Source organism: Equus quagga, chromosome 13 (genome assembly GCF_021613505.1).
Source record: "Equus quagga isolate Etosha38 chromosome 13, UCLA_HA_Equagga_1.0, whole genome shotgun sequence".
Classification (NCBI taxonomy): domain Eukaryota; kingdom Metazoa; phylum Chordata; class Mammalia; order Perissodactyla; family Equidae; genus Equus; species Equus quagga.
This window is the reverse complement of record NC_060279.1, coordinates 102,531,489-102,668,961: the sequence shown is the minus strand read 5'-3', so window position 1 is coordinate 102,668,961 and position 137,473 is coordinate 102,531,489. Positions and strand designations below refer to the sequence as shown.

The 137,473-nt window shown below is 45.3% G+C and overlaps 4 protein-coding genes across 11 annotated transcripts in view; 3 read left to right on the top strand and 1 right to left on the bottom strand.

Annotated features, from left to right (window-relative positions):
- LSM14A (LSM14A mRNA processing body assembly factor) overlaps window positions 1–12,176 on the top strand; it is a 49,859-nt gene extending 37,683 nt beyond the window's left edge. For 2 of the 4 annotated variants that reach the window (XM_046681472.1, XM_046681470.1), the window contains 5 exons: window positions 2,417–2,599; window positions 2,705–2,876; window positions 3,941–4,172; window positions 9,276–9,332; window positions 10,250–12,176. In XM_046681472.1, coding sequence (XP_046537428.1) covers window positions 2,417–2,599; window positions 2,705–2,876; window positions 3,941–4,172; window positions 9,276–9,299 — 611 coding nt within the window. In that variant the 3' untranslated portion in view covers window positions 9,300–9,332; window positions 10,250–12,176. The remainder of the gene's footprint in view (window positions 1–2,416; window positions 2,600–2,704; window positions 2,877–3,940; window positions 4,173–9,275; window positions 9,333–10,249) is intronic. The other 2 variants (XM_046681471.1, XM_046681469.1) reach the window with 1 other exon arrangement.
- Window positions 12,177–35,122: 22,946 nt separating this feature from the next.
- Window positions 35,123–35,902, bottom strand: LOC124250406 (proline-rich protein 2-like). Its single transcript, XM_046682202.1, has one exon. It carries the CDS (start codon window positions 35,900–35,902, stop codon window positions 35,123–35,125), a length of 780 nt encoding a protein of 259 aa, XP_046538158.1.
- Window positions 35,202–110,981, top strand: GARRE1 (granule associated Rac and RHOG effector 1). 5 transcript variants are annotated; one of them, XM_046680455.1, is made up of 14 exons: window positions 35,202–35,284; window positions 60,445–61,741; window positions 85,405–85,614; window positions 89,535–89,675; window positions 89,890–89,985; window positions 90,095–90,256; window positions 91,461–91,619; window positions 92,763–92,860; window positions 98,585–98,710; window positions 99,857–100,890; window positions 104,385–104,550; window positions 105,333–105,470; window positions 107,805–107,883; window positions 108,357–110,981. In XM_046680455.1, exons 2-14 carry the CDS (start codon window positions 61,247–61,249, stop codon window positions 108,663–108,665), a joined length of 3,213 nt encoding a protein of 1,070 aa, XP_046536411.1. In that variant the 5' UTR covers window positions 35,202–35,284; window positions 60,445–61,246; the 3' UTR covers window positions 108,666–110,981. The 5 variants fall into 5 exon arrangements, with proteins under 5 accessions (XP_046536411.1, XP_046536410.1, XP_046536412.1 ...); XM_046680454.1 differs by lacking the exon at window positions 35,202–35,284 and adding an exon at window positions 39,067–39,189; XM_046680456.1 differs by lacking the exon at window positions 35,202–35,284 and adding an exon at window positions 42,549–42,576.
- An 8,018-nt stretch (window positions 110,982–118,999) lies between these two features.
- Window positions 119,000–137,473, top strand: part of GPI (glucose-6-phosphate isomerase) — a 24,113-nt gene continuing 5,639 nt past the window's right edge. Inside the window, exons 1-9 of the mRNA XM_046680985.1 lie at window positions 119,000–119,206; window positions 120,209–120,299; window positions 120,658–120,726; window positions 122,157–122,276; window positions 127,526–127,609; window positions 127,744–127,890; window positions 128,661–128,732; window positions 129,231–129,275; window positions 130,561–130,614. Of these exons, the coding sequence (XP_046536941.1) occupies window positions 119,085–119,206; window positions 120,209–120,299; window positions 120,658–120,726; window positions 122,157–122,276; window positions 127,526–127,609; window positions 127,744–127,890; window positions 128,661–128,732; window positions 129,231–129,275; window positions 130,561–130,614 (804 nt within the window). The 5' untranslated portion in view covers window positions 119,000–119,084. The remainder of the gene's footprint in view (window positions 119,207–120,208; window positions 120,300–120,657; window positions 120,727–122,156; window positions 122,277–127,525; window positions 127,610–127,743; window positions 127,891–128,660; window positions 128,733–129,230; window positions 129,276–130,560; window positions 130,615–137,473) is intronic.

The window sequence follows — 137,473 nt, the reverse complement described above, 5'->3', positions numbered from 1 at the left end:
TGTGTGTCTATTTTAGAATAAAAGCTTTTTTAAAATCATCATTACATTTCTGGAATAAACCCTACTTGATGGTAAAGCAATTGTCTTTTAATATATTCTTGAATGTTATCTGCTAGTAGGGTTAGTACACTTAATATATACATCATTGTATGGCTTCCTCTTCTCTACTGTCTCTTGTATTTTTTATGTTTTTGTGTCAGTTTCATGTTAGCATTATAAAATTGCTTTCATTGTTCTCTATGCTTTTAGGAATGGAATTATCTCTACCTTAAAAGTTTGGAAAATTTTCTCATCAAAATTATTTAAACCCTGAGTCCTCTTTTTGAAGTAATTGTTCAAGAACTTTAACTTTCTTTCATGATTATTGATTAAGATTGTATACTTACTTTATATGTTTTGTAATCTGTAACATTTACCCCAAATTCATCCGTTTTATTAATATTTTAAAATTTATTAGAGAATAAATTATAATTTAAAACTCTTCCAAATTAAAAAATAGAGGCAATGTGTAATTACCATACATAGGTAATAATTGGAAAGTGATTTTAGCAAGCTATATATGATATTTTTAAATGTATAAACACTTTATTTTTCCTGTACATTTTTGTATGGTTTTGTGTATGCTATGTGCCATAAAGTACAGTTTTTGGTTTGGTTTACTGTATTTCACTTTTTTTTTTTTTTTTATTTGGACCCCTCTTTCAAAATAAAGTAATTGCCATACTTCCATCATGTAAAAATTACATAAAATAATAAATAACAGTATATATTTCACTGCCCTTCAAAATTCATCCCCCAGAGGTTCATTAACAGAACAGTGAATATTGTTTCAGATTTTCTTTTCTTAGGATTTTACAAACATGGACTATACTTAAATAGTTTTTAAGACAGAAAGATTGTGCTTCCTGGCTTGTGGCCAAGGCATTTTTAATAGTAGAGTTGAATGTTTTAAACATCCTGCTTGTCTAGATTTAGGTGTCTGGATACGCTGCTGTGGGTTTTTGTGGTTTGGTTTCTCAAACTAGGGCAGTTTTGCCAAACTTCCACCTGTCTGTTACTCTGTAGTCCCTTCTGATCTTTGTCAGTGTATATTAAACATTTCACATAATTATGATCACTGAATTTATACTGCTTTTGTCCTCTGTATTTTTCTGTTAAATCAAATACTATTTCATATTCTCTTTTATTTTTTTTTAATCTTAACTATTTAAGTTAAATAAATCTTGTGTTGGATATTTGGGTTCTCAAGTTTTCACTATAATGTATGCTGCTTTGGTATTGCTATATCATACCTCATAAATGCTGTTATTGTATTATATTGTAGAGAGAATAAATACACAAGGACTTGAATAATACGGAGCCATTTAAAGGGAGACAGTAAGGGTGAAGTAGGAAGTGGTTGAAGTGGTTCAGACCTGGTGCTTCTTTTGTGTTACCTGTGATGTGGAAATAACACCTCCTACCTTGCAGTTTGTGCTGATTAGTATTCATTTATTTTTCTTACTATAAATCTTGGTTCCTGTGATCTTTACCATAAAAGGCTTCCTAAATTTTGAGAATCCACTATGTGTGTGGTACTTGGAAGACATTAGGGATAAAAGCGGAACAAAGCTCCAGCCCTCAAGGAGTATACAGTAATTCAGTACAGGAGGCTCCCGGAGGCCGGTCCTGTGGCTGAGTGGTTAAGTTCACGGGGTCCGCTTAGGTGGTCCAGGGTTTTGCCACTTTGGATCCTGGGCACAGACATGGCACTCCTCATCAAGCCATGCTGAAGCAGCATCTCACATAGCACAGCCAGAAGGACCTACAAGTAGAATGTACAACTATGTACTGAGGGGCTTTGGGGAGAAAAAGAAGATTGGCAACAGATGTTAGCTCAGGTGCCAATCTTTTGAGAAAAAAAAAAAGGAGGAGGTTCCCAGGTTGACTGGTTGTGCACTCTGTCAGTAACATCTATGAGTGTGGGCCCCATGAATATGAATTTCATGTGTGCTATTCTCAGCCCATTGTATATTAAACGTTAGTGAAACTTTTTTTTTTCTTTTTTAAGATTTTTTATTTTTTTCCTTTTTCTCCCCAAAGCCCCCCAGTACATAGTTGTATATTCTTCACTGTGATCCTTCTAGTTGTGGCATGTGGGACGCTGTCTCAGCGTGGTTTGATGAGCAGTGCCATGTCCACGCCCGGGATTCGAAGCAACGAAACACTGGGCCGCCTACAGCGGAGCGCGCGAATTTAACCACTCGGCCACGGGGCCAGCCCCTTTTATTTCTTTTTTATATAAAGAAATACAAATATAGTAATATGAAACTTGTAAGTAGAAACTTACAAGCATTTCTGTTGTTGACCATTTAATATAAAGATCATAATAATAGCTTCTGTCCTAAACCAGCTTATTCTTTCTTTATTAACATAGTTCCAGGTGCTCCTTCAGCTCCAAGGAGAGGGCGTGGGGGTCATCGAGGTGGCAGGGGAAGATTTGGTATTCGACGAGATGGTCCAATGAAATTTGAGAAAGACTTTGACTTTGAAAGTGCAAATGCACAATTTAACAAGGAGGAAATCGACAGAGAGTTTCATAATAAACTTAAATTGAAAGGTGAGTTTTCATTTTTCTACTCAGAAAATACTCTTAGTTGACTTGTGAATTATGGATGTTTAGTACAAACCTTGACTTTTATGGTATGTGCTTGTTTTTCATTAGAAGATAAGCTTGAGAAACAGGAGAAGCCTGTAAATGGTGAAGATAAAGGAGACTCAGGAGTCGATACCCAAAACAGTGAAGGAAATGCAGATGAAGAAGACCCACTTGGACCTAATTGCTATTATGACAAAACTAAATCCTTCTTTGATAATATTTCTTGTGACGATAATAGGTACAGTCTTTTAAGCTGCTCGTAATGCTCTTAGGAGGCTGAAGTGTGAAATGATTTCTTATAAATTCACAAAGTTTAATGAATACTTAAAAATATCTAATGACTATAGTTTTTTAATGTTTTATTTTGCAAAAGAGAATAACCTATACTAAAATTTTAAATGATATTACCCCTTAAAAAAAAGAAATAACCATAAACTATTGTTTAGGGATGTGTTCACATTTGAAAATTAATAATTAAAGCAGAAGCATTTATCTCATATCTAAATAACATTTTTTACTTTATCCCTCTACAGTGTAGTTCAAATCAACCCAGGGCCAGAAGTGCTAATGTTACTTTGAAGTTTGCTGATACAGTAAAACTCTGCTGTGTTGCAGTATATGTGGGTCTAGAAAATTGTCAGGTTAATTAAAGGACCTGGCATAACAAGCTAAGAGTCTCAGTTTCTGCTACCCAATCCAAATTGTCCTTCTCCTGGCTGCAGTTTGGTGCCACCTGGTGGCAGTTGTCTACTTCAGTTTAAACGTGGATGGGGATGATTCTAAGTCTTGTGATTATCTAAGCTCTAGGGCAGCAACAGCAGCAGCAATTCAAACACTTACTTCAGGCATCAGGTTCAGAGGTTTGGCCAGGAGCATACTGGGAATTCGGGGACCTACCCTCCATCTCCTGGTTTCCTGAGACAATTTCCTTTCCTGGTTTTGCCCTCTCTTCCATTGGGGCTGAGTGGGGAGGGCAGCCAATTAATTGCCAATCCCATTATATGTGAATTCCCGTTATATTGGGGCTGTTGTCATGTTTCTTTGTTTTATCAACTGTGTTTGCAAGAAGTAATACCAGTCATATTTTCACATGAAGTTTAACAGAATATTATCAGAACATACTGCCATGAATTGCTTGTGATGACTTAGATAAGCTGCTTACTTTTATTTGATCTTTATGAGTTACTTGGCCTTTCTTTGGGAGTTAGTGCTACATAGTTTTGCTAAAAAATGTTCTTGAGTTTTGCTAAAAAATGTTCTTTTAAAACCTGACATACTAAAGATTATTTGTTCTAATGATAGAGAACGGAGACCAACCTGGGCTGAAGAAAGGAGATTAAATGCTGAAACATTTGGAATCCCACTTCGTCCAAACCGTGGCCGTGGAGGGTACAGAGGCAGAGGAGGTCTTGGTTTCCGTGGTGGCCGAGGGCGTGGTGGTGGCAGAGGTGGTACTTTCACCACCCCTCGAGGATTTCGTGGTGGATTCAGAGGAGGTCGTGGAGGCAGGGAGTTTGCAGATTTTGAATATAGGGTAAGTATTATTATATGCTTTGGGGTTTGGTGCTGTCTGATGAAACTAAAAATGTTTCTACTTTTGTCTGTTTTAGGGGAATATTTTTGGGGCATTTGTATAACTTCCATTTTGACTTTTCAGGGGAGGATATACCTGATTAGAATGTTTATATAATTTTAAGGAATAGTAACTTCTTGGCTAGTGAGTCCAAAGTTTTTTTTAACTATTTTCAGTTCAAGGAAATAAGAGATTAAAATATGATATTCTTTGTCTTTTTATTATAGAACCATGGTTTTAGATTTCATGGACTGGTAAAATTTCCAAAAAAAAACTATTAGAGACTGAGTTTAGGGCTGTTTCTTTCCTTCTCCTTTTAAAATTATTTTTTGTTGGGGCCGGACCTGTGGCTGAGTGGTTAAGTTTGCGCCCTCCACTTCGGCAGCCCAGGGTTTCGTTGGTTCGGATCCTGGGTGCAGACATGGCACCGCTCATCAGGTTGTGCTGAGGCAACGTCCCACGTGCCACAACTAGAAGGACCCACAACTGAAAATATGCAGCTATGTATCAGGGGTTTTGGGGAGAAAAATGAAAAATAAAAAATAAAAATTATTTTTTGTTGTTGGAGGCACAGGGGATCACTAAAGACATTATACAAAAAAGGACTATTTAGTATCACCTTTATTTCATATTACAAAGTATGCTTTAACACCAAAAGAGGCTAGGAAGGATGTATAATTGTCCCTCAGTATCTGGGGGGATTGGTTGCAGGGCCCCTCTCAGATACCAAAATCTGCGGATGATCAAGTCCCTTAGTGAGCCCTCCTTATCCACAGGTCCCACATCGTAAACATAGTGCACCATCCTCGCTTGGTTGAGTCCGTGGATGCGGAACCTGGGGATACGGAGGGCTGCAGTCGGCCTTCCGGTACAGTCACTCTGGAGTGAAAGGCAAACTATGCTTTTAATGGCTGTTAATATTTGTATAGTATTTTGTGTGTACCAGGCATAGTTCTGAATGTTTTTCACATATTAACTCACTTAAACCTCACATCAACTCTGTGAGGTAGGTTCTATTTTTATCTCCATTTTATAAGTGAGGAAATAGGTATAGAGATATTAAATAACTTGTCCAAGTTCAGCTAGTAAGTGATGATGCTGGGTCTTGAACGTAGTAAGTTTGTTCCTGAGTCAGTGCTCTTAATTTAGTTTTGTGGAAAACTCAACTATGTTTTCCTATTTTACCATGGTCTTGAAAGTATCATGATATATTGGCATTTGGAAACTGCTGCTAGAAAATGCTATAGCTCTGTATAGTATGTTTATATGCCTGATTTATTTAAAGGAGTCTGTAAATTGAGTCAATGTCACTATCCTAGTTTCTGACTATAGAGATAGTGGAGAGGAAGGTATATAATCACAGAAAGGATCAAAATTCCCTTGTCAAGAGGTCTCTTGGAATTGCAGAGGGCAGCTGCAAACAGAAAGGCCTGCTGGCAGGAATTTCATTGTCCAATGTTTAAAACTGACCATCGTTGATATTGCTCTTGAAGGATCAGTGTTAGTAGCTTTTGGGTCTGGTCTGTTAATTTTGATGCCTTTGATATTGTGTCATCACAGCCAAGACTGCTGAAAACTAGCCTCAAGTCATTAGCTCAGGCTATCCAGTCATAGTAGCTTGATGCCGCTGGAGGACTTCTCACTCTTGCCATTCCAGCTGGGAGACTTTGTCTTAGGGACTACAGAACGCCCTTGCTTTCACTATTACTGTTCTTGAGGTTGCTAGTGACCTTTTGCTTAGAAAATTCAGTAGACTTTTCACAAATATTTGCTTTTAATTTCACTGCGATATTTGACACTGATGACCACTCACCCAACTTAGAGTATTTCTTCCTAATTTTTGTATATTCTTGATAGTTTTTTCTTTATAAAAACAACATATGTTCCTCAGCACAGCCTATAATGTGCTTCATGATCTATGTACTTCTCCGGGTCAGAAGTCTAGTACTTTCTCTAATCCTTGTTGCCAGTGGGATTGTCCTTCTTTCATTCACTCGGCTGCAGATCAGCGGGCCTTCTTGCTCTTGTTTAGTACCAAGCTTATTCCTATCTCAGGATCTTTTTACCCATCCCTTCAGCCTAGAATGTTCAGTTTTCTCCTTGCAAGCACTCACACTTAATGTTACACTATCTCATATGCTTGAGCACTATTCCTCCCTCCCTCCTTCCCTCCCCATCTCTCTCTCTGCCTTCCCCCTTCCCTTTTCTGAACTTGTCGATTTATATAGCTTCTAATTAATTTTTCATCTTGGACTTGGTATGCTTTCACTTCCGTTTGTCTTGTCTTCACCTGCTTGTGTCTTTATAATTTACTTAAACTTAACCTTCCTCAAAATCATCTTCTTGCTTTCCCATCATCTAGCTTGGCCTCCTCCCAGTGTTTGCATTGGCTAATGGTATACCATTCTTTTACTCTCCTGGGCATGGAGGTGTCCATGATCATGGCCCATTTCCGTATCACCACATTCATTCCTTTGAGATGTCCCTGCCAACTGGTTGGTCTGAAGACCTTTAGTTTCTCTTTATCTCACTTCAGGCATATCAGCTGCCTGTTGAGAAACCTATGACAACTCCTTGTTGAAGACCACATTGAGTCAGCTTGGTTTGAGAAAAAGTACCTTTGAATTAGACTTGGATCCCAATGGGAATTTTAGTAATTATTTCTAGTATGACCTCAACACTTTTTTTTTTTTTTCTTCACATTGGCCCTGAGCTAACATCTGTTGCCAATCTTTTTTTTCTTCTTCTCCCCAAAGCCCCCCAGTATATAGTTGTATCTTCTAGTAGTAGATCCTTCTGGCTCTGCTATGGGGGATGCTGCCTTAGCATGGCTTGATGAGTGGTGCTGGGTCTGCGCCCAGGATCCAAACCCTGGGCTGCTGAAGCAGAGCATGCAGACTTAACCACTTAGCCATGGGGCCCGCCCCTCAAATGCACATTTTAAAGATCATTGAAGTCGCAGAATTGGAAAGCATCTCAGAGGTCTGACCTCCTGGCCAAACCATAAACCTCTTCTGTAGTATCCCTTATAGGGACTGTGCACTTACTTTTCGTAAGACTGTCTGTTCCACCCCAGGGCTGTACTTATTATTGGGATTTCACAGATATATGCACAATTTGAGTGAAAATCTTTTTCCCTCTATCTTCAACCAACTAGTTGAACTCTACCCTTGTAAACACCCAAAAAATAGATAGTCTTCTTCATGATAATTTTTCAGGTATTTGAAAAAACAGCTGTCATGTTGTCTGTGTAAGACTGGACTGTTTATCTGAACAATCAGCAGTAAACCTTTGAGTAACCCCTATGTGCATGGTACATGCACTTATTAATGCAAACATTTCTTTTGGAGCTGTCTCTCACTGTCCGGTCATTTTGAACCCTTAGTTAAAATTCCTCTCACATATATTGCACAATTAGAATGCATTGTAGAGGTTGTCGGTATGAGTCTTTATCCACGCTAGTGTATCCCTGACAGATCGTCCAACCTCTGCTTGGGTGTTTCAAGGAGTGATAGATTCACTAGATCCTTAGGTGTTGCCCTGATGGTTAGAAGGTTCTAAAGTGACATTGCACTGCCTGCTCTTCTTACTCTCTTGAGGGTCCCACTTGATATATCCAGCCCTATTTCTTATTACCCTTTATCCTGTCTGATTCAAGCAGGTTGACTCATGGTCATCTCTTATACACAGTGTGAACTCTAACCTAATTCATTGACCAGATATGTTGAAGTTTTCATATATACCAAGCTTTATACTGGACATTGGTGGTAAGCAAAACAGATACAGTCCCAGCCTTCTTGGTGTTAATAGTCTGGTGGAGAGACAGGCACAGCTAAAAGTCAGGTGCTCACTTTCACTTACCCTTCGTAGTCTTGCCCAAGGTTTGCTCTAACCTTAGAAACTTCTCTTCCTTCCTCCACTGATTTCTTCCTTTCCTGACCTCCTATGGTATCTGCTTTCATTGACACACATTTTAAATACACTCTTGTTCTATATTTCATGTATTTTGTTTTGTTCCGCATCACCAGCTACATGGGAGCCTGTTGGTGTTAGTAAATATATATTCTACTTTTCTTTCCACCAAAACACCTTGCTCAGCATGGAGCCATAGTGGGCTTGAAGTAAGTGCTTATCAGGTTGATTAACAATACTCTCCTTCAGCCTTCAGTGAGGCTGAAGGTCCATCGGTGTGGCTAGCCCTTGATTATCCATTTCAAAGTTGAATGACACTTCTGTCTGCCACTAGAGCCCTAATCTCAGCAGCCTACGCTTTCTGAATCCTATCCTCTGGCACTTCTAAAGGTAGAAATAGTGAGCGCACACTGTTACATAAAGGAGATTTACCTTCAAGGGTTTAACTCATTTGTACAGCGTCTAATACTTCTTCTCAAAAGTGGATGTCATTGCCATTTGCAGCAGCCTTCAAGTCATGGGTTGGCTTTGTTCTTTGTGCTCTGTTTGCATGAGTCATTACACTTTTGGGGTGAACATAAGCAGTCCTGGTTGTTTAATGAAAACGTAGGTAAAGATAGGATCATAGATTTTTAGAACTCCTTAAAAATACCAGCTAAACTGGAACCTCTCTTCCACCCTGCCCCCAGTGGATAGTTTGGAAACCAAGGACCTGTAGAGGTTAACTCCCTTGATCTAGGTATAGGCTAATAGAGCCAAAACTCAGTCTCTGACTTTGGGCCCAATTTTCCTTAAGGATAATGTTAGAAACATAAACTTGTGGTGAGTTTGGTCTTATGGTGCCTTTCTTTTTTCGGTGGGAGGAGATCAGGTTGGGGATCGTAAGCATGTAGCCAGCTCCTATTTTATATGCTGCTGCTAAGGAGGTTAAGCCACCATTGTGGGGGTGAGACAAATTGCTTTCCATTTGAGTGTTTGTTTCTTCAGAGAGGGTCCAGAGACCATGAGATATCCAAAATGACTCAGCATGGCTCTCTCTCTCTCTCCTTCCCCCTTTTGTTTTCACCTGTCTTTCCTTCTGCCTGTCTCCCCCTCCTCCCTTCTCTCTCTTTCCCTCTTTCTCTTTCTTGCTTGCTTTTTTTTACCTTTCAGAAAACCACAGCTTTTGAACCCTAAAATGTCTGGATTGATCATACATCTTTCTGAAAGGTAAAAAAAAAAAAAAAAAAGTCGGGGCATGTGAAGGTTGGCTTTGGTGGGGGACTGCGGGATCATCTTCACCTTATTTCTTTCTGCATCAGCTTATACCGTGCCAAATGTGTTCCAATTTAATAACATTGTACAAATGGTTTGGTGTTATATACACAGATAACGTTAAGTCTTTAACATAGGAAATGTATATTTCTAATAGTTGGGGCTAGTCCTGAGGAAAATAGAAGCCCCCGGCTCTGGGGCTGTGTGTACAGGCCCTCAGTTTAGGATTAATCTCACTGCAAAGCTAGAGGCTCCTTAAGATGTTTATTGCTTTCTCCCTGGTTATTTTTTTTTAATTTCCCAGTCAACTCTCTGATTTTCAGACCTTATTTCAAATTTAAAAGTTATCCTTTTAAAATGAATTTTTAAATCATTGCTTTCGCCTGGCTTGAAACTTTGGGGAGAAATGTTATTTTACCGTCTGAATATTTTATTGCTCTGTAAGAACATCAAAGACTTAGGGATTTTATTAATCTTCTTCCAAAGTGTGTTGTCAGTTGTATTTGATGAATTTGACTACTATGTTGAAGGTTTGATTAAGTTCTGTCATTGTTTTTAAAAATTTTTATGACAACAACCAGTGAGAGTGGGGTGTGCCTGTATCTTAGGGAGCCCTTCTTGCTGGGAACAGCCCACAACACCACTGCTTTAATGTCTCCTAACTGGAAAATGCAGTTAACAAATAGTGAGCTACTCCTGGGTGTGAAAGTTACAAAGAGTGTTTCCTAGAAATCAGTGAAATGGACTTGTACTTGAAAGTAAAAGGAGGGTATATTTAAAGGTAATGGAAAATATACTTAAGCAAATTAGAAAGAAATACTTATTAATAAACCAATAATTGAAACATGAGCTAATTTTTTTTTCCTTTTTAGAAAGACAACAAAGTTGCTGCATAGTCTACAAACAAGTCTTTGAAAATAGTTGAATTTCTAGCTCTTCATGGTCCTGAGAATTGGTTTCAGTCTTTGCGAAGAATGAAGAAGTGAATTTGCTGTATATTTGTCACCAGCACTGGGTTTTTGTTTGTTTGTTTGTTTTTCTGCTTACTTTCAAAGATACAATGCAGTTACTTTTCGGGGGGGGGGGGAGGCTCATCTTAAAAAATGAGCATTAAATATATTTGGAATAGCAGAAGGTTAGGTAATTTCTTATGTATAGTTAAGCAGTACTTCGATGGGACTTATAAGTATTTTTTCATCACTGAAAAGATTTTTCTTATCACTAAATTGTATTTGGCAATTAATGCAAGTTGCCTGCGGATAGGGCCGTGATACTGTGTTTTGAGCCACAGAAGGGTGTGTGTGTGTGTCTGTCTGTCTATCTATATCTATATATTTCTCTCTTTCTTTATTTCTTTTTGGAAATCCTGTAATATCCCTTTTTGAGGTAGTTTATTTCGTCAATAAATTAGGGTGCTGGATGGTAGAGAATTTTGTCAGTCAACTATGTACACACAGTAAATACTGTTTCTTAGGCAAAGGTAACTTTTTTATATAGTTGTAAAATTCCATTATATTCCATTGCCAAAGAAACATTAAGAACTTTGTATAGCTGTATAAAAAGCAACTAATTTTTTAAAGAATAAACATTTTAAAGTCAGCAAATATACTGTGTCCTTGCAGAAGTTGATGTGGAGCAGAGCTATGGGTGGGTCTTTCTTCATAGCTTTCCAGGCTTTAAGAGTTTTGATTTTTTTTTTTTTTTAGTGTTTGGAACATAAATGAAGATTTGATACTTTGTTCCATTATCTAAAAAGGATAAATTACTCATGCTCATTGTAAGAACTTCATTTTGTAGCAAATGGCATATCACAGGATTTGTCCAAATAATAGATATTTTCAGTATACGAATGTAAATAATCATAGATAAGAGTGTACTTAGCTGTATTTTCAAGTAAGTACCCCCCCCTTTTTTAAGACAATAAAACTAGGCATCAATTAACCTGTTTTTGCTGATATGCCTGGAATTTTGTCTTGATACCTTGACTCATTCATTCCGTATATTTCAAGAAGATTCAGAATGTTAGAAATTATTTTGGCAACCTTTAAGATTGAACACTGGTCCTTGGGCCTGTGACCCACAGATGACTCAGTATAGAGTTCATTGCTAGTTATAAATTACTAGTAAATCTTTTTGATATTTTAACCTATGGTGGGGAAAAAAAATCTGGCCACTTTTGTGTTTTTATGAAGGCCATGGAATAAAGGGATCCAAAGATTTAAATATTTTTATCTATTTTGATTTTTGTTAACTTTCTCCTTAAAATATTCAGTAGTGACAAAGATGTGGAAAACTGCACTGTAGGAGAATTGGAATATTTAAAGATGGTTGATATTTTTAATTTTAATTTTATATCTTTTGTATAGCTCTACAAGATGTTTTGTAATTTGGTTTCATTATTAAGGTCCAGTACCTGGCAGCCATAGTTTAGATGATATTGTTTTAATACTGTTTGCTTGCATGTTAACAACAAAACCTTTTGGAGGACCCGCAAATCATGATATTGAACACATTGCTGAGGCATTCTGAACATCAAAGCAAGTGCTATGGCAATACCTGTGTAGACTGCTTGAGATGTCCCAGGCCAATTTGAAGAAGAAAAACTGTAAATACGGGTTATATGCTCTGAAAGTATGAATTAACGCATTTTCCAAGCCCTCTGGGTCACTGACTAGGGCATTTGGTGCCCTAATAACAACTGGCAGCATGGCATACCTGCAGTGCACCTTACAATATTAAAGCAAGGTTTTTATGCTAAGACAGAATAAAACTGTACAATAAAAAATGTTCGTCAAAGTTCTTTCTCTTTAAACAGTAATATTCTCTTACAATAGAAAGAAACGTAACGAAAGGCATCTTTAAAATGTAAGAGCAGAATTATGGTCGTGTTTATATTCCCTAAAATAACTAAATTAATTTCTAGCTTTTTCCCTAAGATTTATCTTTGTAGATGTTTAGGTAAAACTAGAAGCCCTTTCTCCCCATCCAGAGTGCAGACTGCTCCTGAGTGACAGCCCATGACATGAGGAGACTAAGCCAACAAGGCACAGGCCAAGCTGGAAGCCTCAGGCTGGACTGCACCCTCTGTGGGCAGGCGGGTGCAGAATAGGAGAGAGGGAAGGGCTGACTCCTTAACTTGCCTACCGAATCGTTTCTCCCTCCAAAAGCAGGACTTAACGTGGGGGACAGGGAGAGAGGTCAGGAATGTTAATCCAGCTCAGTGGCTCTTAATGAGGGTTGAACTGACATCCTGGGATCGTTGAGGAATGTGAGGGGATGTGTTTTGGTTGTCACAATGACTAGGAACCACCACTGGCATTTAAGAGTAAGGGCCAGGGATGGTAAATGTCCACTGCACCATGCTGGACAGTGCCACATAATCAGTTACCCAGCCTGAAGTACCCTTGCACTTTGAGAATACTTGCTGAAGTCCCTCCACGTGGAAAGACAAGGGGGGAATTAGTTTTAATCCAAAATTTTTGAAAACATTTACTAAAGAATCTTTATATAGGATATGAAAGGACAAGGCTTAAAAGAACCTTACTTCCAGTAACACTGTCAATATTCTAGAAATCTGTTATCACATAGGAGTTACCACTCATCCTGTTCTCGGTCAGTGATTCACAAATCTCTAATTCAGAATCAGCTGAGGCGAGTCTTTAACCTACAAATTCCCATGCCCCACCTGGAGAATCCAATTCTGAAATTCTGTCCTGGAGCCTGGGGATCAGTCTAAGTCCCACAGGTAGTTCTCGTCAGCCGGGTTTAGAAAGACCGTCTTTAAACCCTCACAGCTGGCTCATCTAATTTAGCCCCCTCCTTTAAGGGCTTTAGTAGTGTTTCCAAAGTAGATTTAGTCTGTCATTTCCCCATCCTTCCAAATCCAGTATATCTAGGTTAGGACTGAGGCATGAAGAGAGGGAAAGGACTAAGTGGAAGAGGGGGGTGTTTCTGCAGGGTAGAATCTTGGGGGAAACAGGTAGATTGAGACTCAGGTTTCCTCCAAGGTTTGGCTGCGTTGAGTACTGAGACTCACTTTTGTATTCCTAGCATGTAGGGGATGAGTGTGTATTGTTTCCGTGTCTCAGTTTTACATGGCTGTTGTCCCTCTCTCTGGGTTATCTGCCTGAAAGAGAAGCTGCGCCTGCAAGGCCCTGTGTTCATAGCTCAGATCTAATCATGTCTGGGTTCAGCGTTAGAGGATCCTCCTGCTCTATGAGTTCAGGACTATAAGCTGGTTTAACATGTGACGGTGGGGAAAGTGTCATGCTATAAAGTAATCAAGAGGAATCATCTGTTATAGGAGCTGAGATGTCACCAATTGGCTTAGTTTACCTGTTTTTCAGTGTTTTGTGCTTCTTTGGATTTTTTTGCTGAGGAAGATTAGCCCTGAGCTAACATCTGTGCCAGTCGTCCTCCACTTTATATGTGGGTTGCCACCACAGCTTGGCTGACGAGTGGTGTAGGTCTGCTCCCGGGATCCCAACCTGCAAATCCGGGCCATTGAAGGCAGAATATGCCGAACTTAACTACTACACCACAAGCCCCTTCACTGTGTTTAAAAGATGACAAGTATTAGTACAATTGGGATCAAACTTAGAGAAATAGAGTAGTACCATTAATCTCTGAATCTGAAAATGCTAAGTGGGGATTTACTCAGAGCAGGCTGCCATAGTGTCCCCAAAAATAGAGAACAGGAACAACTTCCTGGAAGAGGCATCCCCTGAATACGAGTTGGCCAAATGAGGGAAATGATGTTTGAGCAATGGAGGCCTGGAGGCCAGTGGCAGCTACTCAGCCAGCTAGTGTGTGCACTGGGAAGCTAAAGATGCAGGTCCAGGCACTGCTCTTGTGGGGGTAGTTCCAGCCTTCTGAGGAGGAGGGATGCAAAGATTCTTATCCTGTGTTTCAGAGCCAGTGTTAGTAAACGCAGGCTTGTGGTTTTGAGACATTTATAAATCTGGCTCCGCGAGCATGTGGCTTCTGTTCTAAGTGATGGTGCAGATCTGTGAACCAGAGGTATGGGTGTCCTTTAAATTCCAGCTTGGTTCATACTTAACAAATTTGGCTGACTGATAAAAATGTTTTCAGGTTTAGCTCATGAACATATCAAAATCTAGCTGAATCTGATTCCACTTCATAACGAATGTTGATTTTAAGCAAATGCTTTAAAATGCACTGGTGTTTATGTTGTGGTTTATAAAGAAACAAAGCAGCTCTGTGAGGCCAAAGCATATTTCAGTTCAGTAATAAGGCTTTCTTAAAGGGACTCCTAGTTTAGGTGCACAGAAACAACTGAGAGCCCCAGCAAGTCTTGTCTTAGCCTGCAGACTTGAAGATCAGTCTGAAAGTGAAAGGAGAGAGCGCAAAGAATGCCAGTCTTGAGGGGGTGTGAGAAGCCTGGGCCCAGGGGAGATTGCAGTGAAGTCAAGTGAATGGTTTACAGTCACCCCAGTACAGAGGACAGGCACATGTTTACTAGATGTCTGGAGTGTGCCTCTGTAATCCTGGTACTCAACCTAATCCTGATAATCCTCTGGTGCTAGCCTCACACAGGATTGTTGATGAGAACGCAAATCCCAACATTGCAATTCAGGATTTTGCTTGTGCTGAAATTGTTTTGTAAATTTTTTTTATGGTTAGTTGGGTGATGGTTATCCCTTGCTCCATTACCCAGCGTTTAATAGCATTTCCTTGTCCCAGAGTGGGTTTCTGAAGCCTTGCAGCTTGCAGTTGATAAAATGGAACTAGGTATGGTTTGATTCTGTTTTTAAGACATTGTAAAAAGAATGTTAATGGTATGGAAGAAGGTTTTTAAAAATAGATTAAAAAAGGGAAAGGAGAACGAAAAAAATCATCTACAATCCCACCATCCAGAGCTAATCATTGTTAACACCATTTAGGTTTCATTCTGCCTGGCATTCTGTATAGGCGTGTGCTTTTCAGCAAAAATAGGTTTGTAGTGTATGTACTATTGTGAAACTTGCTTTTTTCTTAATACATTGAGCAGCACTGTTTTAGTACACATATCATAATTACCTATGTAACCAGCACCCAGACTGGGAATCAGAATATTAAAAGTACCCCAGAAGTCCCCCTGTAACTCCCTTCCATTACCCCCTTAAGGGTAGCAGCTGTCTTGACTTCTAAGTGCATAGATGGGCTTTTGCTTGTCTTTGTTCTTTATATAAATGGAATTGCATAGTATATACTCTTGTGCTGCTTTGCTCAGTGTTTGTGGAATTCATCCAGCATTTGGCTGTGGTCTCTTCCTTTTCATGGCAGTGTAATATTCCATTGTGCTAATAGACCACAGTTTATCCATTCTCCTGTTGAATGCCACATTTGGGCAATTTCTACTTTTGGCAGTTAAAATAATGCTGGCACTGTTTTATCCTTTGCAAGAGAAGCCAGAGCTAGAGTGGTTGGGAGGAATACTGACACCTCTTGAGGACTTAGAGTATGATGAAAGATAGTAGTACCCAGTTATGGTGTCATTCCACACCAGTGTGCTACTGCAAGTCATTTGTTACTAACCATAAAGTACCAGAAAACCCTGATGGATTATAGATGTGGACATAGATAGGTACATGTATTAGAGCACATGCGGAGTTAATCCTCTGTGTAGCTAGCCTTTGTCCCTTAAGGACACTGCCCCATCTGTCACCCTTCCCAGTGGCGGCACTGGAGTATTTCTTGCCCTGCAAACCTATGTTGAAGATAGGGGTTTGATGTCCTTGCTCCCTCCCCTCCTGGTAGAATGCTTTCTTCTGTTGAGGCTCATGTGATCCTCTCACTCTTCCTCATTATCATCATCTGATTACTACGTGCCATCTTGAAAAATCTATTAACCTACCTTCCTCTTCCTCTACACTTTGCATCTGAATGACTTCAGCTTCTGTATGGTTCACCCATCTGTTTTGGGAGTCCCCAAGATAATCATACTCATGGCTGTGATTTCTTACAGCAGAAGGGTACAAAGCAAAATTAGCAAAGGGAAAAGATGCATGGCCAAGTCTGGAGGAAACCAGCTCAGACTTTCAGAGGGGACTTTGAAAGTGAAGTCACACAGGATGTGCTGCATTCCCCCAGCAACGAGTTGTTAGAACGTGTGTGGAATGTTGTCTACCAGGGAAGCTCATTAGAGATGCAGTGCCCAGGTTTTGATCGAGGACTGGTTATGTAGGCACCTTCCGCTTGGTACATACCAAAATCCTAGACTCCCAGAAGTAAAGCCCAAGTAAACCACATTGTTTGTACAAATAGCTTAGGCACAGTGAGCCACTCTTAAATGGTGGGAACCCTCCTGAAATCCAGGTTTCCGGATGTCAGCCAAGGGCCACACTTGTCAGCAGGCTTATAGAGGATGCCAGTCAGGCCTGCTGTGTTAACTCTTCTGGACCCATCCCACACCCTGGTTCCTGTGTTGTTCTGTCGTCTTTTCCTCTCATCCCCTCCCATCCAAAGCTGTGGACATACATGGACCTTGTCCGTCGGCCTCAACTGCATCACCTCTGAATCATGGATTTAGACACCCCACACTTTGATCTTCCAACTGGCTTACTCAAGAAATAACTTAAAAAAGAGAGAGAGACCGACCTAACCATTCCCTTGCTCAGCAACTGTTTTTGACCTGGTGCGGATCTCCAGGTCGGAGATCTTTCTCCTTTGGATTCCTTACTGCCTCCTGATTCATCACCATCTCCAACCAGCCTAGACTCCAAGATCCATCATTGTCCTGCAAATACCCTAAACTCTCTTGCTCTTTCTTTGTTCTTCTTGTGCTCCTGCCTAGAGAAACTTCAACTCTGAAAGCATCCATCCCAGAGGGTTGAGTCCTGTGGAAGAGAATCACAATTGAGTGAATTAGTACCGCTGTAAATCTGATTACTGCTCTGCTGGGCCTTTAGCATTGCCAGCAAAACTTACTACTTTTCTGTAATCGCCCTTCTGCAGTCAGCAAATGGTCTTCCCATCTATTTCAAAGAGAACTAGAGGACGTTGGATAGCAACTGCCTCCAGCCTTACAACACTCTCTAAACCTCATCTGCATGCATCCTTTGTCTTGTGGCCCTGTAAAAACAGAGAAAAAAACACCCCTTAACCAACTGCCTATGTTCTGGCTCCCTAACTCCTGTCATTCCCAGACTTACCATATTGATTTACCTCTTTTCTCTGCTTACATCTTCAACTTCTTCCCTCGTAAGGGATCCTTTCCGTTCACATTTGATTACTATGCTGGCGTACTATATAGCATATTAATGTATTGATACTCATATATATTAGTATATAATTGTAATTATGTACATATTCAATTATGTTACAAACTTCTTTTTAAAGAAAATTATGCTTGAATCCTACACCCTAGGAGCTCCTGCTTAGCTCTTTAACTATCAAGATGCCTAATCTTCCTTTCAGTTCTTAACCTACTTGATCTACTCCACTGAAACAACTTTTGGTAAGGTCGCCGGTGATCTCCATTGAGACTTTCTAGTTTTCCCTTCCTGTTGACTTTACAGAAGCGTTCCGTACAGTTGACCTCTTCCTTCCTAAAAGACTCTTACCTTCCTGGCTGCCGTATTCATGTTTTTCCTCCTGCCCCCTCTTGCTGCTGCTCGTCAGTTTGCTTACGTGATTCTTCCACCGCCCCATTTTGGAGTAATGGTGTTCCGCAGAGTTCTACTTCAGCTTTTTTCTCTTTTTTAAGGTACATACTGTCTCTGGCATCAGCCCCGTGGCCTTAGCAATATGGAGTTATTCTCAAATTCACATGTTGCACAGATCTCTCTTCTGAGTCTAGATCTGACTTATTGATACGTGTACCTCTCAATTTTTTTTTTTTTTTTTGAGGAAGATTGGGCCTGAGCTAACTACTGCCAATCCTCCTCTTTTTGCTGAGGAAGACTGGCTAACATCCATGCCCATCTTCCTCTACTTTATATGTGGGATGCCTACCACAGCATGGCTTTTGCCAAGCGGTGCCATGGCCGCACCCGGGATCTGAACTGGTGAACCCGGGGCCGCCGAGAAGCGGAACGTGAGCACTTAACTGCTGTGCCACTGGGCGAGCCCCAAAATAAAATCTTTAAAAAAAGATTCCCCAGAAAGGCTTATAATGAAAGACAGCAGTCAATGCTAACAATTTTATCCCTTCCTGTAGTCTTCTGTTTTTAGTTTTGCTGATTTTCTATGGAAAAGGGAAAACAGTTTATTTATTCAACAAATACTGAGCTCTTACTGTGGAAGAGGTATAGTTCCAATTGCATGGTAAGCAGCAGTGAACAAAACAAACCCCAGCCCTTAGTGGAGCTTGTCTTCTACTAAGAGAAGACAAAATAAATGAGTAAAATATGTAATGTGTTAAGATGCTTAAGTGTTGTGGAAAAAAAGCCAGGAAGGGGGACAAGAAAAGATCTATGGGCTGGAGGGGGCATTGCTGTTGCCATTTTAGGTTAGGGAAGCTGACATTTGAGAAATGGCTCAAGAAGGTGACTGGATATTCAAGCAGAAGAAATTGTAGCTGCAGAGACTCTGAAGCTCACGGGTGTGAACCTAGTGTGGCTGGAGTGGAGTGAGGGAAGAGAGGGTAGTAGCATACGAGGTCAGAGTAAGTGGAGGCCGGTTTTGAACAGAAGAGCGGCAGTCTGACTTCTGTTTGAAAAGAATCTCTGGCTGCTGTGTTGAGAATCAACTAGTAGGACAAGAAGCAGGGATGCCAGTTCAGAGGCCAGTACAGTAATCCAGGTGGTTGTCCCTGCTCCCTGGCACTTGGGACATCAGGCCTGCCTTTCAGTACTGAGTCTGCTGCAGAGGCCTTTGTGGCACAGTCCTGTGGTGGGGGGGCCAGTGTGGCATCCTCAGCGGATTGCTCCTCTGGCCAAGGCTTGGAGGTACGCATTCGCACAGCTCAAAAAGAAAGAATTTAATACGCTTATGGTCAAGAGTCTCCCTCTTCTCTCTGTCCCTCAGGCTTACACCTACCCTCTCCACATGGAGCCGGGTTGTTTCCAACATTTGCTAGTACGAACAGTGCTGAAATGAAGAACTTTATGAATCATTTCACAAATAGGTGAATTTATCTGTAAGATAAATCTACTAACTGGACATTCTAGATAACTGGAGACATAGCTTTGTAATTCTAATAAATATTCCTGTGTCCCCCTCAATAGAATTTATAGCAATTCACACTTCAGCCAGTTTTTGAGTGTGCCTGTTACCCCATATGGTCACTAGTATGGTGTTACCAGACTTCTGAAAATCTTTGCCAGTCTGACAAATAAAAAATATCTCACTACCCCATGCATTTCACTTTGTGAGATTGAACATTTTTTCGTAAGTTGAAGTTATTAGTACTTCCTTTTCTGTGAACTGTGTATATTCTTTCATTATTTTTCTCCTCAGATGTTAGTCAGTCTTAGTTATTTACAGGAGCTCTTTTTACATTAGGGAAAAACCTGATTTTTTTTTTAATTGAATAATGCCTGTACATAGTTACTACAAATGAAACAAAATAGTATCCAGCAAGTCTGCTTCTCTTCCTTAAAAGGCAAATACTGTTAACCCTTTATCTGTATTCTTCTAGAAATTGTCCCTCTCCAAATTGTGTGTGTGTGTTTGTGTGTCCTTTTATTATCAGGAGGAGGAGCCTGTGTAAACTGGTCTTTACCTATTTATCAACTGCAGACCTCCTGATGTGAAGATTTACCCTCTTAACCCCCCCCCCACAGAGATTCACATATCCTTCCTCTGTATCCTCTTAGTATCCTTAGCATAATACTTGATTACGGCTGACATGTAATACTGACTACAACGAAGTGAATATCATTTATAGATGAGCCAAGTAGTATAAACCTCATTATATTTCCTTTCTTATAAAATGTCTTATTCTTCCTGCCATTAAAAATTGCCTATTTTCACATGTTGGTTGACTTTACAAGCTGAAAACTAATAAACAATATTCCGCTAATGATTGTTTAAGAATTCTTCAGCACAGAGCCAAGTGGCGTGCCTTCCTGTAGTGCTAGTATCAAATACTACACCTTTCCCCAAAAAATATTGGGATCAAGATTCAAGATTCAATTATCATTTCTTTCTTAAAAGCATCCACATTTTAATTTGCTTCATGATTGGACCTTGCCTTTCTTCTCCAATTGTTGAATTGTTTTACTTTAGCCTTCCTTTTGCACATTTAATATGTACAGAACAATATGTGACCCACAATATGAGCAACTGTGAACCTGTCCCTTAAGCCCAGAACTAGAGCATTACTGACAACCTGCTGTTAGGGCTCCGCTATTCCATTTCTCCTTCACCTGACAGGAAACCACTAGCCTGAATTTTGTATGTGTTATCCTCTTAGTTTTGCTTTTGTTTACATTGTTTTTCCCTAGAATTTTTGATTCGCTCTTTCATGTGTTTTTTCTCTCTCTCTCTCTGTCTCTCTTACTTGGAATCTGTTTCATTCTTCTTGAGCTCACTGATTTTCTAGTCTAATTTAGACAACTTTTTCTTTGGACCATTATTTTCTCTACAGCTTTTTGTTTTTCCTGGAGTTTCTGGATGCCCTTCTCTGTTGCTTGTATTTCCTGCCTTTATCATATAATGCAGTTTTTTCAAGCCCTCAACCATACTACCTATTCGATTTGGACTATGAAGTCTCCTTTATTCTCAGAGACTGTTGTTTCATAACCTTCCACCATTCTGCTAAAATCCAAACATGTTGCTTTTGAGATCTTCAGCAAAGTTATGATCCTGGAATTTCTCCTCATTGCTCTCCTCGGTTAGTCACGGTTTCTTGGATGCCATGCTTTCCGTTCCCTTCTTGGCTAGAATTCCTCCTTAGGGAGCTTTCTAAGAAAGTATATATAAAGGGCCGGATAGTAAGGTGTCCGTCACATCTTCCTCTTTTTTCTATTTAACAACCCTTTAAAAATATAAAAACCATCCTTATCTCAATTGCTGACCGTTGATCTAACATGCAGTGACGTCGAGTCCAGTGCCAATCTGATTCTTTTTCATTGTAGATGATGTTTTTTCTCTCTGGAACCTTAGCATTGTCCTTTATGTTAAGAAATTTTACGATCACTTCTCTGGGTATGAGTCTTTTTTTGTTTTATCCTAGTGTTAGGCTGGGCAGTTGATGGACCCTTTTGATTTAAAGATTCGTGCCTTTCCTTTAGCTCTTTCTCTTGTTACGTGGATGATTCTTGGATGCTGTCCAACCTGTTCTTTCACTCGATCTTTCTCTTAGTCGGATATAAGAGCTGGGAAATTGATCCTTTGTATGTGAGGGTTTTCCTCATTATGTTCTTTACTTATTCTGACTGTTAATCTTGGTCTCCTTCCTGTCGTAGACTTTACTCAAATATCTGAGGAGGCTTGGTTGTCTCCCATTAGAAGAAGGCAGAAGAGTTGCCTTGGGGCTCTGTGCGTGGCCAGGATTTGTCATCTGGCAGGGTTTGCTTTAAGATGGTGATCTTTATCCTTGAGCTCTGAATTCCAGGGAGCTTTGATCAGAGGCGCCAGTATTTCCAGATCCCACAGATCCCTGCGGAGAAGAATCTTCCTTTTACTTGTTTGTTTTGCCCAGGAGTATGTTGCCTAATTATAGGTATTCTAGTTGCAGCAGAAAACAGGATTGTTCACTGCTTGTTGTGCAGACAGTCCTTAGATTAGTTTTCCTGTTTTCAGGCCACTCTCTCCTGCCCTCTGTTGTACCTGCTGCCTCAGAGTCTGAAGCATTTCAGAGTTCCAGGCAGGTAGCTCCTCCTGCACAGAAGCATCCCCGAAGTATGGTCCAGGTGACAGCACCCTCTGCTCTGCCCTGGGTCACCATACTTCTTTCATCTGCTCTAATCAGTCTAGAAGTTTGTTGAAAAATACCTCACAGGGGTCAGCCCGGTGGTGTAATGGTTAAGTTTGCGCACTCTGCTTTGGTGGCCCGGGGTTCATGGGTTCGGACCTCGGGCAGACATACACACCACTCATCACGCCATGCTGTGGTGGTGACCCACGTACGAAATAGAGGAAGATTGGCACAGGTGTTAGCTCAGGGACAGTCTCCCTCACACACACCAAAAAAAGGTGAGAAAAATAACACCACAACTTCTCCCTGCCCAAATCTGTTTATCTATTTAAAATGTAAATATCATTTTACACATTTATTGACATTGTAATGTAGTCTTAAAACAAGGTAAACATTTGTGACTGGTTTACTGTCTGGAACTGGAAATCTGTTTACCTGTCCTCTGGTGTGAAGCACCTTCAACTCTTGGCTATTGTCCTGCACTTGGCTCTTCATCGGTCACCATCCATACTGCACATGCTGCACTCCTCCAGTTCATTTTCTATGCAGTAGCTGGAATGAAGTTTTCGGAACACACATCTGTCAAATTATATCACATCTTAGAGAAGGCATCTGAGCTGTAGCCCTTGAGAGATTGTGTTCTCCTGGAAACTGTCACTGCAACTATGGTCTGATATAGATATGATCACAGTGTCAGACAACCAGAGCCAGGCTGCTTGCAAGAGCCAGCCCCTGAGCAGGGCCTCTTCTCTCCGCAAGGCTTCAGGCCTGGTCTAGGCCTCTGAGTCACGGATCTAAAAATAAGTCACAGTGCTGTGAGCTAGCGGGGCCTCTGTGCACCTCTGGCTCTGGGGCTGGCCAGTGTTGAGCAGCAGTGAGTCCCCGTTCCAACACTGCGCCTGCTCCAGATGGCCCGGAGAGCCGACTCAGCTCCCAGAGGGACGAGGCTTCCGAGCTGCTCACAACCTGGCACTGGGCTTATCTCTAGGTTGTGAACGATCAGAACCCTCAGGCCTATTCTCTGCAAGTGTCTAAAGGACTTCTTGACAAAGCAAGAAATGCCAGGCCACCCCATACTTACCATGACCTCTCCCTGGATGTGTCCCTGGGTCGGATGCCTCTGTGTCTGGTTTCCAGACTCGGGATTTGCTCTACAGCTTTCATCAACCCAGGTCACGATTTATGCTCAAAACATACCTAGTGTCTGGGCCTGCTTAATTTTCTCTTCCAGTTGCTTCATGGTTTAAATCTGGGAATCCTGGAGTCTTCAGACTTCTATTGGACTGAGAGGGGCCACTCTCCTAGTGTGTGTCCCCGGCACAGTCAGAAGATAGCTGCTTTTTCTTTTCCCAGGAATGGAAAGAAGGTGTCAGCATGCTCATTTTTGCATTAGCCCAACTTGAACTTACCTTGTTCTCACTTAAGGAGGCAAAGAAGTATAGAACCAAATAGCACAAGTAATGTCTGTCACAGCCCACTACAAGAAAAGGACAGCCAGCTACAGATGACCTGGCAATGGTGAGCCCGCAGAGACTGTTGATGGAAAGGCTGGCGATACCCCAACAATTACTGGCATGAGCCCCAGGATGCCCTCTGGAGCAGGCTGACATCTTTTTACATTTGATCCCCTCCTCCCAGTGAACAAACTGGGTGTGTACACAGTCTTTAACCTTTCAAAAAGAAAGAGGAGATTAAAAAAACAGCAAATTAGGAATAGATGGGAATTTCCTTAATCTAATAAAAGATATTTACAAAAAATGCACAGCCAACATTACATGCAATGGTGAAGTAGTGAACTCTTTCCTCTTGGGACTGGTATGAACTGTCACCACTTACATTCAGCATTGTATGGGCCATCCTAGCTAGTGCAGTAAGGTATGAAAAAGAAATAAAAGTATAAAGATTGGGAAAAAGAGAAAAGTATCATTTTTAACATGACATGATGGGATATGTATAAAATCCAAACCTATCTACAAACTACTACAATTACTAAGTGAATTATCAACATATATAAAAATCACTTGTTTCTATATACAGGCAACAGTTAGAAAATGAAAAGTTGGGGGCTGGCCCTGTGGCCAAGTGGTTAAGTTAGCGCGCTCTGCTGCAGGCTGCCCAGTGTTTCGTTGGTTCGAATCCTGGGCGCGGACATGGCGCTGCTCATCAGACCACGCTGAGGCAGCGTCCCACATGCCGCAACTAGAAGGACCCACAGTGGAGAATATACAATTATGTACCGGGGTCTTTGGGGAGAAAAAGGAAAAAAATTAAAAAAGAAAAAAAAGGAAATGAAAAGTTAGGGGCCAGCCTGGTCGTGCAGCGGTTGAGTTCACGTGTTCTGCCTTGGCAGCCCAGGGTTCGCCGGTTCAGATCCCTACACACCTCTTGTCAAGCCATGCTGTGGCAGGTGTCCACATACATAGAGAAGATGGGCATGGATGTTAGCTCAGGGACAGTCTTCCTCAGCAAAAAGAGGAGGATTGGTGGCAGATATTAGCTCAGGGCTAATCTTCCTCAAAAAAAAAGAAAAGTTAAAACACTACCATTTATAATAGTACCCCACCAAAAAATTAAATACCTAGCAATCTTGTAAAAGATTTGCAAGACATCTACACTAAAAGCTACAGAATATTTCTGAGGAAAAAATAATCATATCTTGAAGACCTTGGACTAGGCAAAGAGAACACAAAAGGTGATAACCATAAAAGAGAAGGAAATATTGATAAACTGGCCTTCATTGAGATTAAAAGTTTGTTGGGGCCAGCCTGCTGGCATAGTAGTTAGGTTCGTGCGCTCTACTTCAGTGGCCCAGGGTGCACAGGTTTGGATCCCAGGTGCAGACCCACACACCACTCACCCAGCCACACTGTGGTGGTGTCCCACATACAAAATAGAGAAAAATTGGCACAGATGTTAGCTCAGGGCCCATCTTCCTTTAAAAAATTTTTAAAAATTCGTTTAACAAAAGACATCAGGGAATGAAAATTAGAGCCACAACCTGGGAGAAGATATTTGCATTATGTACGTCAAAGGGCTCATAATCCAGAGTATATAAAGAACTACAAATCAGTTTTAAAAAAAAAAATTTTAGATCTTGAACAGAGATAAGTGAGAGTATTCAAATATCTAGTAAACATATGAAAAACTTCTTGACACTTTGTCATCAAAAAAATGCAATTTAAAACCGCAAGGAGATACCATTCTGAGTGTGTTGACATGACAGTAAATCAACTCCTGTGACCTTATGAATGAGTGATGTCCACAGCTTCCTGCCCTCAACATCTCTACTCATCTCCTATAGACTCATGCTATGCTTTCCTTCATGGAGTCAATGCATCTCATGTTCGTTCTTCCTCTTTTCTTGCTGCCGTCTGCTTTTCCCAGCATTTTTGTCTTTTCCAAAGAATCCTGCCTTCTCATGATGTGCCCAAAGTAGGACAGCCTCAGTTTTACTATTTTTGCCTCCAGAAATAGTTCAGGCTTAATTTGCTCTAGGACCCACTTGTTCCTCTTTCTGGCAGTGCAGGGTATCCGCAGAGCTCTCCTCCAACACCATATTTCTAATGAATCACTTGTTTTCCTGTTAGCCTTCTTCACTGTCCAGCTTTTGCACCCGTACCTTGTAACTGAGAATACGAGGGTCTGGATAATCTTGGCCTTGGTCTCTAATGACACTTCCTTACACTTCATGATCTTTCCTAATTATTTCATTGCTGCCCTTCCAAGTCTTAGTCTTCTCTTGATTTCTCGACTGCAGTCTCCATTTAAATTTTGACTGAACCAAGGTAAACAAAATCTTTAACAATTTCAGCATCTTCATTATCTACATTAAAGTGTGATTTTTTTTTTTTTTGAGGAAGATTAGCCCTGAGCCAACTGCTGCCAATCCTTCTCTTTTTGCTGAGGAAGACTGGCCCAGAGCTAACATCCGTGACCATCTTCCTCTACTGTATATGTGGGACGCCTACCACAGCATGGCTTGCCAAGCGGTGCCATGTCCACACCCGGGATCCGAACCTGCAAACCCCGGGCCGCTGAAGCAGAACGTGAGCACTTAACTGCTGTGCCACAGGGCCGGCCCCAAAAGTGTGATTAATCTGTAGTCATGATTTTTGTCTGCTTGTTCAAATACAGCCCCACTTTGCACTTTCTTCTTTTGCTTTCATCAGAAGTTGTTTCAAGTCATTGGTGCTTTCTGCCAGTGAGATGGTGTCATCTACATATCTTAGGTTGTTGATATTTCTTCCACCAATTTTCACTCTTTCATCTGAGTCTTGCCCAGTTTTTCGTATGATATCTTCTACTTACAGATTAAACAGAGGGGGAGACAGAATGCACCCTTGTCTTACACCTTGGCCTGTAGGAAACCATTCTGTCCTGACAGGGGCTTCTTGTCCACAATACGGGTTACACATCAGGACAATAAAGTGCCAAGCCATGCCCATTTCTTTCAGAGCTGCCCATGGCTTTCCATGATCCACGCAGTCAGAGGCTTTACTGTCATCTAAAACATAGACTAATCTGAAATTTTTTGGAGCACTCCAGTAGCTGAAGAATAATTGCAGTTAGATCTCGTGTGCCTCTCCCTTTTTGAAATCCAGCTTGGCCATCAGGCATTTCTTGCTCCGTATAAAGTAAAAGCCTTTGTTGCAGCACCTTGAGTATCACTTTACTTGCATGGGAAATTAGATACCATTCCAGCCCCACAAAAGTTACCGGAGCTTTTTAAAAAAGATCATAACGTCAAGTGTCAGTGAGGAAAGGAAGAACTGGGACTTCTACGCTTGAATGGTGGAGGGTAACTTGGTGCAACCACTTTGGAAAACGAATGGGCCATATCTACGAAAGCTAAATATGTATATTTATGCCCCAGCAGTTTCACTGTCGGGTATATACCCAATAGAAGTGATTGGTTATGTCCGCCAAAAGATATGTGCAAGAACGTTCATACTAGTCATAATAGCCAAAACCTGGAAAGAACTCAAATGTCCAACAGTAGAATGAACAAATGGTGGTATATTTATCAATGAAATACAGTGAAAAAAATAAAAACTTACTCTCCACCACATGAATGAATCTCACAGACATCAGGATGAAGGGAAGAAGCCAGACACAAAACAGTTCATATTATATGATGCCATTTACATGAAACAAACTTAGGCAAAACTAATCGATGGTGATAGAGTGAAACAGCACAGTCATCCCTTGTCCCTTCGTGTGTGGAGGGGCTTGGTTCCAGGACTCCCTGCAGATACTCAAGTCCCTTAATTGGCCCTTCTTCTCCGCAGGTTCCACATTCGCAGATACAGAGAGCTGACTGTAGTTATCTTTGGGGGAGGCAGGGCCTGCTAAAGTATTTTATATCTTAATTGGAGTGGTGCATACGGTATGTATACATAAGTGAAAACTTGAAGTGTGCACTTAAGATTTGTGCACTTTATGTAAATTAAACGTCAATGTAAAAGATACATGGAAGGGGACCTTGAATTCTCTCCAGTGCTCTGCCTGTCTGATACCACACAGACCCCTGGAGGCCTTGCTAACTCACTCCGCTTCTGCTCTCCCCACCCCAGTGCTATGGAAACACATTTTTGTAGCAAACTCTCCAGTGACTTCCTCTTTCTCTTAAGGAGTTCCATCCGTCCCAGCCTGCCTCGTATGATCTAGTCCCTGGGGAAGTACCCTAGCCTTCCCTAAGTTCCTAAAATGAACCAAAGTCCCTCTTGCCTCAGGGCCTTTGCACAGGCAGTTCTTTTCACCTGGAAATCTCTTCCCCAACTAATTGCTTCTCACTCTTTAAATGTCAGTGTAAACATTACATTTTCAGGGATGCCTTCCATGACCTTCCAGAATGTGTTCAAGCCTCCTTGCCGTAGTCTTCTGGAACTCTACTCCACTCCACGGCGACATGTCCTCATTGTGCTTGCGTGTTTATGTTACCTTATCTTTGTCATTTTTGTTTATTCAAATCTGTCTTCCCCACCAAGCAAGTGTAAGGATCACTTTTGTCTTGTTTGCCACTCCATCCCCAGTACCTGGCACAGTGCCTGGCCCATAGTAGGTGCTCAGAAATTTGTTGACTAAATGAGGAAGTCACTTAGTGAACGCCTGCTGTTTGCTATATGCAGCACCAGTGCTGGAGATACAGTCAAGGATGAGATGAATATCATCCAAACTCACAGTCCAGAAGGAGCAAAACTTACAGTTTTGTGAGGGAAATACCATGACTGGGAAAGAACAGAGTTGCAGATTTCAGAGAAGGCTTCCTGGACGAGGAGGCCTATGAGATCATGCTTTCGAACAACTTAAAGAACCCCACAACCAGAGGTGCGTTCTTGGAGGGGGGCAAACTTCTGACAGCTTCTGGACTCATGGTTGTTTTGGATTTGCCTGTGACTGTGCCTGTGCAGATGTGGAATTTTGGGGGATCACAGGATTTTTGAGAAGTAATTTCATTTCTACTTACTGATCTGACAGAGTTTGTGTGAGGCGATGTTTTACTTTCAGGATTTCTCCATATATGTTTAAGGCTACCTGGCTCCCTTTCAATAAGCCCAATCCTCTTGGTGATTCTTGTAAGTGTTGGCTGGTAGGAAGCTCAAAGCTAAGGCAAGCCAAAGGTGGCTTTTAGTTTCATGAGCTCCCTCTTAGATTCTCATTGTTATGTCGGAACTGGATGGCGTAGCACAGACTCATTTGTTGCAGTGTAGAGTGATCATAGTTCATTATTTTGCACTTTAATAGCAATATTTCATGGTAGTGAAATCATTGTAGGTTAAGAGCCAAATTTTAGTTTATAAACTCAGCCTTTCTCCAAATAGTTCTAGTAACTAGGCTTAAAAATGTTATCTGATTCTGCCCAGCTTTGCCCCTAAATGGAAGGCATGAGTATTTGGCAGCCGTAAGGGTAAGGGTTAAGGTTAGGTATGACATTATTGGGGCAGTGAGAAGGCTAGGGGTCTGGGCCCTGAGTCCGTCTCTCACTCTGGAGCGAGTGGGGGAGAAACTACTCACACATACTGCCCTCTGACCCTGGTCGGAACACCTGCTTCCCCAAATTCCACATAGGAGGCAGCCAGCTGTCTGACGAAGGGGAGTCTGTTGCATATGGTCCTGCCATCCAACACCAACATCAAACATGCGTTGAGTATTCCAGATCTCTTTGGGAGGGAGTCCAGGCTCTGTGACCAGTCCCCAAGGTTACACAAGTCACCACTGACACCAGAAACTCAGCCAGTGGCAGGGTTACCGTTCCTGCTTACTAGCAATTAAAGACCCAATTGAGATGCCCCAACGGGACTGTAACTAGGGGCAACCACGTGTAAAATTCTCGGATTGGAGCCATATGGCAACTGCAGAGTTGCTGGGTTGGACTCTGACACTATGTGTTGAAGACATAAAGACTCAGCCCCTGTCGCCCTCCTTCCAGCTGTGCCCAGAGAGGGCGGACAGGCTGCGGGGTGGCAGTCTGTGAGTTACTCCCAGGCATCAGGACTGCTGCCAAGGACAGCCATTCCCATGGCCACAGTGCTCCTTTTGTTAGGGCTAATCAATCCTCTCTTGTTTCAGTGACAAGGAGTTGGGGTTATTACATTTTGATAACCGAAAGGAGAGTCTGCCCACACTTAGGAAAGGGGACAGAGTCCTGGTTTCTTCAACCAGACGGACCTGAGAAGGTCTCATGCCCCTCAATCTTGGCCCCCCGGTGGGTTTACAAATCTGAGGGGATGCTCATAAATTTAATTGTTCAGAACTCCAAGTGTTCAACTCCATACTCTTTACAAGTGTGTGATCGCAGACTCAGCTCTACAAACTGTCTTCTCACAATACTTGGAAGATGCATCTTGCCAGACCAAGACCACAGCATAAACCTTGTAAGTTAGGGTGGCACCTGTGGCCAGGTCCACATACCAGAACCTGAGGAGAGCAAGGTCTTGGCTCTCTGCCAGCTCTGGAAGGGACTGGAGCCGCCCCTGGCTTTCAGGACATCTTGACCTCAAGGCCGAAGCCCCTGTGGCTCCACCCACACCAGGACCTTGCTTCGTCCCCTCCCCAGCACCCACCCTTCCTTTCCCGGTCATAAGCCCTTGGACCCCTCACAGTCTGTGGGGCCTGGAAAATATCCCGTCCACAGTGCAGACCTTTGCAGCTAATAACTGATGGGCATAGACTCCAGGGTGGGCCCTAGCCCATCCAGCGGCTCCCTCTCCTCTCCTCCATCCCGCACATGCGTCCCGACACCTCTGCTTCACCAAGCCCTGCAGAGCCCTCAGGGAGTCTCCCGGCAGCTCCTTCTGCCTGGACCTTACTTGTACCCTAAGGTCGTACCAGGCATCTTGTCCTGGCTGCAGGGGAAAGGGCCTGGACTCCTGGGGTCCAGCCCACCCATCGGGGATCTCCCAGGCCCCTGGCCAGCCCCAGACCCTCAGAACAATCAAAGACAACCTGGGATCTTAGATGTGGAGGTGAGACAGAAGCAGATGGCTCTGCTTGGGAAAGCCCTCTTGGCCACAGCACAGCCATTTCCAGCAGGTGGAGGGTAGAGTGGAGAAAGGACAACGGGATGCTTAAATGGTTACACACAGGGGAAAAGGAGGGGTAATAAACAACTACCTCAGGGAAGCAATGTGGAGAGTGGGGGAGAAGTTTCCCCTTCAGCACATGACCCACGCCACCCTTACTCTCTCTTCTGCCTGGGCCACTCCACCCAAGCTAGACTGGACTGGCCTCGCCCCAGCCTCTCTCTCTACCCAGCAGACAGCCAGTTGCTCTGTGCCCAGAGCGTCTGGCCAGATCTTTCCAGACTGGCTCCCAAATCCTGTGGATTCTGGAATGCAGCTGCCCTTCCTGGGGCTCACAGCCCATCGTGCAGCTTTCACACCCTGCCCAAGGGAGACCAGTAAGGCAAAGTAGAAAAGTTACTCTCTCCAGACTCAACTCCCCTGCCCCTGCCCAGCCCCCCAAGCAAGAACATTTGGCTATGGAAACCACTTCCCTGAGGCTCTTCTTTCAGACAAACCCACCAAAGCTAACATGTAAAAGGCCAGCCTGGCTCTTACTGCCATGAAGAGTGCAGAGGCCAACAGTAATAACTTTGGCTGCTTAAGAAAATCAGTTCTTTAATCTCTTAGGAGCCCCTCTATGTGGGATGTTCATATTTTGTGGCCTTTCTGACGTTAGGAATGGGAAACCCTCATAAAAGCTGGCTGTAGCAAATCTTTTTTTTTCTCAGCCAGGGAAGACAGTTCATGCCAAGGTCAAGGTGCACCTCTGGCCCATCTCACCTATAGAGGGCTTTTCAGTCTCTGAGGAGCTCCCGAAACATCATTCTGCTCACTTCTCGTGGGCAACAACCTCCGAGGCTCTTATCCATCCCGCGGGATCTGGCTCCAACTCTACTTCCAGCCAGATACACGAGGGGCCCAGTGGATTCAGGCAGAGGCCCTGTGCCCTGGCCTGGGCCTTCTTGGCCTCCTAAGTGGCAAATTGAAGTACTGTCTGGAGGTCCCTGGGGCACCATCCCATCCCTGTGTGCTCCAATCATAGACCTCTCTGCAGAGCTGGAGGATCGCAGCTGAAGATGGGGGCTCCAGCAGGGCCCAGCCCCCAATCTCTATACCCTGTGGGCTCCATCCTCTTTTCTTGGTACTCTGATGTGAGGGAGCTTGGAATAAAGAGGTGAATGAAGTAACAAATGTCTCAGACCTGTGTGGTGGGTACATGGGTGTTTTTCCCCTCCTTCTCCATTCTGTGTGTTTGATGAATGAAAACAAATAGTTCAAACCTCCAGGAGGAGGTAAGTATGATAGCTGTGGATGTACTCACAGAGCAGGCTTGATATGTCCACCATACAAAATGTCCTCAGGTAAGCTTGAGAGGTCCAAGATAGCCTGGTGCTCAGAGCGCCACAGAGGCCACCAAAGGGGCCCCAACGTTGGCAGTATTCACACTGAGCTCAAATAAGAACTACGCATGTGGCTGAATGGGTCTCGGAAACCTCCTGGCCCTGGACTGAAGTTTATAGAAGGGGCCCGGATGGTGCCAGGCACGAGTGGTTTCCAGCACATTACTCCGGGGCCATGAGGTTTGGAGTGAAATGAGCAGCAGTGGTTGGGCACATGGTTCAGAGCCTGCCACATGGGGAGGGGACCTCTTTAAGTTCCCATTCTGTATTTACCAGGTGCGTCCAGGCATGGCCACTGGAGGCTTCTGGGGGCTGTAGTAGGAGCTAAAAGGACCTCCAAATTAGAGATGGGCTTGTCCTGAGACTGCAGGAGCCATAGTCGGCCCACTCAGAAGCCAGCTACTATGATCTCTGGTCCCTTTTCCAGCCTACATAGGTAAAATGACACCAGCACCCAGAGACACTTGCTCCAACCTAGCTGACCTCTTCCACCTCACATCCCTTCTCCCATAGCTTGGGTTCCACAGCCCATCCTGTTAGTAACACTCTTGCCCTTCTCTCTGTTATTCAACTCCCAAGCAAATCCTTGCTCTACCTTCTTCACTTACTGAAAGCTGCTGGGGCTAGTCACTCAAGGGGAAAGAGGGTTCTATCTGGATGAATGGTTATCAACCTGAAATAGGAACCTCAGTACAATTTGGAAATTCTACCACATTTCTCGTCAACTCACCTTTCTGCTTTCAGACCTTTTCCACTTTCCTCACGCCTCTGTCCCAAACCTCTCCTCACTCTTTGCTGCAGCCTGAAGTTAACCCATTGCCAAGCATTTTAGACCCCCTCCAGTCCTTTTCAGAACCTCTCAAGATGAACCACATTGTCTCTGTCCTGTATACCTACCCTCTTTTTGTCAACCGGATCCTCCTCTCGGACACTGAAACATGTTAAAGTCTCTTCCACCTTAAAAAACCAACCACCAAAAAAGCCCCCCTTCAATCTATACCCATCTTCAGCTCCTACCCACGGTTTCAATAACGACCTAAGCCCCAGTGACATCTCCAGCCCTCTCCTAAGCTCCAGACCCCCTTCCCCAACTGCCTACTTGGTGCTTCCTCTTTGATGTCAAGTTGACAATGGCACTCAGGCCTTCTTCCTATCTTCCACCCTTCCAAATGTGGTCTTCTTCAGAGGCTTCCCAACACTGTGTCACTACAACGGTGGCTCGTCCCCAAGGCCCAGGAGAGATTTAGGATTCCCTCCTCTTCTTGACCCTCCATATCTATTTCATCACTGACTTTATTCCCCATTGCCACTACTGTAGTCCGTGAGCGGCTTTCAAAGTGTGGGTCACATACCCACTGGTGTAGGAAGGTAACCTATTGGGGGAAAATATTAGAACTTCTATATATACTGTTTTTTAATCTTCTAAAATTCTTTTTGGGTATGTTTTATAATATAAATAGTATATTAGTAGTGTAGTGCATATATGTAATTTATAAATAAACTAGGTGATAGTCAAAACCTTTTTTTTTTTTTTCCGAGAAAGATTAGCCCTGAGCTAACTACTGCCAGTCCTCCTCTTTTTCCTGAGGAAGCCTGGCCCTGAGCTAACATCGTGCCCATCTTCCTCTACTTTATATGTGGGATGCCTACCACAGCATGGTGTGCCAAGCGGTGCCATGTCCACATCTGGGATCCGAACCGCCGAACCCTGGGCCGCCAAGAAGCGAACGTGTGAACTTAACCACTGCGCCACCGGGCCGGTCCCAAAAACTTTTTTTTTGATAGATGTTAAAGAACAGAAAATTTTAGAGGTCTATGTCAGAATCACCTTTTGCTTGGACAACCAAAATAGTCTTCTAACTGATTTCTACATCTATTCTCTTTTTAAACGCATTTGTTTATTTATTGTGGTAAAATATACATAAAATTTACCATTTCAACCATTTTTAAGTGTACAGTTTTGTGGCATTAAGTATATTCACGTTGTTGCACAACCATCACTTTTTCATCTTCCCAAACTGAAACTCTCTTCCTATTGAATACAAACCTCTCATGTTCCCCTCTCACCTGTCTCTGGCAACCACGATTCTACTTTCTGTCTCTGTGAATGTGAATACTCTAGGTCCTCATATAAGTAGAATTGTAGAATATTTGTCCTTTTGTGACTGGCTTAGTTCACTTAGCATAATGCCTTCACTGTTCACCCATTTGTAGCAGGTGTCAGAATTTCCTTCCTTTGTGAGGCTGAATAATATTCCATTGTATGGACATACCACATTTCGTTTATCCATTCATCCATGGATGGACACTTGGGTTGCTTTCTCCTTTTTAACTATTATGAATAATGTTATGAACATGCGCGTACCAACCTACATCCGCTCTTGCCTCCCCTCTGCAGTCTTTCTCCACAATGTAGCCCAAGTAATTCCTTTAAACACACAAGGATGGTAAAAATCACCCCTGCTTAAGTTTCATTAGTTTCCCAACGCTCTCACATTAAGATCTTCTCACCACCCTGGGTTCTTGAACAACACAGAGCCATTGAAGACACCTGCTGTTTCTTCTGCCTTAACGTCCTTTCCTCCCTGCTTCTCCAAATTTTTTTTTCTCCTCCTCCCCTTTAGGACCTCAACTCCCGCTCATTTCCTAGGCATGAATTCCCTGATCACCCTCCTCACCATGTCGGGGGACTTTCCCTCCCTCTTCCACTTTCTCCTCCTACCACTTGTCATAATTGGCACTATATCATCACGCATAGTTATGACATTTTATTGTGTTTCCACCACTAGAGAATAAACTCATGTGGGAGGGCATTACCGGCTCGCACAGTGCCTGTCAGGGCCTGGCATCCAGTAAGCACTCAATATTTCCATAATCAATTTTAATCATAAATCCACGAAGACGCAGCTGACCCCTCCCACCCGGGGGCCAAGCCGTAGTAGAGGAACGGGGTAGCCCTGCGGGCTCTGGCCGCCTGTCCTCAGCTCCCCGCGCAGCTGTCCCCTACGGAGGTCCTCGAGCCCTAACAAGGCAGCTTCAGGCCTCCCCCGCCTCACGCAGCTCGGCTCCCGCTCCGAGCCGGTCGCTCCGTGGCCACCCCGGCGTCCGCCTGGGGCGGGGGCGGGGCCGGCCAGGCGACGTCACTTCCGGTGTACACAGCCGGTCCCGGCGGTGCACTGGGGCCGGGGTGCGTCGCAGGTGAGGAGCGGGCGCGAGCGGGCGCTGCCTGGCCCGGGCGGGCGGGCTCGGCGGGTGGGCGGTGGGCGGTGGGCCGCGGCCGGGCCGAGCCGCTGGACGAGCTCGCCGGCGCCGCTGCGCTCGGGGCCGCAGGGCGGTGGGCTCCCGCCCCTTGCCCGTCCGCTGTGGAGGACGCCGGGCTCTGGGGGCGCTGGCCGGGCGGACGGAAGCCCGGAGGGGCCTCCTCCTCGTGCCCGGGACCCGGGGCGCGGAGGGGACCCTGCGGACGCGGACGGGAGGGGCGGGGGCCTCTCCCTCCGGCCGCCGGGGCCGTGGAGGTCGGGCTGGCGCCGGCACCCGCTCCCGGAAGCCCGCGGAGCCGTCCGTGGTGGCACGGCGGCCTGTGGGCGGCCGGGGTCCGCCTGGGGACGCGGCCCTCACGCCGCCCCGCGGCTGCCCGCCGGCCCCGCCGCGCCGGGCCGCCGGGGGACGCGGGTTTGCGGCCCTGCGGAGCTCGCTGGCGCAGAGGGGCCGGGGAGGCTCCGCGGGGACCCTCCGGATGGAGGATCCACGCCCGTGGGGCGAGCGCGGGGCCAGGGGTGTGTCTTCCTGCTCCCTGTGGTGCGAGGAAAGGAGCATGCCTGTTTGGCATGATAAGAATTTTGTTTATACTCCTTACAAAATTTCCCAGATAGACATTCAGCTTGGGGGGCCCGGATTTGAAAATAGCTTGTTCCCACCCCTCACCCCCATTGTAAAAGCAATTCATTCTCCTCTCCTCACATTCCAGACAGCACAAAAAGTATTGTGACGAGATACTTTTTAAAATGGCAATTATCTGCCAACCTACCACTCAGTGACAGCGGTTGCTGACATTTTGGTGATATCAATAAATACAGATTTGTATTATCACTTTTGTGGACTTCATAGTATGCCATTGTATACCATATTTAACCTAGCCCTGCAGATGAACTTGTAGATTGTTTCCAACTCGTCACAAGACAATTCTGCCAAAAGGATTTGTCAGATTGTTGTTTTAGGGTGAATTTACAAATGAGGTCAAAGGTAACATTTATTTTTAAAATACAGTAGTATTTTTTCCTTTGTTGACATGTTTGAAAATTTTTTCTCCATTCCAATGTTATAAAAAATTCCATCCATGTTGCTCATTTCATGGTTTTATTTTTTTACTTTTAGCTATTTAATCTACTTATAACTTAGTTTTGGTTTAAGATATGAAATATTTTCCAAATGGTTAGTTGTCCCAATTTTGTTGAATAAACTGTAACTGCCGTTTTATCGGATTTTAGACTTAAAGTTCTAAGTGTGTGTTTGTAAAGGACTACTTACAAATTTGATATTTAGATTTTTTGTATGCCGTTTGTAAATTCCATTCACAGTATCGTTTTTTTAAATCATTTTCCTTTACAAGTCCAGGAAATATTTCGTGTTTGAGATTTCTTTTTCTTCTTATCTTTTAAAGTAAAGAGTTTATTGCTGTTTCATTTGTTTCCTTGCTGACAAGATAACAAACTCCATATGAAGAGTTCAGGTTTGTTGTGGCAACTTTTCAGTCTGGCATTTGAGATTCTAATCTTCCTCTATTTTTGCACACGAATACGTAGGTTAGCATTGGAGACCAAGATAGAAAAGTTCTCAGATTCCCTTGGCAAGCTTGGATTTTTCAATCTAAAATTATCTCTGGATTTTTGGAAGACAACGTGTTTTCAGCATCCTTTAAAAAAAATTTTAAACAAGTTGCACATGATTCTGCTGAAAATTTTACTAGGTGTTTAATCTGTTGAAAACCTGCAGCCTAATACAATACACCAGAAGCTTTATGTCAAGTGGGCCTTGCAAGTCTATAGGAAAATAATTTGTACCTGAGAGTAGGCCGGGGCATCATATGGGTTGAATGTCCACTCTCTCTGTTTTCCTTCTGTGACCTTGTCCTTAGTGAAAAATGATGACCTTCCTAGATGAACAAAGGATGTTGGTTTGAATAAGGAATTGCTTTATTTTGGAGTCAAAGTGGGATGCCATTTTCTCTTAATGTAAGTGCACAGAGAGCCTGAATGTATCAGGGGTTGTGCTCCAAATGTGTTTGTCTCTACTGAAACTGTCCTCTCTAGGGTGCCCTGATTGATAGCTGCAGTGGCTGCTGCTTACTCATTGACCTTGACCGTAAATATTTGGCCTGGTGAGCCACACTTTCTTGCTGTTGTGAATCTCCTCTTGGTTCGCCTTCTTGGCTTGGAGTTATTGTGGTCATTTTCTTAGCTTTGTGACTGTACTTTTTCATTGTCTTTGCTGCTTCTCTTCTTCCCACGTCTGCCTGGGAGCATTTTCTAAGTCCTAGCTTCATGTCTCTACCCCTTTCCCCCAATACATGCTCCTTCTCACTCATCCAGTATGTGACTTCCAGGCAGAGGACCACTTCACCCCTTCATTCTGCCTCCACTCAGTGACCCCAATGCAGACTTTGCCGCAAGTCATTTTTTTATCTCCCTCTAACTGACCTCTGGACATGTTCCTAAGGCCATACTTTCTCCAGGTGATGGATCCCTTCATTGCTTCCCAAGGTGGCTTGTCATTCATGCCTCTACAGTTCTTACCAGCTGACATATCACATCTTATCTTCCTTCTTGGTTCAAGCTGTATTTGCCATTTGCTTTCCATCTGTACAGCTTGATTTAAACTCTGTACCTTTCTCTGAGGGACTTCAGACATAGTCAGGTCCCACCCCACATGAGAAAGATGGCACCCAATGAATTTAGTCAGCTTACATTTGTGGAGTACTCACAGTATGGGCCAGTTACTATACTGGAAAATTGGAATATAGAGCTGAAAGGCACAGCCTGGGGAAGAAAGCCAAATAAGCATTTGCCGTAAAGTAGCGTAAATGCTTAGAAGAGGGAGACACATAATAAACTCTGCCAGGTTTCAGAGGTTCACTGCTGTTTTCTCCAGGGCCTGGATCACAGTGTTCTGGGAGCAGTTAAGAATTTGATGAATGAATGAATCAGGGATCATCTGAGAGTGAAATCAGAGTAAATGTTGTGCAAGTCAGCTATCTATAGAAGAGATATAAGCCAAGAGACATTTTATAAATGTAATTTGGAGAATTTCAGGGAAAACTTTTAAGTTCAATTGAACTGACCCAGCTATAACCCCAGGAAGGCATGATTGGAATGTGTTTGTAGCCAGAATGTTTAAACTTAATTTCGTATCATCAGGAGAAAGATTGCATTTCTAGAAGGAAAGGGTTGGAATGGTGTCTGTGGAAATTGGAGTGGTGGGTCCAAGAGAGGAATTGGAAGCAGTGGCTGTAGCGCTGTCTGGGGGCCCTGAGTGGAGGAGCTGTGTGCAGTCCTCCACTGGCCTCTGCCCTACCACACAGATGGCTGCATCTCTGTTGATGCCTCTAGCCGAGAGAATCTTTCTCTTCCTTGGCTTTCGTGCTCCTGATACCTTCTAATTAGAGCATGGCTTCACATGGAGATTTCCTGTCCAGGAAGGAATGTGAGTGGTTGAGATCTCTGCATCCAGATTGCTTTGGTCAGATCCCGGTCTTCGGATGCTGGCTAATCTCTCCATTTCCCCATCTGTAGATTGGGGATAATGGTAGCACCTTCCTCTCTGCTGCCTGGCCCCTGGCTCAGTAAGTGTTTGCTTTCATCAGGAGAGCTATAAACTTAGTAACTGGCCTTCTGGTTAATACATCAATCATCTTTGAGCTTAGGTAGCTTGAATCAGTCCCCCTGAACCTGCTTGCTCCTGGGTGCACTGACAAAACTGCGAACCAGAAGGTGAGAAGTCATGACAGATGGGCTCTTCCCAAACTGCGTGTCCAGAGAATCCAGTTGCGGTTATCAGGGAAGACTTCCTGGAGAATGCCATGCCTGAGCTGCGTACTGTGTGAAAAAGTGAGTCCAGCACCACATAAGGGGGAGAGGACTTTTTTTTTTTTTTTTGAGGAAGATTAGCCCTGAGTTAACTGCTGCCAATCCTCCTCTTTTTGCTGAGGAAGACTGGCCCTGAGCTAACATCCGTGCCTGTCTTCCTCTACTTTATATGTGGGACGCCTACCACAGCATGGCTTGCCAAGCGGTGCCATGTCCCCACCCGGGATCCGAACCGGTGAACCCCGGGCTGCCAAAGCAGAATGTGTGCACTTAACCACTGCGCCACCCGGCCGGCCCCCCGCGGGGAGAGGACTTTTAAGCAGGGCAATGACAAGTACAGAGGTATAGAGATAAGCAAGCATGAGGTGTATGAGCTGCAGGGGATTTAGGGTAAAGGATGGACAGGTATGAATGAGGGAGTAGAGAGAAATGAGATGGGAGAGGAAAGTGGGGCCAGCTCTTCAAGAGATAATAATATCTGATGGGCACTAATAGTGTGTTAGGTGTTATGTCAATCCCTTAGACTCACTGGGCTAGCAGGGTTTGGTGCTAAGTGCTGTATGCATATTACCTGGTTTGGTCCTCACGACAACCCTATGATGTAGGTACTTAGTGTTACAGGAGAAGTGACATGTCAAATGTCACCTCGAAGGTCTCTCTGCCTCTTGGTTCAGCCTGCAGACTGCTGCAAGGCCACCCCTCCATGTCTTTTGTACATTTAAAAGCCTTTTGTGACTCCTATTTCCTGATGAAATCCAAGCCCACCAGGATCCTCTGACTTCATGATACCATCCAGGGTTAAAATGTGAAAATATATGTATCTTAGAATTGAATAAAAACAGCATGGTGCAGATATGCATCAGGCTCAGAGAAATATCATTCAGTGAAAAAGGCGAAATGCAGAACAACGTGTATATGTGCCCATTTGTGTAAGAAAGAAACAGAGAGAGAGACACGTGAAATAGGTTTCTAAGTGCAGAAAAAATTTCTGGAATGACAGAAAAGAAACAATGGTTGCCTTTGGGATGAGACCTCAGAAATCTAGGCTGTTAGAGTGACCTACCTTTTTCTTGCATGCTCTTTTGTACGGTATGAATTTTTTTCACTGTATGTGTATTTTCAACTAAAAATTAATAAAGCTAGGGTCCGGCTCCATGGCTGAGTGGTTGAGTTCATGCGCTGCACCTTGGCAGCTCAGCGTTTCCCTGGTTCAGATCCTGGGCATGGACCTAGCACTGCTCATCAAGCCGTGCTGAGGCTGCATCCCACAAAGCAGAGCCAGAAGGACGTACGACTAGAATATACAACTACGTACTGGGGGCTTTTGGGAGAAGAAGAAGGAAAAAAAAGGTTAGCAATAGATATTAGCTCAGGGCCAATCTTTAAAAATAAAAAAAATTTAAATGTCTGCTGTGTCCAAAGCAGTCATTTATAGAGAGGGAGTGTCCTATAGAGGTCAGTAGCAAGGGCTGTATCCACACTGCTTGGGTTCAAGTCCTGCCTCTGCCACTTACTAGTCACTAGCCTCTAAGTCACATAACCTCTCTTTCCCACAGTTTACCCTTTCTGAGGATGGGAGCCCTCCTGGGGTTATAGTGAGGCTTAAATGAGTTACTGTTTGTGAAGTGCTCAGAACAGTTCCTGACAGGTGTGGTTTCTTCATGGTGATGGTGGTGGTGTGGCCCTGTACTGTGCCCTGTGGTGAATGTGAAGATAGATCCAGCCTCTGCTTACTACTCACATGGAAAGGGAAAGCATACAAAGCTGGTGACGAGCAATGACAGCGGAGGCTGCAGGAGCTCAGGAAAGGCTCCTTGGGAACTGAAGGGGCACAAGATGTTTTCATCAAAACAGTGGGTCTTTCTTTTTTTTTTTTTGAGGAAGATTAGCCCTGAGCTAACATCTGCCGCCAGTCCTCCTCTTTTTGCTGAGGAAGACTGGCCCTGAGCTAACATCCATGCCCATCTTCCTCTACTTTATATGTGGGACGCCTACCACAGCATGGCTTGCCAAGTGGTGCCACATCTGCACCTGGGATCCGAACTGGCGAACCCCAGGCCACTGAAGCAGAACATGCAAACTTAACCACTCTGCCACTGGGCTAGCCCCAGAAACAGTGGATCTTAAATATGGGTAATTTCTAGAAAAAGTGAAAGGAGGGAAGGCACAAAGGGACTTGTTCCAAGGGTGTTTTGTGTCCCAGATGGATTGAGGCAGAGAAATGAGACAGGAAAGCCTTGAGGGAGCCTGAAATTGGGATATGTCATGTGATGGCAGGTCATCATTATATGGCAGAGTTTTTCTTAGCATATATAAAATAATAATGATATGATTTATAAATGATGACATCTTAGGTTTGATGAAATCTGGTAGCTCTGCCTTGATCTTGAAATGGCTGCAAGGTGTTCCTATATAATTGATTTAATGAACTCCTTAATGCAGGACATGTGGGTTACTTCCAGGTTGATGCTTGTAGACAGTGCTGCCAGTGAGTGTCCTTGTTACAGGCCTCTACATTTACTGAGTCTGTTTCCAGGATTCATTCCTAGATGGTATCGCTTTGTTTTTTTAAGCCATTTTGACTATGTTCCTCATGTCTGGGCCACTGTCAGATGTGTGCTTTTTCAAATTGGTAGTTGCAAAGAATCATAATGGGAAAGTTTTTGTGGAATTAGAGCTGGATATTACCTGAAAAAAAATCTAATTTTCTTATTAAAAATGATTTTTGGGGGAGGCGGCCAACCCTTTGGCCTAGTAGTTAAGTTCAGGGCACTCCACTTCAGTGGCCCAGGTTTGGTTCCTGGGCTCAGACCTACACCACTCCTCCATCAGTGGCCATGCTGTGGCAGTGACTCACATAGAAAAAGAGGAAGATTGGCAATGGATGTTAGCTCAGGCAGTCCTCCTCAGGAAAAAAAGAAAGATTTTGGGATTAGGTGCTAGCGTGACTGGGAAATCTGGGAATACCTGAGTCTTCCCCAACCCCAGCCCCAGGTCCCAGGGGTGGATGCGTGTACCTGAGAACAAGGCAGAGGAAAGCTGGCTGGGCTCTGAGGCTTGAGTGCTGCAGGCTCTGATAACCTAGGCAGGGAGAGACGAAAGTGGTCCCTCTCACCAGCTCACCAGGAAGGTCTTGCCCCTGGGTCTCAAGGTAAGAAGGAATGCGGCCACATCCTTTTTGCTTCATTAACTTTGTAATGTGCTTTATAATGCGAAGTGGTCCCCCTCCTCAGCCTGGTCCTGGCTCCTCTTCTGGCTTGGGGCTGAAAGAAGAGGGAGTGGCGGGCAGGGAGTGGTGGGCCGGGAAGTGGGAGGAGCCCCACCGCCTTCCCCTCTGGAGGACACAGGGCAGCACTCCTTTTACTTTGTTGCCAGGACTTTGGAAGTTGGGGCCAGAGCTGCAGGAAAGTAAGTAATATATTTGAAAGTCGTAACTGTGTGGTATTGGGGTGGGGGGGGGGGGGCTTTTGGTTTTTTATTAATAGTAGGCCAGAATGAAGAATTTCAGTAGAAGATAGAATGCTGCCCTCTGACTAGTCTCTGGTCTCTCTCAGAGCAGTAACTTCCATGTGCTGAGTGAGACTCAGGGCGTGCTGAGGGCTGTGCTTTGTGGATGTAATCCTCACCACAGTTCTGAGGAAACTGAGGCACAAGAGCTCAGGTAACTTGCCCAAGGTCAGAGAGTTAGTAAGGCCATTCATTCAACTGATAATTACTGAGAGCAGCAGTTCATATCTAGGTCAGTCTGATCCCAAACCCATGCCCATCACTGCTGCACTTTAGCAGTGCGTGTTTCCATGAAGTCTCTTCGAATTGGAACATCTTACCTACAAGGTTAAGAGCATGAACACTTTTTTCCTTTTTTGCTCATTAGGCTGTAAGCTTGAGAGCAGGAGTTGTGTCTGTCTCATTCACCGCTACATCCCCAGTGCCTGGAGCAATGCCATGAGCATAGTAGGACCTCAGCAAATGCTTGAGTATGTTAAGGCTCTTGGCCTAGATAAGTGGCAAAGCCTGGAAACCAGTCTGGTAGGGAGCCACTGCTCTCTGGGGCTATCTTCCCTGCTGGGGAAGGAGGAGGGGAGTTTCCTTGGATGTCCTCTTTGCTAAATATTTGACCTGCTGGAATGTTTATGGGGGAAAAAAGGGCTTCCCAGCTGAGTCTCCGACTTGCTGTTCTTTTTGGGAGATAGGAAGGCTTACTGGGTGTGGAAAATTGGAGTTAGCATTCCCAGCCTGGGGGAGGGAGCTGCTGTAATTATCCATTGATAAAATTTTTCATGGGTGCCTTAAATGTTCAGAAATGTTCCTGATCTGAAGTGTATGTATCAAAAGTTTATATAATTCTTCTTTGTAGTAAGAGAAATAATTTCCAAATTACAGTTCGATTTACCTATGTGTATATAAGCTTCTTGATAAATACTTGTTTTTCCCCGTTTGAAGTTAATTTTGGATAAGTTCCACAATGGAAGTTGTTAAGAATGAGTAGCACTATAGAATTTTGTTTTCTTAAATAACTTTCTAGTGGATACATTAATTTTTAGTGGTTCAACTTGCTTTTAGAAGTTTGGAAACTTTGGATAACTGGGCCGAAGCTAGGCTTAAACAGAGCTGAGCGTATCAAGGCCTTTTCACACTGTAACACTGTAATAAAAATAAACCGCAGGTTTTTAATAGATGTAAGTTTTTTTGAAAATTTTTAACAAATTGGATTTGAAAAAGTTACATCAGTGTTTTGTGGTTTTAAAAAATGATCTGCTTTAAAGTAAGTTATTCCTATTCCTTGATTTACACTTGAAGACTATTTTATTTTTATTTTTATTTTTTGTGAGGAAGATCAGCCCTGAGCTAACATTCATTCCCAGTTTTCCACTATTTTGTATATGGGATGCCGCCACAGCATGGATTGATGAGTAGTACATAGGTTCCCGCCCAGGATCCAAACCCATGGACCCCAGGCCTCCAAAGAGAACACGTGAACTTAACCACCAGGCCACCGGGCCAGCCCCATAAGACCATTTTAATTTATAGGTAAAAACTTTATTTTACCTGAGGAAACTTTCAAAAGTTTAAGAACCAACTTTATTCACCCTTTGGTGATGTGTGGTGGTAGTTTGGAGATAAACCTTTTCTTGGCAAAGCTTGCCCTCTTTTTTATTTTTCTTCCTTTGAAGATTTCTGTTTAATGAAGATTTTTTTTGGCTCAGAGTGTTCCTCTGTTAAAATTCTTTCAAAAGTTCTAATACTTGTTTTAATGGCAGCAGGATTTGAGAGTCTTTTGACTTCTTAAGAAGACTAAATATGAGTCTCAGAATATAGTAAGTTGAATTATTTCTAGAAAATCAGACAGATAGGTAGGCCTGTCCTCACCAGGACGAAGTAATAGTAGATTTTTTTTCATTAAATGTTCACCATTTTTCTTCGTGTGAAACTGAATATATGGTGATTACCATTCATTTCATTTACCTTTCTCTTTATTTATGTAGTGACTATTTAAGAAATAAACTACTCTTGATCTTCCTCTTTCTCCCCCCCAGATTACCCTCAGTTTAAACAAAATTAAACCTTGGCCTTCTTTTATTTGACTGTTTAACATTTTTGGCCTATTTTTTTTTTTAACCTGTTATTTTGAAAAACTTTCAACTCTGTTGACTTTGTGGTGAGAAAACTTTTTTCTTCCACTTAAATAAAATTATTAGTTTGTAGATTATCAAATATAAAAGCTCTCCAGATGTGCTAATGATAACTTGCTTTCTTTTTGTAGAAGAATGTCCTGTTTTGTGGCAATGACTTGCAGAGCAGGTGTCAGCACAAGAGGCCTCAGGAGGAACATGTGGAGGCGGTTTCTTCTCCCATTAGACCAGAAGCTCCTTGACAGCAGGCACTGTTAGCTTCTCCTCCCTGGGTGTCTAGAGCATTCAGGCACAGCTCACAGGTTGACCCATGTTGGTGGGGTAGGGGTGCAGAAGCATCTTTATTTTAACTACGATAGATTCTAGTGTTGGTTAGAATTTTTATTTAGTAGGCTTTTTTTTTATGAAAACTTGAGTTTTCACAGCTTGGTGTAGGGTAACATGGGCTTCAGATTGTGCTAACTGATCAGCTATTTAGTAACTTTTTGTTTTAACAGCAGTTTTAGTAGCCGCTTACTGTCTAGAAGAAAAATAGTTTAATCTTGGCCTTCTGAAAACTTTTTCATTGACATTTTTTACTCTGATAAGACTTTAATGTTTCGGAAGTTTTTGCATGATTCTTAAAATTAACATGCTTTAGTATTAACTTCTTGGAGGCTAGAGTCCAGTTTTGCTCATATTTTTTGGAGGGGCCAGTCTCCCGGGCACAGAAATATTCTGGGCTTGGTGGACCCAGAAGTGTCACTTCCTTTCTTCTGGCTTTGGCTCTCCATGAGTGCCTTTCCGTTTTGATGTTTTAATGATACCCTCCCTGCTCAGTGATTTGTGTTCAGGAAGCTAGGCAGTGATTACTTTTGTTTCTGCTTTGTGAACTTCCTCCTCCACTTCCTATTTTTACCAAGCAACTACAGGAAATGAGGCTGCTTCTGGCTGGCTGCTGCTCAGCTCTGATTTTAGGGGGTAGAGGACAAGGCCTTAGGGCCTGAGCCATTTAAAGCATTTTCCACCTTTGTCTTTTCACTGCCGCCTTCCTGTAGGAGTCATAGGAGCACAGTTTTGTGATTGGGTTGAGATGACGACAAGTCCTCCTCAGCCTAGAGGTGGGGGGTGCTGCTCAGCTAGAAGGCAATGGTTTTGTGAAGTAGGTGAGGAGTTTTCAACAATAACAGTAGGGTTGAGGCGTCACGGCCCTGGGGCCCAGTGGCTGTCATGGGTGAACGGTTTGGCAGGAGCACAAGGTGTGTTGAAGGGACCTGTTGCAAGTAAGGCTGGCAAAGTGGATTCTGGTTACTTTGTGGGGCCTTAACTGGCAGGCCCAGAGTGAACTGAGGGGCCCTGCTGCTCTCCCAGATCTTTGACCAGGGCCTTAGCCTCTGTGGCACTCCTTCCTCAGAACTCATGGCATTGTTTTCTAAACCACTTATTTAGCCTTTACCCACCTCTTTTCCTGGGATACCTCTTACTGTCTTATGGACGGTAGCTTAATTTGTGGGGCAAGTTTGTATCTTCTTCCTAGAAAGAAGTAACTTTTTATACATTAGGTAACTTGAATGTGGAAGGAGGCAAAGCATTTGTTTAGCAGTTTCTTAATAGCAGCACTCTTGACCTTTTGGGTGGCTAATTCTTTGTCTTTGTGTGAACAGGCGGGCTGTCCTGTGCATTGTAGGATATTTAGCAGCATTTCTGGCCTCTGCCTGATAGCACTCCCCCAGTTGTGACAACCCAGAAATGTTTCCAGACATTGCCAAATGTCCGCTCTGTGTGTGTGTGTGTAGCATTTGTGTTAAAGGATTGAAACCTGAGTTACTAATTTTATGAAATGGAATAAAATAGAATGTTTGGTTCTTTGGGATTGGAGCCATTTGTTAGTTTCTGTTCCAGTATTTGACATTCTCATACATTTTTAGTTTGCTACTTGGATTTGCTATTGTAAAACAGCCAACTTTGAAGTATACTTTCTATGTGCTTTCATTGAAAGAGCTGGGGCCTGGGCATCCGGCAACTTGGCTCTGCTCCTCATAGAAGGCATTCTCTCAGCCTTGATCTTACTTGCTCCAGAAGGCTAGTTTCTTGGAAGCTGAACAGTGTGGGTATAAAGGAGAGAATGAGAGGCATTTAGTAATAGTAATACTAGCTAACATTTATGGAGCAGTTGCTGTAGACAAGGGAAATAGGACTGGTGGGATTGAGTGGTTAGGTAGAAAGGTAAGGGAACAGGACAGGGACCATCTGGGATAACACCTTAGGTTTAAGCTCAGAGTTGGTAGTGCCTTTAACCAAGGTAGTAAATACAGCAGGAGGAGCAGGGAATGGAAGGATGACTAGGTAAAATGTGAAGGACTCGAAGACAGGAGTCTAGCCCTGGGAGAGAGGGGTCTTGATTGGAAAGTTAAATTTGGGTGTCATCAGCAAGGGATATGGGTCTGATCTCCTAAAGAGAGGTCACTTTACTTTTCTTCTCATTGCTGCAGCTCAATTCCTATAATTTCCAAGAAGCCTATAACTTCAAAGCATCTCCTCAGAGTGATAAACAGAATGTCATGGTCTGGATATTTGACAGAGGTAGAGTAGTGCAGTGATGGAGAGCTCAGCCTCTGGCGGCTGACTACCAGGCCCCAACCCAGCTCTGCCTTAGCCAAGTGGCGAGAACTTGAAGAACTCCCTTAACCTCTTTAGATATCTCAACCACCTCACAGGGTCACTGTGAGAATTAAATCAGATAGCGTATGTAAAGTGAATTGCACAGTGCCTGGCACTTACTGCTCCTTCAGTTAATGTCAGCTCTTTTATTTTAGGGTTCTGGTGAGGAATAAATGAGATTACGTATCGAAAGCTCCAGATATAATGCCTGACACATTGTAGGCACTTAATGAACGGTCCATTTTGTTGAGTACTTGTGTGAACATGGCATGTCAGCAGCAGCTTTTTTTTTTCAAGCAAAACCTAATTTCTAGCACTTAACTACTGCCTTAGTGGATGGCAAGGCTGACTGTATGAATGCTGTATAGAAATAACCATTAAATAAATACTGAGGGTGAACTGATCGTTCAACGAATACCTGTGGAGTGTTTACAGTGTGCTTAGCACTCTCGAATGTCTTGAAGGAGGGCAGTGATCTGGGGCTTGGAGGTGGCAGGGAAACACGGGAACTGGTAGTTGTGATATGGTATGTTACAATACAGCAAAAATAATGCTAAGATGGGGCTAAAAACAGGGTGTTATGGTAGCACACAGAGGGGCTCCCAGCTCAGTCTTTGTCAAGCTGGCTTCCCAGAGGAGGTGACGTCTATGTTAGACATCCAGGAGTGGGAGTAAGCCGGGGAGCTTTCCAGGCAGAGGGAACTTAACATGTAGATGGTGAGAGGGAAGATGGCACAAGCAAGAATTGGGCAATTTCAGGCAGAGTTTTGGGGCAAGAAACTTGGGAAGAGTAGTGGAGAGCCATGACATATTTTAAACAGGAGCATGGCGTGATTAAATTCCCTCTAGAACAATCACATGGCTACCAGAGGGGAGCAGTCCAGGTATTTGGAAGATCACTGAGGAGGCTCGTCAGTAATTCAGGCAAGAGGTAAAGATGGTCTAGCTTTGGATTGGCAGTGAAGATAGAGAGAAGGGAAAAGACTTGAGAGATTAAGGAGGTAAGAAGGATATGACTAAACGATTAATTGGATGTAAAAGAGTGAGTAGTAGAGGATAACTCCCAGGTTTCTGGCCTGTTCAAGTAGGTGGATGGTGATGCCATTCACCAAGACAGGAAAGGAACACTGAAGGACTGAAGAAAGTTGGTTTTGGACTTTTGATCTGGGGACCTGTCCAGTAGGCAGTTGAATATTTGGACTCTGGAGCACAGGAGAAAGATCTGGACTAGAGAGATGGATTTAGGATTCCTCCCAAGGATATCATGTTGATCATAGAAACAGACAGGGCACAGCTTAGAGCTCTGTGGAACCACAGCACTTCAGGTCTGTCAGAGGAGGAGTGGCTCAAATAGGCAACTAAGAGTAGCCGGAGGGGCAGGAGGGGAGCTGGGAGAGCCAGCGTCTTTTCATAGCAGCATCTATGGAGTTGCGCTGCACTCTTTCTTCTTCTTCTTCTCCCTCAAACCCCCCCAGTACATAGTTGTATATTCTAGTTGTGAGTGCCTCTGGTCATGCTATGTGGGACGCTGACGCAGTCTGGCTTGATGAGTAGTGCCATGTCTGTGCCCGGGATCAGAATCGGCAAAACCCTGGGCCACCGAAGCGGAGCGTGCGGACCCAACCACTGGACCACGGGGCCGGCCCCTGCTTCGCTCTTTTTAATATGATAACATATAAGGGGAGACAAAAAAGTAGAGTCATAAAAAGGGAGGGAACAAAGAACTGAATCTTTCTGGCATTTTCTCTTGCCTGGATAGATATTTTGAATTCATGATTGTTGAGAATAAAATTCTTCAAAGCATTTTTCTGGAGTGCATTTCTAAATATGGCTTGTGTCATTCTGAACTGACAAAAAAACATAGAAATGGTTGGGCTTTGAACTTCATAGACAATAACTTCACTAATCTCCCTAAAGAATTTCCTGTGGTGTCTCCACATTATCAAGAGTAGATATTTAGATTTACATGGTTGTAGACTGGAGAAGAGAGAAAATTTTCTGTATTTTTTCTCTGAGGAGGGAATTGTTTGTGGAATGGTTCATCTTTTTTTTTTATGACAGCTTTATTGAAATATAACTTACATACCTTACAACTTTACCCATTTAAAGTGTATAATTCAATGATTTTTAGTATATTCACAGAGTTATACAATCACCACCAGCACAGTCAATTTTAGAATATTTTCGTCCCTCTGAAGAGAAACCTTGTACCCATTAGCAGTCACTCCTCGTTCTTCCCATCCACCCCAGCCCTCAGCAACCATTAATCTACTTTCTGTTTCAATGGATTTGCCTGTTCTGGACATTTCATATTAATGGAATCCTACAATAAGTGGCCTTTTGTGTCTGGCTTCTTTCACTTAGCATAATACTTTCAAGGCTCATCCATGTTGGCATGTGTCAGTACTTCATTCCTTTTTATGCCTGAATGATACTATGCAATTGTATGGCCGTACTGCATTTTGTTTATCCATTCATCAGTTGATAGACATTTGGGTTGTCTCCACGTTTTTACTATTATGTAGAATATTGCTGTAAGCTTTCATATACAGGTTTTTGTGTAGACGTATGTTTTTCATTTCTCATTTCTCTTGGGTATACATAGTTGTGGAATTGCTCAGTTATATGGTAATTCGAGGTTTAACCGTTTGAGGTACTGCCAGACTGTTTTCCAAAATATCTGCACGATTTTACACTCCCACTGACAGTATGTGAGGATTCCAATTTCTCCACATCCTAGCCAATGCTTGTTATCCTCCGTCTTTTTGATTATAGCCGTCATAGAGGTTGTGAAGTGATGTCTTGTGGTTTTGATTTACCATTTCCCTGATAGCTAATGATGTTGAGCATCTTTTTATGTCTTATTGGCCATTTGTCTGTTTCTTTGGGCAAATATCTGTTCAAGTCCTTTGCCCATTTTAAAATTGAATTTTTTTTTATGTTTGAGTTGTAGGAGTTCTTTATATATTCTGGATATTAATCCTTTTCAGATATATGATTTACAAATATTTTCTCCCGCTCTGTGAGTTGCCTTTTCACTTTGTTGATAGTGTGTTTTGATGTACAAAAATTTTAATTTTGATGTAGCCCAATTTGTCTATGTTTTCTTTTGTTATCTAGCTATTGCTGTCATATCTAAGAAATCATTGCCAAGTCCAAACTCTGGTTTTCTTTGTTGTGCTTTTTTCTCCCCAAATCCCTCCAGTACATAGTTGTATATTTTAGTTGTGGGTCCTTCTAGTTGTGGCATGTGGGATGCCACCTCAGCGTGGCCTGACAGGCGGTGCCGTGTCCGTGCCCAGGATCCGAACCGGTGAAACCCTGGGCCGCCGAAGCAGAGTGCACGAACTTAACCACTTGGCCACGGGGCCGCCCCCATCTTTTCTGGTATTTTTATAGAACCTAAAATACGTGTTTCTTCTGGGGTTTGATCTGCTTTTTATCTTAGTTGTCCTTTTTTGTCCTCTTGGTTGTCTTTCACTTATCAATCCTTATCAATGAAGAACTGAGTTGATTATATAGGTAATTGACAAGAGGTTCCTGTTTTTCCAACAGTCCTCTTGCCTTAGTAGGAGTTGACTGATTCAGTGACCAGGAGGGAGAAGTATGCAGGAGATCAGGTTAATGAACCTATTTCCACTCCTGATTTCTGTACCTGCTGGCTCAAAGCTGGGCATTTATCCAGCTCCTCCAGGAAAAAGGGCTCTACTTCTCTGCCCGCCTTTGGCTCTGCAAGTACTGGGAAGTGTCCAGCTCTGCTCTGGTCTATCTTGTCCTATAATTTCCTCTGCTTTCTCTCCATCTTCTAGAAAGTGCCCAGCATTTAAATAGACTCTGTCCCTCAGCCCTGCCATTGCTGTTGTGCTGTGGTTCCCATGTGAACGTCTTTACTGTTATGTTGGGATTTGGGGACAATGGGGAACTAAGTACATATGTGTGTTTATTTAGCCTACCGTATTGAAATGAAGCTACTTGGTGCCATACCGTCGCTGACAATGGGACTGCCTTTCACTCCATTTTCTCTGTTGGCTTAATGACTGAAATGAATTTAAAATTATTCTCTGTGTTCACAAATTATAGCTATCACATCTCTGAAACATGTGATGTTGCTGGCCCAAGATAGGTAGATGTCTACTCACTTCAGGGAGTGGGTGACTTTACCAGACCTTTTTTGTTTATCAGTAACTTTTTTCCAGACAAGCAGAGATAACAAGGCCTGCTTACTTTCACTTATTGTCTGGGAGTGATAATAATAAGATCGTCAAACATTTAGTTCTTAATATGTGCCAGACACTATTCTATGTGCTTTATATGTATAACTCATTTAACTCAATAACAGTAGTTACTGTTACTATCCCTATTTTACAGATGATGAAACTGAGCACAGAGAGGTTACAGAACTTGCCCAAGGTCACATAGCTGGTAAGTGGCAGAGCCAGGATCTCACCCAGTTAGTTGGCCCCCAAGGCCACTCTCTTATCTGCTGGACTCTCTAAAGGGAAGTTCTTCAGGTTTTCTGAGTTATCTTATCAGTTATGGGTATAAGAAAACCCTTTTATCCTTATCTTTTGTCTAGTTTCAAGCATATTCTTTGTTATTGTTCGAAATAGAAATTGCCCATGAGTTTGATTGCAGAAATATTTTACATGATGTAATGAGGTCTGAATTTAATTTTAATCTATTGAAAACTTTTGCAAATTATTGTGGTGTTGAAAAGATGTAACTTACCCATTAAAATGTCTTTTTCTCCTATGTGTTTGAGAATCTTAGGCAGCATTAAAACTTATGAATACAGTACATAAATCTTACAAGTCTTGGCTACACACTAACTTCTGAGGTCTTTCACAATGCATATTTATTTCCATGTAGCGTGAATAATGGATTCATTAAAGGTGAATATTTTCCTAGTGAAAATTCTTTTTAAGACAGTACAGAAATGTCCTTAAATGGATTGAACATATTTTAGCCCTTCAGGCAGATAAATATGGGGGGAAAGCATTCAAAAAATAGTAAGACAAGCATTGAGAAGAATTTTATTTTTTTAAAAAAAGGGATATATCCAAGTGTTTGTATACATGCTGGTGTGCATTTTAAACTTTTTATGAAAGAAATGTTCAGTCAAATACAATAGAGCAAACGATCTGGTGAACCTCTTGTGCCCATCACTCAGCTTCCAACAGTATTTTGTCAGGGGTATCGTGATCGCTGCCATGAAGAGGATCCTTAGGTGGATGTTGCCACCTTCACTGCATGTTGTTTCTTGGCAAAATCCCATTTGAAAATGATAGAACTTGAGTGGTATTTCAATTCCATGAATCCTTGAATTCAACACTCTCTAGTTTTGATTCCGGTGAAGAACAGCACAGGAACACCAGATCTATTAAGACTAAGTGAAAAAAACAGTTTTATTTTCTTAAGGGGCTTGGTTGTTCTCTCTGCCTGGGGAACAATCCCAGGTTTGACTGTGAGACTTAGGTGGTCTTGTTAGAAACAATTATGATACGAACAGAAGTTTTCATTGCATTGTCCCACCAGACCCTTGGTCCTCGAAAATAGTCATTTATCACATTGCGGGTGGGTGGGGCCCTGTCTGGATTCTTGAATGGATAGGAGTATTGGTGAAATACCTGAGTTGTGTTAAGTGGTATTTAGACAGTCAGCGTCTTCAGATGTCCCTTATCAGGTATACTCATCCTTGTGGCTTTGAGCAGGTTTTCAGCTGACCCATTCAGTTCTCAAATTATAGCATGCGTCAGAATCACCTGGGGATCTTGTGAAATATGCGTATTCTCTGCTCTTACCCCCAAAGGTTGATTCGTTAGATTTGGATTGTACCCCAGGAATCAGCATTTTAGTAGTCACTCAATTAAGAGTGGTGTTCTTTTTCTAATGTCAGGGAAGAATGTCCTTAGGCCACAATTGGTTTTCATTGGCGGCTTCTTTCTTTTCACCGTAGTCTTAATAAAGTTAATGTTAGTAGGCATCTTGTGAAAAAAATTGCTTAAAAGATGCCCATTCTGTTTTTGGCTAACATCTGCCGCCAATCCTCCTCTTTTTGCTGAGGAAGACTGGCCCTGAGTTAACATCCCTGCCCATCTTCCTCTACTTTATATGTGGGACACCTACCACAGCCTGGCTTCCCAAGCGGTGCCATGTCCGCACCTGGGATCTGAACTGGTGAACCCTGGGCTGCCGAAGCGGAAGGTGCGCACTTACTGGCTGCACCACCAGGCCAGCCCTTCCATTGACATTTTAATAAAAATTTTCACTGTGAGCTTAGCACTAAAATAAAAAGTTTAATGACTAATAATGTAACTCCTCAATTTGTTTAACTTTCAGAAAATTTATTTTTTATTTTCAAAATAATGCATTCTTAAAAGGGGGGGAGGAGTAAATGATCCACCAGACATAACAGACATAACTGTTCTTTTAAAGCATAAATTTGTCTTTATATACTTCTAAATTATCAGTTAGACTGTACCTTAAATATATAGGCTTGAGCCTTTAAAAATTATAATGAAATCCTGAAAGTTTATGTGTAATGGAATTGTTGAAATATTAGATTAAATATATTCAGTCTTCACTATTTAAAGGCACGCCCATGTGTCTTTGAAGATGTTCAGTAATCCTCTGATTATTTGTTTCATAGGTTGATATTTTTGTATATTAGATTTTTAAGAAGAGTACCCAATTATGTTGGGAATACAGGTATTTCAAGTAGTGTTATCTATGGTTGGCCCTCATGATTCTCAGATTCTGTATTTGTGGATTGGCTTACTGGCTAAAATTTATTTATAACAAAATCAATACTGTGGAGCTCTTGTGGTCATTTGTGGACACGTGCAGCGTGGCAAAAAATTTGAATTGCCCGATGTGCACACCCCCATTGGAGGTCAAACAAGGTGATGCTCTCCCTTCTTACTTCAGCTCTGAGACTGTGAACAAAGGTCCTTTCATAGTCTATTTAGTGCCATGTTTTTTGCAGTTTTATACTTTTTGTTGGCAATTTCACTGTTTAAAATGCCCCCTAAGTGTAGTGCTGAAGTGCTGTTTAGTGTTGCTGAGCCCAAGAAGGCTGTGATGTGCCTTACAGAGAAAATACATGCGTTAGATGAGCTTCATTCTGGCATGAGTTATAGTGCTGTTAACTGTGAGTTCATTGTCAGTGAATCAACAGTCTATGTTAAATAAGATATCTTTAAACAGAAACACACATGAAACAAGGTTATGTTTGATTGGTCGATGAAAATGTTTTGACCAGAGGCTCACAGGAATTTACCTCCGTATGTCTTCCAGGAGTACTGATTCGGTATTTGCTAATTCAGTGTTTGTGGCGATTTTATATAACTACCTGTAAACGATAAGAATCAACTGTGCATGATGAATTGCTTCTTTCTGTCTTGCTACTTTCAAGATTCTCTCTTTTTCTTTTGCTTGAGGCAATTTGATTATTCTGTGTCTATGTGGATTTCTTTGAGTTTATCTTACTTGGAGTTTGTTGAGCTTCATGGATGTGTAGATTCATGTTTTTCATCAAATTTGAGAAGTTTTTGGCTATTATTTCTTCAAATATCCTTTCTGTGCCGTTCTCTCTCCTTTCTTTCTGGGCATCCTGTTATATGATGCCAGTATGCTTGATGGTGTGCCACAGGTCTCTGAGGCTCTTCTCTTTTTGCTTCATTCTTTTTTCTTTCTGTTCCTCAGACTGGATTATCTCAATTGATGTATCTTCAGATTCACTGATTCCTACTCAAATCTGCTGTTGAGCCACTTAGTATTTTTTTTATGTCAGGTATATTTTTCAACTCCAGAATTTCTATTGTTTCTTTTTTTAATATAATTTCTAACTTTTATTAGTATTCTGTATTTACTCAGACATCATTCTCATACTTTCCTTTAGTTCTTTAGATATGGTTTCCTTTAGTTCTTTAAACGTATTTAAAATAGTTGATTTTAAGTCTTTGTCTAGTAAATCTAACATCTGGGTTTACTCAGGAATTGTTTCTGTTTGGGTTTTTTTCCCCTGTGTATGGGCATTACTTTCTTGTTTCTTTACATGTCTTGTAAATTTTAATTGAAAATTGAACATTTTAACTGATATAATGCGACAACTGTGAAAGTCAGTTTCTTTCCCCTCTCCAATTGAGTTCCAAGTCAGGTCAAACAGAGACTCTTGCAATGGAAACTTCTAGGTACCTGACTTCCAGGTAGGTCAAATAATGATCATTTCCTGCGGCTGAAACTCTGAAGGAGCTCTAACTGAGTTCTGTTCCCTCCAGTGGCTACCTGCCTTTTGGTTTTCTCTTCAAATGCAGCTGCTAGTTTTCAAGGCTACCGTAGAGTTAGAGAGCAGAGACTGGAACTAGGTCAAGTTAAGATGCTACAAAGCTCATTCTTCTTATTGATTCAGCTGTTTTTCTTGAATAAACACACCCCACTTTGCTGCAAGCCTGTTAATTTCTAGAGTTTTGAAAAAGTTGATTCTGAGCATTTTTGCCAGCTTTCTCATTGTTTTTATGGAGGAGAGAATTTTTAGAGGTCCTTACTCTGCCATTTTTGATGATGTCAGTCCTCTCCCCATTCGTTTTGGGTTTTTATTTTGATGAATCTGTTCTTTTCTTAATCGTGAAATTGTAGTTTGGATTAGGTCTGAATCTTCTTTTTTCCTCCCCAAAGCCCCAACACATAGTTGTATATCCCTCTAGTTCTTCTGTGTGGAATGCTGCCACAGCATGGCTTGGTGAGCAGTGTAGGTCTGCACCCAGGATCTGAACCTGCAAACCCCAGGCCACCAAGTGGAGTGCACAAATTTAACCACTGTGCCACTGGGCCAACCCCTGGGTCTGAATCTTAAAGCTTGTAAAGGCTTTTCATTTAGGACGTTTTCTTCACCCTAAGTTAGTTATGAAAGCACATACATTTCAGAGTAGTGCAGCGCCCATATTCTTGGCCCCACTGGTTTGTTGTAATGGAGGAGGGAGATTTGATTGAGACTAGCCATTTGGTAGTCTCTGTGGACTGCCTTCTAGGTTTCACCTCCCCAAGACTGTTCCACCTGGAATAAGCTTCCTTACCCAAGCCTCCCTCCTTTCTGTGCCAGTTAACTCTTTGTTTCTTCCTTTAATTTTTTCCTGAAGAATAACACATAGGAAAGTCCACAAGTTACAGTAACACTGCTTGTTTTATTATCTCCAAGTAAGTACCCAGATAATTACCACACTGGTTAGTCACCAGCCACACACACAGCTGAAGATCCACCCAGTTACCAATGGATCATTTTTCGTATGTCACATATCAGACCTTTGTTCATCTATTCTAAACAGACATTTCTGGAGGTCAGTAGTATATATTTTTCCCTATTTCCTTCTTTCTTTTTATTGACATATAATTTATATACCATAAAATTCACTGGTTTAAGATGTGAAATTCAGTGGGTTTTAGTATATTAGTAAAGTTGTGTGCCCATCACCACCATCTAATTCCAGAACATTTTCATCACTCCAAAAAGAAACTGTATTAATGAGCAGTCATTCCCTATTCCCTTCCTCTCAGCTCCTGGCAACCACTAATCTACTTTTTTCTCTCTCTACAGATTTGCCTTATCTGGATGTTTCATGTCAATGGACTCTCACGTTATAGGACCTTCTGTGTCTGGCTTCTTTCACTTACCATAATGTTTTCAAAGTTCATCCATGTTGTAGTATTTATCAGTTCTTACTCCTTTTTTATGGCTGAATAATATTCCATTGTATGGCTATACCATACAATTTAGTTTATTCATTCATCAGTTGATAGACATTGGGTTGTTTCTATTTTTTGGCTATTATTAATAATGCTGCTATGGACATTCATGTGCAAGTTTTTATATTAACTTATGTTTTCAGTTTTCTTGGGTATATACTTAAGAGTGGAATTGCTTGGTCATGTGGCAACTCTCTAACATTTTAAGGAACTGCCAAACTGCTTTTTACAGTGGCAGTATCATCTTGCATTCCTACCAGCAATGTATGAGGGTTCTAGTTTCTCCACATTCTCACCCACACTTATTCTCTGTTTGTTTTTTTGTTTATTTTTATTGTAGCCAACCTAGTGTGTATGAAATTGTATCTTATTGTGGTTTTGATTTGTATTTTCCTAGTGACTAACCATGTTGAGCATCTTTTCGTTTGCTTATTGGCCAGTTTTGTATCTTTGGAGAAATATCTATTCAAATCCTTTGCCCATCTGCTAATAGATTGTCATTTTATTGTTGAATTTTAAGAGTTTTTGTAATATGTTCTGGATACTAAACCCTTCAGAGATACATGATTTTCAAATATTTATTCTCATACTATGGATTGTCTCTTCACCTTGATAGTAACCTTTCATGCGCAAGTGTTTTTAATTTTGATGAAGTCCAGTTTATCTTTTTTTTCCTTTGTTACTTGTGTTTTAGATGTCATGTCTAAGAAATCATATCCTAATCCAAGTTCACCAAGATTTACGCCTGTGTTTTCTTTAAGAGTTTTATCATTTTAGTTGTTACATTTAGGTCTTTGATCCATTTTGAATTAATTTTTGTGTATGATATAAGATAGGGGTCCATATTCATTCCTTTGCATATGGATACCTAGTTGGCCCAGCACCTCTTATTGAAAAAACTATTCTTTCCCAACTGAATGGTTTGGTCACCCTTGTCTAAAATCAGTTGACCACAGATGTATGGGTTTATTCTAAACTCTTAATTCTATTCCGTTAATGTATGTATCTTTCCTTGTGCCAATATTCCACTGTCTTGATTACTATAGCTTTATAGTGGGTTTTCCAATTGGAAAGTGTGAGTCCTCCAACATATTTTTTTGAATATTTGTTTTGGCCTTCTTGGGTCCCTTGCATTTCCATATGAATTTTAGGATCAGTTTGCCATTTCTATAAAAAAGGTAGTTTGAATTTTAATAGCGATTGCATTGAAATTGTAAATTAATTTGGCGAGGTAGTACATTTTTAAGCATTTACAAGTGTCATTCACATAAATTTTGGAAGCATGTAAAGTGAAGAAAAGTTTAATGTTTATGATCCTTTTTAAAAAATTAGGTAAATAGGTCCAGCTCCATGGCCAAGTGGTTAAGTTCATGCACTCCGTTGCGGCGGCCCAGGGTTTCACCAGTTCGAATCCTGGGTGCGGACGTGGCACCACTCATCAAGCCATGCTGAGACAGCATCCCACGTGCCACAACTAGAAGGACCCACAACTAAAAATACACAACTGTGTACCGGGGGGGCTTTGGGGAGAAAAAGGAAAAATTAAAATCTTAAAAAATTAGGTAAATATGTGAGTCTTCCTTGGCCTTCTGGGACCATCTGGCAGAGGAATGGACTCTCAGAGCCAGAGGCACAGGTGTGCAACACAGAGCAAAGAAAGAGTGCCCGTCAGGGTTGCTCCAGACACTCACTGTGGCCAACTCAAGGGATGGTTTGCTTCTCAGACCACACAGTTTCTCTGTGAGCAGCCTTCCCTCCTTCCCCACTCCTGTTGAGTGCTTCTCTTGTACATCAGAATTTTAAAGCCATGTTGATAGTAATGGAGCACTTGGGTAGGGATAGATATGATTGCCTTCTTGTCATGAATTTGAAAAAAGAACATTTGGGAGCAGATTTCTGACAAGTAGCCACTTGATATGTTGTTTTTTGAAAAGCTTATGAGAATTTTTTTAAGAGTCAAGAGTCTCTTGAACGCAGAGCTACAGATGGTGGCCAGTTTAGTTGAACTTAACCTAGTTAGGAAATGCTAGCTAGGTTAAGGTTGCTACACTTTCAGAGTATGTGTTTGTATCTACAGCGCTTTTCTCATCTCTTGCTTTTGTGACCTACCTGCCTTCCTAGTTTGCTTGTGCAAGCGTAGAGCGATAAAGGAGGCGTGGTAATTGGTCATGGTGAGTGACAAAATATGACTTGTATTTATTTTTATCTAAAGAAAAAGGAAAATGGAAAGAAAGAAAAATCTAGTTATCAATGAGTAAACTATATTCAGACATCATATAGATTGAAGTTTAATATAGACTAAATACAACACTCTGTAAAATATATTTGAACTATTGTTAGGTTTGGGAGAACAGATAGTTCAGGCAAGTGTGAACCCTATTAGCTATGTGAGAAGAGTCACGACTCCACCATTGTAACTACAACCAGAGATTTGCAGTCATTGCTGTTTGAACCTATCTAGAGCCAGGGGCTCCACAGAAGCTACCCCAAGGGGTAAGAACTGGCACACCCTGCTGGGCTTCCCCTTGAACCTCCAGAGGGGAAACTGCTACCCAGGTGAGGATGAGAAAAATCTTGTCTGCAAACCTCCTGCCAGCCACTCCCCTCTCCAGGCTCTGTCTTTCTGTCTGCTCCTTCAGCCCATCTGGGTATCCAGAACAAACCCTATGCCATCCTTCTCAGGGCCTTTGCTGTGGTGATCTTTTTACCTGGTGAGCCCCACTCATCCCTTTTGCGTATGTCAAAACCTATCCTACAATCAAGGCCTACCTCAGAGGAACATTTTCTTCATGACAACCATCTTGATTTCTCTCAGTCTTTGCTCATCACTCCCATTTCCAGTCTCCCTTAAAGTTTTGTGAGTTCTGTACTTGTCAGCAGCCCCCACCATAACCTGGGTTCTCTTCTGATCCTCTTGTGGATTTGTGAGCTCTTTGAGGAGGAAACAAGTGAATACCGAACACAAACACGTATCTAGGCCCTCCTCGAGGTGTTACTTGTTAGCCTCAGCTTGAAGTAGTTGGTGTGGAATCAAACTTCTTTTATTGTGTTATTTTTGTGCTACAACTTGAGAAATTTCCAGCAGTCATCATGTCATAGTTCAACTCTCACTGTTGTACCTGCTTTTATAAGGTTATAATATGATTTCTTACTCATTTGTAGCCCACCTTTGTGGATAATAGCATTTCAGGAGTTAATGCTCCAGAATTACTCATTGTCCTGTAACTTTCCTAACTTTATCTTATTTTTTTCTCCCTTACAGGAAATGACTTAGAGGCCTTACAAATACGTCTGTACATTCTTGCTTCTGACTTTACAATTGAGGGCCAACCCAGTCTGGAAGCACCTCGTATTAATGTTACAAGGAAACCACTACCTCAACAAACAAAAGGAAAGGAGGAGAAGACTTAGAATAACAAATACCATTTTTTTAAAAAAATCCTGTTTTCAGAAAATATTAAAGGAAATTTGGAAATTTTTCACACTGAGAAGTTTTACAGGTAAATGGATTTGGCAGGCAGGCTCTGTCAAAATTCTACAGAGGTTTGATCTTCCTTCTTAAGGACTTAGTGTGAAGTAATTCTGTACTGCTTTTTAAATTGCTGTTGATCAGCTTGTGGGTTTTTGGGTTCTAACTTTTCTGGTATATTGAAGATACATTATATTACATTATATAACATTTTTTAAAGTTAAGTTATTTTTCTGCCATTGTAAATACAAGTATCAAAATATTCCTGCAAAGCAATTATAGGTAAACATTTTTCTTAGCAAGCATATCTTTTTATTAAGAGAGTGGAATGCTAACAGTTCTTAAGTAGCATTTTGGACACACTTTTATTTTTTGTCAGAGGCCCCGCCTACAGTGAAAATATTAATTATATAAACCTGTTGTTGTCCTTCCCACGTCTGCATTGGATCACATGGTCATCTGCCTCATGGAAATGCCTTTTTTAAAACTTAGGTTTGCAGAACTCCAGTATTTTTATACCTAGCTACAGTTTTAAGGAAAAAAAGAATCCGAACCCTGACCCTCTCACGGTCACTGGGACAGTTCCCCCCCCCGCATGTATTGCTGCAGTGCCCAGGACAGTAAAATGGACTATAAGCGGCGCTTCCTGCTTGGCGGGTCCAAGCAGAAGGTGCAGCAGCACCAGCAGTACCCGATGCCTGAGCTGGGCCGAGCACTGAGTGCTCCCCTGGCATCCACGGCCACCACTGCCCCCCTGGGCAGTCTGACTGCTGCAGGCAGCTGCCACCATGCCATGCCCCACTCCACTCCCATCGCTGACATCCAGCAGGGTATCTCCAAGTACCTGGATGCCCTCAACGTCTTCTGCCGTGCCAGTACTTTCCTCACAGATCTCTTCAGCACTGTGTTCAGGAACTCTCACTACTCCAAGGCAGCCATGCAGCTCAAAGATGTGCAGGAACATGTCATGGAAGCAGCCAGTCGGCTGACTTCAGCCATAAAGCCTGAGATCGCCAAGATGCTGATGGAGCTTAGTGCTGGGGCTGCAAACTTTACAGATCAGAAGGAATTCAGTCTCCAGGACATTGAGGTAGAGTATCTTCTATGTCATGCTTGGGTAAGAAAATATATGCCAGAGGTAAGTGAGAATGTTGTCTTAGTTTTTTCCCCAAATCACCGTAATGATGATCTTTGTACTCTTCCTATTGATACTCTATCCTTGTAAAAAATTTGCTTATGCTAGGTTCTGAATTTCTTTCATTTCAAATTATGTAGGTTAAAAGATTATTAAACAAACAAATCAACCTCTATTTTATATTTTTAAAATTTTCAAATTAGAACTTAATTTCCAGAGCCAGCCCTGATGGCCTAGTGGTTAGGTTGGTTGCTCTCACTGCTTCGGTGGCCCAGGTTTGTTTCCTGGTTGCAGAACCACACCATCTGTCTGTCAGTAGCCATGCTGTGGCGGTGGCTCACATAGAAGAACTAGAAGGACTTACAACTAGAATATACAACCGTGCACTGGGGCTCTGGAGAGAGAAAAAAAAAACTTAATTTCCAAGTAACATACTGTTAAAAGTACATAGTAGGGGGGCTGGCCCTGTGGCCGAGTGGTTAAGTTCACACGCTCTGCTGCAGGCGGCCCAGGGTTTCGTTGGTTCAAATCCTGGGCGTGGACATGGCACTGCTCATCAAACCACGCTGAGGCGGCGTCCCACATGCCACAACTAGAAGGACCCACAACGAAGAATATACAACTATGTACCGGGGGGCTTTGGGGAGAAAAAGGAAAAAATAAAATCTTTAAAAAAAGAAAAAAGTACATAGTAGGGACTGAGAATTCTAAATGTGATGATGAGCTGTGTTTGTGCATTGTCGTTAGATAGAACCAGTGGTTTAGTGCAGAAAGTTCCACACGTGTTTACAGGACAGATTTTTCCTTTTTTTCTTCTTCTCCCCAAAGCCCCCAGTACATAATTGTACATTCTAGTTGTAGGTCCTTCTGCCATATGGGACGCTGCCTCAGCATGGCTTGATGAGCAGTGCTAGGTCTGCACCCAGGATCCAAACGAGTGAATCCTCAGGCTGCTGAAGCAGAGCACGTGAACCTAACTGCTTGTCCATGGGGCCAGCCCCTACAAATTATTTTTCCAGTTCTAAACTCACCACCATTCACGTTTAGGTGCATTCAATTCTTACTCAGTACGTTTCTTAGGGTCTTGGACAGTCATAATGAAGTGTTCTCCCTCCTTCAGGGTTCTAGATTAGAATGTGAGACTAGAATACAAATTTCCTAAGAGTAAAGGTGAGCTTTCTCCTTCCTTTGTTTAGGAAATGACTTATTAAACTGTGATCTGTTATATAGTGTCACCATTAGACTTTTTAAATTATTTTTAGCTGCACAGAGAGTTCTTCTGAGTTCGATTTTTCCATATGTCCTTGTGCATTTTAGCCCCACACCAGAATTTAGGTTTCTGGATGTTAGGAGGGTGAATGTCCCCTTCCCCATTCTGGGGCTGTATTTGATTTTAGGAAGTCACCAGTCTTCTGAGCCAAATCTGATGATTGAAGTGGCTGAGTATGCTAACTTAGATTACTCTGGATTTAGGAGAAAAAAAAACTAGGCTGTTAAGTAATAAGACTAATTTTTATTGTGTTTAAAGGTGATTTTGAAGGCATTTCCAAGAGGAATTTAAAACTATTTTGGAAAAGACCCAGTATTCTTGGTGTAAATCAGGAATCATCAGACTTTTTCTTTAGAGGGCAAACAGTAAATTTTAGGCTTCATGGGCTACGTGTGGTCTCTGTCACATATTCTTCTTCTTCTTTTTTTTAATAACCCTTTAAAAAATGTAAAAACCAGCTTTCCCTTGTGGACCTGTCTGTAGAACTGCATTTGGCCCATGAGCTATAGTTTGCTGAACCTGCTAGTATAAAGAACCTGTATAATAACTCCTTGAGTCATTCTATTTTGAATCTATCTAAGTATCTTTATAATTGCTGATTTTTTCTATGATCATATTTTATATTCAGGGAAATTATCATTTTGAAGTGTTTTTAAAATGGCTTGTCAAGGTTTAAAGTTTTTTTTTTTTTTAAGATTTTATTTTTCCTTTTTCTCCCCAAAGCCCCCCAGTACATAGTTGTACATTCTTCGTTGTGGGTCCTTCTAGTTGTGGCATGTGGGACGCCGCCTCAGCGTGGTTTGATGAGCAGTGCCATGTCCACGCCCAGGATTCGAACCAACGAAACAGTGGGCCACCTGCAGCGGAGCGTGTGAACTTAACCACTTGGCCACGGGGCCAGCCCCTAGGTTTAAAGTATTTTTTAAGTTACATGTAAAGTATACATAAAGCATATTTTTTAAAAATACACTTCTCAAAAGAAATTCAAGTGGTGAAACTTAAAACTGCTGCTTTACTCTGCCATCGCATTCCTTTCCCCAGACGGGACCACGGGAACTGACTGGTGTGTGCCACTCCAGACTGCCGTCTGTACATGCACAGATATGTATTTGTGCATTTACAAATGTACAGGTTTGGCTTTTGTTTGATTTACGTAAAGAACCATGTCATTCAGTCACCAGTGTGCGTGGCCACTGCTTTGCAGAGATGTGGCAAGAAAGCAGTTAGGGACTCTGCCCGCTCTCAGAAAGTGTTGATCAGTATTAGACCCAGACTGTTACAGCTATCATCCTGTAATGACGTAAGCGCTTGTAGCTTTATTAGAATTTCAGGCAAGAGAGGTTTGAAAAATAAGGCCAAAGGCTTTTATTTTAACCCGAACATTGTTGAGCTCTTCTTCAGGCCACGTCTTCACGTGCTGGCAGAGACAGAGCTAGACTTGCATGGCGTTTTGCCCTCCAACTCTGCAGGGCAAGTGCCCTTTTCCCTAGGTCAGAACAACTAGAGAAGGATGAACCAACCCTGAAGAGTAGGGGTTTTTAGTAAGCCACTGGGATGCGGGAGCACCTACTTTGTCCCTTCTGCTTTCCTGGGACTAGCATGGACCGCTTGAGCTGAGAAGAGGAAATATGTCTTATTGTGGTGGTTTGGAATTTTGACTTGGCTTTCCCCGTTGAAATGTGATTAGCATAGCTGGAATACTCTGTTTTTGTACATAATGGGCTAAACAGGCTTTCAGAGGGTAGACTGGAAACTAAGTGCTGTTGATGGGTTATTAGAATCTCTGGGTGTATTCTAAGTTTCAAACTGCTGACTCACAAGTAAATTCTAAAATGTGATTGCCAGATATAGGCCTGCAGTCTTAACGTTTTTTATTTTCCTCAAAATAATATTTGTTTCTGGAATTTGTGTACTTCCAAGGGCCAATAATGGTCTCTCAGGAGATTCACCATCTCAGATGGTATGGCTAGACATTTGGGTATTTTTCCTGTTAGTCTTTTTAGGGTTTTTTCAGCAATGCCCTGAGAGCTTCTTTAACATTCATCCCTGGGGAAAGAAGTCTGTGGCCTAACATTGCTGAACTTGACTGGAAAGCCCTGAATTCAGTATTTAAATGATTGACCACTTTAACTTAAAACAAAGTACCGATTCCACTGTCCCACCCCTGAACGAGGCCAAAGCATGCTTCTCATGCTGCCTTCCATACAGCCAGGTTTGGGATATGCTCATGTTAAACAGATCTGCTGCCTGTGCCTAGGAACTGCTGGTTGCTGGCTGTGTGCTCTGGGGCGGGCAGAGTGTACGTGAGTCCTGTCCTGTCTGTACTCATCAGTGACTCTACCCCTTACCCCCGGTGGGGGTGGTTCACCCTCACAGTCTCACTGTTAGAGAAATGAATTGTGACCAGTGTTTAAGTGCCTGTGACATTGTTTCTTTTGGGGCATAGAGTCAGAAGATCTGGGTTTAGAAAATGACTCTGCTTCTTACTGTCTGTATGGCCTTAGCAAATCTTCTAACAGCTCTGATCCTCAGTTTGCCCATCTATCACATTGAATTACCATCCGCCTTCTAGAGCTCTTACGAAGATCAGAGCAACTGGTGTGTGTGAAACAGTGTACCCAGTTAGTTGTCATCATCATCATTTATTATTATGGCTTCCAACATTGCTTGAAAGGTACTATTAGCCCTTGTCTGAAATGCAGAGCACAGTTATTGTCAAAACCAGCGTCAGCGTGAAGTGTGCAACAAGTTATTCTTCTGACTGGAACCCTTCTGGGTGGAAAAAGTTGCCACTCCCAGAACATTTGCTCTGCTCCTTTCTTTCCTGGTTCCTAGATAGGCGCCTTCCTTTCCCCTCTGTGTTAGCCTCCCTTTTGGTGTGGTAAGGCAGCAGCGGTACTACCTGCCTGATGTAGGAACTGCCGGGACCTCTCAGCATAAGAGCCCGAGGGGACCTCTTCCACCAGTGGTCACTGCCCTCTTTGCCTTGCACCTGGAATGGGGCGTAGGGAAGGCGGTGGATGGGTTGGGGGCATGTCCACTGAATACACTTGGAGTAGCTTGGAACCTTTGGCTAAGACAATCGACAGTTTGACTGGGATTCCCACCCCACCCCCCGATTTATAGAAAATGTATAGTTTACATTGTATATGAACTGGAATTTTGTCTAAAATGAGAAATATGATCTTAATCAAGTGCTTCATGGGAATTCCTTTGTGTAAGTCTCAAACTGTCAGTCCTGCCAAAATGTGAATTCAGGAAAAATATGATTTCTCATACTGAATTTGTTCTTTGTACAAAGCTTTGACATCTCACCCAAACATTTTTTAGAGCTAGACCACACGGGACCTGCCATCTGTATCTTTTCTTTTTGAGTCTAGGAGCATCTCCACCAGTGGTTTTTATGAATGTGTTAATACCGATGTCCCTGTACAATGCCCTGCTAGCTGAATCGAGTGGCTCATTTCTCCTTGATTTTATCTACCTCAGTTTCATTTGTCCTAGAAATCTATTATCCTAACTAAGGGTTATCTGCAATTAAAATATGTAGTTCTGGGGCCAGCCAGGGGCCGAGTGGTTAAGCTGGCGGGCTCCGCTTCGGCGGCCCAGGGTTTCACCAGTTTGGATCCTGGGCGCAGACATGGCACCACTCATCAGGCCATTCCGGGGTGGCGTCCCATGTGCCACAAATAGAAGGACCAACAACTAGAATATGCAACTATCTACTGGGGGGATTTGGGGAGAAAAAGCGGAAAAGAAAAAACGATTGGCAACAGTTCTTGGCCCAGGTGCCCATCTTTAAAATACGTAGTTCGTGTTAAAGTATAGAGAGCCCTGTAAATTGCTTCCTGTTTATTAGAAAGTCACAAATGCCCATCTTGTTTTACAAACGTCTTTCACTTGTCTTAAATAAAATTTGTTTTTCATTGCAAATGTAAATAAAAGAATCAAATTGCACAAATTTGATTCATTCCACAAATATTTATTGCACACTTTCTTTGTGCCAGGTACTGTTTCAGGCACAGAGGATACAGTAGTGAACAAGAGAGAAACTCCTCCCTTCATATAAGTAGAAAAAGGCTGCAGTCTTAGACAGGATGGTTAGAAAAGGCACCACTGAGAAGGTGACATTTGAGTAAAGACCCAAAGGAGATGAAGGGATAAGCCCTGTTGATAACCAGGAAAAGAGGATTTCAGGCAGAGGGAACAGCTAGTGCAAAGTTCCTGAGGCAGGAGTGAATTCAGTGTTTGAAGAGCAGTGAGGACCTATTGTGGCTGAAACAGTAAGAGAAAGGGAGGGTACTAGGGGTGAGGTCAGACAGGTGAAGAGGTCAGCCTCTGAGGGGAAGGGGAAGGGAGAGCAGCAGGACAGAATCTGCCATCCTTGTGCAGTGAGCAGCAAGGCTACTTCTCCCCTTGCTTTCTTTATCCCTTGCCAGCTCCAGGCCTCTAGTTTCATCTTGGGGCCTCAGCACTGGGAGGGCTTGGCCTCTGGGCCAGGCACTCTGCATAGGCATTCCAGAAGCCCAGGGCAGCTGCAGGGCTCCCAGGAGTTGTCATGTCTTCAAGGTGCTGTATTTTATATCTTCCCACATTCTTAGTGGCTTTCCAAGTCTCACCACCCCGTAAATGAGCAGCAGACTTTCAATCAGATCTTCAACCTTGACTTTCAATTTGATGCACTGGCAGCTGTCTGTTGTCTGCTTTGTGACTGCCTATGAATCTGTTTGAAGTAGTTTATTTGTGAGCACTGACTGACTCTTAAGGACCTTAATTAGGGCATATTAACATTTATTTTGGATAGATATATGCCAAAAATACTGTGGAGCAACAGTAATGGAAAATATTAGAAGCTGGTTGCAAAATAGGATTTTCATTAACCTTAATGGAATTAAATTTGCATACTGTTCCTTTTTTATTTATTTTTTTGCCTAAAGGTAAAATTCAGCATTGCTTCTTTCTTGTTTTGACTAGTAGATCTTCCAAAACAGATTATGGAGTAAATATTTCCTAATTGTATGCCAAATGAAAATCCAAATTGCCACTATTAATCAGAAACTAAAGTTCATTTCATAGAAAGCTTGTGTGAATCCAGTTTTCAGGGTATTGCTAATTTCTAGTCACTCTTTTTGGCTTACTCTTTTATTGAAGTGAATCTTCTATTATCTAAATTGTCTTCAGAGTCTAGCCTCTAGAAGAAGCTATAATTAATTAAGCAGTTGGAATTTGGGTGAGTCTGTTAACTTCATTGTGAACAACAAACAAGATTTAGTGTCTGCCCAGCCCATTCTATGTGGGTGGAAGCCACTGGGGCCAGAGGGCATCTGCCACTCTGGAGGGAGTGGACTCTTTGACTTGGATTTGTCAAGACAGGCTGTGCAACAAACTTATTATTCTAAAAGTTGCTAATTTAACAGGAGGAAAATGAAGAGTTAAGCAAATTTCCTGGTTCTTCAGTACAGACTGTTTTTCAGGGTAACCAAATAGCCCTAATGTATGAGATTCTATTTAGAAGAATTTTAGTATTCTTCCATGTAGAAAGGGTGATACAATTAGAAAAATCACCATTTTTCAGACCATAATGAATTAACTGACTCAGGCAGTGGTAGTGGTCAACAATGGTGGATAAAACCATTTGGAGAAAGGTTGTTCGGGAACTTCATAAGGGAGCAATCAGGCCTTTCCCATGCAAATCCATTGGTCAGCCTCAGCATCACTGGATATAAGACAACCAGATGATCGTGTGTCCTGATAAGAACCACACAGCACCCCCAGAATATTTTCTTGCACTTCTCCCTCTCCTCTCCTGCCCCAAAGGAAAGAAAAAGAAAAAACAAACTAACAAAAACCCTGAAACAATCTAATCAAGCCTCTAGAACAGATTCCCAGTCTACAGGAAATTTGGGGTGTAGTGGAACAAGTTATACAACACCACAAGGAAGCAATCAGATAAATCCAGAATTCTACAGGCATATTGTCATATTCTACAGGCAGTTGACCTGATTTGTTCAGCAAGTCAAGTAGCATGAAAAAAAACTAGGTAGAAGGTGCCCAAATTAAAAGAGAATTAAGAGATATAACAACCAATAAAATGAGGTTTTTGGAGTTGAGATTCAAACCAAAAAAAAAGATATTTTTAAAGATAATTTGAGAAGTTTGAACATGTGTTACTGAACCGGGTTCATTTTTGTCTACCGCCCAGAAAGCCAAACACCCAGACAAGGAGATCACAGCAGAGAGTTTACTCACAAGGCAGCCATGTGAGGAAGCGAGAGCATGAGCCTCAAATTCGCCTCCCTGAAAATAAGGACGCAGGGATATTTATGGGATGGGGGCAAGATGGTCTGAAATGTGGAGAGAGGTGATTGGAGGTGAGGAGAGGTGAGGTGACTGATGATCTGCGCAAGCGTAGTCAGACTCCATGCCTCTTCATAGGACGCATGTTCACAAAATGGTGGCGTTAGCATGATCTGAGGGTGGAGTTTTTAGCCTCTTGACGTCAAAAGGTCGCCTATCAGACATCTGCGCCCTGGCCTGGTTGATGGGTTGGTGGTCTCAACCGGCCTGAAGTGGACATGGAGTTGTAATTCCTGAAAAAAACAGCTCAGAAACCCAAGCTCCGGGGAGATGTTCTCTATAGGAGCCGAGTGGGAGTCAGACAGCGTATTACCTAAGCAGCACAGATAACAGTGGGTGAGTTAAACAGCTAAAAGCCATAATCAGTCATTGCAAAAAGGAAAAAAAACTTTAGTTCCCAGCTACTTAATCATCAATGGCTAACTCTCTGCCGATTTCACATGTGCTAGGTCTTGGTTGGGATTTGCTTCAAAACATTCCATCAGGGGCTGGCCTGGTGGCACAGCGGTTAAGTTCATACATTCCGCTTCCGTTGCCTGGGGTTCGCTGTTTCGGATCCTACGTGCGGACATGGCACCGCTTGGCAAGCCATGCTGTGGTAGGTGTCCCACATATAAAGTAGAGGAAGATGGGCACAGATGTTAGCTCAGGACCAGTCTTCCTCAGCAAAAAGAGGAGGATTGGCAGCAGTTAGCTCAGGGCTAATCTTCCTGAAAACAGCAACAACAACAACAAAACATTCCATCAAGAAAAGGTGGCATTGGGAGAAGGATGAAAAAAACTTGGCAACATGTTGATAGTTATTGAAGCTTTTTCATGGCGACGTGGGAGTTTGTTATACTCTGCTTTTGTGTATGTTTGGACGTTTTCCAATTTTAAAAGAGAGAGAGAGAAACTTAGGACCACATGATGTAAGTAATGAATCAGGAATACTCAGTAAATGATGCCATTTCATGGAGGGATTTGTGCATGTGAAGTGGTCTTCTCACAGACAGAGGAGTGTGCGGGAAAACTCTGTTTTCTGTCTACTCACAGAATACTGTACTTCACTTCTAGCACTTTTCATCACCAAATGTGTTGTAGGGGCTTTTCCCCACACCAAGCAATTCCGAGTCAGTTCTGACACTCTACCTGGAGTTGGCATCAGACCACACAGGTTAAGGGTTCAGTCCCAGAAGACTGCTCCCCGCCCTTACACACCAAGCACAAGTCCAGGTTGTTACCCATGCTTCAGACTGACTGGCTATAAGTGAGAGGTTCCCGTAACAACCTCGCAGTTTCTATTAATTTCCTAGAGCAGCTCACAGAACTCAGAAAAACATTTTACTTACTAGATTATAAAAGGATCTAACTCAGGAATGGCCAGATGGAAGAGATGCATAGGGCAAGGGATGTGGGAAGGGATGTGGTGGAGCTGCTGGTGCCCTCCAGGCGGGCCACCTCCAAGCACCGCTGCGTGTTCACCAACCTAGAAGCCCCATCCTTTGGGCTTTTTGAGGGTATTACATAAGTGGGATGGATTAAATCATTGGCCATTGGTGACTGGTTCTACTTTCAAACCTCCCCCCCGCACCCCCACAAAATTCCAAACCTCTAACCAGCTGGTTGGTTCCCCTGGCAACCAGCCCCCATCCTTAGGGGCTTTCCAAAAGTCACCTCATTAACTGAAACTCAGGTGTGGTTGAAAGAGACTTGTTATGAATAACAAAAGAGTTTCTCTCTCTTATCACTTAGAAAATTCCAAGGGTTTTAGGAGCTGTGTGCCAGGAACCTTGGAAGGAAACCAAAATATATATTTCTTACTATAAATCACAGGGAGTACTATTGAGTAAGATGTATCCATGAGAAGAAAAGCAGGTGCTCTTCAGAAAAACAAAGAAAAGCGAGTCAAGGAAGAAAACGAGAACAGAGAAAAGACACCTGTAAAGGCAGGACCCCAGCACCAAGTAGGAGTCAAGGAAAGAATGATGTGCTCCTAATTTTGGTGACTAGTGATTGAATGGCGGTGTTGCTTTGTTTTAGGAGAACATGATGTAAAATTTTGTAGTTGCTAAAAAGGGTTGAGTGAATGTAAGAGAAAAATTAGGTTGGTGGGCAAATTAGAAGGAAACAAAAATTAGAGAGTTCATGGAATATAACTTTACGTAGAACGAGCTTTCCTTAATTATGTTCTATTCCAAACTTTTATGGTTGCTAGTCAGCTTGTGAGATTTCACAGGATTGGATATAGCCTGTTTGGGCAGCCTCCTTCATCTTTACGCATCAGGAATCTGTCTGTAAACTGCCATTGGCCTATAAAATCCTCCTGGCACCAGCATATACAGGAGTTGTGTGCTGTGGCTCTCTGCTGCCTCAGGCCAGGGCGGTCTCCGTGCCGAGGGGCTTGTTTGCAGTGTCCATCCCTCCATTAGATTGGCCTTTCTGACCCGCTAGCTAATGCTGAAGTGTTGAGAGCCAGGGAAGTGGAAGTCGCCTGATGTGGAGGAACCGCTGTGAGTCCTTACTCCTCCGGGACCCCTCCTGAGGCCCCACCAGCCCCTGGAGTAGGCCCCCATCATCTGGCCTGCCTTCCTCTTCACTGAGCTGCTACCACCCACCCTCCTGGATAACATACAGGTGAGCTGGCTGCAGGCTGGCAAAGATGGGTGAGGACAATCAAAAGTGCTCCAGGCCTGGTGGGTGAGACAGATAAGTAAGCAGACTGTGACACTATGTGTGATGAGTGCTCTGATGCGGATGGAAAATATCCTTGTGCCTGACTGTTGATTGGTTCAGTGGTCCCCCACCCAGCTCACTGTGATGGGGCAAGTCCCTGTACCAGAACCTCCTACCTAGCCTGGAAGAGGTTAGGGCAGAGCAGAGAACTTTATAGGCCCTGGTAAAAGGTTAGATTTTATTCAGAATGAGATGGGATTTTTTAAGGGGGATTTTGAGCCAGAGACTGATATGATTTGATTTGCTTAAAAAAATCATTGTGACTGCAAATGACAGAAACCAAAACTCACAATGGCTTCAACAATAATAATAAAAGCAAAAAGAAAAGGATAGTTATACAGCACTTAGACCAAGCTCTGTTCTGAGACTCTACACGTTAATTCACTGAATTCTGTTAATAACCTTATGAGTTAGATACTATTCATATTCCCATTTTATTGGTAAGGAGACAGGTATGGAGAGGTTAAGCAACTTAGCAAAAAATCTCACGGCAGATCCAGACTTGAGACCCAGGCAGTCTGACTCTACAGTACAGACTCTTGCCTAGCACGATACTGCCTCTCAGCAAAACAGTGTATTCACCTGTGAAATGGAGGAAAGTAAGCTCTTTGTGGCTGGATTCAGGGGCTCACACAGTGCTGTTCAGCCTTTGTTTCTTCTCTCTGTCTTCATGAGTGTTCCCTTCATTTCCAAGCTGACTGTCTCCATGACAGAGTCCCCAACAACTCAGCAGAAAGAGCATCTCTCTTTTCACTGAGGGTTCTGACAAAAGTTCTAGAACTGAGTCTGGTTGGCTTGGGTTGGGTCACTTCCTCATTCCTGGACCCTGTGGCCAGAAAGTTTAAACTAACATACCGATTGACCAGGCCTGACTTGTATGCCCACTCCTGGGGTGGGGTGCAGGCAGAGTCAACCTCACCTGTACCACTGGGCAGAGAGTGCAGAGGAGTGGTTGCCTGAGGGGCCGCATCCAAAATAGCGCAGATTGGATGTTGAGGAGGCCGCACGGCAAATGGCAGCTGGAGAGGGGCAGAAGAGAAACATCGTTATGACCCTAGATACATGTTGCTAAATTGTTTTGTTTTTCAGGATTTTAGCAGTTTATTGTCTTTCTATGAAGCCTTCTGCAATGTCTCTTAGTAAAGTTCCATGGTTCCCTTTCTTGTGGCTGTGTATATTTCTTCTTAAAATTCTTAAGTAATTTATATTTTAGTTGCTATAATGAATGAAATAATATTTCAAAGTTTTTTCTGTAATATAGAAACACTATTGATTTTTATATTTTTCTTGTCTCCTGCGATGTGACTGAACTCAGTAATTCTAATGTTTCAATTGGCTTATTTGGAGTTTTTGGGTATATGTGGTCGTGTTGTCTGCACGTGTCTCCTCCCATCCAGTAGTTACATATCTTATTGTGTTGACCATAAGTTTTGGTGTATAAAACAATCAGCTTTAAGAGTGAGCATCCTTGTTTTGGTCCTCATTTTAATGAGAATGCTTTGGATATATTACTGTTGACTATTAATTTTAAATAATTAGTTTTTCTTATATGTGATGTATGCTTATGGTAAAAACTTAAGCATTTCTGAACGGCATAAGCCCTCTTCTCCAAAACTAGTGATTCTCCCTCCAACTCCGTCCCAGTGCCAGATATAACCGCTATTAATTGTCTTATGTATCTAGGTAAATAGCACCAAATAGATAAGCATACACAAATATATATCAAAAATACATCTTTTTATTCCCTTACACATACCTTTTATTCCCTTAACAGCATACCCATTTATTGTAATGTTAGTTCTTGGTTTGAAAGAATAAGCGTACAATTCTAAGGCGTGACAAAAGTTATACCTGATTCTTCATTCGTGGATGAGTGTGTCACTTGCAGGAGAGCTTTGCACAGTTTAAGAAGAGTTGTGATCTCCCCCATGCCCGTGGGTGATAGCACCCTCGTTGTAAACTCACAGCTTGCAGCTGGTCTCTGTGGGTTGGCTGCAGAAGAGCTGTCCAGGGAAAGAAAGCAGAAAGAGCTTTAGGGGGAAGAATCAGTTGGCATTTGCACAAAGATGCTGGCATCATGATCTTCTGCCCTCAGCCCTGAAACCACCATGCTGCTCTTGGCCTAGCTTGGTGCTTCTATGTGGAAGATAGCAACTGCTTTCTTTCCTTCTTTCAACAAATATGTATGGAAGGATTGTCTGCTCTGTGCAAGGCACGGAGAATGCAACAGAGAGCAAAGCAAAGTGCCTGCCCTCATCCAGCTCAGCTCCTATGTGGGGAAACAGACAAATAATAAATAGCACATAGAAATGTAATGATAAGGGGAGGGAGAGACGTAGAGGAAAGGCCTCTTTGAGGATGGGGCATCTGAGCAATGACTATCAGAGTGATAGCCGTATGAATTCCAGAGGGATGGATACTCCAGGTAGAGCAGTGGTTTGCAAATGGGGTCAGGGTGTGCCCTCCCCCAGAGGACACTTGGCAATGTCTATGAAGTATTTTTGAATGTCACAAAAATGACATCCTCCTTTTTTTTTTTCCCCCTCATGCTAGGGCTAGAGAGAAATCTTGCTCATTTTTTTTTTTCTCCCCAAATCCCCCCAGTACATAGTTGTATAGTTTTTAGTTGTGGTTCCTTCTAGTTGTGGCATGTGGGGGACTGCCTCAATGTGGCCAGATGAGCTGTGCCATGTCTGCGCCCAGGATCCGAACCGGCAAACCCTGGGCCGCCGAAGTGGAGCACATGAACTTAACCACTCAGCCACGGAGCCGGCCCAGCAATCTTACTCATTTAAAAGGGCTTGATGGGGCCGGCCCAGTGGCATAGTGGCTAAGTTCACGCACTCAGCTTTGGCAGCCTGGGGGTTTGCAAGTCTGGATCCTGGGCATGGACCTACACACTGCTCCTCAAGCCATGCTCTGGCAGTGTCCCATATACAAAATAGAGGAAGATTGGCACAGATGTTAGCTCAGCGACAATCTTTCTCAAGCAAAAAGAGGAAGATTGGCAAGAGATGTTAGCCCAGGGCCCATCTTCCTTACCAAAAATTAAATAAAAAAATAAAAGGACTTAACTGTTAGACCAGAGGACCCAGAATGGTTTGTAGGGGGAGGTACGATAGAGTAAAAGATACTGGACTTGCATGTTAGGGAATCAGAATTTCACTAACTCATTTTGTGTTTTACGGATAATTTTTGTCATATTTTAGGATCTCAGTTTCCCTCTGTGCTTCTGACCAATACCCCATGTCCCTACCCCACACATATACAACCATGGTCGGATGGTGTTTCTTCATGAAGTATGGAACATTAGGTGATCAGATTCAGGCCCCAGATCATGAAAGACATAAGTTCACAGGAGCACAAAGCTCTTAGATTTATCTGATTTTCAATTCAAATTTATTTGGATAAGGTAGGGTCTTGATATTTCTGTTCCTTGTAGCCCTTCAGGTTGTATTTCAGTTCCTGCAGCAAAACAGATGCCTGCATGCTCAAAAGCTCCCCTCTGCTGTCACGTTTGAGTTTCTGTTGCAGTTATTGGTGTCTCAGAAGTCACCGTAGAAGGAAGGGATTTCTCTCTGCTCTTTTTTTTTTTTAGCAGTAAGGATTTGAAAATTTAATCAGAACAGTATGATCTGAGGGGTTGTGGTGGCTGCATCTCCCAACCAGTGCTCTGGCATCTAGTAAGTAGAAGCTGGTGATGCTGCTAATAACATCCCACAGTGCATAGGACAGCCCCTCACAAAAGGGTTTTCTCCAGCCCCAAATGTCAGTAGTGCTGATGCTGAGAAACCCTGAAGTAGTGGGAACCGCTTGTGCAAAAGACTTGAGACAGGAGTTGTGCTTAAAATTTTTGAGGAACAGCAGAAAGGCCAGTGGGACAACAGCAGAGAGAGGAGGGATAGGAAAGAAGTTCAGAGAATAGTCAGGGGGCCAGATCATGTAGGGTCCTGTAGGATGGAATGAGGAGTTGGGATTTTATTCTGATGGTAATGGAAAGCCATTGGAAGATTTTGAGCAGTGAAATAATCTGATTGTTTTATAAGGTTTCCTGTGTGGAAAGTGGCCTCTAGGGGAGAGAAGAGACTCTGCTGGTTGCCTCCTAATATCCAGTCTCCCCTTCTTCCTTAGTAACAAATCTCTGTCGGTTTTTTTTTAATTTTCAGGAATAGTGTCCTTAGGAAAAGGACTATACTTCCCATCCTCCAATACAGCTAGCAGTGGTCACTTGAATAAGTTCTGGTCCATGAAGATGTAACTAGAGGTTTTGGATGAGACTATGGGGAAGTTTCCTTAGAGGGGAGGAGGGTGCTCCCTTCTTCTCCCCCAATTTTCACCTAGAATGCAGGCAAGACGGCTGAAGGTGATTTATCCATTTGGAACTGCAGTAGTCCCTCCCTCATCCTCGGCTTCACTTCCTGTGGTTTCACTTACCCACGGTCAACCATGATCTGAAAACATTAAATGAAAAATTGCGTACGGTCACTTAGTAGCAGTTTCCGTTATCAAATCAACTGCTGCAGTATTGCAGTGCTTGTATTCGTGTAACCCTTCTTGTACTTAATAATGGTCCCAAAGCACAAGGAGTTGTGATACCAGCAATTTGGATATGCCAAGGAGAAGCCGTTAAGTGCTTCCTTTACATGAAAAGGTGACAGTTCTCAATAAGGTAAGAAAAAAATCATACGGTAAGGTTGCTAAGATCTACGGTAACTTTTATTACAGTATGTTGTTACAATTGTTCTATTTTATTATTAGTTATTGTTAATCTCTTACTGTGCTACTAAGCCTTATTGTGAGTATGTATGTACGGGAAAAAACATAGTGTATATAGGTTCGGTACTACCTGTGATTTCAGGCTTCCACTAGGGATCTTGGAACGTATCCCTGCAGATTCGGGGTTGGGCAGGTGGGGGAGGGGGGTTCCCGTATGAGGAATTTAAGAATCTAAGTCTTGCCTGAGGATGCAGAGCAGAAATATGGCAACTGGGTTCCTTGTGGTACCCGGGAGTTTCCACCCCAGCTCCGGACTGCCTGCCCCTAGATTTATTTTTACCTTAGAAGGAAGTAACATCACTGTTATTTAAGCCACTGCATTTGTTGTTGTTTTGTGTAGATAGACCTAATTCTAATTGAATGGAAGCAGGAAGATCAATTAAGAGGCTATTAGAGTAATCCAAGCAGAGGAGGGGACCAGGAGCAGTTGTACCTTTTTATTTATTGTGGTAAAGTACACATAACATAAAATTTGGCATTTTCACCATTTTTAAGTATACAGTTCAGTGGCATTAAGTACATTCAACTATTATGCAACCCTCACCACCATCCATCTCCAGAACTTTTTCATCTTCCCAAGCTGAAACTATGTACCCATTAAACGTTAGCTCCCATTCTTCCTTCCCCCGACCTCTGGAAACCACCATTCTACCATCTGTTTCTATGAATTTGACTATTCTAGGTACCTCATATAAGTGGAATCATACAACATTTATCTTTTTGTGACTGGCTTATTTCACTTGGCTTAATGTCTTTAGGGCTCATCCATGTCATAGCATGTGTCAGAATTTCCTTCCTTTTTAAGGCTGATGAATTTTCTGGCAGTTGTACTTCTAATGTAGCACTCTGGGGAGCGTGTGCATGTGTGTGTGTGTGTGAGAGAGAGAGAGAGAGAGGACTCAAAGAGGAACTCCAGGGTTTATACGATATGAGCACTTGTATCACCTGGTGGTGCTACTTAGGGAGATGGGGAGCAGTGGTGGAAGAGTAGACAAGAATCATAGGTCTGCGATGCCTATTAGACACCCAAGGGGTGATGGCAAGGAGATAGTTTGGATATACAAATCTGGAGTGCAGGGCTGAGGTCCAGACTGGAGATGTGAACCTGAGGACCATTGGGCAGTAGATGGTATTTAAAGCCATAAAACTGGATGAGATCATCGAGGAAGTGAATGTAGCTAGAGAACCAAGAGAGGAATCCAAGGATGAGTGAGCCCTGGGGCACTCGAACATTTAGAGATCAGGAGATGAATAGGAAGCAGCCAAGGAGTCTGAAAAAAGTTGCAGCTGGAGAGAGGAAGAAACTGGAAGGACTGTGGTGTCTTGGAAACCAAGGGAAGGAAGTGTTTCAGGGAGAGAGGGGCCCGCTGTCTCAAATGCTGCTCAGAGGACATGGGAAACTCCTTCCCCACCTCAGCCCAAGACTTGCCACCGTTATCACCGATTGGAATACCATGTGAATAAAAGTGGCTGGGAGTGTCCCCATCTGTCCAGGGGGCTTGGTGATCCCCATCTCGGAGGTAGCACATGTGAGGCATCTGGTACCAGGTCACCTAGAATGCAGAGGGCCTCTCTCCTAAGTGGCGTGTGAAGATAATATTTACGGTGTCAAATTTCCACTTGTGCATTCCCTGTTTGTCTTTTTAACTAGTTTATCAGTTGAGATAGTTTAGTATTTTCTTCTTGACTGAAGTGACAACTTTTAATAAGAAATACACCAACATCAACAAATTGAATTTCCTGAACTCTGAGTCCTAGGCTGTCTGGGTGACTTAAATGTATTTTATGTCTGCATTATATAAATCCACAATATTAATTTGCTTGTTTATGGAGGAAATTTGCTGGAAGAGCAGAGTCCTTTGTCTACCACAATTAATGTGGATTCAGTTACCTTGAGTGGCCTTCCACTTTTTCATGTCCTGGATGGTATTTTATAACTATCTTTATTAGTTATGTTAAGATTTATAGCAATATAGCTGAAATATAAAACTTCCTATATGTGTTGGCATGGTAATAAATTTTTGATAGATTTTATTTTGGAAAGCAGCCTATAAAATAACATATAACATGGTCTAGTTTTTGCAAAAGAAAAACCATCTACAGGTACAAATGTAGGCTGTACGGGAAACATGTAATCAGTGGTTATATCTATTTAATAATGTGTGGTACTATTTGTATCTTTGTTTAGCTGATCTTTTTTTCCCCTAATTTATTTGCAGTGACTGTGTGGTACTGATGTAAAAGGTTTTGCGCACAGCCTTGCTTGGCCCATTCAATAGGAGTTCAGAAACGGTCTCTGTTGGTGTTTTCACCAGCCATAGGCAGCAAGTCCAGGGGCAGAATCTATGTCATCTTGTCTGAATGATTAGTGCTGGGTGTTGGCTCGGCCACCTTGGGCATGTGGTACTTTCTTTCCTCCCTTAGTTCTTTCTCCCATACGGAGCATGGCAGCTTCTCTAGGCTCTAGGTTAATACTGACTGCAAAGAGATTTTTGTTGTTTTGTCAGTTGCTTTTTTATTCTTAAGTGTTTAAGTACTCACTGTAATCAGTTTTTAGGTCGGACTATACATGTTAGTTTCAGTAAGCTTGTTTTTTACATTTTTACACTGTAATCTCATCTTCATACATTACTTTCCATAGTCCAGGCATGGTCCACTGCATTCTCTATTTCTCTGGAGACACATTTAGGTCTTTGTATCACATTCTGTTTCTTCTGGTCTGTTGGTTACATCATTATGTAATGACTCTGGAATTATAAGAACTGAAGAGCAAGGTTGAGGACACTTGGAAGCAAATGTAATGTTTAACATATAAGTATTGAAGAGAAAAGAAATGATTGCGTGGCTTTGGAATTTTTAATAAAAGCAGCCAGTCTGAATTGACTTCATTTCATTCACTCTAAACTTTCAAACTCATCAGAAATCAATGCTAGAAGCCCTGGAAATGTTTGACACTGTGGTCTGTGTGACAGTTTTACTTGTGCTTCACTCTGCAAGGATGTGAGAAAGAGGAATTGTTCAGTGAGGTTGAGCGGAAAATGAACTCAGTGAGACATTGTGTGTATTGATGTGATAATCACAGGCGTGTTTGGACTTGGGGTGGGCTTGCTGATATCAAGGGCCAAGTCAGGCCAAGTCAGACTCTGGCCATAGAGGAGGAATAACTAAAACCAGCTTTTGAAATATTCTAGGAAGGTAGAGTTGAATTGATTCTCAACAACTATACTGGTGTGGAAAGGCTGGTCTTTGGGGGCTCAAAATAGGGTGATCTTAAACTAAAATCTGTTTTAATGAAGAAAATATAAAAATCACCTGAAAGAAAGGGTTTTCTGGTTCTGTCAATGACCACAACACGCTTAGCAACAAATGTGGTTTGGATCCAGGGGAATGAGGAGGGGCACGCAGACCCTTTTCTCCACCATCAGAGATTCCCAGAAAGCAACCTTGTATTTCAGTAGGTCCTCGATGGTTGTTTACAATCCAGAATGCTCCATGGACATTTGGAGGCAGAAGTGGCAAGATCACCGATGGTCTATACTCAGAAATTGGGCCTTTATGAGGAATTTGTCACGCCAAAAGGTTTCTCTTAATGCAAAAATCTGGTAATGGCTTCTCATTGCCTGCACTTCCACCGACATGGGATGTCTTAGGGTGAATGGATTTATTTTTTTAATGCAGAGGCAAAGGGTCAGATTAAATCAGATTGCTTTCTTCACTGTTCTTAAGTGAGACTGATGTGCTGAAGACTTAACAGATGTGTTTGGGTTTGGAATTCCTCAAGAGTAGGAAAAGGTGCTCTTTTTCCCCAGTGCCCCGTGTGCCCTCTCCCTGTTTAACATTGCTGTTTCCAGCCAGTCTAAGCAGCTGCTCTCTGCTGTGGAGATCATAAACTCTGAGGCTCATGCCACACAGGAGTGCCGCAGGCCACCCGACTTGTTACTCTTGTCCCAGTTCCTTTCCCACTGTCAGAGAAGACTGAGCCATGCCCCTCGGTCTCCATTCCCACCCAGGGCCTGATACTGCATGGGAGACATCAGGATTCCTACACAGGGTTCCTCTCCCCTTAGTATCCACGCACCATTGTGGCTACATCCTGGATCTTGTCATAGGGGGACAGAGCATCCTGGTGTTTAGAAACACAGCTTTTGGAGTCAAAACAGATCTGACATCAGATCTCCACTGCACCGTTTATTACCTGTTTGACATTGGAGCAAGTTTTTTCTCTCTCTAAGCCTCAGTGTTGTCATCTGTAAAATGGATGAATTTCTGTCACCCAGAGAACTGCTTCACTGCATGTGAAGTGCTTGGTATGGGTGAAGCACTCAATAAATGGTAGCCATTGATAGAGCTGGAACTATAGCTCCATTGACATTTTAAACTCAAGTGTCTTCTTTTGACCACTCCTCTCATCTGTTCCCAAGCTTGTCACATCTCTTCTGCAACCTCACTGGATCCCACGGTCCAGGAAACTTTCTCCATCTGAAGGAGCATAGCTGCCCATGGCCCTGGGGTCACATGCTTCCAAATTCATAACTTTAGAGTCTAGAGTTCCTTCCAGGTTTCTCAGGAAAACCACAAGGAGTGACCCATCCCTGGGTTGAGGAGAGTGGGGTCTGTTACAGGAGGGGAGCTGGTGAGACAGGAGATACTGTAGAGAAAAGGTAGACAGAGGCAGGCTAGAGAGTGAGCGCCATCCTTTCTAAAGAGGAGGTGGTGTTTCTGCATCTGTTACTTTAGGTAAATTTTTAGAGAAGATAATCTGTGAAATGGCTTTTCCAAGGTCCAGGCTAACCCCTGGTTTTAGTTAATTGTTTATAACACAGATATTTTGTCACAGCCATAATTTGGATTGATGCTGCACCCATCATGGGTAGGCGGAGGGAGTGCTGAGCTTTGTTCTCATGGTTCCTTATTTATAGGGAAGAAATTTAGATTAAATTGATCCAAGGTCAAACATGTAATAAGTGGTGGAGACAACATGCGGAATGTCCACCTTTTAAAAGTGTCCAGCATCTCTTTCCCCCACTTATTCCTGCAGCAGCCTCGTCTTCCTTCCACCATTCTGTCACTCAACAACAAGAGACCCCTCCCCATCCCCCATTCTACCATAGACCAGCATTGTCAGAAGAATGTCCTGTTCTGGGCCCGGGGGACCCTGCACCAGGCCTTCAGGCCACTTTCCCACAATTTTCCCTTCTAGGGGGTGGGGTGGTGGGTAGCTCTCTCTTCCCTTGGATCTCTCCGCAGAGAGTCTTTTCCTTCCTACCTCTCCCTGTAATGTTGCTTCTCCAGTAGCTTCCAACTTTGCATATCTACTTATTGGTTTGTTCCCCGCCATTAGGAGGTAACCCTCCGGGCTGGCCCCATGGCCGAGTGGTTAAGTTCTCGCACTCCGCTTCTGCAGCCCAGGGTTTCACCCGGTCGGGTCCCGGGTGTGGACGTGGCACCACTCATCAGGCCATGCTGAGGCAGTGTCCCACACGCCACAGCTAGAAGGACCCACAACTAAAATATACAACTATGTACTAGAGGGTTTTAGGGAGAAAAAGGATGGAGGGGGGAGAAGATTAGCAACAGTTGTTAGCTCAGGTGCCAATCTTTGAAAAAGAAAAAAAGGAGGTAACCCTCATGAGGACAGGGACTTGCTCATTATCTTTCTTATAATATCCTCTGGCTTTTTTTGTGCTTTGTATATATTAGGCATTCACATATTACATATTTGTCGAAAGAATGAAACACTCAGTTGTATTGGTCAGAAGCTGTAAGCATGTGACCCCAGAGCAAATGGCATATGGCATCTCCACTCCCCCGTCCTCCTTCCTCTTGGCCATAGCCTGCCAAGAGGCTGAGGAAGGAGGAGGAGGAAATTTGTGTTCCTGGTGACCGAGTCCACTCCGCCTACTGTGTTTGCACTGTGTGGAGCTTCAGGACACCCTCATTCTGGCCTAAACCAATTAAGGTTGAGTTTCTGTCATGTGCCTCGTCTCAGTGCTGCCAGCACACAGCTGTATTCAGCTGTTTAGAGCCTGTTGAAGTCAGTGGGGCATACTGGCTAAGGGCATAGACACTTGATCAGGTGATTACTCTGCCACATCTAGTTTCTGTCCCCTTGACAAAATTTCATAACCTTTCTGTGCCTTGGTCTTACTGTCTGTAAAATGCAAAAGACCTCATCCTGTTCTTCCTGGGATTAAATGGGATCATCCATGTGAAATCTTCAGCATAGGTGAAGTTCGTGCTGAGTATTCAATTAAAATGGGCTGTTGGGCCGGCCCGGTGGCATAGTGGTTAAGTTTGCACACTCTGCTTCAGTGGCCCAGAGTTTGAGGGTTTGGATCCTGGGCACAGACCTACATACCGCACATCAAGCCATGCTGTGGCAGCATCCCACATACAAAGTAGAGGAAGATTGGCACGTGTTAGCTCAGTGAAAATCTTCCTCAAGCAAAAAGAGGAAGATTGGCAACAGATGTTAGCTTAGGGCCAATCTTCCTCACCCAAAAAAAAAAAAAAAAAAAAAAAAGGCTGACTGTTGTTATGTACAATTCTAAATAAATGCTGTTTGTTCTATTCATGTCACCTGTCTCTAGGTTGCTAGGTCTGCTTCCCCTATGTCGCTCACCCTGCCCCATCTGGCACAGATCTTTGATGGGGTGGAGCTTTGCGGGAGGTGTAAGTGGAAACCCAGGGGGTTTGGGTGGGAGTTCACCTGTAATTCTGATTGTTCACTAGAGGGGAAGGTTGCTTTGGTGTGAGATTTGTGTGAGTTTGTTTGTTTTAGTTTGGTCTTGGTGATTTCCACAGGGGAAAATAGTTCATAGGGAATAGTGTCACTGTTGGAAACTTGCCTGACTCTCTTTCTCCAGGAGGTAGGGTTCAAACCAGTGGGGATGGAAAAGGGCAGCATCTGAAATGTGTGCTGGGAGGTGAGAGGTCCAAAGTTGAGTCTTATTTTTGGCTGCTTCAAGAGACAGGCCTGGGCCAGAGGGTGGGCACTTGGGTTGGATTTTACTTCCTTATAAAAGACAATGGAAACAGTTCCCCAGTCTTCACCACCTCCCCAAGGCAGAGCCCTGAGTGCTGGCAGCAGTGGGCCTGCTCAGCTGTGCTCCTACCAGTTGGATAAATTACAAACTCAAGGTAATTTTTTTGTGAGAAGGTAATCTACTGTGTAAGCCAATGAAATATGAAATACTTTCCATGAAAAGAAAATTGAGTGTCATGGAACGTGATAAAAGAGTTGTAAAAAGTTTTTGTTGTCGTTGTCACATTTGGTATGGGCAAAGTAACTCTCAAAGATTAGGGGGAAGTGTCAATAATCGGGAACGCTTCTGCTCAAGTTGCTTTGCAAGTGGCAAGTTCTTGCTCTTCTTTAAAGAAAAAGAGAGAGGTGGGGCCAGCCCCATGGCCCAGTGGTTGGGTTCACGCGCTCCGCTTCGGCGGCCGAGGGTTTTGCTGGTTCGGATCCTGGGTGTGGACATGGCACCGCTCACCAGGCCACATTGAGGCAATGTCCCACATGCCACAACTAGAGGGACCTACAACTATGTACTGGGGGGATTTGGGGAGAAAAAGCAGAAAAAAATAAAAAGAGATAGGAAATCACGGAGAACACATTGTATGTAGCCAGGGTTAATGCAAGAAAGCAAACAGAACAATGTCAGAACAGCTTTAGCTAATACCAGAGGTTGGCAGATAAATGCACGTCCATATCTTAAAATAAAATGTTTATTGTATATAGTGTTTTTTCAGTGTGTATAAATATTATAATTACATATTAATTGTATATATTAACATAATATTATATATATAGTATTTTTTAAATGAATTTCCTACTTTAATGGACTGCTCCATCAATCAGCCAACTATTAATATGTATCAGGTGAGTGGGTTTTTACTGTACTGACAGATGGAGTTGTCCAGTATGTTTTGTTGACTCTTACAGGACTGGTTTGTCAGCTTTGTTTCATAAGGCTGGAACTATGATATATAACTATGTTAATAACCACATTAATAACAGTGTTACCAAAATAACCTGTATCTTTGGATTCCATTTCCAATGGAGTGTCATCTTACAGTCAAACTGATCTTTTAGATTTTTAATCACACGGCTTTTACACTGCCTTCTGAATACTATGTGAAATTGGAATTGAGATAATTGGAATTGTGGGTTGCTCTGGTTCAGCAGGAGCTCAGAGACAACCAGGATTGGTGTGAGTCAGAGTCCAGATGAGGGGAGTGTTGAACAGGATGGGGGAAGGCCCATTTGAACATTGGGGCTTGCTATTTGGTTGACTATGTTTTGACTTCTAGGCATCAGGTACCCAGGTCCAAACATGGGAACAGAGGCAGATCCTTGTAAAGCATGGCGACTTTTTAACTTAGCATTATTTCAGGTTCCCAGTTGTTACCTTTTACGCAAATTGATAGTTGAGAATTTACTACACTAATGCAGTAGCATCTCACAACCTGAAAATACGTGGCTTGCTTGTTTTCACAGGTTTTGGGACGATGTTTCTTGACAGTGGTGCAGGTCCATTTCCAGTTTCTGACACAGGCGTTACAGAAGGTCCAGCCAGTGGCTCACTCTTGCTTTGCCGAGGTTGTTGCACCAGAAAAGAAGAACAGCAGCAGTGGCAGCAGCTTGTCCGGCATGGGCCACACACCCGAACTGGAGGAAGCTGTGCGATCCTGGCGGGGGGCTGCTGAGGTAACCCCGTCTTTAGGGAGAGGGGTACCCTCTGTTCAAATAGAGGCTCCAGAAGGCCTTTGCCTGTTGGTTCTTAAAAGAGCCATTTTATTTAGAAATATCAGTTTTTAACTGTTAATCGTTAGCTTGTTCATTCATTTAACAGTGAATGTTGTTGTATGTGTCCACTTTGTGCTGGGCATACACCAGGCACGGGGGTGCCAGCCTCTACTCACAACCTTCTAGGAGAGAGAGGGCTTACAACAACAGGATGAAGGGGCTGTGATGGAGGTGTGTGGGAGCCCCGAGAAAGGGCGCTGACTCCAGCTAGGAGCAGTGCAGCAAAGCTTCTGGGAAGAGGGACCAGGGAGAAACGCCTGGAGCCTAAGTCTGGAAAGACAGGCTAGAGCTGGCCGTGGAGAATAAGTGGTCAGCCAGGCAGCGAGGGGGGGCTGTAGTCAGTAACAACACGTTTCTTGCAGGCATTTTAATACTCCTTTGTTTCTAAGGACTGGGAGAAAGCCTTCCAGATCAAGACTTTATGACTAGGACTTCCCGTTCCATTTTACAGAGTACAGGATAATCTGTAGTTAAGGAGTAGTGTACTGATTTATTATATAATGTCTAGTTTGAATCATGCCAGAATTAAATTGACAAAGTATTTTACTTTATGTTTTAGAAATCTCCTTTAATCAAATTTTTAAACATGATTTTTCACATTTTAACATTGTACATTCTCTAATTTTGTTAGTATTTCAGTTTTATGCTGGTCTGCCGCATTGTTGTTATTTCTTTTGAATTTTCTTTCCCTTCATTTTTCCTGTTAGCTTGTTTGTTTTGGTCTCTCTTTCATGTTAAGGGCTTTCCTTGGCTTTCTTGGTGTTTGTCAGAGCAGCACTGAAATGCTGTCATGGGGTCATGACCTTTGTCTTGTCATCCATGTCCTCCTGGCTGCTGGATTCCAGCCTCCTGGTCATGCAGTTCACATTCACACCCTTAATACCTGGCTCACTGTCTTCTCCACTCCACCTGCTGGCATCATTCATGCTGAGAACCACCCCCCTACACATGAGGCCTGCTAGTGGTCCCTTGACCTCCTCACCTTGACCTTTCCCTTCACCTGTTTCCTTCTGTCCAGGCCTTTCCACCCTCCTGACTTAGCTTCCAGCCAGTGATCCTACCCGACACTACATTGAGAAAACAGAATCAACCTGGCAGCTGCCCCTCTTCTTTGCAACACCAATGACGCCCCTCCCCCCACCCAGATCCTCTTCTCTTCCTTCCCTTTCATTACAGTGGAGGAGGGGCCCTCTCCTCCTGTCCAGGGCCTGCCGTGTCCCCGTCCTTCCCGCACCCTCAAGGCTTCTGTAGTGGGACCCTGTGTTCTCTCCCTCCTCCTCAGCGTACTCCCATCAGTATGTAAGCAAGCTTTACAAACACAGAAATCCTCCCTGCCTCACCTGGTGACTCTGCTCTTTTCATAGCCAACTTCTTGGAAGAATTGTCCACCTCACTTTTGATTCATCTAAAAAAGATTATGAAACATCTCAGGCAGATAAGAAATGTCACACATACCCATCTATCTTCCTTTTAGCTTTGTCAGATGAATCTTAACTTTCTGCTACATTTGCTTCACTCCTTTTATTTTTTAACAGAAAAATATTATTACAAATGCAGTTGAATTCCCTTTGTGCCACTCCGCTATCTTAGTCACATCCCTTCTTCTCTAGATGGAACCTCTTTTGAATTTGGAGTTTGTGACTCCTGTGCATAATTTTATATTTTTATTCTATATGCATGAATCCATAAGTAATGTAAGGTATTATTTTACACAGTGTGAAACTTTATATAAATGGCATCATTTAGCTTACCGAAATCTGGCTTCTACTCCTAGTCCAGAACATTTCTTCTCTTGGTCAAGGTCACTGGTGCCTTCTGTGTCGCCAAATCCAGGGAACCCTTTGACTCCATTCAGCAGCTCAAAGCCTCATGGGCCCTTGGAAATCCTCTCTTCTTGTGGCGTCCCTGAACCAGGCATTCTTAGTTAGCCTCTTACCTCTGGGGCCATCCTCTCCATCTACTTTGCTAATTCTTCCTCTTCAACATAGTTTATGAATGTGAGTTTCTCAAGGCTCAGTTCTAGGTGCCCTTCTCCCTAGGAGATCTCCACTAGTCTTGGGACTTAAAAAACGGCCTGTGTGCTGGGCACTCTCAAATGTGTGTGACTAGTCCACTTCTCCAGTGGGCTCCAGACCCCTGTATTCAGCTGCTGCTTGCCACAGGTGTCCAGGTGGCTCAGGCTTAGCTTTCCCACACATGCCTGTTTCTCTCCACATCTTCCCCATGCTAACAAGTGGTGCCATTCCACACTGGATCATTCATGTAAGAAACCTGAGATTTATCCTCCAGGCTTTGCGTCACATCTACGTTCAATCCATAAGAAAGCCCTGCAGGTCCCACCTCCAAAATATTATCCCAGATCTGTCCCTTTCCTTCCATGTGCACTGTCACTATGCTAGTTCAGGGAATCGTTACTCTCCCCTGACACTTGCAGTAGCTGGACTCCCTTCTCCCCTCCCTGTCTTGCTATCCTTCATCTCTCTCCACTTAAAATTGGATGATGTTGCTCCCCATTTCCTTAGGGTAAAGTATGGACCCATGACTATGACCTGCCTAGTCCTGCAAAGTCTGTCTCCTGCCTTGCTCACCAGCTTTATCTGAGGCGACTATCCCCCTCTCTCACTGGGTTCTAGTTTTTTTGCCAACCCATCTGCCTGTCCTACCCCTACCCCGTTGACTGCCTCCTCCTCCTCCTCATTAAATTCTCAGCCTGCATGCTGATTTCTGTGTCCAGCTGATTTCTGTGTCCATGCTGTTCTGTGTCCCTGTTATAGTTCTTTGTTTTCCTTGGTGTGTTTTTCTCCGTTTTTAATTTCTTTAATGTTTTACTTGTTTGCCTTTTCAGCCTGTGAAGCCATCAGCTCCACTGTCCAGTGACACCTAACACAAGACCTTTTGGGCTAAACGTTTGACTGAATGAAAGATTCTTAGAAAGAGAGTCAAATGGTTTTTAAACTGAGAGACTGTTAGGGTTCAGGGAATGGTTGGAATGGTATTCTTATATAATTTGTGAAGCTTTGGAACTTTATAGCATTATTACTGATAGTTACTTTCCTGTAGTCCTGCAATTTTTTTAAATATTACAACCCCTACACAGGCCTAGGAGAACAAAAATTAACTGTTAAAAAATGTTATTTGTTGCACAAGTATTATTGCAACAAAAATAGACATTGAAAAATTGAAAGACAGTTCATCTTGAATCTCTCCTCCCATCTAATAAATCAAATATGTATTTTTCTGTATTCTCTAGTCCTCACCTATATGTATAGATAATTCTTACATTTCATCACGAGATGCAGATTAGTTTCTTCTTGGTTTTCTGTCTTGCTTGTCTTATGTACTCTTCATAAACATAAGGACTGAAAAATAAGTATTTAATTTTTCTGTGCAGATTTTAAAAGTTCTGTTCTTCCTTTAATGTTCCACCGTATGTTTTTTTTTCTGTTCTGTATTGGTGTGGCCTTTTTTTTTTCCTGGAAACTCCAGTGCTAATAGTCTAGGTTCTCTCTTTTTAAAGCAGAGAGATTTAAAGTGTAAATGTTTTAGATACATAAAAAATAAAGAATAAGTAGGTAAGTCCTTTTTCCAGGGTTTCTTAAATACGGTAGTGCTATGTTAGGTTTACTTTCTCTTAAAGATGCTCAATGTAGTCTTTCAAAATTTCTTGCTGCTGCCTTCGTAATATGAACAATCCAGAATGTCTGGTTTGTATTTAATGCTTAGATGGCGTCTTGCTTTATTTTAGTTGTTTTTTTTGTTTCTTAATTTTGCTAGTATCTGTAGGCTCCTCTTTCACCTGCCAGTTGCTATTTATGTTGTAGGCAACATCTAGACTAAGAGAAAGAGGCTGTGATGGCCGCCTGGCAGGGATTGAAGTTCAGCAGCTCTTCTGTTCTCAAAGTGCAGCAATTCCTGAGCACCAGCTAAAAGAACTGAACGTAAAAATCGACAGTGCTTTGCAAGTAAGTTTTTCAGAACTGGCACATTGGTATCAGAGGGATAGAAACAAGGAAGGGAGTTAAAGTTGTGATGTTGAACAGTTGGAAAGAGTAATAAGATAGTAGTTGGCCTGAAGTCTTTTAATAATGATAGAAATTTTAAATTTCTGTTTTCATTGGACTCTGTCATTTAAGATCTGCTGTATAATCTTGGTTCTTGAAAACAATTTCTTTGCAGGCATATAAAATAGCTCTGGAAAGCTTAGGCCACTGTGAATATGCAATGAAAGCTGGTTTCCACTTGAATCCGAAGGCGATTGAAGCCAGTTTGCAGGTAAGCTTTTCTTTCTGGTACCTCTGTAGTATAGCCACACCAGGTGAACCAAGTGTCTTGACAGATGAGCAGTGGGTCACCTCTCCTCTCCTCCCCAAACCTCTTCCAGGGCTGCTGCAGCGAGGCAGAAGCACAGCAGACAGGGCGGAGGCAGACTCCCCCGCAGCCCATGCAGTGTGAGCTTCCCACCGTCCCCGTGCAGATCGGATCGCACTTCCTGAAGGGTGTCTCCTTCAATGAGTCGGCCGCTGACAATCTGAAACTTAAGACGGTAGCTTTCCATGGGGTTCCAACAACCTGAGTGTGAAGCTGAAAATAGAGTTCTTCAGGAAACCTGAGGGCTTGTAAAGAATATAGATTAAAAAAAAAAAGAACTGAAGTCAAGGCAGGAGGCATTGATCTTCCTCAGTAAAGTGGTGTCTAAAAGCAGGCTATGGTTGGGGCCGGCCCGGTGGCGCAGCGGTTAAGTTCGCACGTTCAGCTTCTCGGCGGCCCGGGGTTCGCTGGTTCGGATCCCGGGTGCGGACATGGCACTGCCTGGCAGCCATGCTGTGGTAGGCGTCCCACGTATAAACTAGAGGAAGATGGGCACGGATGTTAGCTCAGAGCCAGGCTTCCTCAGCGAAAAGAGGAGGACTGGGAGTAGTTAACTGAGGGCTAATCTTCCTCCCCCCCAAAAAAAAAAAAAACATAAAAGCAGGCTATGGTGACTTTTTTCAATGAGACATTTGCCAAGTCAGTTTTATTCATAATTTTGTTCAGATGTCTAACATAAAGAGTTTTGAAAGTACACTGTTTATGATTAATGTTTCAGTGGAGTTTTGTGAACTAAGTAAGAGGAGAAAACTTCTCATGATACTGCAGTGATTATGACCATTTGTGGAGCATCATGTGTGCCAGGCATTGCTCCCAGTGCTTGACTGGCGTTGTCTCATTTAATACTTACCCATGAAGTGGGTGCTGCTCTTTTCCCCATTTGACAGAGAGAGGAACAGAGACCAAGGTCACACAGCTAGAAAGTACTAGACTGGAATTTGAGCTTATGCAGTCTGTTTCCAGAGCCTGCATACCTGATCACTTGGTCATCCAAAATAAAGTTGAGGTTTTCATTGGTATTTACTTTTACCAGATGATTTTATTTCCTTATTTAGAGGGATTCAGGGTTTCGAAATTCCTCAACCAATTTGCATCAGCAGATTGCTAAATAATGCTATATTTTGTGTTAGTATAGAAATCACATGTGTGTTAATGCATGTGTCTTCAAATCTAGCCACTCCCTCTACAGGCTGAGAAAATCTCTTGAGTAGTATCTGATGATTATTACTTAAGAAATTAAAATGACATGATTTGGGGGTACTTAAACAAAACGCTTTTCTCTTGAGGACTGTTATTTACCTGTAAATGATTTTCTGTAAATTTTAGAACCTTGTATGGCTTTATCTTGAGGTGTGAACTCTCTGTTTATCCATCTGTAGCATACGATGTTACAGTTGATCAAGGAGGCCGGCTGCTATAATGGACTCACACCCAGGGATGATTTTCCTGTGACTGAAGTGCTGAACCAGGTGTGCCCGTCCACATGGCGAGGTGCCTGCAAGACTGCCGTGCAGCTGCTGTTTGGCCAAGCTGGACTGGTGAGTGAGCATGTGTGATGGATGGGAGAGAAGAGGGAGGGACGTTTCAAGCAAGTGAGGATGTGGTATAAGCACATGAGTGAAAATACTGAATAATTTTAAAAGTTCTTTGGTGCTCCAGAGTTTAGACCACATAGAAAAAGTAAAGAAAGAGCAGGATTAAAGAGTCTTTTTTTCCTTTATAGTATGTATTTGCAGGGAACACAGGTGCAGAATGATTCCCTACCCCGTGATCCCAGGGCACCTTTGCGTGAGACTGACAATGAACCTTTAGATTCTGGTTCTGGGGATGGGAGGAGAGAGGAAACACCTGCCTGGTCCAACAATGGCTGTTACTTGGACAGGAAGTCTTTTCCGAAGGATGTGGGAGAGCAGCTGTGGCAACTCGTTTACAGCAGTGGCAGTCCGCTCTGCTAGAGGCTGAATCTGGAATCACAATAAACAACTCTGCACAGCTTTACCCGTTCTCAAATGTTACCGATTTGGTTTTAAAGTGTTTTATGATTATTTTCCTAAATTCTTTTAGTTATTTGAAAATATATTCATCACTTTGTCCAGCTCTTTAAATTGTGTAGGATACAATATCTGTGTAATATCAAAGACTCTCCTCCAAATAAGAGGAAATAGTTGAAAGGAGGATTGGGTCTTCATCTTTCTGTTTTTGTAATTCTGTAATTCTGTTTTTATTGATGGTTGAGGATAAAATGATCTATAAAAAAGCTTCATCCACTTCTGGCTTGTATATTCAGTCATTACAAATGAGGTTTTCTGAAACATTCGTTTGATTTTTAATGACATTTTTACTTCTTTCAAGTGCATAAAGTAAAAAAATACTAATATAAAGGAAACAATGTAATTCCTAATTAACATGTTTATAGTTTGGAGGAAGTGCTAAAAGTGCTTGCAAAGTTCAGTACATCCTGCGTTCAGAATTTGGTTTCTGTTTATTGGCATTACTGTATTCAGTCATCTTTATTACTTGCTGCTGTCTCTGTAGGGCTCCTGACTGGCCTTTGCGTAACTGCCTTACAGGGAGAAGAGTTGTTGCCAGAGTCGCTCAGCATCAGTATGCTCATGTATTGGATTTGTTGGTGATCTGTTTTCCTCTCTGAAAGCTGATTATTGTTTTTGTTTCTCTTTTAGGTGGTAGTTGACACGGCACAGATTGAAAATAAAGAAGCCTATGCCCCTCAAATCAGTTTAGAAGGCTCCAGAATCGTGGTTCAAGTCCCATCCACATGGTAACATGATTCTTATATTAACACAAGCCTAAGCTCTGATTGAAGTGTGCACATCTATAAAAGTTGCTTTGTTTTTGGCAAACCCCCTTCTAGCTGACACAACCGGTCTTCCTGCCAGTGCAGGTTTAGGGGCAGTGGTGGTGTGTTACTGCCAGGTGTCATGATGATTGGTCCGTGATGAGGGAGCCAGATGTCTGAAAGATCGTCTCATTCACCAGTAACATAACTGAAATGTTATATATTCGTGGATCATGATGAGCATTATTATCTTTTCTTTGTTACTCAGTCCACAGCTTTTAAACAGAGCATATCATTTTCTCTTAAGTCACCCAGTGACTTAAGTTCCACTAAAGCTGAGTGGGGAACACAGAATTCCTTCTCCTCCTTTGTCTGTTCCAATGACCCTGATAATCTTGAGCTCATGTCATTACACACATAGTGTCATCGCAAATCTGGGGACAGACTCAGCCATTTTTATTTTTAATTATTTAATTATATTTGTAAACTTGTAATAAATAAAGTATTCTTAATTTATTAAAACAAAACTCCTACAAATCAGTAAGAAAATGGGCAAGGTACATGAACAGGTAAATCAGAGAAGATGTATGGTCAACAAGCCGATGTGTAACCTCACCTTATAAAGAAAGGCAGCATTTGATAAATTGTTTTGGAGTCATAATACTAGGTTTGGACCAACTGTACCAAAAAAGGACACAGAAGTTGTTGAAAAAGTCACGCAGCCTTTCTGGAGGGCAGTTTAGTATGTCAGAAGCCTAAAATAAGGCCTATGACCTCAGCAGTTCTACATTTCCCCCTCAAGGGGTTTGTCCTTCTGATATCCAGAGAGATCAGCTGTGAGGATCAGCATCATGGCTTTGTTAATAAACAGCAAAAATTAAACATTTATTGGAAGACTTCTGCTATTAAAATTGTAATCTTAATGAATGTTTAACTATATAGAAAATATTTAAAGCATTTAAGTAGGAAGAGATGGAAATAGTAAGAAACAATGGTACTATTCGTGCCTGTGTGGACTAAAGTGGTAGCTAAGTAGTGCATTCGAATTGTATTTAAACCGTTTCTCCTTGAAATGTGAGGGTCTGGTGGTACATTCTGCCAAAAGTTGCAGAGCTTGTTAATATATCAAATAAGGGTTGGCAGTTCACTTCACGTCCCAAAAGCTCCCTTCTATGAGTTTCCCCCCTAAAATTTTTAGTTTGATTATTGAGATGTTATACTGTTTTCTGAAATGAATGGTAATATATATATATCTTTATTCATATCAAACATTAAATTAAAAGCTCACTTTTCGGGGCCAGCTGCTCATTCCACTTTGGCAGCCCAGGGTTTCGCAGGTTCAGATCCCAGGCACGGATATGGCAGCACTCCTCAGGTCATGCCGAGGTGGCATCCCACATGCCACAACCAGAGACACTCACAACTAGAATATACAACTATGTACTGGGGGCTTTGGAGAAGAAGGGGAAAAAAAAGAAGAAGAATACTGGCAACAGATGTTAGCTCAGGTGCCAATCTTAAAAAATAAAAGCTCACTTTTTCTGTAAGATTTTTGTGTCCTGAATTCTTAATTTGTTTTCCAATTCAAGCTCTTAGTGAAAAATATTAAACTTAACCAGGATTCTCATTCTGCAGAAAACAGTTTGAACTTTTGGATAATTGGGTGAATATAAACAGCTAGTACTAAAATGGTGAACACTTCAGTTTACTTCCAAAACTCTCCCTGTATGATTGGTTTCCTTTCCAATTCATTGCACCTCCGTAAAAGCCCTTGCAGACTGGGATTCCTTGGAGAGGCTCCCTCTGCTGGCTGCTTTTAGTAAAAAGACAGAGTTTTCATTTTTTTGTTTCTTTCCAATTACAGAATATGTGCTTGTTGTTTGAAGATCTCAAACAGAACTGGTTGCTTTACTCCACCTTTGGAAAAATGAAATTGTTAGCACAGCCAGTCAAGAGTTTATTATATGCTTTGCTTTTAGTAAAATGAAGTGTACAGCTGGCAGATATGGTTTTTTCCCAAAGTAATACCTTACTTAGATTTTTTTTTAAGATTTTTTTTTTCCTTTTTCTCCCCAAAGCCCCCTGGTACATAGTTGTGTATTTTTAGTTGTGTGTCCTTCTAGTTGTGGTGTGTGGGATGCCGCCTCAGCACGGTTTGATGAGCGGGTGCTATGTCCGTGCCCAGGATCGGAACCCATGAAACCCTGGGCCACTGAAGCGGAGCACATGAACTTAACCACTTGGCCATGGGGCTGGCCCCAGATTTTTTAACTGTCATATTTAAGCTATCCATCCATTCTTTCTTATAACAAATACTTACTAAATACCTAGTATGTTACAGACACTGTTCTGGACTCTGGGAATTTAATCCCAGAGCAAGGCAGACGGGGTCCCTGCCCCTAATAGAGCTGACTTTGTAATGGGGAGGGGGCGGAGACAGCTAGTAAGATAAGAGTGAAGTGTAGCGCTGGCAAGTGTATGGGGGGAATGAGAGTAGAGCGACATCATGTGATAGAGAATAACTAGGGCAGAGATGGGGAGGGGAGGCCATTGTGAAGGAGAAGGCCAGTCATGAAGGGCCTCGTTGAGGATGTGGCATTTGAGAGGACCTGGCCATGCAGAGAGCAGATGGGGAAAGCGTTCCAGACAGAAGGAACAGCAAATGCAAAGGCCTGGAGAGTGAACCGGCATGGCTGGAGATGTGGTAGGTGGTGATAAACAGGGGGTCCTAGAAGCTAGGACTGGCAGGGTCCCTGAGGGACTGGATTTTTATCTAAGAACAGGTAGAGGATTTTAAGCAAGCCTGGGTGATTTATCAAAAGAATGGGTTTATGGGGCCGGCCCAGTGGTTAAGTTCGCATGTTCTGCTTTGGCAGTCCAGGGTTCTCCAGTTCAGATCCCAGGTGGGGACACAGCACCGCTTGGCAAACCACGCTGTGGTACGTCCCACATATAAAGTAGAGGAAGATGGGCACGGATGTTAGCTCAGGGCCAGTCTTCCTCAGCAAAAAGGGGAGGATTGGCAGCAGATGTTAGCTCAGGGCTAATCTCCCCCCCCCCCAAAAAAAGAATGGGTTTAGTCTCTTAAGGGGATTTTATTGATCAACTCTCAAGACTAATGAGTAAAATGAAAATGCCAATTTGTTGATTTTCAGAAAGAGAAATTATTATCTCCAAGAATTGTGGTACTCCTCTCTGCATGGCCGGCAAATGCTCTCCCAGTGGGCAAACTTATGTGACCAGCCAGATCACAAACAGAAGTTGGCTGGGAAGTATACAGCAAGTGTGTCATGATCATCAGTGATGCCAGGCTGAGAGAATCGGCTGCATGAACCTTGGCCGGGTATACTGGCCAAGATTCTCTCCCAGGAGTCCGGGACTGGTTGGGCACTGGCAGAGCTTTCCTTGTTGCTTGCCTTTTCCAGAGTTTCTGAGGCTCACCAGCTCTCATTCTCACAGATATATTTCTTCTCAAGCCAAAATCATCTTGGGGAGAGCTGCTGCTTCCTTAGGGGGGCTTCGCAAGGGTTGGTTTCAGCATTTAACTCCCAGAGTGCTCAGGAACAGACAGACAGTGTCTTCCTGCTTCTGCCTCTCAGAAGAGGCAAAAGGTGCCCTTGGTGGAGGTGCCCTGAATGGGCAGTGGGGACTGAGTGGTGGGAAGCAGCTCTCAAAGAGGAGAGCAGCTCGGGCAAAGGCAGCAGCACAAACACAGTTCCTGAAATGTGAGCAAACCCAACATATTCAGGGAGTGAGAGAAGGCCTTGCGGCTGGGACGAGGTGAATGGAGGTAACAGTGAGGAGAAGTGTGGCCAGAGAGGCAGGAGCAGCCAGGTCACAGAAAGCCTTGGGGGCTGTGGTAAGTGTTTAGATTTTATTTCAGTCATGACGGGATACCACTTGAGGGGTTTACACAGGAGAGTAATGTGTTCTGTTTTGTGCTATAGGAGGCTCACTCTGGCTGCAGTGTGGAGGATGGGCCTTGAAGGGACAGGAGTAGAGAACAGGAGACGAGATGGGAGGTTGGTCCTGATACACAGATAGTCATGGTTTCTTGGAGTAGAGTGGTAATAAGAGAGGAGGTGAGAAGAATACATTGTGGAAGAGAGCTGTCAGGATTTGCCGATAGATTAGATGTAGGATGTGATGGAGCTAGAAATGACTTGCAGGTTTCGGGTTAGATAGTTGTGTTGTTTACTTATTGAGCAAGTCCGTAGGAATCGGAGTGGTTTTTGGAAGAACAGCGGAATCGAGAGTTGTGCTGACCAGGCTCCCTTTGAGCTGCCTGTTAGGTGTGCAAGGAGAGATGGCAGTGTGAGTTAGATATGTGGGAGTGGAGCTCAGGAGAGAGGTCTAGGCTGGTGAAGGAAATTTGAGTCTTCAGTGTAGAGGTGGTTTAGAGCCCTAGGACCAGGTGCAGTACTCGAGGGAGAAGAGACAAAGCCTGGAATGCACCACCATGCAGAGCTAGGGGAAAGAGGAGCAGGAGGAATGGGCAGGGGAGGCCAAGAAGGAGCTGCCACCCAGGTAGGAGCGAAGTGGAGCACGTGTGGGGTCACCAAAGCTACAGAAGACAATGATCCAGGAGGAAAGACACATTGCACCATGTTGTTGAGAGATTGAGTAAGGCGGAGACAGGTAACCAACCCTTGAATTTGACAAGATCTAAGTGTTTGATAAAAGCTTTTTAGTGGAGTTGTGGGGATGAAAGCCTGATCAGAGTGGGGTGAGAGGAGAATAGGAGGGAAAGAAGACAAGGAGACAATGTCTTCTGCTAAAATGAGGAGCAGAGAAATTGGGCAGTATCTGGAGGAGAATGTGCAACTGAGAGGTGATTGGTGAGACTGGTTTGTTTGCCAGAGGGAATATCACAGGGGAGAAATAGGGTGATTCCGTGAATGAGGTCCATGGCAAAGCAAGAGGGTATGGAGCAGGTGGTAGTCAGGTTCAGCCTGTGGCAAGAGCAGGGCATGTCTTCCGCTGTGACAGGAGGGGAGGCTGGGGGCGTGGGCACGGACACAGGTGAACTAGGGGCTTTAGTGGTGGGGAGACGAAGTAGAGCTCATCTGCTTATGTGTTTTCTCAGGTAAGTCAGAGTTGAGGTAGGAGGGATTGGGAGAGGTGGCAAGGATAGCAGAGCTTTGAGGAGAGAGGAGGAGGGTGAAATAGTTATCTTGGAAAGGGGAGAAGTTAATTTATGGGAAGCCCATGCTTGGTGCTTACCTGAAATTTGTGACAGGTCCAAGGGCAAACTGTGAGGTTTTTTCCCTCTGTTGCCCTTTAGTTTCTTGGGTACAGGTGTGGAGTGCTGTAGAGGAAGGGAGGGGCAGGGGCATTATGGAAAGAGTTTGTAAAGGAGTAGATGCTGTGCCAGACCATGGAATCTCAGCAGGGTAGAGAGGAAAGTCAGGGCCAGAGCCAGTGTTGAGCAGTGAGAGGACACTAGGGTCCCTGGAAGGCAGCCCCTCCGCCAGACTCTAGATAGTTAGAAATCCATGGAGTCCCCAGACTCTGTGGTCTCCTCCTCCTTTTTTGAAGCAGCAAGTTCTAATGTTAGCCCTGTCATTCTCTAAGTGTTCTTATAATTACTGAATTTTTATTCGGTGCCAGAAGTACACTGAAGTTGTAGCCTTTTTTGTGAGGCCTGCCTGAAACACCTTTGCAGAGCAATGCAGCCCAGACTGATGCAGCCTGGTTCGTGTCTAGGTGCCTGAAAGAAGACCCCGCCACCATGTCCCTGCTGCAGAGGAGCCTTGACCCGGAGAAGACGCTGGGCCTGGTGGACGTGCTCTACACGGCTGTGCTGGACCTCAGCCGCTGGAGGGCGGGGAGGTGGGTGTCCCTGCCACCGCTTGAATTGGTTTGCATTCAGGGGCACAGCTAGTGACAGTGTGCAGTGTGAGCACATACAGTTTCATGTGTGCTCATATCACTCGGAGTATGTGAGTAAAAAAGGCAAGAAAGAGAACTTTCCAGTAACTTTTTAGTTTGGAATAATTTCAAACTTAGAGAAAAGTTGCAAGAATAGCACAAAGAATTGCTCTATACCCTTTACCCAGATTGCTCAGTTTGTTAACATTTTTGCCTTTGTTTGTTTTGTCATTTGAGAGTAAGTCCATCAAGAAGATTTTAACCAAACTCATTCTCTTTCTGAAGGGAGAGCAGAGAAATGTTTAGAAAATTTCTTATATCCTGCCTGAAATTTATTTATATCTGAAAGTAGCTGACAGCTGCAAGATCATCTCTTTGTGAATTACTAACTTTAGAACAGGTAGGGGTCTTAAACAGCTAGCAATGTGCCCTCCCCTTTGGTCATCTCATAGCACACACAGACCCACAACAGTGGGATGACATATCCAGGGCCACACCAGCCATTACCTGCCCCAGCTCCTGCCCCTCCCCTTTCTATCTCTAGGGCTCTCTTTCAGTACTGGAAAAACGTGCTCGGAAAACTTTGGAAGTAGTAACCATCTGTTCTTAGCATTGTCTGTAAATTACTTCTAAGACAACAGTGCTTCATAGTGTCCCTGAATCCTGCCCATCCACCCCTTTCTGCTCTGTGGATTTGTCCATTGTCCCTCTGCTGGATCTGCCAGGCTTTCGGTCCCCATCCTCCAGGCACAAAGCTGGCCTCAGTTGATTGCATGCTCCACTCTGGCCATGGTTTGCTCTCTCATGCTGCGGTTAGAGGGTTTCACTCAGACTCCTCAGGCTAGCATCCTAATGTGGTTTTCACAGTCCTGTGTGACACTGAAGATTTTTCATAATAAATGTAGATAGTAAGTGCTTAAATGCTGTGTGTTTAAAACTCTTGGGTGTTCATTTATTTATCTGTAAAATAAGTGAACCTGATACCAACCAGGGAGGTCTTTGTTCTTCTTAAAGTCTTTCTTCAATACAAAGAGATTCATTTCATTGTCCAATTTTTATATTTCTCTCTCTCTCTTTTTTTTTGGTAATACATTTCTGTTTAAATAGGGAACAAGCTTTACCCTGCATACAGATCCAGCTTCAAAGGGAGATCTGTGATTTTGGGAATCAGGCTGACTTGCCTTCTGGAAATGGAAACAAATCTTCAGGCGGCCTACAGAAGACCTTTTCTAAACTGACATCCCGGTTCACCAAGAAGGCTTCGTGTACCAGCTCTAGCAGCAGCGCAAATTATTCCATCCCAAGTACCCCTTCCAAAAACATCTTCATAGCTGGGTGTTCGGAAGAGAAGGCCAAAATGCCCAGTAATATTGATTCAAGGTTACAAAGCATTTTGAACATTGGTAATTTCCCTAGGACTACAGACCCTTCACAGCCAGCTCAGAATTCCAGTAACCAGATGGCCAATGGTTTCCTCATGGAGAGGCGTGACAACTTCCTGCAAGGGGATGATGGCAAGGACGAGAAGGGTATGAACTTACCAACTGATCAGGAAATGCAGGAGGTGATAGATTTTCTCTCAGGCTTTAACATGGGCCAGTCACATCAGGGCTCACCACTGGTGACAAGGCGTAATTCTGCTGCCACACCCATGGTGACTGAGCAGAAGGCAGGAACCATGCAGCCACAGCAGACACCACTGCCAGTGCCCCCTCCGCCGCGGCCACCCCAGGCTGGGGCACATACACCTTTGACACCCCAGCCAGGCCTGGCACCTCAGCAGCAGTCCCCAAAGCAACAACAACCCCAGGTCCAGTACTACCAACATCTGCTCCAACCCATTGGACCTCAGCAGCCCCCACCCCAGCCTCGGGCCCCTGGGAAATGGTTACATGGCTCATCCCAGCAGCCAGTACAGCCCGTTGGAGCGGGTCTGTCTCCTCTTGGCCAATGGCCTGGCATGTCTGATCTCAGTTCTGACTTATACAGCTTGGGTCTGGTGAGCAGCTATATGGATAATGTGATGTCGGAGGTTTTGGGGCAGAAGCCACAGGGACCTAGAAATAACACCTGGCCAAACCGTGACCAAAGCGATGGAGTCTTTGGAATGTTGGGAGAGATTCTGCCTTTTGATCCTGCAGGTATGTGCGTACGCAACCCACCCCCCTACCCCCGAGCTTTTAACATAAATGTAATCACTGAGGACTTCATAAGGTCTGTCTGCCACAGCCTTATTTGTGGGGGGAAGTGACTTAATCCCCTTTTAAGGACCCTTGCTCACTGTCTGATGGCAAGTATGAGGCAGATCCAGCAAAGGTAGGAAGTAGTGGTAAGAATGAGGCTAAGAACGTAAGTGGAACTATTTTTCTCACTTTACAGAGGACATGTTTGAGGCTAGAGAAGTTACTTGAGTGGCTCAAAGTCTCATACTTCAAGTGGGCTCCAGTTTGGGCCCTCCCATTCGTGGGAGCCAAGACAGCTGGCCCTTTGTGGGCTGCCTTTTTCCTGATTGCATAACCTGTTCTGTGATTCTTTTTTGCCTAAACTCTAGGATCTATGAAAGGTGGTAGGGCACCATCCTGCCTTCATAGAATATAGCTTCTCTCGGCCTAGACAAAACAAAAATACAGTGGAAGGAGGAATTCATTAAGGATAAAAGCCAAAATTAAGTAAATTTAAAAGAAAAACATAGTAAGAATTGTAAATAAATCTAAAAGAAGCATCTTTGGAAGGCCAATAAAATAGACAAACTAATTTATTGTAAATCTGATTAAGAGAGTGCAAAGAGAAACAAGATTAGGAAAGAGAAAGGAGTCATAACTACAGATATAGGAGAGATTAAAAGAACTTTACATTACTGCATACAACTCGATGACAATATATTTGAAAATTGAGTGGAAAGTACATTCTTTCCTAATAACATATACATTACCAAAATTGCACCAAGAGGTGGAAAACCTGCCTAGGTCTATTTCAGTAGAAGACATTGGAAAGGTAATTCTGAAGCCAAGATGATTTTACTAGAAAAACTGTATAAGGTTTATTAAAAAAAGCAAACTATAATGCATCGCACTTAAGAGTATGAATAGATGCAGGAAAATCTGGCAGTGTATCAAAAGAGTAATATCTGTTACTAAACCTGGTTCAGAGTTGTAAGGAGGTCCAGTATAAGGAACTCTTCTACTGTACAGTAACCTATCACATCAACCAATTAAATGAGAAAAACTCAGACAGCAACAGATACTGTAAAGACATTTGGTGAAAGACATCAGCAAGTCTTAGAAAATAAATAAATAAACCCCTCAAAATAAAACATGAATAGAAGGGAAGTTCTTGAATATAAAAAAGACTGTCTCCCAAAAGCCAGTAGCAAGTAGTACTTTGTATAGCGAAACAAAATCATTCCAGGTAAGATGAACAAACACACAGACGTTCAGTGGTTGCCGTGGGGAAGGGGGCTGGGGAGTGGGCACAAAGGGTGAAGGGGAGCATTTACATGGTGACAGACAAATAATAATGTACAACTGAAATTTCACAATGTTGTAAACTATGATGACCTCAATAAAAAAAGGAAACATCATTCCAGTTAAAGTCAAGACCCAGACTAGGTGGCAACTATTAGTACCAACGCCAGCTTTGTGTTGGATTTTCTAGCAAGTACAGCAAGACAAAACCAAAGGAAATGAGTGGTGTAAATTTTAGAAAAGGATAAATTAAAAAACATATCTCTTTTCTGGCAATAGAATTGAAAAAAACAAGATTCCTTAATAAAAAACTTCTAGAATTAGTAAGCGACTCTGGTAAGGTGGGCAGATATAACACAAACATAGAGCAATTAATTACTTTTTTCTCTAGCAAAAGGTATACAGAAATGGAAAATATGTTTCTTTCACAAGGAGAGTACTGTGAAATACTTTAAATAGGTATAGCAAATATTTATATAAATAACCACCAGGAGAGGAGAGCCCTGCTAAACAACCCAGCATTAACTATTAGAGGAAAGAAATGTTTTCTTACGTCTTCTAAGAATTCCTCATACTGCTGTTCCTTCTTTCTCGTTCTTCCTCTCCTTGGGTGGGCGGCTGGGGAACCTTGTGCTGGGGACACCACAACGCAAACAGTTCCACCTGCTCTGGGCGAGTGAGCCCCCTGGCTGCCACCGACTGGGGTGGGCAGGGCACATTTTCTCAATCGGGGATAAACGGTCTGTACATTTTTTGACAGTCATGTGATTAAATCCAGAGTATAAATGGTGTTTGGCAGGATTTTACCATCTTTGATCTCCATTGAGGCCAACCAGGCTGTGTGTGTGTGTTAGCTGAGCTAACAGCTGTTGCCAATCTTCTTTTTTCCCTTCTTCTCCCCAAAGCCCCCCAGTACATAGTTGTATATTCTAATTGTAGGTCCTTCTGGCTCTGCTGTGCCTCAGCATGGCTTGATCAGCGGTGCTAGATCCATGCCCAGGATCCGAACTGGCGAAAACCTGGGCCGCGGAAGCGGAGCGTGTGAACTTAACCTCTTGGCCACCAGGCCAGCCCCAGCCTGTGTGTCTTTAGCCTAAGAATCCTTTTAGCTTTTCTTTGGGTGTTCCTTTGTGACCTTAAAGTCCTTAATGTAGCTTCCTGCAGCCCCTGCCCTGAGGGCATAGGGTCTAGCTAGCCCTCTTTGCAAATTAAGGAAGGGCATTCCTCGGGATAGGTGAATTACAGGAGGCACCCCTTGGGCAGGGCTGGTTAGACCTGAGCGCCCCCTGGCAGGCACACACAGCCCCTGGGAGCCCTTGATTTCAGCCCCTACTCTCCCCTCATGTTCATGCAGTGCACAAATGGCACAGTCTCATGCAGTGGTCTGTGGCGGTACCCAGAGCACAAGCTAATAATGGGATTGTACTCCGGCATCTTTCCCAGCTTGAAGCTAGGAAGTCTGTGCTGCTGAGTCATATTCAGTTGTGACCCAATGATATTTTCCTGCCTTGTCTTTTTGACTCTTTCCCTCAGTGCTTGCTTTTCTGTTTTTTTCTCTCATTTGTACTGCCCTGCACATCCTTACTCAGCTCTGTTAAGTGTGTTTCCAGCCACCTATTAATGCATTCTGAAATTTTATCTTATTCGTTACCACTCTTATTATCTTCACACTAAATGAGCAGGTCTGCCATCCATATCCAGGCAAATACTGGATCAGAGTTGGGCCTAAGTGGGAATGGCATATAGTCTCTATCTGGCTGACCCTGATGCTTTGGTCACTTTCAGGTTATCAGTAGGCTGAAGTCATCATCTGATTTTCTACGTTGTTGAGTACATAGCACCAGACATTGGACAATTTTAAAGAAATTAGTATTTGTCTTTAAAATTTAGTCACAGATAAAGCCAACCTTTCGTGCTCTCTGTTCCTGTCTTTGATTTCCATTCAGCCTGCCTCTGTCCTAGGCGTAGCGCCTCCTGACAGTCCCCATGTGCTGGAGCCCCATCTCACCATAGCGGGCTGCTAGGCCAGTACTGCAGTCAGGCCGGGGCCGCAGGCCTGCCAGCTCCTCACCACTTTCATTGTGTGTGACCAGCATATCCTCAGAAGGTAGGAAAGGAAACAAGAGGCCACTTTGGCCCGAAACCCTGTTTGTCCCTTTGTCTTAACACAGTAGGTTCAGACCCCGAGTTTGCACGCTACGTGGCAGGAGTGAGCCAGGCAATGCAGCAGAAGCGTCAAGTCCAGCATGGTCGCCGCCTAGGCAACCCCCGGGGCCACTGGCCTCCCATGGACGATGCCCATCGGACCTGGCCTTTCCCAGAGTTCTTCACAGAAGGGTGAGTGCTGGCTGTGGCAGGGAAGCTGAGTTTGGGACCGACCTGGGTTCCCCCGTGGGGCCTTTGTGCACTCTTTATCAAGCATTTCACTCCCAAGCCGCCATGTGGGAGAGTGACATGGGGTTAAATCTTCACGGGGTCAGAGTTTTGTGACTGACTGTAGGATGCCAAGTGGCATGATATGTCCCTCTGAACACACCATTGGTATCAATTGATGATTTTCAAGACAAACTCTTCAGCCCTAAACAAGGATCTTATTTAATGGTGTTTGTGAAGTAACTGCACATTTGACATGGTCTTTATGCTGAAATGAGCATGGCTATGAAACCCATGTGATTAATGAATGTGATCCTTTAGACTACAAAAAGCAAAGGTGTACAGTTCAGGTTCCAATGTGTTGAGAGAACTGGATTTTCCTGATAAAGATAACTGCAGAGTGATTTTGCACATCTCTTAATTGCTGCCTGGTTAATACATCTGAACAGCTAAAGATCATCTCAACTTTTTTTGCTCTATGATTTTCATATACAAACCACAGTCTTCTGAGAGGAATAAAGGGCAGTGATGCATATGTATTACTTTTGAAATAAGGGAAAGGAAGAAAAGCTTGAGTGTTTAGAAGGTGAGAGATAAGAGACCACTGTTTGGTTGTGAGATGAGTGCAGGGTAAAGACTGTTCTTTTTGGGCTTGGGTCTGGGGTGGGGCTGGCCTTGGGGCCATGCAGCCAGTGTGCATGCTGGCTGCAGGCAGCCCGGGACCAGCTTTTCTCTTTGGCTTTCAGGGATGGACTACTCAGCAGCTGGGCAGGTGCTCAGGGAGACTCGGCCAGCTCAAGTGACGAGACGTCCTCCGCCAATGGGGACAGCTTGTTCTCCATGTTTTCAGGGCCTGACCTCGTTGCTGCTGTCAAGCAGAGAAGGTATGAAGAGATTTCTAAACCAAACAAAGGACAGAAGGGCACGTATATGTGATCCACAGCTCGTTCTTCTGGAAAGCTCAGGAGCAGCCCCATTGCTCCCCATCAGGCTTGTGGGAGAAAGGCAGAGGGCCTCTTCCAGCACTGTCTTCTGAGGCCTCTGTGGGGCCACCACACAGGCTTACAGCCCAAGTGACTTAATGTTGGGTTGAGTTTTTCCTGGCAGAACAGTCTCATGCAAGTGGTAGCGGAAGAGTCCCAGTATGACAGGCGAGGGAGGGTTCTGGAGACAGAGTCTGCTGATGCTGCCCTGTGCCTACCATGAGGCAGCCCTTCCTGTGGGAGCAGGACCAGGACAACCAAGTTCTCGTCAGGACTCACCCACAGGCTTTGCAACTCCAAACACGGGCCTGGCCCTCTCTGCCTCTCAGTGTCTTTGTCCAAGGTGGAAGTAGATAAAATGACCTTTGAATGGTATTTCAAAGTTGAAAAAAATGGTAATGTAGTATATTCAGATCTAAGAAGTTTTCAGAAGTAGTCACAAAAATTAAAACGGACCCTGAAATAGGGGAAGAATTTGGTTAGAAACAAGTGGAGAGACTGTTGTGGGAGTGAGAAGACAGAGGCCCAGAGGTGGCAGTCTAAAGGCCAGGGGCAGGACTGGGACCATGCAGGGTCCCGCAGTTGATGTCCAAGTTTTGTCTGGATGTCACAAGTCATGCTGTGGAGTGGAAAGGGAGGCCCTAACGGAACAGGGTCAGGCTTCACTGGATAAGCATTGGGGAGCAGGTCGACGAAGGTGGGAGGGTGGCGGAGTGGTGACGGTGGTAATGAGCGATTGTTAATATGGGCTAGGGGGCTTTCTATGTGCCAGGCCCTGGGCTGAGCGTTTACAGTCATTTTCTGACTTCATTCTCACAACCACTCTATTTGTTTGCTAGGGCCACCATAACAAAGGACTGCAGTCTGGGGGGCTTAAACAGCAAAAATTTATTTTCTCACAGTCTTGGAGGCTAGACGTCTGTGATCAAGGTCTCAGCAGGATTGGCTGCTTCTGAGGCCTTTTTCTTTTGCTTGCAGGTGGCCGTTTTCTCCCAGTATCTTCACATGGTCTTCCCTCTGTGTGCACCTGTGTCCTAATCTTCCCTTATAAGGACACTGGCCATTTTGCATTAGAGCCCACTCTAATGACTTTGTTTTCACTTAATTAGTTGTTCAAACACCTTATCTCTGAGGTCCTGGGAGTTAGGGTTTCAACATGTGAATTTGGGGTCAACATATGAAGTTGCGGAGGGACACAATTCAGCCCATGGCAACTACCATATGATGTAAGCACTGTTTTACCCTCAGCTCACAGGTGAGGAAACCGAGGCTCAGAGAAATTTCATTCATTCATTCATTCATTCATTCAGTGGCACCTGTCATGCACCGGTGATATAGCAGCAAACAAAACAAAGTCCACTTCCTTGTAGAATTTATGTTCTGGTGAGGGATGGCAGATAAAAAATCCAAACGTGTCAGGTTGGATTGGGTGCCATGAAGAAAACTTAAGCAGGGTGTAAGGGCAGAGAATGCAGAGGACGCGTGGATTTTTTGTTTTCAGAATGGGGGTCAGGGAGGCCGCTGATGAGCAGAAAGCTGAACAAAATGAGGGAGTGACTGGTAAGGAACTGGCAATGGGGGTGTGTGAGAGAGAAGAATCGAGGGTGATGTGCAAGTTTTTGGCCAGAGCATCTGTGAACGGGGCTGCCATGAACCAAGATGGGGGGCCTGCAGGAGGAGCAGGACTGAGCTGCGGGTAGAGTTGAAGCTTCTGCTTCAGATGTGGGACATGGGAGGTGCTGGGTAGCATCAGAGAAGCCACCTGTAGCACCACATCTGCACACAGGAGCACCTGCCCGTAGGCTCGTCTGCCTGCTTCTAAGTCTGCTATGTCCTGCCTTTTTCATTCAGCATTAGAACTGAATTTTTCATGGTTAGTGGTAAAACTAACAGGCTTTTATTTTTAAGTCACATATCCCCGGTGCATGGTAAACAGTCAGTCAGCAACTGTTGAGTAAATTAACAAAAGGCCAGAGCTGGTGCACTCAGCAGCTGAAACAGCCAGTGCCTGTCCTCATGCCTGCCACCCTCACCCCACCCGACCCCGCCCTGTGACAGCTTGCAGGGGTGCACCGTTCAGTGGTGACTCACCTTATCCCCCTGCATCAGCAGACTTGAGACCTCCCCACCTAGAACCAGTGCCTGGCGACACCGGCCAAGTGGCTAGGGTGTCCCCTGCAGGTAAGCTAGGCAGGAAGCCAGGCGACCACTGCACTGAACTCTTGATTCTTTCAGGAAACACAGCAGTGGAGAGCAGGAGACCAGCACGCTGCCCTCGCCGCCTCTTCTTAGCACAGTGGAGGATGTGAACCAGGTATGGCGTGCCCTGCTCTCTGTGGGGCCCAGACCATGAGCAAGTTTCCAAAGCTTAAGTTTTAAGAGGGCCTCAAGCAATGAGGGGTTCTTTGTGGTGAACAGCTTTTTCCCCATGTTTTTGTCTAAATGATTAGCCATCTCAGCTGACTCAGAGCTGTATATAGAGGAAGCTCTGGGGCTGTGCTGTCCAATGTGATACCCAGTAGCCACATGTGGCTATCTAAATTGAAATTAACTACATATAAATAAAAATTGAGCTCCTCAGTTGTGCTAGCCATAGTGGCGAGTGGCTGCTATTGAACAGCACATACACAGAACATTTCTGTCATTGCAAGTTCTGTTGGACAGGGCTGTGGGAGGGGTGGTGCTCTCACCCTATCTCCTAGGTGGGAAGAAGGACGAGATCTGGGGAGTTGGGAAAGGATGATAAATTGTCAGAAACACCACTAAGAACTCTCTTCTGTCTCTCAGGATAACAAAACCAAAACATGGCCACCCAAAGCACCATGGCAACACCCTTCCCCGCTGCCCAGCACACTGCCCAGCCCAAGCGCACCACTCTATGCAGTCACCAGCCCCAGCAGCCAGTGGAATGACACCATGCAGATGTTGCAGTCCCCGGTGTGGGCTGCGACCAGCGATTGCAGCGCCGCCTCCTTCACCTACGTGCAGACCCCGCCGCCGCCCCCACCTCCACCAGCACACAAGGCAGCGCCCAAGGGCTTCAAGGCCTTCCCTGGGAAGGCTGAGCGCAGGCCAGCCTACTTGCCCCAGTACTGACCCAGGGCCAGCCTGCTTGCCCGCCCAGAGCTGTTTGGGCCAGTGTCCCCACCCCAGGGCTGACAAGCTGGCACCAGCCCCCCAGAGGACCAGTGCACCCCTGTCCCAGGCAGGGATCCTTGGGAATGGGGGTAGTTGGCAGCTCCAAACCTTTAAGGCCTGGCTTCTCAAACTTTGGAGGCATCAGACCCCTGGAGGGTCAGCTGAAGAGGAAGGTTTCTCACCCTCCTCAGGGAGAGGCTGGGGATCTTCGAGCTTAATAAGCACCTCTGGTAATTCTGATGCAGGGGGGCCACAGGCCACACTATGAGAAACACAGCTCTCAAGTTTGTAGTCCCACTGTGTGTGTTGGGAAGGCATCAGGCCCTGAAGGCTGAGAGCAGAACTGACCATTCTTCTGAGACCCTCCCCTTCCCCCTCCTTAACATGTTGAGTGATGACCACACCAATCACTGTATTTTATAGCTATTTTTCATAGGTTTTTGGTTAAAACATCTGCCTAAAATGGATTCAATATTTTAAGATAAATATAGTGGCTGGAGGTTTGTTCAACACTATCTTTATTTAAGCTTATACAAAATGGGCAAAATACAGAATATTTGTGATCAGAAGCAATCACCTGGGTTTTCTGTGGGTGGGCAGCCCCTTGCCACCCCAGCAGCACCCCGGGGGTGCAACCTTTACTGGATTTACAAAAGCAGGATCGTAAAATGGATGTCGGAGGCGTATTCCTGATGGTGCGTGGAGATGAGCCAGCTGTCTGCTGTCCCTGTGCGGGATGAAGCTCACCTGCCGCCCTCACATCTCCCACACCATGGCCGGAGGCTTCGACACAGTCTCAGAACGTGGGGGTGTGCTCGAGGGGCTGCCTCAAGACACCTGCGCTTGAAATTGCAGTACCATTTGTGAGCTGGCTCAAGACAACCAATTCAGATGTAGATAGGAATTAATTTAAAGTCTTTTCTTTTAAAAAACAAAAGCTAAAACAAAAAAAACCTCATTTTCAGTTAACATGTGCCATTAAATAGATAACATCCTGTGGATTTAGGGATATTTTCCAGCCAGAATGGATCCAGAAGAATTGAATGGTGCTTAAATTGAGAAATAATAATAAATATATCTATATAGAATAGACATATCCCACTGTATATTAATTGAGGTTACAGAAGTTCTTTATATAAAACTTATTTAAATTTTTCATATGTCATCTTTGAAAAAGTCTAATTGAAAAAATCCATAATATTTTCTGGTATGAAAGTTTGACAGTATTAATATTTTTTTTATATTTTCTTAAATCATTAAACCATTTTAATATATGTTAACTACTAATAAATGGTTTATTCTTTCTAACTCCATATAAGCTTTTCCAGCAAAGATTGTAATAACACATTTATGTTCTCATTTTTCTACAGATATAAGTAAATTTATATTTAAAAATACCAAAAAGAAAATATATATCCGTATGTATACACACTAATGATTGAGGGCCCTTCGGGTGTCTGAGCCCAGCCATCTGAATTCTTAGTACTGTGTGGCCAGGCTGTTTCTGGGCCTCGGGTGTTGTCTTTCGTGCTGTGTGGGGATGCCATTGCTGCCTGTGCTTGTGGTCCTCTCACCGTGGGTTCTGAACATTCACCTCACCATGTTTACAGAGAACTGTTTTGTACATAGACTTTTTTAGGCACGTGCTTTGCGCCAACCCTGCGTGGCTCTTGTCTGTGTTAGCTGTCACGGTGTGTGCACTAATCTCTGTTAAAGTTGTTTGTGGCTGTTTTACTTGTAAGATAGTTTTCTATTTCCTTCAGTAACGTGTCCACAGTATCCTGTATTTCGAGTTCTATTATACTGAAGTACTCTCGTTTTAATAGTGCCTCCCCAAAGACCTCACCTTGGACAGAGGTCAGTCCTTGATGCCCCAGCACAGGTGACATTGACATTGCTAATCGTTACTTTCCAGTCTGTTTTTCTCGATGAAGACATTTTGTAATTGCATCTCCATGGGCTGTGAGACTGTGTGAAGCTGTTGGTGTGGTGTCCTTGTAGGTGCTGTGTTCTCAGCACCGCCTTGCTCTGAACACTGGTGATTCCAGGTGCTGCGCTTGGCAGAGGGGTCTCGCCAAAGCGCATGTGTGTGCGTGTGTGAGTGTGCGTGTCCTTTGCATGGCCGGGCATGGCTGCCTTGCTCGGGCATCTGCAGGACACTGTGTGAATAGTTACAACGCTTCCAAACTGGAACTCTACATTTTGTATCTTACTTTTAAAGCTCCTATAAGTAAAATAACTATTGGCTTTATTAAAAATATACATTTAATAATATTTTGTATCTCTGTTTAAAATGAACTGCAGCAGATACCATGTCAGAAGCCCTGCCTGATTCATTACTTGGAAAAGCTGCACCCGAGTTGGTTTTTAGGTCAGCCTGTCCTGATTCTGAGGCCTTGCAAGGGGAGAGGCCCCAGGGGGTATCAGGATGAGCTGGGGTGCGTGGGCAGGAAGCCCTGCTGTGCCTCTCCTATTGGCTTCCCTAAGGCCAAAGCTGGAGAGGCCTCTGTGTGGGTGGAGCCAGTGTTGTGGTGAAGGAGACCACCTGGAAGGATGCAAGCTCGCTCCTTGGGTCGTGGTCTGCCAGCACCCACGTTCCACCATCATGGGTGCTGTGAGCTGTCCAGCCAGCCTTTCCAAGGAGTAGACCCAGAGATGAGGTCTCCCTCCACTCTGCCAGGGACTCATTATGTGGCACAGAGACCCTATCTCACAGAGAGAAGAGGGACTAGTCTCTGACATCATCCAGCTAAGCAGAAGGAAAGATTGTACAATGACAGCCACAAAGGGAGAGTGGGTTACAGGGGAATTTCAACTCAATTTACAGCAAGACAGCACTTCATCAAAACTTTTTTTTTTTTTTTGAGGAATATTAGCCCTGAGCTATCTGCCACCAATCCTCTTTTTTGCTGAGGAAGACTGGCCCTGAGCTCACATCGGTGCCCATCATCGTCTACTTTATATGTGGGACGCCTGCCACAGCATCGCTTGACACGTGGTGTGTAGCTCCGTACCCAGGATCCCAACTGGCAAACACCGGGCCACTGAAGCAGAACATGTGAACTTAACCGCTGCGCCACCAGGCTGGCCCCTCACAAATTTTTTTCATGATCTTAGGAGAAAAGGAGTGTGTGAGTGTTAATATATAACCTACCAGTGTAAGTACCACTCAGGCTTCTTTCTGCCAAGATACCCAGAAGCTGAGCGTGGGGACCAAGTCTCAGAGCCTTCTAAGTGCACCTCAGGACAAAGTTGCTTTGTAACAGCTATGTTGCATGAGTGTGCTAAGGAATACACTGGAAGTTCATACTAAAATGCTAGCCAGAAAAAAACAGTTTATTCAAGTGTGTTCCTATTTAACATGAGTACCTGTGCTGTTCACTGACTTCTGATCCACATTAGTGGTGGAGGCAGAAGAGGAGTCCCGTAGCCTTGGCTATGTGCTTGGTGGGGATGGAAGCAGAATATATGCTACACCTGAGCCCCACTGAGGCCTCAGCTCAACTGAGAAAAGGAGGACACGCAGGCAGGTGAGGTCTTTGTGAGGCTGGTGACCCTCCTTTCCCACCTGGGGGATCCTGAGAGAGTGGGGTGACCAGCTCTAGGAGTGTAATTGAAACGCCACATGCCAACCATGGCACTGTGAGGGGATGGCCCCCTATGTACTATGTGGCCCCTGTTGTGATCTGCTGCGTGGTCTGGAGACAAAGAAGAAATAAACCCTTCCAATGGCCAGTTCCTCGACTGCCAAAAAGCCACACACGTGGAGAGCATGACTGGCCATATCTCAGCCATCTGTGCCCTGGAATCTGCGAAACCTCCATGGACAGGCTCCCGGAAGTAATACACATAGTTGGCTGTATGATTCCACATGGGCAGGCTGGCTGGGCCCAGGCCTCTGCCTGTGGTGAGGGGACTGGATGTGGGCCTAGGTGAGGAGGAAGGATTGTTTCAGGAATATCATGTTCATTTCAACATTTACTAATGTCACCTAGGGGCAAGGCCCTTGCTAGGAGCAGGGGTGCAAAGAAGATGCAGTCTCTGCCCTTAGGACTCAGCCTTTTAGGGGAGACAACCTCATCTTTCCCATTCTGTACCAGGTACCACCATCCATCCACCCAGTTGCTCAGGCAGAAATCCTGTAAGACACTCTTTTTTTTCTTTACTCTCCTCATTCAATTAGCAACTCTCCTAAGTATCTCCAAACACATTTAAGTTCCACTATCTTCTTCCATCACCACTGCCATCAACCTGGTCCTTACCTGGCTCCTTCCTCTCCCTCTCCCGCCTCAGGGAGACCCATACACCCCTGCCACCTCGATGTCGCCTAAGCCAACGTTCACCTGCCCGGTGCCCACCTGCCTATTGCTTCCAAGGTTATTCCCTGCTGGGGTCTCTCCATCGGTTCTCTTGGGCCAGAGCGCAGCCTCTACCCGGCTTTATTTTTCATTACAGCACTTAGCACTCCCCTAGAATCAAGCGTTTGCATTTGTCCCTCTCACTAGAACTAAAGTCTCAGGGGAGCAAGGAGCGTCTTCTGCGGCCACGAGTCCAGGCTACAGAACAGCGAGAAGCAACTCCAGATGAGCCTGACGAAACGAGGTGTTGCTGGGGCCAGAGGCAAATTCTAACACAAAGCAAGAAACAGAACTAGACTTCAAATCAGCTCTCACATCACACTGAGAATAACCCATGATGACCAGAGTTTGTACTCGAACTGCGAGGAGGGGCTGACATTAGGAGCTGCGGGTAGGACTGTGTAGCCCTTTACTAAGTACAGACTTTTCTATTCTCGTGGAAACCCACGCCTATGTGCGGTGGGGAATTTTTTTTTAAAGCCCTAACAATGGATTCACAGGGAAAATCTGAGGGCGACTTCCCCAGCGACAGGACTCCACAGCGCAGGCGAACACTACGCCGCAAGACGAGCTCGGGCCTCCCGGGGGCGCTGGCACCCCCGCTCGCGTGCGTGCCTCCTCGCGTGCGCAAGCGCACGCCCGCCCCCGTCCAGAGGATGCGCTCATGCGCGCACTCGTCCATCCCAGACGTGCTGACAGGGACGTTTGCTAGCCCCCCCGACTGCGCAGCCCCGCTCCGGACCTGGGGTAGGGACATGCGCACACGCGTGCGCCCCGCCCATCCCGGACGTGCGAACCCACACGCGGACGCGTGCGTACCGCCCCCTGCCGCATCACTACGTGCGCTTATCCCGCCTTCCCTGCGCCGACTCGCTTGTTCACCGACCCCTTGGGAGCCGGGTGCAGCCGCTTGGGCTCCGCGGAGTTCTGGGAGTGCGCGGTTCCCTAGCCTTCCCCCGGTCGTAATGACTCAGCATCCCCGGTGCGTGCGCCTTCCGGAACAGCTCGCGACAATCCAGCGGCATGGGTCGCCACGCACCCGACCTCCTGCGGCCTCCTTCAACTCGGACCCGAGAACTGCCGCCTCCGGCCTCCGTGAACCTCTCCCCGGGCTACTCCCTACGCCCTTATTGCGATGATCCCTTGGTTTCCAGTTTCTGCCCGACTCCTGTCCAGCGGCCCCGAATTAAGGCCTGGCTTATCTTAATGCCCATACCTCAGTTTCCCCATCTGTATAACAGGGCTTTTGTTTGGCAGTATGCCCGCCATAGGCGCAGTAAGTGCTAGTTTCACAAATATTCAGTGGGAGCCAACTGGTTTTCCAAGGCTGCGCTAAGCTCTGAAATTAAATCCTTATCGAGAGTTAGGACTGTCCCTGGCCTTCCTAACTTGTCTGCGCTGTCAAGTCACCCCTGCAGTCCACTTCCCTCTCCCCGGCCAGAACGTCTTGCTGAGGGCGCTCGGTGCCTGGCCCTGGGGCAGGATCTCTTCAACGTTCTGAGCCAAATTTTCTTTCCGTTGTGGTTAGTCAGCCTCTGGTCTGGGTGCACATGACCCCTCTGAGCTTCACTGCCCCCAGGATTCCCAACCTTATGCTCTGCAGACAGGGTGGGCACAACATATCGTGGCCATTGTGGTGATGGTGGTAGAAAACAGTAGGTTTAACTCTTGTCAGAATATAAGATTACCTTACCTTGATATTTTTCCAAATTACAGCTCCCACTCCACTCCCCAAGATTTGATTAGAGATGCCACCCTCACTCCAGTGACTGGTCACCCTCCCACACACTGCAGCTTCCCCAGTGGGTCTCTCCCTGCTGCCCTACACGGATCCTTAGATCCGGTCCAAGGAGACCAGTGTTAATGCAATGGTTGGATTTTCCTCCCTCTCTTCTGTTAATGAAAATAATCTGTGACCAGTCTATAAATGAAAATTGGGGTGAGTTTATTATGAGCCAGATCTGAGGACTAGCTTAGCCTGGGGCCTTCCTTACCAAAGAAGTGGGGGTGTACAGAGTGCGTGTATCACATATGATTGAAATGTCCCTTTTACAATAGTCACGAGATTGCCCAGCACAGTGATTGATGGACACAGCAGGTAGTAGGTCAGCTGTCTTGGTGGACACAGCAGGGTAGACCGTCTGTGGTCACAGGGTGAGCACAGCAATCAATTCCTAGCCTAGGGAGAGATGCTTATCCTTAAGGAAATGCCAACATGGAGGAAGTTGCATTTTTATCTTAAGGCGATTTGTTCTTGTCTTTGGGACAGCAAATGCTTAAAGCAGATTTATAATGCATGCTCAACAGCCATGTCAGGCCCTTTTGGAAAAACAAGGTCAGGGCCAATTATGTTTATACCAAATGGCTTCCTCATATACTCCAATATATCCTATTGCTTACCATTTGTTTCTCACTGCCTTTGCCCACGCCGCTGTCCTTTTTTTTTTTTTTAAAAGATTTTTTTTTTCATTTTTCTCCCAAAGGCCCCCGGTACATAGTTGTGTATTTTTAGTTATGGGTCCTTCCAGTTGTGGCATATGGGATGCCGCCTCAGCATGGCCTGATGAGTGGTGCCATGTCCATGCCCAGGATTCGAACCGGCAAAACCCTGGGCCACCAAAGCAGAGCTCGCGAACTTAAGCACTCAGCCACAGGGCTGGCCCCAAAATTTACCATCTTAACCTTTTTTCTTTTTTTTGAGGAAGATTAGCCCTGAGCTAACTACTACTGCCAGTCCTCCTCTTTTTGCTGAGGAAGCCTGGCCCTGAGCTAACATCCATGCCCATCTTCCTCTACTTTATACGTGGGACGCCTACCACAGCATGGCTTGCCAAGCGGTGCCATGTTTGCACCCAGGATCTGAACCGGCGAACCTTGGGCCCCAGAAGCGGAACATGCGAACTTATCTGCTGCGCCACCAGGCCGGCCCTGTCCTTTCTGTTTGAGATGCCATTGTTGGCCATTTCCACTTGTAAAATTCTGCCCCGTCAGAATTAATATCACAGAGGCCTAATCGATATCAAACAACTGAGAAGATGGGGAAGAGCCAGGAAGTGGCAGGCAGCTCAGGGTTGTGATTAAAATAGGGCTCAGGAATCAGGCAACCTTGAGTTGGTTCTGTACTTAGTAGCAGAGTGGCAATTTTCAGATGTCTTAACCTGTCTGTTAAATGGGGAGGACAAGATCTCCCTCTGAGGGCTGCTGTGAGGGTTACCTGGGAGAGAATTTAGCAGAGAGTAAACTGGCCGGAGTACTGCGCATGTTAGTAGTTCAATGATGAATGGCTTTCAATTAACAATGATCTTTCTTTGTTCTACTACTTTTTGCGTTTTCTCTCTTTAACTTCTGTGGCTTGTGGCCCTCCAGATAGAAACCTAGTTTTCTGCTAATATAGACAGTCCAGGTAACTTTGGTGTTTCTAAGTACAATGTTAAAATATTAGGGGGAAATCTGGAATAGTTTGAAGTTGCTGGGAATCACAGAGGCCAAACAGCTGGAGGTGTACATTACAGAATGTCAAAAGGAAGATGAAACCTTCAAAAGGGCAGTCATCAGAGGCCTCACCTCCTGCCTCTTCTTCAGTACCCAGAGCTGCTCCTATGGGTTTTGAGTGGATGGGAGAGGACATTGGAGAAGACCAGGTGGCAGTGGGCAGGTGAACACCCATAAAATCTTGGAAAAGACTTGGAGCTGTAAATGACAGCTCAGCTCAAAACAACATCAACCCTAAGAGAAATCACTGATTGGTGTTGCAGCTGCAGACAGAGGTGGCCTGGGGCCCCAGGAACTTGGGCCCTGTGATGTCCACTCTGGCATCTCTCTGGGGGTCCTTATCTCCATTATTTTCCTTAAGACCAGGGAGTGAGGGGCTGGCCCGGTGGCGCAGTGGTTAAGTTCGCACGTTCCACTTCTCGGCGGCCCGGGGTTCACGGGTTCGGATCCCGGGTGCGGACAGGGCACCGCTTGGCAAAAGCCATGCTGTGGTAGGTGTCCCATATATAAAGTAGAGGAAGATGGGCATGGATGTTAGCTCAGGGCCAGTCTTCCTCAGTGAAAAGAGGAGGATTGGCAGCAGTTAGCTCAGGGCTAATCTTCCTAAAAAAACAAAAACAAAAAACAAAAACAAAAAGACCAGGGACTGAACCTCAGGTCTGTCCTTTCAGAAAGTCCGCTTAACACTACAAAAAGCTGGGAGTTTCTCCTGCTGGTGCCCAGGTCACAGAAAAGGACCCTGATGGTGTGCTTATCTCTGATACAATCATGGAGGCAGAGGAAGAAACATAAGAGTGGGAGGTAGTGGTTTGGGACAAAGACAACAGATGTCCATCATGGTCACCAAAAAGAGCCTAATGAGAAAAGGGAATCTGGTTACTGTTGAGCTAGAGTTGGCTGAGGAATCACATGGCAAGTGGATGATGAGGCAATGGCTACTGAGACTGTCCTTCCTATTAGATGAGGTTCTGTTCAGAAGGCAAGATTTAGGGCTGGGGTGCTGTTCTGTGCACACAAGTAACTGGCTTGGATGGGAAATTGGCTGGTGTGTTTCTCAGGAACCCCAGTGGAACAGATGCCATTCAGCACTATCAGGGTTGTGCTGCTTATGGGAAGCTCAATTAAATCTCATAGTTGACAGTTGACCCCAAACTCCTCTAGGTAAATAAGGGCCATGTGGACAGGGCTGTTCCCTGCAAAGTCCTGTGACCACTCATTTCTTTTGTCTTCAGCCCCTCCCTATGTTTCTTCTTCATCTCTCCCTGGGCAGGGAAAGAAAAGCCGTTTGCGGAGGCCGGAGGTGGCAGCGACTGTATGGAGCTGAGAGATGGGCCGGAAGAAGCCCTGGGCCTGGAACTCCAGCAGGACAGGGCGCACTCCCTGGATGGCTGGCCTCTCTGGGGGAACCAGACGATGGAGAAGCTCAATTTGGGTGCCCAGTTCTTCAGCCTCTTCTCCTATCTTCACTCCCTCTCATCCAGACTCTCATCTAGAGATCCTGTCAAATGCTGTCTATTCACTGATGACTCCCAAGTTTTTCCTCCAGCTCGAACCTTTTCTCCCCTGTTCTCCAGACATGAAGACCCAACTCAACACCTCCACTTAGATGTCTAATAGCTTTTGAAAACTTAACATGTCCAAAAAAGAGATCATGATCACCCCTCCAAAATTTGCATCTCTCCAAGATGCAATGACAATTCCATTTTTCCAGGGGCTCAGGTGGAAGACTGGATGTCACCCTTGACTGTTCTCTCTCTCTCACCAGGAAATTGTCAATTCTTCAAAGTTCTCACAATGACTTACAAGGTCCTTTGTGATCTCGTTGCCTGCCTTCCCTCGCTGACCCCATCTGCTGTCCCTGTTCCCTCACTCACTCCACTCCAGCCACACGTGCCTCCTTCTTCTGAAACATCTCAGCATGCCCCATTTTGCAGTTGCTTTTTCTGGTGCCTGTGCACTTTCCCCCAGATGTCAAGTTGGCATGCTTCCTCACCTTTTCCAGGCTTTTGCTTACATGTTGCCTCATTAGTGAGATTTCCCTTGACCGGTCTATTCAAAATTGCAACTCCTATTCCAAGCACTCTCTCCAGCCTCTCTTTTCTCAATAGCACTTACTAGCGTCTGACATACCATATATTTTACTTATGTGTCACTTCTGTACCCGCAGCACCTGGACCACTACTTGTAACATAGAAGGTGCTGGAAGGGGTTGTGTTAAATGAATGAACGAATGAACAAATGAAGCAGTCCGGGGCATGGGGAGCTCGGCCTTTGTCCTTTAGTCACTTCCAGGCAGAGGCTGGCAGTGTGGCAGCGCGAAGGGCCGGCCTGTTGCAGGGAGGGACAAGCAGAGCCGGAGCCCGGGCAGCTGGCAAGGTCGCGCCGCGGGCGTGGCCGGCGGGGCGGGGCCGGGCGCCTGCGCCATAAAAGCTGCCGCGCGGGGCGGCCGCCTGCTCGCTGCGCGCCGTCTGCTCCTTCCTCTTTTTCTCCGCGCACGTCCGGATCCGTGTCCCCAGCCGCTCCTGCCATGGCCGCGTTCACCCAGAACCCGCAGTTCCAGAAGCTGCGGGAGTGGCATCGCGAGCACGGCGCTGAGCTCAACTTGCGCCGCCTTTTCGAAGGGGACAAGGAGCGCTTCAGCCGCTTCAGGTGCGCGCGGGTCCGCAGCGGGCGCGGACATGGGGGCCGCCGCGCACGGGGGCAGGTGTGTAGGGCCAGGGCCGGAGGCTGGGGCGGCGGGCCCCGGCGACCCCGGTCACGGATCGGGGCCCTGGCCCAGGCCCAGGCCGCACTTCGTCCTTGACGCCTCCTTGAAGCAGGTTCCCGGGTTGCTTAGTCGTGAGAAGTGGGCCTCCCTGTCCCCACCCTCCCATTCCCCTCTGAGGGGCTCTCGCCCTCCGCCCGTCCCCCCGCGCCCCAGCCCCCGCCATCGAGAAGGGAGTCCTTACGCAGCGGTGAGCGGGGCCTCCTTGACGCAGCGGGAGAGGAAGGACTGAGCCCTGCCATGCGCTCCTGGCCGAGAGCGCTCGGGACCCGGCGCCGTCTGCGGGGTGCGGTCAGGGTGGGGCAGGCCCGGGGGATGTGCGGGGAGCCGCGGTGGAAGGGTGGAGATGTGGGGGCATGATACCTGCCGAAGGGGCTAGGCCCGGGGACCTATGAAGGACCAGGAAATGGAAAGGAGTCTGTAGGGGGAAATCCTGGGGGCCGGAATGGGGTCGAGCGTGCTCTGGTCACTGGCGCAGGTGTGTTGGGGAGGGGTGGTCCGTGGCCCCGAAATGGAAGTCTGCATTGGCCAGTCCTGTCATCTGGGTCCTTCCCTGAGGACGTTGGGTTGCCGAGTGGAAGCTCGGGGAGGGGGTGGTCACTCCCTGGGCTAGGCAGGGGCAGCTGCACCCAGCTCTCTGTCTTCCCATCCCGCAGCTCAGCGTGGGCAGAGGAATGGCTCCTCACCCAGCATCTGCCCCTTTCACTGTGCTGCTGCAGGTCAGCTTGGTGGGCGGGCAGGTAACCCAATACCACCACTGCACTGGGCAGCTGAGGGCCTTTTGGGGTGTGGCGTAGGGAGGATGTTTTTTCTGGAAGCAGCTTGGGTCAAGGAGCAGGCTGGGGAGACCTCAGGTGTGGTCAGTGGCTTCTGCCATCTTTCTACAGCTTGACCCTCAACACCAACCATGGACACATTCTGGTGGATTACTCCAAGAACCTTGTGACGGAGAGTGTGATGCAGATGCTGGTGGACCTGGTAATGTTCTGCTGTGGGAGGCTTGACCTGTGACCCACAGTGGGGCTGGCGAGCTGGGCTCCTGGGAGCCCCCAGGTCCTTGAGTATCTTTACTTCTTTCTCTCAATGGAACTCAGTCACTACCTCTGTGCCGATGCGGGGCTTTAAGCTCCTGCCCCTGGCTCAGATTCTGAGCAGCCTCCCAGGGGACCCCAGTGCCTGATGTCTGAGCAGACCCTTCCCAGGCAGTGGGTACGGGTGCCTGGCTGCAGCCATCTGTCAGCCCCACTGGGGGCTGCACCAGCTCTTGTGCTTGGGGGGCTTGGACTCTTGGTGGCCAACATGAGTGGGACCAAGCCTCAGTGTCTTCTCTTCCCAGGCCAAGTCCAGGGGCGTGGAGGCCGCTCGGGAGCGCATGTTCAGTGGTGAGAAGATCAACTTCACCGAGGTGAGCAGGCCGGTGGCCACCAGACTCTGCATACCCTCCAGGGCCTCTTCCTTCCCTTGGGGGTTCAGCTGACTGTTAGCAGCATCACCCTGTGTCCTCACTCCTCCTCTTAAGCAATGCTTTTGCTTAATGCAAGGCCCGAAGTCCTGTCTCCTTGAGTGGCCTGCAGGGCCTTGGGGTGTGTCTTCCCCAAGGCTGGCAGTCTGGATCTAGTGAGTGTGGAGTGGGACTGGGTGTCTGCCGAGGGACAGCACACCTCAAGCCTGCAGGGCGAGGGCGTCTCGGCATGCTCAGAGACCGTAACTGTCATCTATCCTCCTTGCAAGCTTTGTTGGTGAAAAGAAGAATCTTATGTCAAAAGGTCGACCTCAGAAGGCCAGGCCTGGGGGGCCCTGTCCCTGCATGGTGTGGAAGCCTGGAGGCATAGTAATTGGAGCACTCAGTCTCCTTTTCATCCTATTATCATCCTCCTTTTACATATGAGGATAAGACAAGGCTCAGAGGTCAAGTCACTTATCCAAGATGTTGTATCTGTAAGGGACAGAGCCAGGATTCAAACTTGACCTGTCTCTTGCTGCTGGGCCAGGCTGAGGGAGGCTGCACTCAAGGAGGGCTTCCTGGAGGAGTGCATTTGCCTGTGCGGTGTGGGACAGGAGTGGAGTTGGGCAGGGCGAGGGCACAGTGGCATGAAGCCAGCGCCTTAGTGAGCCTCTCCTGGGGTTGGAGTCCTCAGACCATCCCTTTCCTGCCCAGCTGGGGTCTTTAGACCTGTTTCCTGCAAGGACTCCTGCTGGCTTCAGCTTGATGGGACCGCTGCTCTCACATGACCAGACCAGCTGTTGGGCCCCATCGCAGACTTAGGTCCGGTTTGGTTGGTTTCAGACAGCTGGTGTCATGGGGCTGCTTGGTGAGGGAAGCTCCAGGTGCCTGCTTTGCTCCACATCCGAGGGGCTGGGGGCACTTTCCAAAAGGTGCCGACCAACACCGTGTGCTCTCCTTGGGGAGAGCAGACTAGGCCTAATGAACCTTGGTCCTCTGAAGCCAGTTGTTGCTTGTCTCTGACCTGTTGTCACCACTCTCCGTCTTTGCTCACTCTGTCCCTCTTTCCTTGACTTGTCAGTTCTGAACACCTCTGGGCCCTTGGGGCCATCTTAGGCTTGTTCCGGGCTCCCCTTGTGGCTGTCTGCAGTACATGAGGGTGCGACACGTGCCCTGCCTCCACCCCCGCCCTGGGTCCTAGGGTGGCCGCTCCTCCCATCAGCACATGGTGGGTTCTCCGTCCCAGACCACAGTACCAACAGAGACCTCAGGGCCTGCATGTTCCGTGGATAGAGGGCGGAGCTGAGGCTCGGAGCCACACTGCACCGTGCCCAGCGGGGAGCCTGGCTGCCCTGGGGTGGGGGTCTTCACACCCTGACTCTCGTCCCCAGAATCGGGCAGTGCTGCACGTGGCCCTGCGGAACCGGTCAAACACACCCATTCTGGTGGATGGCAAGGATGTGATGCCAGAGGTCAACAAGGTCCTGGAGAAGATGAAGTCATTCTGCCAGGTAAGCAGCTGCTGGGCTGGACTTGCCCTTGGCCCTGTGTGTGCATTTGGGGATCTGGAAGCCCTCATGGGGCTGCCCCTTCACTCTCCTTGGAGAGGACTCCAGCCCTCACTGCAGCCTGAGGTGAGGGAGGCCTGTGGTTGCTGGCCCTGGGGGCTCTGCTGAGGCACCAGTTTCCCTGACCATCTCCCGAAGGAACCTGCTTCCTGAACTGTCCACACCTGTGGGCTCCTGGTGATGGTCTGGCCAGGGCAGATGATCTGAAAAGAAAAGCGAGGCCCCTGACGGGTGGGATTGTGGGCGAGAGACTTGCTGTGGCTAACCTCCTTAGTCACGCGCCCTTATTGCCTAATCTAGAACCAGATAAAATAGAGGTTGTAAAATTTCCTTGACCACATGCCAGGCAACTCTCCAGAGGCAGCCTTTGTGGTGTTTCCTGTGAGATCTTCCAAAAGCCTCCTACGCGTGTGTTCGTGTACGTATACAATTGTCGTCTCCTCTCTGAAATACATGCACACGTGCATACACACGCAGGTTCATTTTCACCACTCTGCTGCAGCTTATCTGTACTTATAAATATGTAAGAGTGCCGCTGTGTCGGCATCAGTGTGCACGACTGTGCCTCCTTTTCCTGTGGGGGGTGTAGGGCTCACCTCAGAAACCAGCTAGAGATTTCCCCACATCAACCACTGTTGCCTCAGTGTCTGCCCTGGGGTGCTTCTTTGAGGGTCGGTGGACGTTTTCAAGCCTGGAATACAAGGTGATGACTGGGGTGTGTGCACGTCTATATGTGTGGGTTATGTGTGCTTTGGGAGTGACAACCTGGGCTCTGGTCAGCTTGTCCCTGAGAGCAGTGGCCCCCACGTGTGGCCGGTCAAAGTCTGGTTGCCTTGGCTAAGAACCGTTTTCAGATCTGAAACAGCAGGAGGTGATCTGGGCATCAATCCCAGAGGCCTGGCAGCCGAGTGAGTGGGATTTCCCAGGGTGAGAAAGACTTGGGATCCTGATGGGAATCTGGATTCCACAGTGCCCCTCAACAGTGGTTGGTACGTGTGGTGGGCCTTGGGTTTGGGGAAGGGCGTTTCCAGCCACCTGCTGTGAGTGGCAGAGCTGCCGTGCCTTGGAAGCCTGGTGTTCTGTTTGATCAACCCTGTGTGCTCCAGCTTGCCATGTGGAGAGCGTGGCACTGGCTGTCTGGGGAGCTGTCTCCAGCAGAGCCCTCCCTTACAGCTGGCTGCTCGAGTACCTGACTCAGACTGATGGGGTATTTATAGTTCAAATAAGCTGCTGAATGGCAGCAATTCCATGTTGAGGAACACTCCTCAGGGCTGTGCTCTCTAAAGTTCACCAAGGTTGGGTAAGGATGTTCACCATGACCTTAGTTGTAGCGGCAAAAACTGAAAACAACCTAAGCTCATTTACAAGAGGGGACCGATTAGTAAAATCAGTGTGTATTCATATACTGTAGAAATGAGCACCATTAGGAATTGGGGAGCTATGGTTGTGTTGACCTGCCATGTTGTTCAGAATATACTATGAAGTTAAAAAAGAAAGTTACAGAATTGGTTTGTGTCATAAAACTCCATCTGGTCAAATAAAGGGTGTGTGTAGTTATATTATAGATGTAGAGGGGCTGGCCCCATGGCCGAGTGGTTGGGTTTGCACGCTTGGCTTCGGCAGCCCAGGGTTTCACCAGTTTGGATCTTGGACACAGAGATGGCACCACTCATCAGGCCGTGCTGAGGTGGCGTCCCACATAGCACAACCAGAAGGACCCACAACTAGAATATACAGTTATGTCCTGGGGGGCTTTGGGGAGAAGAAGAAGAAGGGAAAAAAAAAAAACGAAGGTTGGCAACAGATGTTAGCTCAGGTGCCAATCTTTAGGAATGAATAAAGAAAGAAAGAAAGAAAGAAAAAGAAAAAGATACAGAGCCAGTCCTGATGGCCTAGCAATTAAAGTTTGGCTCACTCCACTTTGATGGCCTGGGTTTGGTTCCCAGACATGGAACTACACCACTCGTCTGTCAGTAGCCATGTTGTGGTGGCAGCTCACATAGAAGAACCAGAAGAACTTACAACTATATGCAACTGTGTACTGGGGCTTTGAAGGGGAAAAAGAAGAAGAAAAATATATATATATACATGTTTTTTTTCCCGTCTGGGATGCTTTGTTGTAACAAAACTTTGATGGTGAGATGGAGGGTTGAGAAGCTGAACAATGTATTTTTTTCTGTATTGATAGAGAATTTCCTATGGCAGTTGATTACTATTTAAAGCAAAATAAAAGTTGGTCCATCTTCAAATTACTCTGAAACTTAACAGCGGAAAACAACAGTCAGCTTTTCTGTGGATCAGAACTTTGCAGTGGCTCTGCTGGCTGGTTCTGCCTCAGGTCTCATAAGGTTGTAGTCAAGATGTTGGCATAAGATTCTGCCCATCTGAAGGCCCCATGGGGGCTGGAGGATCTTCTTCCAAGATGGCTCACTAGCAATTAGTGCTTTTGGGAGGCTTCAGTTCCTCACCTGTGGACCTCTCCACAGGCTGTTTGAATGTCCTCAGGACAAGGCAGCTGTTTTTCCCCAGATTAAGTGATCCAAGAAAGAGAAAGGCAGAGGGCCTCAAGGTCTTTTAGGAAGTAGCATCAGAACTTACACTCTTTCAATTCTGTAATACTCTATTGGGTGTACAGGTCAACTCTGATCCAAGTAGGGGGGATTACATGAGGACATGAATGAAATGCTGGAGGCAAGGATCACTGGGAGCCATCTTGGAAGTTGGCTTCCAGTCTGCCCTCTGGCTCCCAGTGATTCATATGTTCCTTCCAGATGCAGAATACCCCACTCACCTTCTCTCAAGGCCATATCCCATTACAGTATCAGCTAGAAGTCAAGAACCTCATTGTCTGAATTAGGTACAGATATTGTAGTACCTGCATTTCCTCTGATGCAACTCAAATACAGTTCCTTTTGATATGAGAATGTGTGAATTTAAAAGACACGTTACTTACCCTCACACGCCAAACATACAACGGTGAGATAGGCATAGGATAAACTGATATAGAATGATTACTTTTCAGAAAGAAGGGGAAAATGGGAGGCTCACAGGAGTCACTCATCCAAAGCAGTTCTGAAATCCAGCAGGACACATGTTGGCAGTTGCTTGGTTAGCACTCAAGGCCTGAGATCATTCCTTAGGGCTTTTGGCTTTGCCTTCCTTCATCCTTTTTTACATGAAAGATAGTCTGTGTTTGTAACTGCCTAGTGTCCTCAGCCTGCTTACTGCTTGTAGAAATGTGGGTATCTAAAGGCTTCTTTTCCTTTCGTACTATCTCTGTCCCTTTGAATTAAAGCTAGTGGTGTTGCTGACAATTCAGTTATCTTAAAAACGTTTTGGGTCTCCTGTGAATCTTTCAGGGAGAGATTTACTCCAATAGACTCACAAATTTCTTTAAGATAAGTCCTTTTGTACAATTGCTTCTGAGACCACAGAGACAATACCCTCAGCTTCTTAGAAGCCTCATCTTTGACCATAAAGTTCTCTATGTTACTACCTTACCTCTTTCTGAGGTCTTAACACAGGGTTTTACAGCTACACACTCGGCTTCATCTTTATACTGTGCTTTTGTGACAGTGCCCTGGGTTTGATCTTTGCCAAGGAGCCATCTCTTAATTCTAGCATCAGGTGTTGCCTGAAGAGGCTGGGAATTTTCAAACTCAATTTCTGGCTGCTTTTTTAAAGATTGGCACCTGAGCTAACAACTGTTGCCAATCTTCTTTTTTTTTTTTTCTGCTTTTTCTCCCCAAATCCCCCCAGTACATAGTTGTATATTTTAGTTGTGGGTCCTTCTAGTTGTGGCATGTGGGATGCTGCCTCAGCATGGCCTGATGAGCGGTGCCATGTCCGCGCCCAGGATCCGAACCAGCGAAACCCTGGACCGCCACAGTGGAGTGCGCGAACTTTAGCACTCGGCCACGGGGCCAGCCCTCTGGCTTCTTTTTGTTGAAAAGTTCTTCCTTTAGCTTCTTTCCGTGCATTTTATTGTCAGCACCAAGAAACCAGGCAGTTCCTTTACCATGGCCTGAAAATCTCTGTAGTTAGATCATCCAGCTCATAGAAAGCTTTTGCTTTCCCCCTGAATGCAGGCAACAATTAAACATGCTGTCACTACATAACAAGGCTTCTTTCCTCCAATTTCCAATCATGTTTTCCTCCCTTTTCTTTAAATCCACACCAGCAGCCCCCTCAAGGGTGTCAACCTTCCGCTAACAATCTCTTCCAGTGTTTATTTTGGCCTTCGCTAACGCTCTCCTCCAAGTTCTTTTAGCTCTTGCCCCATTTTTAGGTTTTTGTTCTGGCAACACCCTACTTCTGGTGCCAGAATCTTCATTAGTCATTGTTATATAACAAGTTACATCCCGACTTGGCTTAAAACAGTGGTAAACATACTATCTCACACAGTTTCTGTGGGTCAGAAGTTCAGGAGTGGCGTAACTGGCTGGTCTTGGTTTGGGGGTCTCTCCTGAGGTTGTAGGCAAGATGTTGACTGGGGCTGCGGTTATGTGAAGGTTTGGCGTGTTCTAGAGCACCCCCTTCAAAGGCAGTTCCCGTTCATGGATGGTGAGTTGGCACTGGCTGCTGGAGGAGGCCTCAGTTTCTTGCCACATGAGCTTCTTCATGGGACCGTTTGAGTGTCCTCACAGCATAGTAGGTGGCTTCCCCAAAAGTGAGCAATACAAGAGAACGAGGCAGAAGCTGCAAGGGCTTTTGTGACCCAGCTTCTGAAGTCATGCTCCGTCATTTTTGCAGTATCCTAACGGGTGCGCAGGTCAGCCCTGTGCAGCATGGGGGGAACTACACAGGGGTGTGAATACTAGGAGGCAGGATCACTGGGGTCCACGTGGAGGTTGGCTGCTTGTCTGATATTCCTGTCCCGGCATAGACCACTCACCATCGTGGACATTTTGCATCTCTTGGTCTCTGACACGTTAGGGTCTGCTGAGAGTTCCCCCTTGGTTTGCACATCCTGACAACGTTACTGTAAGGTGGGGATGTGCCCCTGCTTTGCTGATGATGAAATAGGTCCAGTGTCTGAGGTGAGTGTGGTAGGGATCTGCCACAGTGGTCTCAATAGGACCCTGTGAGGGCCTGGAAGTTGGGATGGAGGCGTAAGGATGCGAAAGTAATGGTTTTTGAGCATCAGCTTATACTGGGGTGTTTGGACTGATTACGTCTCTCCACTCTGCCAGCAAGTCCGAAACGGCGACTGGAAGGGGTACACGGGCAAGCCCATCACGGACGTCATCAACATTGGCATCGGCGGCTCTGATCTGGTGAGGAGAGAACTCCCTTGGGGTGGGGTGAGGGGTCCCATCCAGGGCCTTGATTTCTCCAGCGAAGGGTCATGGCTGTCCCCACCTCTTGTGGGCCCTGGAATCTTGTTTTCCGATGACGTGTCTCCCCACAGGGACCTCTCATGGTGACCGAAGCCCTCAAGCCATACTCTTCAGGAGGTCCCCGGGTCTGGTTTGTCTCTAACATCGATGGGACCCACATTGCCAAAACCCTGGCCTCCCTGAACCCTGAGTCCTGCCTCTTCATCATCGCCTCCAAGGTATGGGCCTTACCCCGGCCTGGCTCCCAGCCCACTGCGGGTTGTGGGGGGAGGGGGCAGGGCAGGTGGCTGTTAGCCCCGCCCCGGTTATTGCACCCTTGCGACTGCTTCTGCTGAGGTGCTTTGGGGGTCGAGTCAGTGCAGCTGCCCTCAGGCTCTTCCTTGTCTGGCGGCAAACACAGCTTACCTGAGGAAAGCCCACACTTGTCAGTTGGACTTGGTCTTCGGGTCACACCCACTTCCTTTGTGGGATCTGCGCTCAGCCTGGGATTGTTCTCGTCTTTCTTTGAGATCTGTCCCTAATCTCCTTTCTGATCCCAGAGCATCCCCAGATAATATAAGGGTTTCGTTTGTTGTCTTTTATGCCCTATTTACCCACATTAATGTACGTAAAATATTAAGAATTCCATCTGAATTTGGAGCTACAGCCTAGCCTGGGCTGAAAGGAGCCCCAGCTGTGACTCCAGCCCCTTCCTGGAAGATGCTTCAGCCTTTGACCTGTGTGGGGTTCAGGGGGGTATGTGGCTTTTACGAGGGTTCACCGCGCTCTGGTTGTGACATCGTGGAAGCACAGGCCCCTGCCCCAGGCGCAGCCACTCATCGTGGCTTTGTGGACACGTGGGTGGAGGTTGTCTGGAGTAACTGTCACTGACCCACATGCCCTGCTCCTTGTGACACCTGGGCACCCATCTGGCCTCTACTGCTGAGCCCTGGCTTGAGGCCGCACTGACCTTGAGCTGGGGACCAACTGCTGTACTCTGTGGCTGCAGACATTCACCACCCAGGAGACCATCACGAACGCGGAGACAGCAAAGGAGTGGTTGCTTCTGTCGGCCAAGGATGTGAGTGCTGGCATGAGCGAGGGGCAGTGTGTGGGCCGGGGCATGGGGTGGACCTGCCCATCCACCTGAGCGGCCAAGCCTTGCCCTAGAGCCCTGTTTCTCCCAAACTTGGCAGCCTCTCTGGTACCTGCCTTTTCTGATTCAGATATTTGGCTTGGCCAGCTCCAGACACGCCGCACACAGCAGAGCCTGCTCTAACTGGCTGACGGCCCTTTCTTGAGGCCCCTTGGCCCTGCGGGATCCTCTCCACCCTTGGCCACACCCATTTTACAGGGAAGGAAGCCTGGGCCTTGTGTGCCTGTGAGCTAGGATGCTCTGGCCAGCCTCCGACCCCTCTGTCCCTTTGACCTTGTTATGGGGCTCCTCCAAAAGCCTCAGAACCAAGGACTGGGAACAGTGAGTCCCACCAGGGCCTTGGTTTCTCCAGAGATGGGAGGGTCACTGGCCTTGGGTGGCCCCCACTGTGGGTTTGATGTAACTTGACTCCATCTCTCGTAGCCTTCTGCAGTTGCGAAGCACTTTGTTGCCCTGTCCACCAACACGGTAAGTGCCCACGTGGGCTCCCAGACTACCTCCCTAGAGGTCCAGGCCATGTCAAGGTCGTGGTCCTTCAGAATACACGAGCCAAGAGGTGGTTCACTGGTTCGGGGATCTTGGCTCTGCTGATGGGATAGAAGGGTTGGTTGCCCGTGAGAGATGGGAGCTGTCCTTGTCTTTCTACATCCTCCCATCAAATCTCTGCAGCTCCGATGAGAGGCTTGCAGTGAGTGGAATCATGTTGATGCCATCCATCTCCAGAACACTCCATACACATGACCTCCCTTGGCCTCTACCACTGGCCTCTCTCCAAATGGGATATGCTGGTAGGGGTAGGGGACGCATCCTATTTCTCGCAGAAGGATGTTAAGCCCCAGTGCAGGAGTGTGCCTTTCTGCCCAGTGATTGCCAGGATTGAGAATCAGTGATGCCACGATGAGAACGCAGGTCACCTGCCTGCCAGTTCTCATAGTCTGTCCGGTCCCAGGTGGTGCAGGGTTGCGGGGGGAGGGGTTGCTGTGCTCCAAGAATAAGTGGCACACCTTGTGAGAACTTGCTCTCTGGTAGGCTTTGTGCTGGGCTGTGTGAGAGCTGGAAGCACACACAGGTCTTCCGGACCACCCCTCCCACCCCTGCCTCCAGTGCTGATCCCCCCGTCGGGGGAGACAGGAGGCCATGTTAAGGCTGGAGCACCACAGCACTGCTGCTCCCCTGCAGGCAGAGCTCGGACTGGTGCCTCCTCCTGTGGGGACTAGGTAAGGGGTTGCTGACCCTGTCTGCCTGGGGACAGATCACCTGAGGAATGATTGGTCATCTCCTGAAGGCCTCCTGGGGCAGAATCACCCTGCCAGATATTGGAAGGTCTGGGCCAGCGTCTGGGCTGGGTGCCACCTGGCCTGGGAGGTGGCCGCTGCCCATGCTCGGGTTCTAGGCTAGGCTCGGGTTCTGAATGTCCTGGGGCCGGGTTTCTGGTATCCCGACAGGCCCACGAAGTAGCTCCTGCAGAGCAGTGTGGGCCTGCTCATCCCTGGGCGTGCAGTCCCCTTGGCAGCAGGGCTTCGCAGGTGCCAGGCCACTGGTGTGCTGGGTGTTGGCCTGGTGTCCCCCTCTGGGGGTGGGCAGCTTCTGGTCCCCACCCTGGACTCACACTGCTCCAGCCCTGCCCTATCAGGCTCTGTGGAAGGTGGGAGTGCTCCCGCAGCTCGGATGGCCCCGTCCCTCATACCCTGGAGCTTCTGTTCTTGTCCAGCTAACACAGCCTTCCTTCCTTCTCTCCCTTTGCCCTTTTTAGACCAAGGTGAAGGAGTTCGGAATCGACCCTAAAAACATGTTTGAATTCTGGGATGTAAGTAAAGGCACTGCCTTGTGCTGGGTGAATGATGTGTCCTTTGCCACACCATGACTGTTGAGCCACAGAGGAGGGGCCCGTGAAGTCAGGTCAACATTTATTGAGCACCTACTGCATGCCTGGCTTTGGGAAAGGCCAAGAGGCCCCCGGAGAGGCTTGTGGGGCAGGAGCAGCCTGGTCAGGACCAGGGTTCCACTTCCCCCAGGGGCAGGCTGAGCTTGCAGGGCCAGATGACACTCCCCTCGGTGCCTGCCAGCAGCACCCACTGTGGGGTAACCGGAGCCACCCCGACCCCCCTCAAGAGGCTGAGGTTGTGAGTTATTCTCAGTGATGACCTTTCCCTGAACTGCAGCCGCAGTCTGAAAAGGCCAAGGGGCAGGGTGAGGCAGAAGGTGAGCCTGGGCAGGCCTGGCAAGGAGCCGCAGGAGCAGCTGGAGGGTGGCAGAGAGGAGGCGCCAGGCCTAGGGCCTGGGGGCCCTTGCCGGGCAGCTTGCAGAGCAAACCTCGCCTGAGTGGCAGAGCTGCAGGCCCCTCTAGTGACAGGTGGTCACATGGGCTCATCTCTGCTAGAGCCACCGCTGGTGCTGAGCAGTGAGCAGGCGCTTTCCTTGCAGCTTGCCTGATGCAGCGGGGGTGTGAGAATCTGGCTGTCGAGTGCAGGGGAGACTTGGGGGGGTGGGGGCGCAGTGCAGGGTTGGTGTGGGTGTTCTGAAGGCGGCGGGCATGGCTCTAACATGCGACCGTGGCAGGCACAGCAAAGAGGGCATTGTCCAATCAAGGCTTTCCCCATTGGGGCTGTTTCGAGGCCTTTAGACAGGAAGCTCTTGGCTTGGTGGCAGCACCACAGATGAAACCTCCTTTGAACGCTCTGAAGGCCTTGGAGTATGGGAGAGAATGAAACCCAAACCCCCTAAGGCATCTATTGTGTGTAATGAGTTAACTTCTTTCTAGAATGGGACTAGTTATGTACCATCCTTGGAAGAATTGAGAAGAGTCACTCAAATCACTTTCTGCGTCCTGTGGCTCAGATGAGGAACCCCGGTCGAGCGAGACTGTGCAGCTTCTAACAAATGTTGCATGCCTGATAAAGGAGGGGAGGCACCTTCCACCTCCTTCCTGGGATCTGGAGCCTGAGCAGATGGTGGTCAGAGACGTGTGGGTGCTCCTGCTGGTCAGGGAGCCTCACCGAGCAGGGCTGTGTCCCATTCTGGGTTTTCATTGCCCGTAACCACCCGGCATGCAGAGATGAGTTGGGGTGTGGCTTAGGGAGAGGCTTGGGTCTCCCAGGTAAGGCCTGGGAATGACACCTGGGCACGAGAACGTGGGGCCTGGGCTGAGTGAGGCCTGAGAGGCCAGGGTGGGCACAGGGGAAGCCTCCTGGCCCTGGCCAGATATACCCACACACAGCAGCTGGAGGAGGGACCTGCCTGGGTCAGTAAGGTATGTATTGCTGAATCGAGAAGGTGACATCTGAGGAGCCAGGGAGACAGAGACAGGGGAGGTTTCTGGAGCTAACGTCTGTCAGATGAGATAGAGGAGTGAGGACAGACATAGGGATATTGCACTGGCTCTGAGGTAAGACCGGAAGAGTCCAGTCTGGCAGAGGTACGTATACGTGGTGAGGCCCGGTCTGTTGGGGTCGGTCATGGGCAGCCTTGTGTGTCGGGATCAGGCAGAGCTGTGGTGGTAAGGGGTGAGATCTCTCAGGGCTCAACCAGCGTCAGCACATATTGGGGAACTAATTTTGGCTGGTGAGGTCTGAAGAGGAGCCAGGACAGGTAAAAGTACAGGTGAGGTCTGTGAATTCTGGAGGAGACGCAGGTATTTAGAGATGGTTCTCTAAGTGAAGCCTGAGGAGCAGGAGTCACATACGGGTATTTAAACCTGGATCTGTGAGTTGAGGTTTGGTTCCATGGCGCGTGACAGGTATACACACTGGGGTCTCTGACTGGTTCTGAGAAGTGAGTGCCAGGTAGTGGGTGGCTGATCACTCAATTGAGGTGATTAGAACTCAGGATTAGGCCAACGTGTCAGTGCCCTGGGCCAGTTCAGCCACCTGGTTCTCAGCATCCTGACGCAGTGTGATGGGCGGAGCTCTGGGTGTTGGCGAGTCCTCTTAGCATCCATAACCAGCCCAAGGTGTGGTCTGTGGCTTTGGGATCTGGCTGGGGTGGAGTTTGAGGCGCCTGGGTGAGGGAGAGGTGGGAATGCACCTAGAATAAAAGAGGAGGCCTGGGGAGCTGGGGCAGGTGAACAGACTGAGCAGCTGTGTCAGTGAAGTGCGGCCTGAGAGGCTCATGGTAGATAAACGTGTAGACCCGTGTGTGCAGGGGCGAGACGCCCGAGGCGCAAGTTGCTCAGACACTGTTCGGCACCAGTGGGCTCTCGCCAGGCTTCCCTCACGCTGGGGTGAGCAGCTCGAAGTCTGTCAGGTTGAGGGAAGTGTCTGTTCAGCTGAGTTTTCTATGCTGGAGTCTGCCGGGGATGGTCTCTAGAGCGACGTCTGCCTGAGGCCTCAGAAGCTGGAATGAGGTAAGGTGTGGATAAGTAGGTTTCTTAGGGGAGGCCTGAGGAGCCGAGGTTAGGCACATGTAGGCAGAACTGGGGTGGTCCAGGACGGACGCTGGAGCCAAAGGTTGGCGGAGGCACAGCTGAGTCTGACAAGTGAGGACTAGAAATCCGTGACCGAGCCCAGGTCAGAGCTCTGCCGTCAGCTGATGTCTGAGCTATTCTGGTAATGCACAGGTGAATGGGAAAGACTGAAAAGCTGGCGTCAGGCAAAGGGATGAAGAACTGCACCCATCTGGAAGGTTTATGAATTCTGGGTCTGGCTCAGGTGTGTAGAGCAGGTCTGTCAGGTGAGGTTTGAGGAGTTGAGATGAGATACAGGTTTGTACTTTGGGGTCTCAAACAGGTAAGGTTTCTGAGCTACCAAAGTCAGGCCCTGGTCTGTGTTCCAAATCTGAGGAGCTGGGGTCAAGCACAAGTGGGTAGAGCTGAGTTTTTCAGGTAATGTCTATGAAACCAAAGGCAAGCAGAGGTAGGTTGACTGGAAAAGCCATGGTTAGGTTCATTCAACTCTGTCTCACAGTTGAGCTCAGGGACAGGTAAGTAGAGCAGATCTGTCAGGTGAGGCCTGAGGAGCCAGAGTTGGCCTCATCTAGAAAGAACTGGATCTCTTCGATGACCCTGGAGAATATGAAGTGAAGACAGGTGGCTTGAGCTAGGTGAGTCTGAGGAGCTGAGTTGGGGCATAAGTGAGTGGATGTGGATCTCCCGGAACTGCATCTCTACCCATCTTGTGGAGGCATCTTGTGAGGGTGAGGGCTTATGGCCAGGCACAGCTTTGTGGAATTGAGTTTCTCAGTAAGGTCTGTGGATTCTGTCTCTGGCACAGTTCTTATCCTTGGGTTTGTCAGCATAAGTTAAGCACAGGTGGATAGAGCAGGGTTTGTCAGGTAAGGTCTGTGGAGCCAGGATCTGAGCAGATTCACAACACTAGGGCTGTCCACTGAGACCCAAAAAGTCACAGTCAAGCCCAGCTAAGAACTCGATGTCTTAGATGAGATGCGAGTAGCCGAGATGAGGTTTGGGTAGGCAGAGCTGGCCCACCATGTCTAGTCTCAGGAGCCGGGAGCAAGCACAGGTAGGCAGAAGTGGCCCTCCAGTGTAGTCTCATGAGCCAGGGTCAAGCACAGGTAGGTGAAACTGGTCCATCAGGTGTGGTCTGAGGACCCAGGATCAAGCACAGGTAGGCAGAGCTGGCCCTCCAGGTGTGGTGTAAGGAGCCAAGGTCAAGCACAGGTAGGTAGAACTGGCCTTCCAGGTGTAGTCTGAGGACCCAGGATCAAGCACAGGTAGGCAGAGCTGGTCCTCCAGGTATGGTGTGAGGACCCAGGGTCAAGCCATAAGTAGGAAGCATTGACCCTCCAGGTGAAGTCTGAGGAGCCAGGGTCAACCACAGGTAGGCAGAGCTGGCCACCCAGTGTGGTCTGAGGAGCCAAGGTCAAGCACAGGTAGGCAGAGCTGACCTACTAGGTACAGTTTAAGGACCCAGGGTCATGTACAGGTAGGTGGAGCTGGCCCATCAGCTGCAGTGTAAGGAGCCAAGATCAAGCACAGGTAGGCAGAGCTGGTCCCCCACATGTGGTCTGAGGTCCCAGGATCAAGCACAGGTAGGCAGAGCTTTTGCTCCAGGTATGGTCTGAGGACCCAGGTTCAAGCCATAGGGAGGAAGAGTTGGCCCGCCAGGTGAAGCCTGAGGAGCCAGGGTCAAGCACAGGTAGGCAGAGCTGGCCCGCCAGGCATGGTTTGAGGAACCAGGGTCATGTACAGGTAGGCAGAGCTGGTCCCCCAGGTGTGCTCTGAGGAGCCAGTGTCAGAGGCAGGTAGGCAAAGCCTGTCTGCCAAATGTAGTGTCTTGAGGAGCTCTGAGCTAGGGTTGAACACAGGTGGGTAGAGTTGGCTCTTTCAGGTGTTGAATTCAGATAAAATAGGTACCCCTGGGTCTTTGTGGTGAGGCCTGAAGAACCAGGGTTAAGCCTGGGTGGATGGAGCAGCCTCGCAGGTCAGGCCTGCAGCTCTGGGGCCTTCTGCAGGCAGGCAGAACATGGTGGGGCTCGTAGGAGGTCTCTGGGCCCTAAGTTAGACATGAGTAGATAGGTGGGGCTCGTAGGAGGTCTCTGGGCCCTAAGTTAGACATGAGTAGATAGATGTAGCTCTCTCAAGCAAGGACTTTGGAGCCAGACGTGTACACCTTGGTCTTGTAGGTGAAGTCCTTGGAGCATGGTTCTGGCTCAGGTGTGTGGACCCCAAGTCTTAGAGGTTAGGCCTGGGGAGCGTGGGTTAGTCACAGGTAAGTAGAACCGCCGCTCAGGAAGGGTCTGCGGAGCACAGGTATGCAGGTATGTTTGGGTCCAGTGAGGTCTGAGGCTTCTCAGTGAGGTGCTAGTGCCCAGGTTAATCAGGGGTTGGTAGTGTTGGAAGTGTCTCCGAGATGTGAAGAGCTGAGTCTGACATACAATAGAGGCCTGGGTCTCTCAAGTTAGGCCCGTTAGGGAGCCGAGGTCAAGCCCACGTAGATACAGCTGGATCTCTCAGGAAGGTGTGAGGAGTCTGAGCTGGGCTCAGGGAGGTGGACCTGGGTCTGTTGATTGAGATGTGAGGGGTGAGGCCCAGACAGGTACCTGAAGCCTGGTCCATCAGCTGAGCTGTCTGGAGCCTGTCTCTGATGGGTGTCTAACACTGCAGTATGAGGTACCAGAGTCAGACAAAGGTAGGCAGAGCTAACCTTGGAGATAGCCGTCGCATCCATGTCTGGCACTACTGTGTTGACCTGGCTTTGTCAATGAGTTCATGGAGCCAGGGTCACATGGGCAGAGGTATGTAAACATGATCTTAGGTGGGTTCTTGCCCCCTGGGTTCAGGTACAAATTGGCATCCCTGGGCTTATTAGGTGAAATGGGTGGGGCAAGATCTAGCCTGGAAACGCATATTTGATGTGGCTGATGAGGCCTGGGAAGGTGGATCAGACACAGGTGGGACCTTCGGTGGTAGGATCAGGCACGGTTAGATGGGTAGCTTCAGCGTTCATCAAGGGAAAGCCAGACTCATTGTTGGTATGTCTGCCTGGCGAGGTCTGGAGAGCCCTTAAGATCAGGTACAACTGGTAGAAGGCCGTGAGCGAGGTCAGCCACCTGTTCTCAGCACCCTGGTAAGATGCGAGGGGCAGGGCTCAGGGTGTTGCAGAGACCTGAGGATCTACAGTCAGTCCAAGGTGTGGTCTCTAGCATTGGGGTCTGATTGGCATAGGGTCTGAGTTACCCAGGTGAAGCAAAAGATAGCATTATACGTAGTTACCTAAAGTGAGGTCCTGGGCACTGGGGCAGGTGAAGTGCAGAACGTTGAACTGACTGAAGGACTGCGTCTAGAAGCTATGATCTGAGAGGCCCACTGCAGGTAAAGGTGAGGTCTGCAGATCTGTGTCTGCAGGTTGAGGTCTCAGAGAGTCAAATCAAACACTGGCATTGCTGGGCTCTCCCAAATGGGAGGTCTGAGGACCTGACCCCAGCCAAGGTCAGCAGCCTAGAATCTGTGGGTCTGAGGGCTGACTGCTCAGTCTAGTTTCTAGAATTGAATGTGTTAGGTGAGATCTGAGAGCCTATGTAAGGCGTGGTGTGGCCTGTGGGACTGTGTTTGTCAGGTAAGGTTCCCCCAAACCTGGATCCTTTCCAGGTGAAGGGCCCCACCGTTCGTCTCATTAGCCGAGCTGGAAACCTCTGGGCCACCCTTGGTTCTCTCATTTTTCCAATTCATTCTGTTAGTTGAACCCTCTGAATCAGTCCTTTGCACTCCCTTGTCCAGCGTGGCATCATTCTCTGGACGACCACTGGGGACCCCTGCGTGGTTTTCTGCTTCCATTATCACTGCACCCACAGACTTCTTGGTTCTCCAGTTGGCCTCTCACCGTCTTCCCTTTAGTCCTCACTCCTTCCTTCCTCTTCTAGATTGTGCTGTGCCTCCTCCTGCCCAGCTTGTTTCAATGGGCTTCCAGTAGAGAATTAAGTCCTAATGTCCCAAGGCATCCATTGGATGTAATGAATTAGCATTTCTTCTTTGCGTCTAGAAGGGTACTTACTGGCCTTGGACCAAACTGGGAGAATTGAGAAGTTAAGTCACTCAAAACATTTTCTGTGGGGCTTAATTCTCTCGCTATTGAGAAAGGCGGTCTTTCCACAGGACCTTTGCGTATTCTGTTGTGGCTGCTGGAATGCTTCTCTCCCAGTGTTTCCCTGGGTAATGCCTGCTCAGTCTTCAGATCCAGGCTCAAGCACCCTTCAGATTTTTTTAATAATTG

Coding starts and splice junctions, on each gene's coding strand:
- LOC124250406 (XM_046682202.1), bottom strand. CDS start 35,902: ATGCTCCTTTCCTCGCACCACAGGGAGCAGGAAGACACACCCCTGGCC.
- GARRE1 (XM_046680455.1), top strand. CDS start 61,247: ATGTATTGCTGCAGTGCCCAGGACAGTAAAATGGACTATAAGCGGCGC. Junction 92,861..98,584: donor GTTCAAGTCCCATCCACATG/GTAACATGATTC, acceptor GTTCGTGTCTAG/GTGCCTGAAAGAAGACCCCG. Junction 98,711..99,856: donor AGCCGCTGGAGGGCGGGGAG/GTGGGTGTCCCT, acceptor CTGTTTAAATAG/GGAACAAGCTTTACCCTGCA.